General features: G+C 47.5%; 4 protein-coding genes across 9 annotated transcripts; 2 read left to right on the forward strand and 2 right to left on the reverse strand.

The window, feature by feature from the left end:
- The first annotated feature begins 10611 nt into the window (after window positions 1-10611).
- On the forward strand, window positions 10612-48877 carry DCTN4 (dynactin subunit 4). 3 transcript variants are annotated; one of them, XM_036240181.1, is made up of 14 exons: window positions 10612-10785; window positions 14030-14100; window positions 17241-17419; window positions 26396-26439; window positions 28554-28661; window positions 29894-29914; window positions 30329-30402; window positions 30913-31025; window positions 31319-31428; window positions 36660-36733; window positions 38959-39013; window positions 40660-40767; window positions 43393-43490; window positions 46260-48877. In XM_036240181.1, the coding sequence occupies exons 1-14, from the start codon at window positions 10651-10653 to the stop codon at window positions 46471-46473; spliced, it is 1404 nt and encodes a 467-aa protein (XP_036096074.1). In that variant the 5' UTR covers window positions 10612-10650; the 3' UTR covers window positions 46474-48877. The 3 variants fall into 3 exon arrangements, with proteins under 3 accessions (XP_036096074.1, XP_036096075.1, XP_036096077.1); XM_036240184.1 differs by lacking the exon at window positions 10612-10785 and adding an exon at window positions 11133-11417; XM_036240182.1 differs by lacking the exon at window positions 29894-29914 and having other exon boundaries at window positions 46260-47795.
- Window positions 48878-54799: 5922 nt separating this feature from the next.
- On the forward strand, window positions 54800-64685 carry RBM22 (RNA binding motif protein 22). Of its 2 annotated transcripts, XM_036241374.1 has the most exons (11): window positions 54800-54924; window positions 55351-55404; window positions 56367-56396; window positions 57296-57428; window positions 58740-58840; window positions 58945-59117; window positions 59907-60107; window positions 61025-61189; window positions 62130-62218; window positions 62426-62557; window positions 63608-64685. In XM_036241374.1, the coding sequence occupies exons 1-11, from the start codon at window positions 54871-54873 to the stop codon at window positions 63736-63738; spliced, it is 1263 nt and encodes a 420-aa protein (XP_036097267.1). In that variant the 5' UTR covers window positions 54800-54870; the 3' UTR covers window positions 63739-64685. The 2 variants fall into 2 exon arrangements, with proteins under 2 accessions (XP_036097267.1, XP_036097268.1); XM_036241375.1 differs by lacking the exons at window positions 54800-54924; window positions 55351-55404; window positions 56367-56396 and adding an exon at window positions 56439-56560 and having other exon boundaries at window positions 63608-63842.
- An 8438-nt stretch (window positions 64686-73123) lies between these two features.
- On the reverse strand, window positions 73124-87259 carry MYOZ3 (myozenin 3). Of its 2 annotated transcripts, none has more exons than XM_036240669.1 (6): window positions 87123-87259; window positions 85277-85338; window positions 79637-79791; window positions 78428-78563; window positions 77831-77993; window positions 73124-74973 (listed from the first exon to the last, which is right to left on the reverse strand). In XM_036240669.1, exons 2-6 carry the CDS (start codon window positions 85335-85337, stop codon window positions 74805-74807), a joined length of 684 nt encoding a protein of 227 aa, XP_036096562.1. In that variant the 5' UTR covers window position 85338; window positions 87123-87259; the 3' UTR covers window positions 73124-74804. The 2 variants fall into 2 exon arrangements, with proteins under 2 accessions (XP_036096562.1, XP_036096563.1); XM_036240670.1 differs by lacking the exon at window positions 87123-87259 and adding an exon at window positions 86789-86926.
- Window positions 87260-89003: 1744 nt separating this feature from the next.
- Window positions 89004-120106, reverse strand: SYNPO (synaptopodin). Of its 2 annotated transcripts, none has more exons than XM_036241483.1 (2): window positions 96804-99154; window positions 89004-91691 (listed from the first exon to the last, which is right to left on the reverse strand). In XM_036241483.1, the coding sequence occupies exons 1-2, from the start codon at window positions 98820-98822 to the stop codon at window positions 91023-91025; spliced, it is 2688 nt and encodes an 895-aa protein (XP_036097376.1). In that variant the 5' UTR covers window positions 98823-99154; the 3' UTR covers window positions 89004-91022. The 2 variants fall into 2 exon arrangements, with proteins under 2 accessions (XP_036097376.1, XP_036097375.1); XM_036241482.1 differs by lacking the exon at window positions 89004-91691 and adding an exon at window positions 120047-120106 and having other exon boundaries at window positions 95541-99154.
- Between the last annotated feature and the right edge of the window lie 21656 nt (window positions 120107-141762).

Genomic DNA, 141762 nt, shown 5'->3' on the forward strand with positions numbered 1-141762 from the left:
GGGAGCCTAGTTGAAGGCCAACCTAGAATCAAAGAGTTCCAGTTGAGAAGAGGCAGATATCATCTCACTCTAAGAATTTTTAAGAGAGTTGCCTGAAAATGGAAGAGAATGGGCTTTCTTGGATGTCGTGAGCTCCCCAACCCTGGAGGTATACAAGCAGAGAGACATTGCAGAGGATTCTATTGGAAAGGAGAAGGTCTGTGAGACAGAGGGAAGTGGGTGCACCATGGGACAAAGTAAAGGGCCCTAAGCTGGCACAAAACAGCACTAAACTGTGGCTTCTTGTCCTGGCTCTATCACTAGTTTGTCATGTGATCTTCCCCTCCCTCGATCTTTTGACCCCAAAAATGAAAAGAAGGGAGTTGAATTAGCTATTCTCTGAACTCATTTGCACTTCCAAAATGCTTTTAAAGGCAAGGCTCAAGGATCTTAAGATTATTACAGTTTTGAGTTAAAAGCATATCTGTGTGGGGTGATCCATCTTGTTCCACTGATAGACATGTCCTGTCTGAGATGTCAGCTCCCTCCTTACAGACCCCTAGACAGCTCAGTTCTTCTCAAGAAATCAGGCACTGGGCACCAGGACTCCTAAGACTCTCCTTTTGTCTCCCCCTCCCTTCCTCTTTGCCCCTAGAAGACTTCCCAAGGTTCTTTTTGCTCTACAAATCCTTGGGCCAAATGCCTCTTACTTTTGGGGGAACCCCCGCGTGCTTGCTAACTCTGAAAAGAAATATGCTTTGGGCCTGAAAACTGAAGCAGGAATTTTTATTTCAATTACAACTTTTTAAATTGTAGCTGAAAGACCTCATTGAGCTAATGATTGGGCCAGGAGGGGAAATGACGGAATTTTCCAAACATGTGGAATTTAAGGGAAAACAAACTGAGCAGACAGGAAGAAAGAAAAGGAAATGGAAGGCTTGCATTTTGTAGCTTTGACGTGGAGTGATAGTCATGTGGTCTCATTAGTGTGGTTATAATTATTTGAATCAATTCTCATGGCTTAATTCCAAAGTGCTCAATTATTACAGTCATGTAGCTGAGAGACAAAAGAATGCCTATTGCTGGCAGAAACCCTCAGCCTGGTTAGTATAATTTTTGAAGTAAATGTGGTCTCAAGAAAAAATATACAGGGTGGGGCAAAAGTAGGTTTATCATTGTGAGTACGTGAAGCACAGAGTTTATTCTTGTATTATTATGTATTATTAGATTACTTTCCATAAGAACAACTATAAACCTGCTTTTGCCCCACCCTGTATAATAAAAGCCTTTGCCTTTATTTCCATTTCAAAAAAGATTATTTACTTTAAGAACACTTCTTGAGCACTTACCATGTAGCAAGTGTTTTACGTACTGCCATACCGTTTAGTCCTTGCAACAATTCTATAGTGAAAATGTTATTAACCCTCATTTTATACATGAGAACACAGAGGCCCGAAGAAGATCTGTTAACTTGTCTCTGATTAGCTGGCCAGTAAGTGGCGGAACTGATTCTAAATATTCTACACCTAACTGACTCTTGCTGAACCAAGTACTCTCTGTACCTCTGTCTTCTTCTCTATGAAATGGGGTGATTCCTGACCTAGCTAGTGTACAATGCAAAATACAAGCAGACCATTAGATGCATGGCTGTGATAGACAGAGAACAATAGCTGTGAGAATCAAGAGGAAAAATTGTCCTGACACCTAAACAGTGATATTAAAATTTAGAGTGTTGGTAAATATTACTTATTTACTTTAAATATGCATTTAAGTTTGATATGTCCCTCCAGATTCACCCTCCACACACTTCTCCATCTTACTTAGTGCATGGGGTGGTACCACATCCGGCTGCCATCAATGAGCCCTGTAGCAAGCCCTGTCAATGCCCTGCTCCAATTCCTTGGACCTCACCCACTTCAGTTCTTCCCAGACTTCCAACTGCCAGGATCAGCATCTTTGTGTCTGAGGGATGTCCTCAGACCCATAAGAAGGCCAGTCTGCCACACTGACAATCCAAAAGTACCCAAGAAATAACCCAATCGCAGGAGCAGCCCTCAACCAGACACTAGGGGCATAAGTGCCCCAACTCCCTTCCCCTTTGGTGGAATAATTCTGGGGCATGTGTTTATATTGTTTCCCAGAGTTTCTCTGTGGGACTAAACCCCTATTACAGCTGGCTTAATAACACAATCGTATTGGCCGCCTTCTCTTCCTTGTATCACTCCCTTACTCTACTGGTGCACCCCGAACCTCTCAAACAAATTTGCACTTAAATAGACTTTCACTTCAACTCACTTATCCCATAGTCTTGCTTCTGAGGAAACCCAAACTGAAATAGGTTTCCCTGATGTCTAGCTTTCTGATGGATTCAACTAAGAGGTTAAGTGCCAGCAAGCGCTGAGACAGATTGCATTTCTACCCTCCACCCCAGGGCTGCGAACGCCTGGCTCTGTCCTGGACCCCAAGGCCCAGCTCCTGCCAGGGGCCCACTTCGCACAGCTCTGTCTCCCGGTTCCAGGAAGTACCCCCTCCCTTTCCCTTTCATGCCATAAACAGCACGCCACCTTCACTAGCCTTTGGGTTCTGCAGTGTTCCTTGTGATTACCCTCTACCCTTACAATCGCAAATAATCCCTTTATTAAACTTTTCACAAATTCTGATGTTAACCACACATCTACTCCTATTGGTATCACCAGTGAGTCAGCAAGTTTCGTCAAAACTTCTGGATTTGGCCTCAGATGGCTGGTAATGAGGAGTTATGGAGGTGCACAAGGCAATGACAAGACAGGTGGAGGGAGCAGAGATGGAAAGACGAGTGCACAGTGCCACAAAGGCCAGCTGGTAAAAGGGACATCTCTACTGCTGTGTAACCAAGTAACTCAAAATTTAGCAGCTTTAAACAAACATTGATTATTTCACAGTGTCAGGGGGTCAGGGGTCCAGGAACTGCTTAGCCAGGTTGTTCTGGCTCAGGGTCTCTCATGGGATTGCAGTCAGGCTGCCCGCTGGGTCTGCAGTCACCTCCATACTTGACTGGAGCTGGAGAATCCACTTCCAAGTTCATGTCCTGGTTGTTGGCAGACCTCAGTCTTCATGGCTGTTGCCTGGAGTCTTTCGTTCCCTGCCACGTGGCCACAGGACTGCTTACAAACCGGCAGCTTGCTTTTCCCAAACAAGCGATCCAAGAAAGTACCCAACCTAGAAACCACAGACTTTTATCATCTTGTCTCGGAAGTGTCATGCTGCTGCTTCTGTTGTATGCTATTGGTCACAGCCCTGGTACAAGGTGGCCTGGGAGTACACAAGGGCATGAATACCACTGAGGGCCAGTTTGGAGGCTGACTTCCACAGCTGCTCAAGAGTAACAAAACAGCCCTGGCCGGTTTGGCTCAGCGGTTAGAGCATCGGCCTGTGGTCCGGAGAGACCCGGGTTCGGTTCCCGCTAAGGGCATGTACCTCGGTTGCAGTTTGTCCCCGGCCCTGGTTGGTCGTGCGGGTGGCAGCCACTCGATGTGTCCCTTTCACGTCGATGTTTCTCTCTCTCTATCTCTCTCTTCCTCTCTCTCCCTCCCACTCTATCTGTGCAAAAAATGGAAAGAAAAAAAAAAAAAATGTCCTTGGGTGAGGATAAAAAAAAAAAAAGAGTAACAAAACATCCCATTCACTTCCCTGTGAGGGCAGAAAGATTCTCAGAGGAGGCACCCACTGCTGGAAGTCTAAAAGAACTTCTCAGTGATGAACTGTAAGAAGTACCCAAAATAGGAGTGTGGGCAAGACTGGAAATCCCAATCATCCAAACATAATAAAAGAAAGCAAGTTAGTGCTCATTAAGTAATCAGGAGACCCAGAGTAACTTCAGGCAAACCACTTCCTCTCTCTGAACCTGTTTTCCTACTTGTAAATGAGGAGATTGGACTAAACTCTAAGGCCTAATAACAAATACTTACATAGCAACTTACGATGTTCTATGCTCTACCCACATTAACTTTTATTAACTCATTTTGCCTTCACAGCAACGGACAAAGCTTGTTTGTAAGAGCCCTTGGCACCATTCCAAATGGGCTGGGTTCTCTCCTACATCAGTTTCTCCGTCCCAGCTCAAGCTGGAGCTTTAACCATGCGATTAAAGTGTTTAGCAACCAACTGGCTCTTTCTCTGAGCCTCTTGTGAAATATGCTTTCCTGTGTGGTAATCAGAATGCTTTGTGATTTGGAACAATAAACCAGAGACGCAACAAGTTAGCTTCATCTCCTTCTTTCCATGATGTTTTCATTTTGACCTCAGGGAGAAGAAACAAATAGTCTTGATAATTTCTGAGCAAATAAATTCACAGTGCCTGGATTCAGCCAAACCATGAAATGGATTATTCTCTGGCCCAACAGGGGCCTCCCTGATGCGTGACTCACATGGCAGTCTATGTACGTGACCTCTCAGAGTTGGGCATTAGGCCTCTCCTTCACAATTAGTTAGAATTCCTGGTTCTTGAAACTGTCGCCTCATGCTGGGATCACTGCATAATCTCCAAACATAATCTCCAAATCCCTGCTTCTGTTCCTGTCTCTCTACAGTCCATCTCAAAACAGTGTCCAGGGCGACCCTTGTTAACTGTAAATTAGATCATGCCACTGCTGTTTGAAATCCTGCAATGGCCCCCCACTTTCTTCAGAGCAAACCCAACATCCTTAAAATGCCCTTGAAGATTTCAAGTGAACTCCCACCTTACTAGCTTTGGGACTTCATTGCGTATACCTACCTCTCCCCCTTGCCCACTCTTTAATGGCCCCACTGCCTCCTTGCTGTTCCTCAGTTAGGCCTTGGAGACGTTGCTCAGCCTCTGCCTGAAGGGCTCTTCCCCCACATACCCACTAGGCCCACTCCCCACCTCCTTCACTCCACTCAAATCTCACCTTCTCACAAGGCCTAGACTGGCCATTTTATTTAAAACTGTGATCTGCCTCCCTTCCTTTGTTTCTTTTAAAGGAAGGCACTGCTTAAACATCAAAAGAAAAGAAAACTTCCCAGTGACCCTCTTTCACCTGCCAGCAAGTTTCAGCTCGTTGCAGATGGCATTCATTCATTCAACAGGCGCTTACTGAATGCCTGCTCTGTGTCAGGCACCAAGGTAGGCAGGAATAACATCTTCAGTTTTACTTTATTCAGTTCAACAAGCATTGCATTGGTAGTCTCCTAGGAACAAGCCTTGGGGTTGGGTGGTGAATTATGTTGAGATGGAGATCCAGCCAAGTTAGTGAAGGAAACAAACTTGAAACAAAGACTTGCATTTAAACCATAGCTTCAGCCGGCCGGTGTGGCTCTGTGGTTGCGCATCGACCTATGCACCAAGAGGTTGCCGGTTCGATTCCCAGTCAGAGCACATGCCTAGGTTGTGGGCCCAGTCCCCAGTGGGGGGCATGCAGGAGGCAGCTGATCAATGTTCTCTCTCTCTTTCCTTTTCACTTCCTCTCTCTCTAAAATCAATAACAAAAAAAAAAAAAATTGAACCATAGCTTCACCTCTCACTTCCTCAATGGTTTTGGGAAAGTCCCTTCTCTTCTCTTTTCTGGGTGTCAGTTCCCCATCTTTAAAATAAAGAGAGTGAGCCCTGGCTGGTTTGGCTCAGCTGTTAGAGCATCGGCCCTCGGACCAAAGAGTCGCGGGTTGAATTATGATCAAGGGCACATACTTCAGTTGCAGTTTTGTCCCCAGCCCTGGTCGGGGTCCTGCGGGAGGCAGCCAATTGATGTGTCTCTCTCATATTGATGTCCCCCCTCACACACTGTATCTGAAAATAAATGGAAGAATATCCTCAGGTGAGGATTTAAAATTTTATCAATACATAAATGGAGTGAACTATTAAATCTCTAAGGTTACATCTGGCTCTACTGTTTCAGGATTTTACTCTTATTTCACTGAGAGCTATGGTTTCTTGGGTCAGTTGTGAATCCCAGGGGTGAATGGACATAAATGCAGGCAGACAAGATGAGTGAAATAGTATAGGACTATGAACTGTCTGTTATGATCCAGCACTTTTGGGACTAAAGGTCTTTCTTAAGCACTAGCAGCCATTGGGTAACAGCTGTAGTGGTTAACCCAAAGTCACCCTGTGCATCAAGACAAAACAGGACGCCCAGCTCATGTTTCTGCATCCTCAGCAGAGCACAGAGGAAGTGTTCCATGGTGCCACAGAACTGACATTAGCTTCCAGTTAGTCTGCTACACGCAGAGAAGGGAGCATGAGGAGGACACGTTTAGGTCAGGCTTGAGGTGCCCTTGAGAAATTATCAGTGAAGCCAAGGGGAGAGCCTTCCAGAGATGTGAAACTCATGTGCCCCAAATGGGAATGACACAATTTCAGCAAACTTCCAGGGCAAATCGAATAGGCTATCCATTAGCCTATTGCATTTGCTCTTCCTTGCATTTGCTTTCTTTTTAAGTGTTGGTAAAAAGAGTAACCCGTTTCTTCTTTTTTTTTAATTCTTTGTGTTGTGGCCCTTTCCTCCATCTTCAAAGCTAGTAGCATAGCATCTTCTGTAGTCAAATCTCCTTCTATCTCCCTCTTAAAAGGATGCTGGTGGTAACCTTGGGCCTACCCAGATAATCCAGAATAATCTTCTCATTTCAAGATCCTTAACTTAATTACATCTCCAAAGTCCCTTTTGCCATGTACGGTAACATACTCATAGGTTCTGGGGATTCCGATGTTGATATCTTTGGGAGGTCATTATTCAGCCACCTTAAAAGATATAAAATGAAACTGGTGAAATAATTAAATAATTAAACCTAAAATATAAAAATACTATAATGTCAAAATGTAATCAATATACAAGTTATTTTTTTTCTTTATTGATTTCAGAGAGAGAGGGAGAGAGAGATAGAAACATCAATGAGAGAGAACATCAATTGGCTGCCTCCTGCATGCCCCTCGCTGGGGATTGGGTCCACAACCTGGGCATGTGCCCTGACTGGGAATCGAACCAGCAACCTCTCAGTGCATGGGTTTATACTCAACCACTGAGCCACACTGGCCGGGCGCAAGTTATTTATTTTTTAAATTTATTTTTGTTACAGAAGTTTCTCCTTTTTTCCCCATTGACACCCTCCTCCCGATCCACCCCACCCCTCAGCATTGTTGTCTGTGTCCATGGTTATGCATATATGCATATAAGTTCTTTAGTTTATCTCTTCCCTCCCTCCTGCCCCCCTCCTGAGGTTTGTCAGTCTGCAACAAGTTTCTTACTTGGCTGTGGGTATGAATTAACTGATGTGGTGGGCAGGGAACAGCATTTATGGAATTAGAGAATAGAATATGGTACCAGGAAAGAGAAAACCTGTGAGCATGTTCCTTTGACTCTCTGAACCTCATTTTCTCCATCTGAAAAATACAGGGGTTGAACTAGGATCTTTTTAGTATATGATGATTCTAAGTCATTCAGTCTACTACATCAGGATACTATGGCAGGCGTCAACAAACTCCACAGCTAATGTCTGTTTCTGTAAGCCCGCAAGCCCAAGCGAAGCAGGCCGGTACTGTGCGCCTTGGGAACCAAGCCAGATGTCCTCCTACATTCCCTCTCTCTCCCTCCGCTCCCAGTGCCTGTCTTCCATGTCAGTGCCTGTGTGTTGCTGCTACCCAAGGTCCATGCTAGTCACTACCTACACACCAGGGTCGTGCTACTGGCAACTGCTGGTCACCAACCAGTGGAATCTCAGTCAGCTTACAAAAAAGAAAGAAATTTTGCCATTTGCAACAACATGGATGGGCCTAAAGGAAAATATGCTAAGTAAAATACACCAGACCCAGAAAGACAAATACTGCATGAGTTGACTCATACGTGGACTCTAAAATAGCCAGACTCATGAAAGGAGAGAATGGTGGTTGCCAAGGCCTGGGAGAGAGAGGAAATGGAGAGATGCTGATCAAAGGGTACAAAGTTTGTTATGCCAGATAAGTTCTGCAGATCTAATGTACAACACTGTGACTACAGTTAACAGTACTGTATTATATACTGGAAATTTGCTAAGAGGGTAGATCTTTAGTGTTCTTACCAGAAAAAAAAAGAAAGAAAATGGTAACTATGTGAGGTGATGGATATATTAATTGGCATGATAATGCTGATTATTTCACAGTGTACATTAAATCATCAAGGTGTACACCTTAAATAAATTTTAATTGTCAATTAAAAAATTTTAACTTCCTCAATAGAGCTAGAAAAAAAAAGTAAGGAAACATGCTGGAGGCAGTATGCATAGGGGTACAGCGTGCAAACTGTGGACTGAGACAGAATAGCATTCTGCATTATTTATGAAACCTTAGACAAAGCATCACAATTCTCTGAGCCTCAGTTTCCTGCACTGTAAAATAGAGATAAGGATAATGCCTGCCTTTTGGAGTGTTTGTGAAAATGAAATGAGATGATATATGTAAAGTTTTGACACAGTGTCCTACACTCAATGAGTGCTCAGTAATTCAGTTCCATTTCTCTCAATCATCAACTCTAATGTCAGACAGTGTTGTAATGATACAACACGAGTACAGTGAAAAAGCATAGAACTGGTGGTAAATAACATGAGTTCATCTCTACTAGGCCAGTTCTAAGTGATCATCTTACATATCTAAGCCTTAGTTTATGTATTATAAAAATGTAAATGACACCTAGTAACATTGTTCATTCAGTAGTATCATTCCATCATTAATCAATACTTATTGAACACCCACCATGAAATAGTCTGCCCTTATCCACAGGAGATACAGTCTAAGACCCCCAGTGGATGCCTGAAACCGCAGATAATACTGAACTCTATATATAGTACTGTTTTGTTTTTTGTTTTCCTAAATACGTAGATACCTTTTCACTTAAAGGAAGCACTTTGCAGTTTCTCTTTGGCGTATCCAAACTTCCAGGATCACTACTCTTCCTCTTTGGGGCCACTGTTAAGTAAAATAAGGGTGACTTGAACACAAGCATTGTAATACCACCAATGAAATATTATTCGATCTGATAACCAAGTCTAAGTATCTATTGGGTGTATAAAGCATGAATACACTGGACAAAGGGATGATTTACTTCCCGGGCAAGATAGAGGGGGGTGGAATGAGATTACTTTGCACTCCTCAGAACAGCACACGATTTAAAACTTATGAATTGCATAATTCTGAAATTTTCCATTTAATATTTTCTGACCATGATTGAAACACAGAAAGTGAAATTGTAGATGAGGAGGTCTACCGTACAGACTTACTCCTAATGCTAAGTACTTGAAACCTGTAAATGAATGAGATATGGCCTCTGTGTGGAAGCACTAACAGTTTAAGAAATTTCAAATTTTTAATGGTAAAATGGCACCAGATGTTAGACCTTGGTCCCTGAGTTTTGTCTAAGAAAGAATTCAGAACCAAAATTCAGATACAAGCAAAAGTTTAGAAAATCACAGAGGTAGAAGAAGTGAGCCATGGAAGAAGTGAGCCAGCTGGGCTGTGTGGGCTCAGGAAACAAGTTACAGAGGCAAAAGAAGGGCTCTTGGAGCTTAGGAGAAAGAAAGCAAAGGTCTGCCCCTTGAGGGAAGAAAGGGGAGGAAAGGCACTGGCCTGCTCAAGAGAAAGAAAAAGCACGCTGAGTTCCTTGCCTTAAATAATTTTATCTGGAGGTCTCAGGGGAGGATCCAATAGAATAGTTACCAGCTTTTGAGGTGTGTCTCCTCAGGGTCAGGGTCTTGGTATCAACTCATTGGTCAGTTGCTAGGGTAGGGGAGGTCATTAGTCATTGCAGCTGGTCCTGAAGTTCGACAACCTGGCCTTGCTGCTTTTCTGAGCCTGGAGCTGAAACACAATTGAGGTCTAGATATTACCTCCAGGGCTTAATAGAGAGTGGTTGTGCAAGGGCTTGTATGGGAATGGTATGAGGCTATTCTTCAGCCCCTTTGTTTGTCCTCCAAGGTGGTTTACCACTTGACTAGTGATGTGCCAGGGAACGAAAGGTCAGGCGAGAGTCCAAACTGCGTGACCAGTGTTATGAAGAGTCAGGGGGTCTAAGCTTATGACTAGCGATATGCTAAGGGAGGAAAGGTCATCCTGGGGTCAAGGTCCCACCCCAGTTTTGCCTATTGCTAGGTACCCAGGGCTTTCTGCCCATAGCTGGCCTATTGTTTCTACTCTGCTCATGTATCTTACTGCTTACTACATCATTGAGATGATGTCTGTGAGAGTTTCCTACAGGTCAATGGCAAGACTTTCAAAAGGAAGTGTTGGTGTGACTCTCAGCTCTCCAGTTCCCGGAACTCTATTCCTTCTATCCACCCTCTGGATATTTGTCTGGAAGGTGAGGGCAGGAGAGGCAGTTGTAAATAAAACAAAAGAGCCTCCTTTCTGTCCCGGGAAAAAAAAAGGAGAGCACTGGGCTTGCCTGGATTTGATCTGTGATTCCGTACTTGATGACAGAAAAGTTTGGGCTGCACACTGGGTGTTGATGTTTAGGGGGGCGTGGTGGGAGGGGATGGAATACAGGATTCCCTCCTGCGCAGGCGCATTTGGACTCTCACAGACGCAAAGCCCCACTGGGTCGGAAACCTTACGTCAAAGTCTACGTTAAAAGACGTAGGGAAGGCGGCAAGGAAAGCGCTGTCTCTCGGGTCACGTGGTGCAGCCGGGGCGTCGTTGACTCCTCCCTCTCCAAGATGGCGTCCTTGCTGCAATCGGAGCGGGTTCTTTACCTGGTCCAGGGAGAAAAGAAGGTTCGGGCCCCTCTCTCGCAGCTTTACTTCTGCCGCTATTGTAGCGAGCTGCGGTCGCTGGAATGTGTGTCTCACGAGGTAAACGCAGTCATCCCAAGAAGAGTATGTGTGTTGGGGGAGGGGAAGAGGCGTTCATATTAGTCACCGCGACGGGCGGGGAAGTTCCGCTGGTTGGAGGTGGGCAGTTACTGTCCTAGCTTGCTGATTGGCCTGTTTTCCGTCACTCAGATTTGCCTGAGCTTTAATTTGCTTACAGTTTGTCACTTGGAAAGGAGGAACGGCCTTGGGTGGGGCTGAGCGGATCGTCTGGTTCCAGAGCACCCTGTGATTGGGCAAACTTGACTTTGGGATCCCTAGCAGTCTCGGTGGGGGGAGGGGAGGTTGGTTAATAGGGTGGGTCCGAGAGAAAAAGGTATGAGCGTGCTTATTTCACGCCACTTGAGGAACGATTCGCGTGGAGTGGACGAAGACTTTGTCATTCATGCCCCTCCCATCCTGGAAATTATGCCTCTACTTTGTCCAGAAACTGGACCCTCTGTATCCTGGCTCAGGCCTAGTCCTGCAGCAGGGAAGAGGTTAGGAAGGGGTGAACTGAGCAAAAAGTGTTTGGAATCGGGGATATCGCGTAAGAAGCTGAATGGCACTTCCCCTGAGTAGGTTGCTGTCGTCCTTCACAACAAATGGGCGTTGATGGTGGAATTGCTTAGAAGGTAAAAGACCCCACACCCTAAAAAAATTACCAAATCCAAAACTTCTGCAGCGCTTGGCACATTTCCTTTGTTCAGTAAACTTTGGGGATTAAAAGATGAGTAAAACAAATCTTGCTGTTGAGTAACTCACAGTCTAATGAAGGAAAAATTGATAGTAATAATAGGTGTGGTTTATTTAGTACTTTCTACATGCCATATGCTTTACATAATCTCCTTTAATCTTCTACAACCCAATGGAGTGGATACCTTTTTTTTTTTTGCCCCTAGCGGGAACCGAACCCTGGACTCTCTGGTCCGCAGGCTGACGCTCAACCGCTGAGCCAAACTGGCCAGGGCACCTTTTTAAAAAAACTTATTAAAAAAAAAAACTTATTTTATAGGTCTCTTGGCTGGCGTGGCTGAGTGGATTGAGCGTAGTCCCATGGACTGAGAGGTCCCAGATATATTTCTGGTCAGGGCACATGCTTGGGTTGCAGGCTCCATCCCCAGTAGGGGATGTGCAGGAGGAAGCCGATAGATGACTCTCTGTCACGTTGATGTTTTTCTCTCTCTTCCTCTTTCAAAAAATCAACAAATTATATATTAAAAAATATAATAAAAATTATTTTATAGGTAAAGAAACAGACACATAATGTTTGCCCTAGATCACACAACCAGAAATTTGGGGGTCAGAGAGAGGACTGGGATTTAAAAAAGGAGCATCCTGACTTAGAACTTCAGTGAAGATCCTTGGACTGCTAAAAAATGCATATGAAAAATATATTCTGTACTATAAGCCACTTTACATATTAATTATTATTTTATTGGGGTATTTTTTACAATGTTAAGATTGATCAGGGGAGGCATTTAAATAAAAATAAATTCCATATATGTGTGATTGGTATTGGTTTTTCATGGATTTCTTCTTTATTAACTCTGTCTGTGTGTGTGTGTGTGTGTGTGTGTGTGTGTACACCTGTATGTTATCTCCTTGGCAGGTCCTTTCTCTTTTAGATGCTTCCCTGTTCCAGCTCCACCCTTATAATTTGTTGGATTAGATATTCATTTGGTGGTTACTAGGGAACTCAGCCTTCATGATCTCTAAGGATGTCTGTAGCTATGATGCTCAGCCTGTAACTGCATCCTTTACAGATTGGTGTGTACCTGTGAGATAGAGGCCATCAGGGCTTGCGGAAGGATAATACTAGTGAGGGCTGGAGCAGTCCAGAAAGTTCTAATGGAGAACCTGGATTGGAGCTGCACATGAAGGGACAGCCATTATTTGGAAGGGAGACACAAAGGAATGACATATTTTGCCTTTTATGATGAGTCCGTGCAAATATTAGTTCACAATACTATATTTTATGTTTCAGGAGATTACTTGAACAGCAATTTTATTAATCTTTTCAAAGATGGTCCTGTTTATAGCAGATGATGAAAAAAAAGCCAGTTTCTGTAGTATTTATGTACAAGTGAATCTGTCTTTCCATCTGCAGCTGACTAAAGTTCTAGAATTGTCAAATAGGATCTACCTACATTTAGTAAAATTTAGAACTTAAAAAAATACAATGAATTTAATTTTTATACTGCGTTTTTTAGTTAAATACAATAACAGTTTAATAGTTTGTCATTTAAATATCTCTAATTGGTTGGCTGTAGCTGAATTTGTAAATGGTAATTTATGCTGTTTTTCAGTGAACATGTATTGCTTCAGTAATGAGAAAACTTTTTTTTTTTTTTTTAATCCTCACCTGAGGACATTTTTCCATTTTTTGTTCAGATAGAGTGGGAGGAAGAGAGAGAGAGAGAGAAAGAGAGAAACATCGATGTGAAAGGGATACATCGAGTGGCTGCCTCCTGCATGACCCAACCAGGGCCAGGGACAAACTGCAGCTGAGGTACATGCCTATAGTGGGAACTGAACCTGGGTCTCTGGACTGCAGGCCGACACTCTAACCGCTGAGCCAAACAGACTAGGGCATGAGAAAACTTTTTAAGTCTCTGACAATTTAAATGTGATCAAATTACTACAATCCAATAAAGCTAAATTAGATAGGAGAATATTTGTTCAGCCCAGCCGGTTAGGCTCAGTGGGTTGAGTGTCAGTCCCCTGGACTGAGAAGTCCCAGTTCGATTTCCAGTCAGGGCACATGCCCCCGTTTCAGGCTCAATCCACTGTGGGAGGGTGCAGGAGATAGCAGATCAATATATCTCACATCGGTATTTCTATCCCCCCCCCAAAAAAAAGAATGTTTGATCACGGCTTTACAAATTAGCTTATTTTATTTATTAATCTATTCTTTAGATTATTATAGAGTTTTTCTTTTATATAGGCAATTTTTAACACATCTAATTCATAAAACTCTGATGAAAGGGAATAGGAATGATCAGAAAGGAAAAATAAAAGGGAAAATAAAAGGGTTTTAGAAAATCCGGATGGTTGGTTAAAAAAAACAAACAGGTGATTGAGGAATAAACCCTGAGCCGAAAATAATTTAGGTTCTTTGCCAGATCAGTGGTTTCTCACCTGCTTCAGTATAATATACTTTAAATTTTGCTATTTTGCAGAGACATATACACGAGCTAAACAGTTTCTTTTCCTCTGATTTTTTAAATTTCTTTTTTCTTTCTAGGTGGATTCCCATTATTGTCCCAGTTGCTTAGAAAATATGCCATCAGCTGAAGCCAAACTGAAAAAGAACAGGTAAGACCAGGATTCATTTTTTGCTTTTTTCAACTATTTTTATAAGAAAACACACATGAAATTAACTTTTTAAACTAGCTTTCTTCTTTTTATTTTTTTTAATTTTTGCATCAGCTTTGCCGAAGATGAAATGTCCTTTGACCCTTTATTTATTTATTTTTTCTATTTTTTGTTTAGATAGAGTGTGGGAGGGGGAGAGAGAGAGAGAGAAACATCCACGTGAAAGGGACATGTCGAGTGGTTGCCACCCACACAACCCAACCAGGGCCAGGGACAAACTGCAACCGAGGTACATGCCCTTAGCGGGAACCGAACCCTGATCTCTCAGGACCGCAGGCCGACGCTCTAACCGCTGAGCCAAACTGGCCAGGGCTCCTTTGATCCTTTAAATAAACTTTCTATATTAGAACAATTTTCGACTTAAACATTATTGTGAAGATAATACAGAGAATTCCCATTTACCCCATACCCACTTGCCCCTACTGTTAATATCTTACATTAGTATGGTATATTTTTCTCAATTAATGAACAATACTGGTACATTATTACTAAATAAACTGCACATTTTATTCAGATTTATTTAGTTTTTTCCTAATCTTTTTCTGTTCCAGGATCCTATTCAGGACATATGCATTATATTTAATAGTTATGTCTCCTTAGGCTCCCACTACTGTGACGTCCTCTTAGACTTTCCTTTGTTTTGGTGACCTTAAAAGTTTTGAGGAGTAGTGGTCAGATATCTTGTAGAATGACCCTCAGTTGGAATTTGTCTGTTTTTCTCATCACCTGGGGGAATGTATTTTGGGGAGGAGGACCACAGAGGTAAAGTGCATCTCTCATCATATCAAGGGAACATGCTATCAATATGACTATCACTGTTGATATTAACCTTGATTGGCTGGCTTTAGCTAGTGCTTTCAGGTTTCTCCCATGTAAAGTTACTCTTTTTACCCCCTTCTTATACATGCTTTATTCTATTATAGGGAGTTGTGTTCCCCTCCGTGAGGGCTATCTACATAAATTATTTAGAATTCTTTTGCATGAAAGGTATTTCTCTTCTTCCCCATTTATTTATTTAGTGATTTACTTAAAGCAGAATGGGCTTGTGGATATTTGTTTTATACTTTAGGTTATAATGGAATACTACTGTTTTGTTTTGTTTTTTGGCTCAAATTGTTTCACCTTTGGCCATTGGGAATTCTTTCAGTAGACTCCTGTATCCCTTTGACTTAACCCCAGTCGTTGTGCAGGGAGGTTGTATGTTCATTCATTAGAGCACTTTCTTCTTTTAAATTCTTACCCAAGGACCAAGGATATTTTTTCCATTTATCTTCAGATACAGTGGGAGGGAGGGAGAGAGAGAGAGAGAGAGAGGGAGGGAGAAAAAGGGAGGGAGGGAGAGAGAGGGAGGGAGGGAGGGAGAGAGACACATCGATTGGCTGCCTCCCGCATGACCCTGACCTGGGTCAGGGACCACACCACAACCGAGCTTCGTGCCCTTGACTGGAATCCAATCTGCAACTCTTTGGTCTTTGGGCCGACACTCCAACCACTGAGCCAAACCAGCTAGGGCTAGAGCACTTACTTACTTTCCAGTAATACAAGATCCTCCAAGCTCATATTGTATATTTTCTGTCTCACTCCTAGAATTAGCCATTTTGCCAGGAGCCCTGGGTCCTTTTATTGGATAATGGTATTAAAAACCAATTCTAGGTGGTAGCTGTGCTCATTGCTCCTGGATGCCATTTGGTTATTTGCTTGCTGTGAAAGTCCTTTGCCACCAGTCACACTCCTATACCCCCATGGATGTGAACACTATCATTTGCCTCTCCTATGTCTGAGAAATACCTTCTGATAAACCAGACAGTTTTGTATGCTGTTTACACATTAATTTTAACAATTAATCCTCAAATATCCCTGTGAGGTGGATACTATTACTATCCTTATTTGAGGATTTTGTCCAGATGGCCAAATATCACAGCTAATTGGAGTTATGGAATGGAACTTCGGACCAAGTTTAGGACTGGCAGTGAAATCTTGACGATCTCGGATGGTGGAAAACTTGAAAGCGACAAAATACAGGGGCCCCTGAAGGGGAAATGTTGGCTGAGCACTAGGAGAGTAGTGCCAGAAAGCCCTGAAAATTCAGTACTTCTGAATCATTTCAGTTTGATAGCATTGTTTGGTATCTGTTTCAGCTCCCTGGCACAGCAAATAAGCAGTTATTTTCCAAACCAATTTTCCGATCATTGTGTTGTTGCCTCTCAGTTTTCCATTGTGCAGTTGCTCTGATCTCTCTAAAGGCATAACTGTGACATTTCTGTTTTCCTCAACTCTATGGTCTGTACAGACGTAAAAAGAGTCTGAAAATAGTTAACTCCAGCCTGTTAACACTGATTCCTTCTGTGGAGTAGGATTGGGTTAGGCTCTAATTCTTCAGGAACTTTGGTGATGATTGCTTTTTTTTTATCCTCACCCAAGGACATTTTTTCTTTTTTTGTTCAGATAGAGTGGAAAGGAGAGAGAGGAAGAGAGAGAGAGAAACATCGATGTGAAAGGGAAACATCGAGTGGCTGCCACCCGCATGACCCAACCAGGGCCTGGGACAAACTGCGACCGAGTTACATGCCCTTAGCGGGAACCGAACCCAGGTCTCTCCGGACCGCAGGCCAGTGCTCCAACCACTGAGCAAAACCGGCCAGGGCGATGATTGCTTTTTTTTTTTATCCTCACCTGAGGATATTTTTCCATTTTTTGTTCAGAGTGGGAGGGAGAGAGAGAGAGAAACATCAACGTGAAAGGGACACATCGAGTGGCTGCCACCCACACGACCAACCAGGGCCGGGGACAAACTGCAACCGAGGTACGTGCCCTCAGCGGGAACCGAACCCTGGTCTCTCTGGACCGCAGGGCGATGATTGCTTTTTTTTAAAAAAAAAATAACAAACATATAGTACTTTTGAAATGTTAAAACAAAGTTTGTAAGAGTTTTAGGAGTACTGTATTATTTCTATTTGCTTGAGAGACATTCCTCCTTTACAGTTTTATCTTGAATTCCTAGCACCTAGAACAATTGTTGGCACATAGTAGGTGCTTGGTAACATTTGTGGAGTGAATGAATTGTATTTTTTGTATCATAGATGCACCAACTGCTTTGACTGTCCTGGCTGCATGCACACCCTCTCCACCCGGGCCACAAGTATCTCCACACAGCTTCCAGATGACCCAGCCAAGACCACCATGAAGAAAGCCTATTATCTGGCTTGTGGATTTTGTCGCTGGACATCTAGAGATGTGGGCATGGCAGACAAATCTGTGGGTGAGTGAGGTAGCTTTTGTGAAATTAGTGTGGTAGTTGGCTACAGATTATTATTATTTGTTACCCGTTGGGCAGTAGGAGCTCAATTTAGAGTATACTGTCATCAAATCTTCCGCATTCCCTAATTCTCACATTTAGAGACAATATTTCATCTGAAACTAGGTTAACTATTTAGTTTTCTTGGAGCTGGTAAAATAGCTTTTATAAATCTGACTTCTTAGAGTCAAAATATTGATGCTCTTCATAAAATATGAGTGCTCCTGATGGCAAACTACACCATGAACAAAGCTAAAAATAAAAATGACATATTAAGAAAAATATTTGGATCATATACAACAGACTAAAGATAAATAATAAAAAATGAGGAATCCTTATAAATCAATAAGAAAGAGATTTAATAGAAAATTAGGCAAAATATATGGACAGCAGCTCTCAGAGTGGAAATAAAAATGGTCACTAACTAAAATGTGCACAATGACGGGGCTACAGTAGGATTAAAATGATATCTGTCTTCACCCCACACTCATTTTTATTCTCCCAATTCTCACCTGAGGACATGTTCATTGAATTTTAGAGAGAGGAAGGAGGAGAGAGAGAAGCATCAGTGTGAGAGAGAAACATCGATTGGTTGCCTCTTGTATGCACCCCAACCAGGGACTGAATTTGTAACCTGGGTATGTGCCCTGATCGGGAATCAAACCTTCGACCTTTTGGTGTACGGGACGATGCTCCAACCAACATCCACACCGGCCAGGGCTTTATTCCACATTCTTACGTAGCCTTGCAGATTCCATGGACAGACCCTAACCTTTTTTGAAATCATAACTCACATCCCACCCTCTCATGTTTTCCTCCTCTCAAATTTTATAGATCTCTTTCTTTGAATATCATAAATTGCCTTGTACTGTTAATATTGTTTATATGTGAATTTTTCAAGTGTTTTCAACTCTAGTATGAATTCTTCATTTAGTTTTCATTGTCCAGTTGATTAGATTTCTGTTTTCACACACAACTTGGTGAGGCATTATTTTTAAAAAATATGCAGAAAGATATGTTCATCTTTACTAGTAATCAAAGAAATGCAAATAAAAACATTGATTTGGTAAAATTTTTTATATCTGGTAATAATCAAGTGTTGGCAAGAATATGGGAAAATAGTTCTTTCATACACTGCCTCCTTGAAGAGCACTTTAACAACACCTATTAAAATTTTAAATTGCTTTTTCCCTTCTGCCCAGCAATTCCATGTCCCAAGTTTCTATCCTAGAGCTTCTAACCTAGTCAATGGTTCATGTATGTCTATACATATGTATATGTGTATATATACACACAAACGTGTGTATTTGCACATGTATATATAAAATATTTATCAGTGAAACAGAAAAATTATGTGTGTTTGGACTTAAAGACTACAAGGCATTAATTACTTGTCCATCATTTGAGCATTTCAGAGTGGAGATTGCAGTTATCTTTAAACTTCCTTTATTTTTACATTTTCTATACTTCATGGTTAACATCAGAAAGTAGAAACACTCTTTATACAGTCAGTTCAAAATCTTTAGTTTCTTTTCCCTGGCCAGTGTGCTCAGTGGTTAGAGTGTCAGCCCATGGACCAAAGGGTCTCAGGTTTGATTCCCGGTTAAGGTCACATACCTGGGTTGCAGGTTCGATCCCCAGCCCCTGTCACAGTTTGTGTAGGAGGCAACTAATGGATGTGTATCTCTTACGTCAATGTTTCTCTCTCTTCCCCCCCCCCTCCACTCTCTCTGAAAATCATTGGGAAAAAAGTCATCAGGTGAGGATTAACAACAAAACAATATGGTGTTGCTATTTATTTTTTATATAAACAGTAGCATTGCTAACTCTCCATTGTTTTTTTTCTTTCTGAAATTACATTTAATTATCTGAAAAGTTTAGACTTTAAAAATTCCCATTTTTGGATTTTCATAAAAATTTTTAGCTTACTAATATATGAGGAAGCTCCTAACAAACTAATGTCATTTGACATAACTAAAATGAAGATGGACTGTTCTTACACATTTGGGGAGTAAATGTGGATGACGTTTCTTTAGATTCAACTCTGTTCTTAAACATTTAATCTCTGATTCTGTTTTCTTTGCCTCCTGGTGTAGAATACTTGAGCTCTTGGTTGTTTTCCTGACTTTGTACTTCCCGTTGACAAAATATTCTTCAAAAACAAAAAAATTAAACAAGTATATCTTAATTCCTTAAAAATGTTCCTTGTTGGGTAGATATTTCCTGAAATGTGATTTATATTAGAATGATTCCATAGCATCTTTTTAAATTTTGAGTAAATATTTGTGTGTATGTTTTAATTTCAGTGTAGCAAGCAAGTTGTTTGAATTTGTTTATGAATTTAAGTTAAATGTAAAAAAAAAAATACCCTCACCTAAAGTAGTGTAGTATATTCCTCAGTGAGTTAAAGTGTATTTTTCCATGTTTGAATTCTCTTTTTAGCAAATTAAAGAAACAAAGTTTACAAATCCAAATAGTTTTCTCAGTTTGTTCCTCTGTAATTGAATTGTGTATGCCTTTTGAATTATGAGCCATTAAGATTAGAGAATTTTTAAAAAATATTTTTATTGATATTTTAGAGAGAGCGTAAGGGAGAGGGAGATAGAAATATCGATGTGAGAGAGACACATCCATCAGCTGCCTCCTGCATGCGCCCCCACTGGGGATCAAGCCTGCAACCTTGGCATGTACCTGAGCAGGAATCGAATTGGGGACCTCTCAGTCCATAGGATGATGCTCAGTCCACAGAGCCACACCAGCTGGGCAAGATTAGATAATTTTTATTTTATTGTATTTATTTACTTATTTATTTATTTACATTTAATTAATTAATTAATTTTTGTTACAGATGTTTCTCCTTTTTCCCCCCACTTATACCTCCTCCCCCTCCCTCCCCTCCCTGTCCTCAGCTTTGTTGTCCATGTCCATTGTTCATGCATATAAGTTCTGTGGTTTATCTCTCCCCCACCACCCCCTCTTCTGGGGATTGTCAGTCTGTACCCCACTTCCACATCTCTGGGACTACCCTGTTCCTCAGACTGTTATGTTCATTATATTCCACAAATAAGTGAGATCGTGGGCTATTTGTCTTTCTCTGCTTGACTTGTTTCGCTTAGGATAATACTCTCCAGGTCCCTCCATGTCATCTCAAAGGATAAGAGCTCTTTCTTTCTTACAGCTGCATAGTACTCCATTGTGTATATGTACCACAGCTTTTTTATCCATTCGTCTACTGATGGACATTTGGGCTGTTTCCAGATCTTAGCTATTGTAAATAGTGCTGCTATGAACATGGGGGTACATATATTCTTTCTGATTGGTGTTTCAGGCCTCTTAGGTATATTCCTAGAAGTGGATCTCTGGGTCAAATGGCAGTTCAATTTTTAATTTTTTGAGGTAGCACCATATTGTTTCCCATAGTGGCTACACCAGTCTGCATTCCCACCAGCAGTGTACTAGAGTCCCTCTTTCTCCACATCCTCGCCAACACTTGTTGTTTGATGATTTGTTGATGGTGGCCATTCTGACAGGTGTGAGGTGATACTTCATTGTTGTTTTAATTTGCATCTCTCTGATGATTAGTGATTTTGAGCATTTCTTCATATGTCTCTTAGCCATTTGTATGTCCTGTTTGAGGAGGTGTCTATTTTGTTCCTCTGCCCATTTTTTAATTGGGTTCTTTGTCTTCCTTTTGTTGAGTTGTATGAGCACTCTATATATATTGGATCTTAACCCCTTATCTGATGTATCTTTGGCAATGATGCTCTCCCATAGAGTAGCTTGCCTTTCCGTTTTGGTGGTTGTTTCTTTTGCTGTGCAGAAGCTTTTGAGTTTGATGTAAGTCCCATGTGATCATTTTCTCCTTTGTTTCTGTTGCCTTAGGTGATGTATCAGTGAACATTCTGCTGCATATGATGTCTGAAATTTTGTTGCCTACATTTTCTTCTAGGCTTTTTATGGATTAATGAGTTACATTTAAGTCTTTAATCCATTTTGAGTTTATTCTTGTGTATGGTATAAGTTGATAGTCTAGTTTCATTGATAATTTTTATTTTAGAACTTAAAACCTGTGCTTGCACCGTGGCCACTTGCTCAGTGGTTAGAGCATTGGCCTGAGGACCGAAAGGTCTCAGGTTCGATTCCTGGTCAAGGGCACCTATCTGGGTTGCACGTTCCATCCCTGGCCCCTGTTGGGGTCATGTGGGAGGCAACCAATAGATGTATCTCTCTCATGTCAATGTTTCTGTCTGTCTGTCTGTCTGTCTCTCTTTCCCCCTCCCAGTCTATCTGAGGAAAAATGGAAAAATATCCTCTGGTGAGGATTAACAAAAAAAAAGAAGAAGAAAGGAAAAATAAAAAACAACCTGTGTGTGCTTGCTTCTAGAAATCTCTGTCTTCTAGGATATCTTGATATTAATGATTGAATTCCAGGAGCTCTTAAAAGAGTACAGATAAATTCAGTTTTCCATGACGTCATTGGTGTCTGAGGAGCTCTGAACCACTTTCGTTGGAACTACTTGTTTATAAGTGAGCCATTGTGTCAGTAATGTGCAGAGAAAAGCTTATAATTACATCGTATGTCTCCCAAATCGCTGTTTAGAATAAATTACCAGTTCTAAAGAAGCAATTAGGTAGAACATTAAGATTTTTAAAAACATTTCTTTTACGTAATTATTTTTCATGATTGCCTTAAATAGGCAACCTTTAAGATGTGAGTAATGTATTAAAAGATGTTATTGCTGCCATTTCATGCAAGGGACTATAGTGACACCTTCAGCAAGAGTCCTTTTTGTTTTGAAAAATAGTTATTTTAGCCCTGGCCAGTTTGGCTCAGCGGTTAGAGCGTCGGCCTGCGGTCCGGAGAGACCCGGGTTCGGTTCCCGCTAAGGGCACGTACCTCGGTTGCAGTTTGTCCCCGGCCCTGGTTGGTCGTGCGGGTGGCAGCCACTCGATGTGTCCCTTCACGTCGATGTTTCTCACTCTCTCTCCCTTCCTCTCTCTCCCTCCCACTCTATCTGTACAAAAAATGGAAAAATGTCCTCGGGTGAGGATAAAAAAAAAAAACTTATACAAGTAATACACATTCACGTATTTATCCCTCAGCTTGAGAATGTTCATATAACCAAAACAGTTTAAACCCCTTATGTCACCTTTCCCTGCCACACCTCCCTTCCCCTGCCTCCTAGGGAGGTAATCGTCATGATCCGGAATCCAGTGTTTATCAGTGTCCATGCATGTCTTTTATTTCTCCACATATGTATGTAGCCACTAGCAAAAATGTTTTTCAGTGTGAAACAAATGGAAACCTACTGTGTGTATCCTGCTGCAGCTTTTCTCTGTTGACACTGTATTTATGATAGTTGATTTCATGTATGACTTACTGTAGTTTTCTTAGCCACTTCTTAATGGACATTTAGGTTGTCAGTATTTTCCTTTCACACCCGGCCGGTATGGCTCAGTGGATGAGCATCGACCCATGCCCCAAGAGGTCCCCGGTTTGATTCCCAGTCAGGGCACATGCCCAAGTTGGGGGGCATGCAGGAGGTGGCCTAAATATATATATATATATATTTATATATTTATATGTTTATATTTATATATTTATATGTTTATATATATATATATTTATATGTTTATATATATATATAGAGAGAGACAGACAGACAGACAGACAGACATTGATTGGTTACCTCCTGCACTTGCCCTGACTCTGGGCCAGGGAGCCATCCTACAACCCAGGTATGTGCCCTTGACTGGGAATTGAACCCACAACCTTTTGGTGTATGGGCCGATGTTTTAACTACTGAGTCACACTGGCCAGGGTTAAACTTACATTATTTTTGACAAATGTGTAAACTCATATAGCTGCCACCACAATCATGTGACAGAAAAATTCCATGTGACCCCAGAAAGTTTCCTCATGCCTCTTTGCAGTCAGCTCCTTCCCCTGATTGACCTCCTGTTTCCTGACCCACTGATAGGCTTTCTATCACTGTAATTTTGCCTATACTTTGTTTATATAATTGGAGTCTTGTAGTACATAGTCTTTTGTGTCTATCTTCTTTCATTTAGCATAATACTTTTGAGGTTCCCATATATTTGCTTTTTATTGTTGAGTAGTGTATCTGTTGTGTGGATATACCACAGTTTGTTTAGTCATTCTCCAGTTGATGGACATTTGGGGTTTTTCCAGTTGTTGTCTCATGAATAAAACTGCTATGAACATTTGCCTACAAGGCTCAGTGGATATGTTTTTATTGTTCTTTTATTTATTTATTTTTATTTTATTTTGGTACGTGCCCCTAGCGGGAACAGAACCTGGGACTCTCTGTTCCACAGGCTGATGCTCCAACCGCTGAGCCAAACTGCCCAGGGCTGTTTTCATTTTTCTTGTGTAATTATTTAGGAGCGGAATTGCTAGGTTATAGGATGAGTGTATGTTTAACAGCTAGAAACTGCCAAACTATTTTCCCAAGTGGCTCTACCATTTGGATCCTCACCAGCAATGTAAGGAGAATTCCAGTTCTTAAACAACCCTTTGTATTGTCAGTCTTTTTCATTTTAGCCATTCTAATGTGTGTAGAACTACCTCCTTGTAGTTTTAATTTGCATTTTCTTATTTTTTTTTTTTTCCTCACCTGAGGACATTTTTCTATTTTTTTTTTTGTTCAGGTAGAGTGGGAGGGAGAGAGAGGAACACACAGAGAGAGAGAAATATTGATATGAAAGGAACATATCGAGTGGCTGCCACCCACACGACCGACCAGGGCTGGAGACAAACTGCAACCGAGGTACATGCCCTTAGCAGGAACCGAACCCGGGTCTCTCCGGGCCGCAGGCCGACGCTCTAACCGCTGAGCCAAACCAGCCAGGGCTGCATTTTCTTAATGTGCTTATTTGCCATCCATATGTTTTCTTTGGTGAAATATTTGTACAAATCTTTTGCCTATTTTTTTTTTTTTTTTATCCTCACCTGAGGACATTTTCCCATTTTTTTGTTCAGGTAGAGTGGGAGGGAGAGAGGGGAACAGAGAGAGAGAGAAACATCGATGTGAAAGGAACACATCGAGTGGCTGCCACCCGCACGACCGACCAGGGCTGGGGACAAACTGCAACCGAGGTACGCGCCCTTAGCGGGAACCGAACCCGGGTCTCTCAGGACCGTAGGCCGACGCTCTAACTAACCGCTGAGCCAAAGCGGCCAGGGCTCTTTTGCCTATTTTTGAACTGAGCTTTTGTCTTTTTATTGAGTTGTAACAGTTATGTATTCTGGATACAAGTCCTTCATGCAATATATGTTTTGCAAATATTTTCTCTCAGTTTGTGGCTTGCCTTTTTTTCTCATCAGTGTCTTTTGAAGAACACGTTTCTAATTTTGCCAAGGTTCAATTTATCAAATTTTTACTTTATAGTTTGTGTCTTTTGTATACTAGTGAAGAAACTTAGGCTAACCTAAGGTCACTAAGATCTTCACTGATGTTTTCTTATAGAAAGATTATATTTCACCCCGGCTGGTTTGGCTTAGCAGTTAGAGCATCAGCCTGTGTACTGAAAGGTCGTGGGTTTGATTCCAGTCAAGGGCACATACCTGGGTTGCAGGTTTGAAGGTTTGATCCCTGGCCCTGGTCAGGGTTGTGTGGGAGGCAACCAATTGATGTGTTTCTCTCGCATTGGTGTTTTCTCTCTCTTTCTCCCTCTCTCTTTTCCACTCTATCTAAAAATCAATGGAAAAATATCCTCAGGTGACAATTAAAAAAAAAATTATAGTTTTAGCTCTTACATGTACATCTATTGTCCGTTTCAGGGTAAGTTTTGAATGTGTTGTGAGGTAGGGTAGAGGTACCTTTTGTTTTGTTTTTTTTATCCTCACCCGAGGACATTTTTCCATTTTTTGTTCAGATAGAGTGGGAGGGAGAGAGAGGAACAGAGAGAGAGAGAGAAACATCGACGTGAAAGGGACACATCGAGTGGCTGCCACCCGCACGACCGACCAGGGCCGGGAACAAACTGCAACCGAGGTACACGCCCTTAGCGGGAACCGAACCCGGGTCTCTCAGGACCGCAGGCCAACACTCTAACCGCTGAGCCAAACCGGCCAGGGCGAGGTTCCTTTTTTTTTTTTTTTTATCCTCACCCAAGGACATTTCTGCATTTATCTTCAGATAGAGCAGAAGGGAGAAAGAGAGAGAGAGAGAAAAACATCTATGTGAGAGAGACACATCAAGTGGCTGCCACCCACACGACCCCAACCGGGGCTGAGGACAAAGTGCAACCGAGGTACATGCCCTTAGCGGGAACCGAACCCGGGACTCTTCGGTCCGCAGGCCAGTGCTCTAACCGCTGAGCCAAACCAGCCAGGACTAGAGGTTCCTTTTTTGTAGATGGGTATCCAGCTGTTGCAGTACCGGTTGTTGAAGGTATTCATTATGGCCTTACTTCTAGCTTTCTAGATAGTCTTTTTCCTTTATGATTTGTGCTGTGTGTTTTTTATGTAAGAAAGTATTTAACAAACCAGAGTCATAAAACATAGAAATCACACAGTGTTGCAGATAAGAACAGGGTCTCTGGAGTTAGAATTTGAATCCTGGCTTTACCACTTACTTATCTGTGTGACTTTGGGCAAGTTATTTAACTCTCTGAGCCTTGATTTCCTCATTTGTGGAATAAGCTAATAATGAGTCCCTACCTCACAGAGAATAAAATGAAATGCAATACATTTCAGGTGCCTGGCACAGAAGCTTGTGTTAGCTGTGGTGGTGATCATTATCCCATGGTTATATTTAAAGAAAAAATTTTATTCTGAGCATTCTGGTCTATATAATTTCTAAGACTCTGTCTTAGAAGTTCTGTGATTTTATGTTTTTCAATTTTATTTTGTGGCCTGCAGATTACCTATTTTTGTGAAAATAAAATTCTTTTTAATGTTTCTTTATTTTACAGCTACTGGTGGCTGGCAGGAACCTGAAAATCCTCACACTCAACGGGTAAGGGTCATTAGAGAGAGGATGAAACAAGAAAAGATGGGGAGAAAGACTGAAGATTGTCCATTTTATCAGTGGATATGGCCTGTGCTTAGAAATCCATGATGTGTATTTTGGTGTCTGTTACACAGTGTTTCTCATTGTAAGACATTAAATCACAATGGCAGATTTTCCCCATTAAGCCAATAGAAAAACCTAGGTATAGTTTTAGTTCTGTACTCACGTTGTGAATTGGAAAAAGAAAAGTACATGTTTTTGTTTTTCACATACCCACCAACTAAGTTGCGGTTCCATTTGTTCTCAGATACTCTTAGAAGTATCATCAACATATAGACATCTTAACTCCTGGAAACACCACTAATTTAGAAGGTGCCCTTTGACTTAACAGTGGTTGCTTCTAGAATTGTGACTGGAGCATCCTTTGACAGTTCACAGAGAATTGATATCTGTAGTATACATTAGAGCTCATTATTTTTGCCCCTGGAACTAGAATGTGAGGAAGATAATGAAATACTATTGAAATGAAGTATGTATGTACAAACTGAAAATTAAACCACAATTTGTAATTATCCACTTATGACATCAGCAAAAATTAGAAATACTGAAAATATCCTGGATGATGATGTGGGGATTTGGACCTTTTTACATATACTATTGTTAGTGTAAATTAGTACAAATTTCTAGAGCTCTCAGCTATTTACTTCCTGGACTCTGACCTACAGAAATAAGTACATTTATGTACAAAATATATATATACATTTATCATATGTTTATCAAGCACTTATAATGTGCTGGGGAATGTCCTGACAAATATGGATACATAGTCCCTATCTCCACAGAGCTTAAGTCTAATGGGAAAACAAAATCTATCAAGTAATCCCCACGTAGAGGGAAAACTAAGTAATGTGAAGGAGAGAGAGTGTGCCATGTGGACATGTATTAGGGGGAAGTTCAGCTAGTTTGGTCCATTTCTGAGGATGTTGCTAAGATTTGAGGACAGAGGCACAGGTAGGGAAGCATTCAAGGCAGGGGAACACCATGTGCAAGCAGCTTATAAGGGGAAGAAGCAAAGCAAATTGTAGACAAGGTGAGTGCGACGAGTGGAGCATTACATCGAGCAGCTGGAGAGAAGTATTTGCTGTCAGACCATGAAGGACCATGTAGACCAAGTTAAGGAGTCCAAGAAGCCTTTAAAGGTTTTAAGCAAAGACCCAACAGGATTAGGTTAGTGTTTCTAAAACATAATTGTTACTGAATTGAGAGGACAAGCATGGGTACCAAGAAACCATTAAGTCCTATCATAGGAAATGGTTAAATACCTGATAGGATATCTGTATTGTATAATAAGATGCAGCCTTTAAAAAGAATGAGGTAGATGTATTTGTACTGAATGGGAAGTTTATGATATGTTCAGTGGAAAAGAATGTTTTAAGTCTTTATCTTATATGAAAAATACAAAGACCTGTATTTATTTTTATACATATAAAAGCTGTGTGTCTATACATGAGTTTTTTTTAATGTATGCAAAATTTAATATCATACCTGTGCCTATAAATATGTAAGAAAGAAATCTAATAGGGGATATCTCTGGTGAGAGTCAGATAGATTTAGGCACAGGAGGTAAAAGAGAAATTTCACTTATTTTTTATGTTTGTGTATTGTTTGAACTTAAAAAATTAACATTTTTATTATCAAAATTAACATGTTTATTGTTAAAATATATTTAAAAAATTAAAATGTATGATGGAGTTGGGGAGAAAATAGAGTATGAAATGTCACATTCTTAGAAATACATGGTTCTGTGGCCATGCAGAAAAAATTGGAGCGTTTGTGAGGGAAATTAAGTACTGACGTGAAAGAGCAGTTCCGAGAGAGCATGACATTTCCCAGCCTTCTCATTGCCCATTTCTTCCTGTTGTTGACCTTGAGGGTTCCATTTCAGTTCCAAAATAGATCACGTAATGAAGATAAATTTTCTTTGAAGAAAAGGGCAAACCTGCCACCTTGATAATTTGTCTTCTCTGTTTATTATGTGTCTAGTCAGTGTAGTTGATTAATTTCATATGTTTCCTGTTAGCTTTTTTGTGAAACAAATACTGAGTCTGATTTTTTTACAGATGAACAAACTGATTGAATATTACCAGCAGCTTGCTCAGAAAGAGAAGGTTGAACGAGATCGCAAGAAACTGGCGCGGCGTAGAAACTATATGCCTTTGGCTTTTTCGGTGAGACCGTAGGACAGAAAGCAGTTTGCGGTTCATTGATCAAGATCTTTGTGGCGTAAGAACAGTGACTATTTCAGAAAGTGGCCGTTGTCCCTGGGTTCCTGAAGGATGAGTAACAAAGAAAGGTTCCTCAGATTATAGGTCTTTAAGTTCAGCAGTTACTGCTTTTACCACATCATTAGTTCTCTGAGTTTTAAGGATATTTGTGTTTCTTTCTTCATCACTCCCCTTTCTCTTCTGATTATTTTCCAAACAGGCTAGTGTTTGGTTCTGTAGGCACAACAGAACTGTTACAGCTTTTGGATATTACAAAATTCAGAAGTGGTAGATTTTTATTCATATTACCATATAGCCCAGCTTTGACATCCTGGTGGTAGTGGTTTTCCTGCTCTAGTTATAATTTGGGGGGGCACCTTCCTATATTTTTTCATAATAAAAAATGCTGACTTTTACACAGTATATTTATGTATTTAAAAAAATAGCAATATGGGGGGGAAGGGGGTCATCTGTAATACTTTCAACAACAAAAAAAAGCCCAAAAACAAAATAAATAGTAATATACACAAATGTAATTTTTGATGGGAAGTGTTTATGGGAGTCATTCTCTACTAGTCTGTATGATACCAATCAGAAGCAAGAGATTAGGATTTGGAGCTTTTGTTATTGTCCCTGAGTTTTATTTGCTATCACAGAACAATTTGTTTTCTGTGTGCTTGCTTGGAGCCAAGCAGGTTGGCATTTAACGAATACTATTTGTTGAATGGCAGTGAATGTTGTGTCAAGCACTGTGCTAAGCACTTTACACATAGTGTTTTATTTAGTTGTCACAGTAATTCTGTGGAATAGACGGTTTATCCCCATTTTACAGTTGAGCAAATTTTATCTGTGTAGATTAAATAACTGTCATACTGCCTCCACATGAGCGTTGGTTAAGCCATTGAAATCCTAAGAATTGGTAAGGTCCATATAAAAATACCTAGAATTTAATAAAGCATTAAAACTTGCAAAGCATCTACATGGGCTAAAGACTTCAATGAAGTCTTAGTGAGTTTTTCTGCATAGTCCAGTGATACAAACAGCATATGCACTAGTGTTTAGGAGAGGGATTTGAATTAAATGCATCATTCTTCCAACTTTCCCATATAACCTGCCTGCTGTATGAGTTTGCTTCTATCTTATGCTACATTTTTTTTTGTCTTTGTTGCAACCTGCTGCTATTTGGGGGCCTACAGCAACATACTATTCATGTAGTGGTAAGTTCTCTTTTATGGTACTTGCTAACCCTGAAGAAGTTAGCAATGATCACTGGTGTTCCAAGAAGACATTCATCATGTGTCTTAAACACTCCACATAGTTCTGGTCTAAGCCATACTTCAGATACTTTTAGATTACTAGTTTTAAAAAAATCACATTTTGTTCAGTTTTACCATATTAATGTAGTGTCAGTTTCCATGTTTGGTTCTTTTATTATTATTTGAAGAATAAGATGATGTGGGGCTACATTTTTCTTTGAAGGAAGCTTTCAAATCAGTTTGTTTTAGTTTTTGTTTGCTTGTTTTTTGCTTATTTCCCTGAGCTTCTCATGCTGTCCCACCCAAATTCTTTCTTTTGATAAGTAGGGTGTTTAAAGGTAGAATTTCTAAACAGAATTTCTAAACTCTGTTTAGGACAAGTATGGTCTTGGAACCAGGCTTCAGCGACCACGAGCTGGTGCAACCATCAGTACCCTTGCTGGACTTTCGTAAGTTTGGACATTAAGTGCCTTTGAAGGAAAAAAGCAGGTATCAAACTGAATATTGAGGGAATGTGATCTTTAAATAAATAAATACATAAATAAGAGTTTCCAATGGTGACAAAGATTCTCATACTTAGAAGAGACCTAAACAGAAAGAATATTCTACAGTAGAGGAATACTTCAATTTTTTTTTTTTTTTTATCCTCACCCTAGGACATTTTTGCATTTATCTTCAGATAGAGTGGGAGGGGAAAAGGGAGGAAGAGAAAGAGAGAAACATCGGTGTGAGAGAGACACATCGACTGGTTGCCACCCACATGACCCCAACCGGGGCCAGGGACAAACCGCAACCTAGGTACGTGCCTAGCGGAAACCGAACCTGGGACTTTCTGGTCCACAGGCCAGTGCCCTAACTGCTGAGCCAAACCGGCCAGGGTAGTACTTCAGTTTTTTATATCATAGACTTTGAGGATAATTGGGTGGACCCTTGAGAAATTACTACTTTTTCTCTTTTAGCCTTAAAGAAGGAGAGGACCAGAAAGAGATAAAGATTGAACCAGCTCAAGCTGTAGATGAAGTGGAACCTCTGCCTGAAGACTATTATACAAGACCAGTCAATTTAACAGAGGGTAATTTTATACTTGATTCTACTTTGTTTATATTTTACAACTAATTCAGCTTTTATTACTCTTATGCTTTGTGCTTTGAGATTTTTAATAGTGTAGTTATTAGTAATAAAATGAATTATGTAGAAAATAAAGTAGATGTAATAGAAGTAAATGTTTGAAAATGTCCAATTCTATATGATAATTTTTTGAAGAACACTATTCACAAAAGCAGTATTGTTTTATGTAATAATTTTGTATAAGTCTGATATTGAGCAAGTCACTAAACTAAGCCTGGTTTCTGCCTTTTGTGCTAGTAACCACCCTTCAGCAGCGCCTCTTACAGCCTGACTTCCAACCAATCTGTGCTTCTCAGCTCTATCCTCGTCACAAACATCTTCTGATCAAACGGTCCCTGCGTTGCCGGGTAAGGATTGCATTCTGTGGAGTTGCTGTTTGTACCAGGGAAAAGCAAAAATAAAGTAAACGTGATTGGGTCTGGCCAATATCAAATCTCTGGAATGTAGTAAATATAGAGAATGCACAGGTGTCCAGGCACTATTTTAAATGTTTACAACATAAACTCAATCCTCACAATTCTGTGAGGTAGGTACTATTATTACCCCTATTCACAGATGTGGAAACCGAAGTATCTGAAGTTTATAGTACTGACCCCTAAAAGAATAGTGAAAGAATATATAACTATTAGTTTAGTAGAGAGGAAACAAAGAGAACTAATAAAAAATAATCAATTTAAAATAAAGAAAGAAGAAAAATTAGCAAGATCCAGGCTCTGGACATCCATAGAAGAAACAACAGAGGTACTTCAATAAATAAATTATAAAAGAAAAAGAATAAAAGGAAACCTTTTAGATCAGACCTATCCAACAGAACTTCCTGTGATAATGAAAATATTCAGTATCACACAGTCCGACATGGTTGCCACTAGTCGCATATGGCTGCTGAGCACTTGAAATGTGATAGTACAACTGGGTGACTGAATCTTCCATCTTTTATTTTTTATTTTTATTGATTTTCTTTTTTTCTTTTTAGAGACGGGGGAAGGGAAAGGGAGGGAGGGACAGAAACATGGATGTGAGAGAGAAGCATCAATCGGCTTGCCTCCTGCATGCCCTCTAGTGGTGATGGAGCCTGCAACCTGGGCACATGCCCTGACCTGGAATCAAACCACACCTCTCAGTCCACGGGATGACGCTCAATCCACTGAGCCACACTGGCCAGCTGAATCTTTCATCTTAATTCATTTAAATAACCATATATGAATAGTGTCTACTGTTATCAAATAACACTGTGTGAGATTAGAAGAGACTTAAGAGGCATATCAAACACTGTGTGTCGACTTTAATTCCTGATTTAAACAAAACAGAAAAAAGAAGGGGGCCAGAAAAGAAGGGAGGAAGGGGAAGAATGAGGAAGGAAAAAAAATGTATGAAACCTTTGGGGAAATTTAAATACTGTATTTTTGTATGCTTTAAATACTGTATTTTTGTATGCTATTGAATTATTCGTTTTTTAGGAATAATATTGGTATTGTTATATATATTTTTAATATTCTTACTGGAGGATATGTTTATTGATTTTAGAGAGATAAACTCTCTAAAATAGATATGTTTATTGATAGAGAGAGAAACATTGCTGTGAGAGAGAAACAGATCAGTTGCCCCCTATACAGTACATGTCCCAGCTGGGGATAGGACCCACAACCTAGATATGTGCCCTGACCGGGAATTGAACCTGAAACCTTTTGGTGTATGGGACGATACTCCAACCAACTGAGACACCTGGCCAGGGTGTGTTAATTACTTTAAAAAATATCTTTATACCCTGGCCAGTTTGGCTCAGCAGTTGGAACGTTGGCCTTCAGACCGGAGAGTCTGGGTTCGGTTCCCACTAAGGGCATGTACCTCGGTTGCAGTTTGTCCCTGGCCCCGGTTGGGGTCGTGTGGGTCTCTCTCAATGTGTCTCTCTCACATTGATGTTTCTCTCTCTCTTTTCCTCCTTCTCTCCCTCTGCTCTATCTGAAAATAAATGCAAAAGTGTCCTCGAGTGAGGATAAAAAAAAAAAAATCTTTGTATTTTAGAGATACATAAGAAAATATTTATGAATGAGATGACGTAATGTCTGAATTTGTTTCAAAATAATCAAGCATGGGGAATGGATTAGAATGTAGATTAAATAAGATTGGCTATTATTGCTAACAAATTGCTAATTATTGAAGTTGGGTAATGGAAAATTTCTATAATTTAAATTATTTTTAAAAGAAAGGAAAAGTCTACTTTAAATATAAAGTCACATATGGATTAAAAGTAAATGAGTGGTGCCCTGGCCGGTTTGGCTCAGCAGTTAGAGTGTCGGCCTGCGGTCCTGAGAGACCCGGGTTCGGTTCCCACTAAGGGCGCGTACCTCCGTTGCAGTTTGTCCCCGGCCCTGGTCGGTTGTGCGGGTGGCAGCCACTCGATGTGTTCCTTTCACATCGATGTTTTTCTCTCTCTCTCTGTTCCTCTCTCTCCCTCCCACTCTACCTGAACAAAAAATGGAAAAATGTCCTCGGGTGAGGATTAAAAAAAAAAAAAAAAAAGTAAATGAATGGAGCCCTAGCCAGGTGCTTCAGTTGGTTGGAACGTTGTCCCACACACCAGAAGGCTGCAGGTTTGATTCCTGGTAAGAGCACATGCCTAGGTTTCAGGTTCAATCTCTGGTTAGAGTGCATACGGGAGGCAACCAATTGATTGATGTTTCTCTATCAGTGTCTCTCTCTCTCTCAAAAAAAAAGTTAAATAAAATTAAAAATAAAAATCAATAAAACATATCCTCAGGTGAGTATTAAAAATAAATAAGTGGAGAAAAATATACCATGCTAACACTAATGAAAAGAAAGCAAGGGTTCTTTCTTTTCATTAGTGTTAATTTCAGACAGATCAGATTTCAAAGTAAGGACAGACAATTATCAGGGAAAAAGAAGGGCATTACTAATGGAAAACAGTTCTCCAAGAGGATAAAACAATGCTTAATGTGTATGTGCCTAAAAATAGTGTCAAACTATATGAGGCAGAAACTGATAGAACTGCAAGGTAAATTTACTATCATAGTTGGAGACTCCCACACCCCTCTCTTACACATGGACAGATACAGCATACAAAAAATCAGTAAGGACATAGTTGAACTTGGTCATGTCATATCCATCAATTGCTAAATATAATTATTTAAAAGAACAGAAATCAGTCCTGGCCGGGTGACTTGGTTGGAGCATCACCCCATGTACTGAAAGGTTACAGGTTCTTCGTGTGGAAGGCAACCAATTGATGTTTCTTTCCCTCACTCCCTCTCTCAAAAAAAATCAATAAAAAAACAATCACTACCATATCCTCGGGTAAGGATTTAAAAAAAAAGAAAGAAATCGATTGCTCTCAAATTAAAATAGAATTAAACTAGAAATTAATAACAAGATTACTAGAAAATTTCCAAATATGTGTAGATTAATAAACAACACACTTCTGAATAACACATAGGTCAAAGAAGAAATCTTAAGAGATATTTTAAAATATTTTGAACTAAATGAGAATGAATGAAAACACAACTTATCAAAATTTGTGGGATGAAGTGAAAGCAGTGGTTAGAGGGATTTGTAGCACTGAAGGTATAAATTAGAAGAAAGATCTAAAATCACTACGCTTCCGCCCTGGCCTGTTTGGCGCAGCGGTAGGAGCATCGGCCCGCACACCAGAGAGACCCGGGTTCAGTTCCCGCTAAGAGCACGTACCTCGGTTGCAGTTTGTCCCCGGCCCTGGTTGGTTGTGCGGGTGGCAGCCACTTGATGTGTCCCTTTCACATCGATGTTTCTCTCTCTCTCTCTCTGTTCCTCTCTCTCCCTCCCACTCTACCTGAACAAAAAAATGGAAAAATGTCCTCGGGTGAGGATGATAAAAAAAAATTTAAAAAAAAAAGAAAACATGCATATGTTAGATTAAAAGACTATTAGAATAGAGAACGCAGAAAGACTCACACGTGAGGAAACTTGATTTTACTAAATATGGCATTGCAAATCATTGGGGGAAATAGGCCACATGATTATATGGAAAAAATAAACTGTACACAAAAGTGAATTTTAGGAATATTGGGTACTTTAAAGAGTAAATATGGAGAGCAAAACTTCTAAAAAGAAATATGAGAATATCTTAATGATTTTGGGGTAAGGGAATATTTCATAAGCAAGACAAACATAAATTATAAAGGGGAAGAAGTTTTATATTTGACACATTAAGAGTAAAACTTGTACTTCTACTTTAGACAAAACCCACAAAAAATGAAAAGATAGACCATAGACTGAGAAATGTAATTTGTAAGGTATATAATTAACTAAGGATTAGTATGCAGGGTATGTAAAGAACTTAAGCAAATCAGTAAGGAAATGATATCTCAGTATAAAAATAACCTTTAGATACTAACATACAAGTCATGGCAGAGGAAATCCAAAGACCCAGTAAATAGGAAAGATACGCAGACTTACACAATAATCAGGGAAATGTATGTTAAAACTACAGTGAAATACCATTTCATAAGTTATCAGGTTGGCAGAAGTTATCAGTTTGTTAATATCTATCAAAATAACAAATGTGTACCCATTGATCCACTTTTAAGAAATTACATATACATTTACACATGTGAAAAATAATGGATGTATAAGAGTACTTATTGCAGCATTATTTGTAGTAGCAAAATTATGGAAACACCCATCGGTTTGGGTCTGCTTAAAAAAGTCATAGAAATTGATATAGTAGGATACAGAAGCACTTCTCTGTGTGCTGGTATAGAATTCCAAGATAGATTAAGTGGAAAAAAATCAAAGACAGAAGAATGTTCCCTTTTGTGTTACTGTGGAAAAGAAAGTTGATGTATGCGTATACTTTTATGTGTATGGGCTGTCTGAGAAAACACGTGAGAACTGGTTAGCTCTGGGGAGAGGAACAAGGGGACAGGTAATGGGTATCTTTACATTGTACCTTTTTTGTACTGTTAAAACATTTTTTTAACCAGGTGCATGTAGTACCCATTCAAGAAATAAATAAATAGTTGTTACTGTATTTTAAAGCATGAGATCTGGAATCATACTACTTGAATTTAAATCTCAGCTTCAGTTCCTACTGGCTCTGTGAAGTTGCACAGATAATGTATTCTTCCTGTGCCCCATTTTCATCTGTGAAATGGAGATAGTAAGACACCTACCTCATAAATTGATGTGATGTTTAAATCTACTTAAACCAAGAATGTATACCTTTTAGGCTAGTAGAGAGGAAATCAAAAGGCCTAAAAAATAATGTGTAAAAGAAAACAAGAAAGAAGATAAATCAACATTGTTCAGCACCTATAGTAAGTACTCAATATATTAGTTTTATTTCAGTAGTTTTGAAACACTGAAAAGGTATAGTAATATTTGATAGTGTGGTTGCTTATGTCCAGAAGTTCAGAACATCTTTTGTATATTTTGGTTATCTGTAGCATACACTATTTCAAAACATGTGGTCTTACAAAATAAAACAAAACTCAGTAAATACTATCCTTCTTAACTTAGCTCCCATGATCAGCAGAGAGTGGTCTTGTTTTCCTCTGATAAATATTATACATTTTTTTCTTTTTAGAAATGTGAACATAATTTGAGCAAGCCAGAATTTAATCCAACATCTATCAAATTTAAAATTCAGCTGGTTGCTGTGTGAGTATTTTGGGATTGGTGTTTTTGGTTTTTGTTTTCATTGTCAAATGTGCTTACTCTTGGCTTAAACAAGAAAAGAAAAACTACATCAAAATAATCTTGCTGTTCTGTTCCTATTTATACCATGAAGTTCAAGGCAAATCTATAGACAGAATCCAGGGTGTGTTTATATTAGTGACAAAGTGATAGCGTGGTCTCAGGCAGTGTGGTAGGTTGATTATTGGGTGGAGAGTCACTCGTCATTCATGACAGATTATAAAGTACCAAAGTTTGGAAATGATCTTTTAAATATTAAAGTAAAAAAATAACAAGAACAGTATAGCAGATTGAAGAGTATCCCTGTAACAATGTTCATTTTATTTAACTGGGTGATTAAGTTAATGTTAACTCACTGGGACTTGTCAGTAGAAGGAAATTTTTGTGTATGAAAATTACTTGTCAAACAAGAAAAGTATTTTGGAAAATATTGTCTTCTCTTTAGGGTGAGAAAATATGTCCTAAGTAAAGCAGGAAGCTCAGAAGCTACTAAGGAAAATAGATAGCTTTCAACTTAGCAAAAAATATAAAATCAACAACAACAAAGTACCAGTATCTAAAGATTAATAAGGATGTATATTGCAACATTTTGATGACCAAAGCTAGAAGCAATTTCATTGTCAAGCTGATCAAACATTATCAAAGAAATAGTTGATTACATTGAGAAACACTAGTGCTGTAGAATATTATACGGCAATTAAAAAGACACTGGTGCTTTTGGCAGCTATGAAGCTGGGGGCAGATCCTGGCCAGGCAAAGGATGTAGGATCTCCTTCCAGCACTTTGACCCTTCCCTGAAGGCCCTCAATGAAATGGTTTGATCCTAAAAAAAATCACTGGCAGTCCAAAGGTTGAGAAGTGCTGGTCTGGTGAGTTAGGAGGAAGGAACTAAAAGGACTTCATATAGAGCCTGTTACTTACTCTTTATGTCTAAACTTATTTCCTTCATCTCTGAAATGGGAATGCCAGTCTGCCTCCCTCTCAGGGTTGTGAGAAGAAGGATATTTTTCCATTTATCTTCGGATAGAGTGGGAGGGAGGGAGAGAGAGAGAGAGATAGATAGAGAGAGAAACATCCATGTAAGAGAGACACTTCAACGGGTTGCCTCCCGCAGGACCCCGACCAGAGCCAGGGACTGAACCGCAACCAAGGACGTGCCCTTGACCAGAATTGAACCTGAGACTCTGGTCCTTGGGCCAACACTCTAACTGCTAAGCCAAACCAGCCATGGCTATTGTCCTTATTTTAAAACTGAGAAAACCAGCCCAGCTGGTGTGGCTCAGTGGTTGAGCATCGACCCGTGTACCAAGAGGTTGCTGGTTCGGTTCCTGGTCAGGTTGTAGGCCAAATCCCCAGTGGGAGGCATGTAGGAGGTGGCCAATCGATATTCTCTCATCAATGTTTCCCTCTCTCTCTCCCTCTCTCTAAAATCAATAAAGAAAAAAATTTTTTTTTAATTGAGAAAACCAAAGCACAAAGAGGTAAATATCTTGCCTGGGTTTTTACAAAGAAATATCTTAATATATAAATACTGAATTGGGATCTGAACTTGGACAGTTTTGAGTCTAAAACAATACATGTGAGTACAATTCTGTGGTCTTATTTAGAAAGACAGCATAACATAGTGTGGGTAAGAGCAAGAACCCTGGAGCCAGACTGCCTGGGTTTGAATTCTGGCCACTTACCAGCAAGTTACTTCTCTCCCCAAACCTAGTTGTTTCACCTTTATAATGGGGGTACTAATAATGCCTATTTAATGTAGTTGCAGTGAAGGGTACATGAGTTCATATTTGAAAAGTGCTTAAAACATTGCCTGGCACATAGTAAGTACTATATAAAAGTATGTGGTAGTGGTTTTACACTCCTACAATGTGTTATTAATTCATTCTTGGATCTTATAATAACCTTTTAGATTTGTAGAAATGAATTAATAAAATCTCAAAATATATATCTTCCATGATACCCACACATCTGTAGGCTCTAAACAAAGTATACATAGGATTTCAGAAAAAACTCATTACAAACATGGTTTAATGTCTTAAGTTCTTACTGTGGTGATAAGATTCTCTAAAACTTTTTATTTGACATGTTCTAATTAACGTGAAGAAATCTTTTCTTTGCTGCAGTAAAATAATAATAGCTTTATCAGACTCCAGATTCTCTTAATGCATTTTTTTATTCATGCACAGCAATTATATCCCAGAAGTGAGGATCATGTCGATTCCCAACCTTCGCTACATGAAGGTAGTACTTTGCTTTGCTTTGCTTTATTAACAGGAAAAGTAAGAATTCATTGATGGAAGATATGTGCACGTGTATGAGGGTGGCTGTGTATATTTGGCATGGACGCAATGAGCAAGGGATGAAGAGATTGAGATTTTAAACTTCTTCAAGCTGGGATTCTTGATAGTAGCATCTATGAGTGTATGCAGCAGGAGCAGTGTGCACATACAGAGCATGTACATCTATGAGTGTATGCAGCAGGAGCAGTGTGCACATACAGAGCATGTACATCTATGAGTGTATGCAGCAGGAGCAGTGTGCACATACAGAGCATGTACATCTATGAGTGTATGCAGCAGGAGCAGTGTGCACATACAGAGCATGTACATCTATGAGTGTATGCAGCAGGAGCAGTGTGCACATACAGAGCATGTACATCTATGAGTGTATGCAGCAGGAGCAGTGTGCACATACAGAGCATGTACATCTATGAGTGTATGCAGCAGGAGCAGTGTGCACATACAGAGCATGTACATCTATGAGTGTATGCAGCAGGAGCAGTGTGCACATACAGAGCATGTACATCTATGAGTGTATGCAGCAGGAGCAGTTTGCACATACAGAGAGATGGAGTTGTGGGTGGTGAAAAGAAAGATGGTGAACCCCACAGGCATCTTAGCTCTTCTCCATCATTTCGTGTGTGTGTAGCAGGTAACAGGAATCTAGATTTTTTTCTTTACCACAGCCCCTCTTTACTTTGAGGTCCTTGTCCATGCCCCTTCCTCCCCCGTGCACCCCCTAGGGAATTGTAGAATATTTTGCAGCAGCCTCTCTAGTTTTTTTCTTTTTTTTTTTTAATCCTCACCTGAGGACATTTTGCATTTATCTTCAGATAGAGCAGGAGGAGAGAGGGGGGAAGACAGAGAGAGAAACATCGATGTGAGAGGAACACATCGAGTGGCTGCCACCCACATGACCCCAACCAGGGCCAGGGACAAACTGCAACCGAGGTACATGCCCTTAGCGGGAACTGAACCCAGGACTCTGGTCTGCAGGCCGATGCTCTTACCGCTGAGCCAAACAGACCAGGGCTCTAATCTTTTTCTTTTATGGTACTCATGAAGACATAAAATCCCTGTTTATTAAAAAAAAATTTTTTTTCTAATCTCAAGAGAGTACAAAGCAAAGGCAAACTATGGTTCAAGAAATCTTAAAATCTTTTCACAGTCTTGATGTGCCATTTTTTCTGTTATTACATCTAACCAAGCCTGTGGCTCCCATATTTTATTTATGAGGCTTCCTTCCTTTTAGTCTTTGAGTGGAGGATTGGGTGGAGCAAGAGTTGTCAACTTTAAATAATCTCTTAGATTATACACATTCCTTAGAATTTCTGGATCTAGTAACTGGCCCTTTCTATGAGATTTGTCCCATTTCCCCTGTGAAATAGCAACTCTAGAGAATATGACCTACCCTATAAATAATAGACTAGGAATGAGTGAGCACTTCGGAGACTGTAGTGATGGAGAGGTCTGGGTAGGTATTATTGCTCAGGAGGAATTGGGGAAAGTGGATGATGATTTTATGAAATATTTGGTATAGCAACTAAGAAAGTGAACCTAGGTGGCAGTAGTGGAACATGTCTGAGAGATGCTTTTCCTATTTCACAGGAGAGCCAGGTCCTCCTGACTCTTACAAATCCAGTGGAGAACCTCACCCATGTGACACTGCTGGAGTGCGATGAGGGGGATCCTGATAATATCAACAGCACTGCTAAGGTAGGAGCATTTTGCCTCATCCTCACTGATCCTGACTTTTCCTGGAGTGATCTCATTGACATAGCTTAAAGGACTCCATACTGTCTCATTTCCACATCCAAGCAGTCATCAGTTGTTTTGATTCTGCATCCTAAGATTTTATTTTATCTGCAAACACTGCCACTGCCTATTCGAAGGACTCATCATTTCTCACCTGGACCGTGACAGTAACTTCCCAACTGACCTCTCTGTTTTTAGTCCACCCCCGCTTCCATTCTAGCCCATCTTCTGTCTTGCCACCAGGGTGATCTTTCTAAAATATAACTTTGATCATGACATGCTGATTATTTGATGTTACTCTGAGTTTGAGATGAAATTCAAATTCCTTGACATGGCAGAACTCCTTAATGTCCTCACCTCTTTCTGTTCTTTCAGATGATCTTCCTGCAGATCCCCAAATCTAGCCTTCTCCAAATCATACATATTAATGGTTGTGATCCATGCAGATCCAATGGGTTATGAACTTCCATGCTGGAGAATTACATATGCTGTTCATTTTATCTAAAATGCCTCCCTCCTGTCCCCGGTCCCATGGCATACATGCCCACACCTCTCCTTCAATCTAATGCATACTCCTTCTTCAAGACTCATAGGAAATCACATGTTGAAAAGGTGGTATGCCTCCTCTAAATGCCCTTTGCTTACATAGAGAATACATAGCACTGACTATTAAAATAGGTGATTTTGACTCTCAGTGTTAGTTGAATGAATGAAATGTGGCCTTTCTCCATTTTGCTATTTGGTGATTCATCTAATACTTGAAATTTTAGCATCAGGAACTTTTGTCTGTAGACGATCTATTACTGACTCATAATTCAGAGCGATAGTCATTAACTAAATTGGTAGCAAGGATACCTGTCATTAATTAGCTATTATTCAAATAATACTTATTAGTAGAGAATTTCTTTATCCTATCCCCCCCTTTTTTTTTCTTTGTGCTTTATACATGAGGGCTTCCCTCCTTTTAGTCCTTTAATGGAGGACTTAATTGTTTTACTTATTAGCATGACTTCCAAGGAGAGATGACACATCTTTTCTTGCTTCTTTTTTTTTTTAAATAACACTAAGCTGTTCCAGTAATGATAAAGACAGAAATAAGTACCTGATGCTTATACCAAGCTTGTGGATTTGCTGTTTTTCTTTCTCTTTACACTGCCCCAGCCACATTTGTATCCATAATTAGAAATGTAGTTGACACTGTTATCTGTTAACCTCTGACATAGCAAAGTTGAAGCCTAGTTACAACATAAGGATAAGTCTGAAGAACGCTTAACTGTTTTCCATGACTATAAATATTCTCAACATCCTCAGTATTATGTTGCAACCAATGTTTCTCCTTTATGTTTGTCTTTTTTTTTTTTTTTTTTTTAAATTCTTGCCCAAGGATATTTTTCCATTTATCTTCAGATAGAGTAGGAGGGAGAGTGGGAGGGAGATAGAAAGAGAGAGAGAGAGAGAGAGACTTTGATGTGAGAGAGAGACACCGATTGGTTGCTTCCCAAAAGACCCTGAACAGGGCTGGGGACTGAACTGCAGCTGAGGTACGAGCCCTTGGCTGGAATCCAACCCGTGACCCTTTGACGCTCTAACCACTGAGCAAAGACTGGTCAGGGCATCTTTTTTTTTTTTTTTTTTTTTAAATGATGAACTGTTTCAGATTATACCACAAAGTTTGAAGACTGATATAAAAATTACCCATGTACCTCCATCGCCTAAGAAATAGAACATTAAAGACAAAGTCCCTGTGTCCTTCTCACTTGAATTTCCCAGTGCAGCCACAGTGAAGTAAGCACTAGCTAGACTGTATCATTCCCTTACATTTCTTTGTATATATATGTGTGTGTGCCCTGGCCAGTTTGGCTCAGCGGTTAGAGCATCGGCCTGCTGTCCGGAGAGACCCGGGTTCAGTTCCCGCTAAGGGCACGTACTTTGGTTGCAGTTTGTCCCCGGCCCTGGTTGGTCGTGCGGGTGGCAGCCACTTGATGTGTCCCTTCACGTCGATGTTTCTCTCTCTCTCTCCCTTCCTCTCTCTCCCTCCCACTCTATCTGTACAAAAAATGGAAAAATATCCTCGGGTGTGGATAAAAAAATATATGTGTGTGTGTGTGTGTGTGTGTGTGTAAGATATATATATATATATATACACACACACATATTTTTTTTAAATAAATAATTGGTTTTTGTTTTTTCTTTATTGATTTTTAGGGAGGGGACAGGAGAGGGAGAGATAGATAGAAACATCGATGAGAGAGAACATCTATTGGCTGCCTCCTGCATGCCTCCCACTGGGTATCAGGCCCACAGCCTGGGCTTGTGCCCTGACCAGGAATTGAACCAGTGGCCTCTTGGTGCATGGGTTGATGCTCAACCTATGAGCTACACCAGCTGGGCTCTTTGTCCTTATATTTTAAGTAGAAGTGTCTGTGTTTTTAAACTTTATGTAAGTGATACAATGTTGTATGTTTCTTGTGTCTTACTAATTATTTCTGAATGTCTGCATCAGTGTAATACATTGCTGTATTCCACTGAATGAATGTCCTACGACGCACTGATTCCTCTGAGGAAGGCCTGTCTGTTGTGCTCCAGGTGGTGGTGCCTCCCAAAGAGCTTGTGTTAGCTGGCAAGGATGCAGCAGCTGAGTACGACGAGCTGGCAGAACCCCAGGACTTTCAGGACGATCCTGAGTGAGTGATCTCTTTCTGACCCCCCACGCCACATTGGCTGATACAGGAGGCCCACTTATAGATTCCAGTGATTTTATCTGCATTTAAAAAAATAAGTGTTCCTTCTTATTATAATAATTACTATGGAAATTTGGGAAGTATATATTAAACCACGAAGAAAATAAAGTCTAGCCACCAGAGATAAGCATCATTAACATTTTGGTGTTTGTCCTTTCATATATTTCTTTCATCATTGGTATCATTCTATAAGCACATTGTTTTAACCTTTGTTTTTTCATGTAATTTCCAGTGCATAATTTATAAGGGTTGTGGACAGAATATAGGCTGTGAACAGAATATAATAGTCCTATAGATTTATCAATGGATTTATCCACCCCATCCACACTCTCTTTGAGTAATTAATAGATTAATAGATTTTACTCTCTCATACCTAATAACGGAACAGTGAAAAACCAAACATTTTCCTGAATGGGGAATGAATCATCAGCATCCAGTCTAAAGACAGAAATCATGGCAGTTATTCGAACAGAGAGGATTTAATATAAAGTATTGTCAACTGGGTAACTTCAAAGGTTTAAAGAACTCTGAAGTATGCCAGAGACAGCAATTTTATGAAACAGGGCTGAGGGAACAAAAGGAAATGGTTAGAATTGTTAAAATTTGGAAGCTTGCAGAAGGAGCCCAATGGAGCAGAAACTGGGACCTGTGGAGCAGTGAGAGAGGGGACACTGCTTGTCGGGGGCTGACGTCTCAGGGTGAGAAGATGTGTACATGATGCAGCTGGTTAGGCAAGAGTTGGAAACTGCAGCTGGCTCTTGCCACTTTCTGGATGAAGGAGCATTGCTGGAGTGATGTCCATGGGAACCACACACAAAGAGCAAGCTCACAGGTGGGCGGAGCAAGCCCCTCCCTCCTGTAGGCCCTAGTCTCCATCAGAGCCCCCTAAAGGGAACCTGACGGAGCCAGCCTTCAGAGCAGAAGTGTAGTTAGCAGAGTCCTGGGCCACAGAGGGAGATGAAGAAGGTGGGCTTGGAGCTGAGAAGCAATAACTTAATATACTGGCACAGGAAACATGTAAAGTTTTGTAACAGAATGATCAAAAGCTCCCTCAGCAAGATATTGGAAAGAAGAGAGAACATAGGATGGGCTGGAAAAATAAAGTGAGAGCAAATGTGAGATTAGTACAGTGATTACCAAACAGATTAACTTGAGAAAACACCAGGGCAGGTGGTTTGTTTTGTTCTGTAGAGTCACAGGCTCCCCACCAAAGATTCTCTTTAGCAAGTTTAGGCAGGCACCAGAAATCTGATTTTTTTTCCCCTAAAGCTTCCCAGATGGCAGTGGTTGCTTGGGAAATTAAGGATAGGAAAACAGACAACTTTTTCCTTTTTACTATTTTTAACTGAATTTTTAAAATGAATATGATATAAACTAAAGGCTTAGTTAACTACAATACAAAATGCATTCTCTGTAATCTTTTGTTTTGTGTGGGTCCTTAAATTACATTCATTAGGTACAGAAATTTGTTAAGCCAAGGTCAGCTTCTTGAAAGATCATCTGAGATAGTAAATTCTGGTCAGATTAATTATGTAACAGATTTAATTAATTATATTTCACATTACTATACTTTATAGGACTTTTAGATATCTGGAAATTAATGTTGTGTAATACTGTTTAAATATGTAAATGTTTAATTCTAGTAACTTTTCTGAGATTAAGTATCATTTGGACAGATCAAATTCTGTTTATTTCATTACTTATTGTTTTTTTTTCTTGTTTTTTTTTTATCCTCACCCGAGGACATCCCTCCATTTTTTGTTTAGACAGAGCGGGAGGGAGAGAGAGAGAGAGAGAGAAAGAGAAACATCGATGTGAAAGGGACACATCGAGTGGCTGCCACCCACACGACCAACCAGGGCCAGGGACAGACTGCAACCGAAATACATGCCCCTAGCGGGAACTGAACCCGGGTCTCTCTGGACCACAGGCTGACACTCTAACCGCTGAGCCAAACCGGCCAGGGCTATTTCATTACTTTTTAAAGCTAAGTTATTAAAACACAAACTTCAAGTGTATGTCAGAGAAAACTGAAATGGAAACCTCAACTAAAGAGATTTCTATTCTAAAAAGTTCTAATTTACAGAAATTATTTACAAAAACACTGATTTATGGTATTCCAAAAATTCCTTTAGCTCTGAGTTAGGATCAGTCTTTGTTCTATAGAAATATTACCACGTGTGCAAAAAGGTGAACGGAAAGGGAAAGGGATTTTCTTTGCAGCACCCTTGTTTATAACAGGAACATTGGCAACAATCTCAGTATGTCCAGTCATGGTAGACATAGAATAGAATACTAGGCAACCACTATGGAGAATGGAGATCTTTATGTATCAATATGGAAAGGTGTTTGTGATAAATGCAGTGAAAAAAGCAAGTTGCAGAATAGTGTGTCCCTTTTGTGTTGATTGAAAAAGCAGAAAAGTATAAACATAGAAAAATATCTGGTTGGTTAAGAACCAAAGTGTTTGCAGTTTTTCAGTAAGGAGAAAGACTTTCACTTTTTCCCATTTGAATTTGTTTGACTATATTTTACTTTTGTAACATTTAAAAAATAAGATTAACATTTTGCTGAAGAAACTCTTCATTGCTGATAAACGGGATGGTGGTTATATCTTGTCATCAGAGATTTCCTGTTGGGCCATAAAATGACTGTCTTAGTGGCTTGGCTGACTTGTGACCTGCCTAATACTGTGCTTATTTCCTTCCATAGCATCATAGCCTTCAGAAAGGCCAACAAAGTGGGTATTTTCATCAAAGTGACCCCACAACGTGAGGAGGGCGAAGTGACCGTGTGCTTTAAGATGAAGCATGATTTTAAAAACCTGGCAGCGCCCATCCGCCCCATCGAAGAAAGTGACCAGGGCACAGAAGTCATCTGGCTCACTCAGCATGTGGAACTCAGCTTGGGCCCTCTTCTTCCTTAAAAGGTTTCACTGGTTTGGCCAGATCCCAAAAGACCGTATCACCACCAACCTGTGTTAAAATGTGGAAGCTGCTGCTTCATTAGGCCTTGTTTATAACGATGTACCCACGCACTACTGAATCCTGTTCCTGGGAGGGTGGGGACATAGGCAAGGCATTAGGAACTCGGGGTAACTGCTGTTCCTCTTGCTCTCACTTCTGATAACACCAGTAAATCTGTCTCCCTCACTGAACCCTGCACGTTGAATAACAACAGCATAGTTCCATCCCAAGAAAGGGGGTGGCTGTTCCTTGGAGTGGCATTAGATTTACCACTTGAGAAACTGACATACTATCTCCTGATCTGATCTCACAAAGGATCATAAGTTCACAAATGAAACTTAAAATGATAACTAAAAGATGGACCTGCTGGCCACAATCCAGCCTTGGTCTCAATGTACCAACTGCTTTCTGCATTCCATTAGGTATAATCTAACAGTCAACATATATCCCTGCACTTGCCATCATCCCATAGATTTCCATTTGACAGAGAAATAAAATTGTCACATTGTCTTTAGTTTTATTGACTGGAAATTCTTAAGGCACACTCATTCACTCTCTTCTGAGTGAATACAGGATGCTTGCTTATTGGTTGCTCTTAAAATTTTTTTCCCAGTATAATATGGAACTTTTTTATTTTTTAAGACGAATTTTAGAAGCAGGTACTTTGCATGTTATGCCAAGAGGGTGGTAAATTCCATTCACTTTAAATTTTGCCACAATATCCAGGGATTAATGCTTTCACAGGGAGGCAATCTTTGTATGTCTTACTTCCTACCCCTTCTCTGTTCTGCCTCTTTAACACAATAGATTGTTCTGAGTATTTGGGACCTGGAAAGAGTCCAAAGAAAATTTGGTGGACAAGGTCACTTTTGGAATGCAGAAAACATTTTAAAGATTAGTTTGTTAGCATGATCTAAACTAATGTTCTTTCTACTGATTCGAAGGGGAGAGTAACAATTAGAAGCTCTTGAATCTAAAACTGGACATTAAGGAAAAGAACCTTTCCCCTTCCTGAGTTTGACTTTTATCATATGGTATGTCAAATAAGACCATTTTGATTAGAAACCGTAAAATAGCTCAGCAAGTAGCCCAGAACACTGTCTAGCAACACACATTCTGTTTTCATTCCATGTCCTGGAGTTGGGTTGTTAACCTGAATTTCTGTGATGTTTTCTAAAATGAGACTTGACAAAGTAGACCACCAGCTGCACCACATTTTCTGTAAATGCATTGTTAGCAAGTAGCCAACAAACTTTTGGTGAAAAGAGAAATTTCCTGTTTACCGTGGTTTTGTTTTTAAGTTCAAGCCTTTAGTTTAAAAAAAAAAAGATATATAGTTATCCAGAATATAGACAGGACTTAGTATCTTGTCAGCTACCCCTGGAAGATAAAAATATTTAGGAAGCTTTTGAAAGACACTAAGTAGTACTCTTAAGGTCAAACCAATTTTATGAAACAATATTACACAGAGTAATATGTTATAGTGTAAGAAAAAATACTCATCTCTAATATTATGACAATAATAAGGTTCAGCCTCTTAAAAGTTGGGACAGGGGTTGTGTGATTACAAAATTGCAAACTATGGACATAGTTTAATTTGTGACCCCACAGAGTGTCAAATTAATTTTTATATCACTACCTGCTCGAACCTACTGTGAAGCCACTGCTCTCATGAGCCAGTGGAGCAAAGGGCATCAAAATAGAGAACAGCTTTCTTACTTTACACATTTGCATAGATTACACACACAGTTGTATGTCGTGCATTTATGGCCTATAGCTGGTATGGGTTCCCAGAAGTAATAAGGTTGAAGTAATGGGTCTCATTACCCACCCTGTGACACTGAAACACAAAAACACTTTTGATCATAGAATTTTCACAAAAACACTTTTGATCATAGAATTTTTTTTTTCCTTCAGAAGCCAAACTAACTTGCAGAATAACAGCCATTGGTTTAATGTTTCCTCAAAATAGTTTTCAGTGCAAGCTGGTATTCTGTGTCAGTAGACATGGTTCAACACCTGCAGCCAGTGAATTTGGAATTCTCTTTGTTGCTTTTGTGTATTAGACTAGATTTAATGCAGTCAGTGTGCACCAGAGCAGGCGAATTGGATGTCATTGGCACTAGAGACTAGAATTTTGGAAACTTAAGGTGAAGTTTATTTGGATTTGTGATTTGATTAGCTCACCAAAGTTTTCTTTTGTTCAAAGTGCTTGTAGGCATAATGAGCTAAATGTCGTGCATATTTGTGAAGAAACATCTGTTTTGGTCCCTTTTGGGAATGAGGGGGCACTCCATGATCTTTGTGAATGCCAGGTTCCTATTTTGCCTTATTGCTTAACATAATGTAGTGAAATAAAGCAGACAAAGCTTGAGTGTCTTTGGTGTGGTTTCATGAAGACTGACTGGAATAGCATGGCTCAGTCAGAAGACGCAATCGAGGGAGTTGCTATGAGAGTCAGTGGAGCATGCTCCCTTCCAGTTCTTTAAATGAGCTAAACTAAAACCTCGTATTAAATTTATTCACTAAAACATTATATGGTAGCTGTTACTTCAGCTTCTTATAAACATATATCAGAACCATTATATAAATGTTACATTGCTGGTCTCCATCAGCTTCTATACTGGGTCATTGCTCCCAAAGATATCCTTTCACATATACAAAATGGTCCAACCCCAACAAGTAGCCATTCCTCCACCTTCATCTCTGCTCCTATAACTCCTCCCCTCCTTTTCCTGGAAATGAATTGTTCACACTCCTGTCTAAAGCCAGCCCACTACTTAGTGCCCTCAGTCGCATCCTCTTACCAGTTCAAGGACATCACTCCCAACAGTTCCCCCCTCCCTCCCCTGCAGCGATTCCAGCAGCCTGCTATGATTTCTCTCATCTTAAAGAACTTGACCTGACACCCCTCTTCAGCGGCCACCCCCATTTTCGACCCTCTTTACAGCAAAACTCCTAACTCGACCTCTCAGTTCCTCTCCTCCCATTCTCACTGGACCTATCCCACTCAGGCGCCACCCCGCCACATCAACAGGCCGCACTCAAATGCAGTCAGTTCAGTCGCTCATCTACTGACTTTCAATCTGACAGTTGTCTCTCCCTTCTTGAAAGCTTTTATTCACTTGGTTTCTAGACCACAACGTTCCTGGTTTTCCTTTTACCTTCCTGGCAACTTTCTTCTGTATTTTTTGCTAGTTCTTTCCTTTCCCATTTTCCCAGCCTTGGAGTGTTATCAGGCCCCACTTCTTACACTTCTTTTCTCTCTGCTCATTCTTGGTGATCTCCCCTAGTTTTCAGGCCATCCCCAAATTTATACACCAACTTGAGAATAGTCTGAAATTTCAATATCTCGGTTTGGATTTCCTCTCACTACATCTGCCTTGCCTGCATTCGTCCCTAACTAAATGGCAAATGTTTCCTTTCAGGTGCTCACAACAAAAACCTTGGCATCACCCTTGACTCCTCTTAATGCCACGTCCAGTAAATCAGCAAATCCTGTCAGCTCTTCTCTTCCAACTATGACCACACCCTCTCCAACATTACTGCCCTGGGCAGAATCATCATCTATATAGACCCCTAGATGATGATTACACTAGCATCAAAACTAGTCTTGAGCCCTGGCCGGTTTGGTTCAGCGGTTGGAGCGTCGGCCTGCGGTACAGAGACACCCGAGTTCGGTTCCCGCTAAGGGCACGTACCTCGGTTGCAGTTTGTCCCCGGCCCTGGTTGGTCGTGCGGGTGGCAGCCACTCGATGTGTCCCTTCACATTGATGTTTCTCTCTCTCTCTCTTCCTCTCTCCCTCCTGCTCTATCTGAACAAAAAATGGAAAAATGTCCTCGGTTGAGGATTAAAAAAAAAAAAAAAAAACCTAGTCTTGAAACCACCTTGGTCCCCACCCCCACCCTTTAGTCAATTTTCAGCATGGCAGCCAGAGTAATATTTCTCCACTTAAAACCTTGGGCTTCTTAGTTGGCTCCAGAGCAAAGCAAAGTCCTTACAATAGCTTATGAGGTCCTAAGTGACCTGAAACCCACCCCTGAATTCATTTGCTGTTTCTCCATGCTCATCCCACCCCAGCCAATTGAGTCTCGTCTCTGCTATTCCTGAGTCTCAGGCAGGTGCCCTCTCAGGGCCTTTGCACTGGCTGTTCCCTCTGCCTGGAAAGCTCGTCTCCCAGGTTTCTCTCACCCAGCTGGTGTGGCTCAGTGGTTGAGCATCGACCCATGCACCAAGAGGTTGCTGGTTTGATTCCCAGTCAGGACACATGCCCAGGTTGTGGGCCCGATCCCCAGTGGGGGGCATGCAGGAGGCGGCCAGCTGATATTCTCTCTCATTGATGTTTCTCTCTCCCTCTCCCCTCTTCTCTCTAAAATCAAAAAAGGGAAAAAAATCTTTTAAAAAATTGGTGTATTGCCCTGGTCGGTGTTGTTAAGTGGTTAGAGTATCGGCCTACGGACCGAGAGGTCTTGGGTTCAATTCCTGTCAAGGGCATATACCTGAGTTGCAGATTCAATCCCGACCTCCCTGCCCCCTGGGGTCGTATGGGAGGCCATCAATCATGCCCCCCCCCCCCCGTCGCACCCTCCCTCCCCTCTTCTGGGTTAACCATGATAGTATAAAACCCCTGACAGCTTCAGACACTAAGAAAGCTTGCATGCACTCCACAAGCTCTTTCCAAGACCTCCACCAAGTGTTCAGAAGAAAGACCTGCGGGGAATGGGGAGCGGTGCTGGAGCTCTACAGAGCCTCCCTTGGTTTGGAGGCATGCAGGAGGGATCTGCATGCCTTTAGGAAAGGCATGAAGTCTTGCCTCCCCCTGCCCAGTCCCTTCCCTCCTAGGGAGCAAAAAGGCCCAAGCCCCTGGGGGAGGAACAGAAAATCCTGTCTCTCTCCAGGGCACAGGTAAGGAAAAAACTCAACCTTGGGAGGGACAAGATTCAGTCCTGAGCCCTGGGTTTCTATCCCAGTTCCATAAAGGTCTACCGCTACAGGAAAGGCAGGAAACAGTCTCTTCCACAAGACCAGCCCAGATACAAGTCAGATTTGGCTGCCACAGAGAGGAGGAGCAGAAATACTGAGAAAAGACCTGTTCCCAATATCTGGCCACAAAGGACCTACTGAAGACTGAGGCCCAATTAGAACAAAATACCCCTGACCCCTCCCCCACTACCCACCTAGCAAGCATCTAGTAACAAGCATCAGCAAAGGCACAGACCACTATAGTGCAGGTATGCAGGACAGCTGAAAGCTAAGGATGAAAAATGAACACTTAAGAAAAAGTTACTCAGTTCCAACCTAAAGCACAAAATGCTGGAGGATGTGAAGGCTGTGGTACACCGAAGGTAACCATAACAACGACAAAACCCAAACCCGTCTCAATTCCTGACCAGATTGACCAAGCTTGACACCAACAGCCTGTCAGAAGAGGCTTGTCCATTTCCAAGCATTACTACTATTTACCACCCTGTCTCTACTGATAAAAGCACCGACTGGCAATCAAGAAAAAAAAAGATACACAAAGAAAAACCAACCCATTTTTCAACAAAACCATATACAGATATTCAGATGTTGGAACTATTGAACAGGGACATAAACTTTGATTAACATATTGAAGAATCTAGTTGAAAATATGGATAATATGTGTGAACAGATTTCAGCAAAGAAGTAGAAACTATAAGAGAGACACTGAAATAAAAAACAAGATCAGAGATGAAGAATCTCTTCTATGGGCTCATCAGTAGACTTGTCATAGCTGAAGAATAATCAGGAAACTTGGAGATAGCTCAATAGAAATCCAAACTGAACCCTTTCCCCCAAAGACTGAAACAACAGAGTATTCAACATTTATGGGACAATATCAAATGGTCTAACTGGGCAGAAGAGTATTTAAACAGATCACATCTAAGAATTTTCAACATATAATGAAATACAAACCACAGACCCCAGAAGCTCAGATAAACCCAAGTGTTTTCTCACACAGAAAAAATATACATTTACCATATGATCAAATAATCTCACCCCTAGATAGTTACAAAGGAAAATCTACGTACAGCAATCTGTATATGAATGTTTACAATGGCTTTATTTATATTCATGGAAATCTGGAACAACTCAAACATCCAATTGGCAAATGGAATTTTTTACCCGCCCCCACCCCACCGCCCCCAGGGCATCCATACAGTGGAATTCTCAGCAATAAAGAACAAATTACAATATGTGTGAATCTCAAATACAAATATTCTAAGAAAAAGAAGTTAGACCCAAAAGTCTATACGTATAGGATTCCACTTACGACATTCTGGGGAAGGCAAAACAATAGGGACAGCACAGACTAGTGGTTGCCACTGTGACGGTGTGTGTGGGAAGTGGATTGACTTGGGCACAAGGGGACTTTTGAGGATGGAACTAATCTATATTTGTTGTGAATGTATGTAACATTTTCTAACTGTACAACTAGAAAGTAAACTTCTATACAGAAATGATACTTTTTAAAAAAGTATAAACCTCACTTTTTAAAAATCTTTATTGATTTTTAGAGAGAGAGGACAGGAGAGGGAGAGAGACACATCGATGAGAGAGAACACAGATTAGCCGCCTTCTGCATGCCCCACCAATGGGGATTTGGTCCACAACCTGAGCGTGTGCCCTGACCGGGAATCGAACTAACAACCTCTTGGTGCATGGGTCAACCCTCAACCAGTGAGCCATCCTGGCTGGGCTAAACCTCACTTTTTAAAAAGTTAGGTGACAAACATTTAAGGTAGTTTGATGATAGGAAATGTCAAAAATTATGCAAGTGGTACCAGAATGCCTGAAATTAGAAAAATGTTGGCAGAATGGTTATAAGTTGTTCCCAATACAATTTAACAATGCCCGTGTTGATCCTTACAACACTTTCCATTTCAGAAGTTGGAAAAACAGTACTACTGTCTTCGGATTTGTGGCTTCATCGTTTATTAACTACACAACCAAGAGCAAGTTACTTACTCTTTCTGAACCTGTTTCCTTTTCTATAAAAAGGGGACACCCATACTTGCCTAGAGAGTAGTGGTTACCAGATAAAAGACATGACATCCAGCTAAATTTGACTTTCAGATGAGTCATGCTTTTAGCATAAATGGAACATGTTCACACTAAAACATTGTTCATTGTTTATCTGAAATTCAAAAAATATTTTTAATCCTCACCCAAGGATATTTTTCTATTTATCTTCAGATAAGGGGGTGGGAGGGGCATCGACGTGAGAGAGACACATCGACTGGTTGCCTCCCAAACGACCCTGACCAGGGCCAGGAGGAACTGCAGCCGAGGCTCTGCCCTTGACCTGAATCAAACCAGCGACTCTTTGGTCCACCCGCTGGCCAGCCGAAGCTCTAACAGCTGAGCCAAACCGGCCGGGGCTGAAATTCAAATTTAACTAAACGTTGTGTTTTCGCTTGCTAACTCTGGCAACCCTACAAGGAGTTATTGTGAGCATTAAACAAGACTGGCAGTGCAGGACACTCACCCAGCTTTGGCATGATAAATGCCGGTGTGGCTCCGTGGCTGAGCATCGACCCAGGCACCAAGAGGTCATCGGTTCGATTCCCTGCCAGGGCACATGCCCAGGTTGTAGGCCCGATCCCTGGTGGTGGGCATGCAGGAGGCGGCCAATCGATGTTCTCTCTCATCGATGTTTCTAACTCTCCCTCTCTCCCTCCTTCTCCCTTCCTCTGTCTAAAAAGTAAAGAAAAAAAAAACCCATACAGCCCTGGCCGGTTTGGCTCAGCAGTTGGAGCGTCGGCCTGGGGTCCAGAGACCCGGGTTTGGTTCCCCCTAAGGGCATGTACCTCGGTTGCAGTTTGTCCCCGGCCCTGGTTGGTCGTGCGGGTGGCAGCCACTCGATGTGTCCCTTTCACATTGATGTTTCCCTCTCTCTCTCTCCTTCCCTCCTACTCTATCTGAACAAAACATGAAAAAATGTCCTCGGGTGAGGATTAACAACAACAACAACAAAAAACCATACAAATAAAATAAATTTTAAAAAACCGCCGCTTTAACTCCATCCCCTCATTCATTACTTGCTCCTTCATTCTTTCACTCAACTTTTAAATAAATCAGATGTGCTGTGGCTCTTCACGCCAAGCAGGGACCAACGCGAAGGAAGCACCTGGGTTTAACACACGGGATTCCGAATGCGAAGCCACGAAACTCCCGGCGGGCGACGTCACGGCGCGCAAGACCCCGCCCCTACGGGCGCACGAGGCGCGCGAATAAGACGTAACAGGCCGGGGCCCAGCCTCGGGGCCTGACGGGATTGTGGCGGTCCTCTCTTTCAACTCGGAAGCTGCCGCTGCCTCCGGATGCTTTCAAGATGGCGACTTCTCTGGGTTCCAACACCTACAACAGGCAGAACTGGGAGGATGCGGTGAGTGTGCCTGCCGGAGGAAGACGGAAAGAGGCGGCGAAGCCGGGCCTCCTGCGGGCGAGCACGGCCGTGGCTGCGGCGCGGCCGGGGGGATCCCGGGGAGGAGCCAGCGCCGCGGCCTAGCTCGCCCGGAGCGGGAGGCGGAGGGCGGCCCGCCTGCGAGCGTGGAGTGAGGGGGCTAGGCGCCCTGTGCATGCCTGCCCCGTCCACTGGTTTCGTGCTGGTCTCCTCCCGCTGCCCGCCGGAAGAGCAGACAGCGCCCCCTCCCGAGACCGGGCCCGTGCTAGACCTGGGGGTTCCTGCCCTGCCTGTCCCCCACCCTCGCTCCTCTCCCTTCTCCCCCCCACCTCCCTGTACCCACGAGCGTGGCTGAGATGGCAGGGTCTTCGGAGCCTGACCCTCAACCCGATTGCCCGTTTTCACCAGGACTTCCCCATTCTGTGCCAGACGTGTCTTGGAGAAAACCCATACATCCGAATGGTGAGTGAGCGTGCGTGAGACGGGAATTGTTCGTGTTCTGCCAACACGGTGGTCCTTGCCCGTGAAGTGCTTCTGTTCGCCAAGCAGAAGTAACGCTGCTCCTGGACTAACCCGGAGCCTGTGACAGTTTGCAAAGGCTGTCATACTTATTCTGTCATTTTGAAACTCGGTGACAATCCTGTGATGTAGGAGTCATAATACTAGCATAGATTTGCTGAGCATTTACCTGGGAGCTAGATCTAGTAAGCAGAAGCTGAGTTTGTGTCTTTCCATATAGCAAGTAATGAGTGGAGCTGGGATTTAAATTCAGATATTCTCATTCCAGGGACCTCAGCACGTTAGGAGGAGAACCAGAACTAGAAACTAGGTTTCCTGACCCCTAGTCAGATGCCTTTTGGCCACTGCACCTCATCTGTCTCTTTAAGGTGTCCCCTATCGTCACAAATAAAGGTTGAACTAGTGACGGTTAACATTCGATAATTAGATTAGGCTTTATTATTGTGATCAGTCTCAGAGGTGTTGATATGTTGATTTGTTCAGGTGTTGACTAGCTTATGGGAAGGGAACATATGCTATATGCAGGGTATCCCCACAATCTATGGTAGTTAACTTCTGACTAAACTTTGTAAAATGGGCTGGCCATGGCTACATCCTTCCTGATTCAGGGAATGTGGAAACAGGAAGTTTAGTTCTTGGAAGAGAACTTGGGAGACAGTAGTGAACCTCAGAGTTGTGGCTGTGTAAAGATACATGCTTACCTGATGTTAGATCCATAAGATTCTTAAGAGGTTATAACTCATAGTAGGTAATTAGAATACATGCCCCACAACCTCTTCTCCCCCCTTCAGGGTGTCAGGAATCTCTAGACACATTTCTTGTGTTGTATTTGGGGAACAAGCAGACATCTGGTCTTTTTTTTCCCCCCCTGGAACTCCAGTTCTTTTCTTCTTTTTCTATTTCAGACCAAAGAAAAGTACGGGAAGGAATGCAAAGTAAGTATGTCTGTTAAAGAGTAATGATTTCATTTTATTTTCTTTTTTTCTACCAAATTAGCCTTCAACTTGCTCAGCTTTGAGGTCTTCCAGTAAAAGTCAGTGCTACGCAATTTTCATGTATCATTTATATACTCATTGGCTGTTAACTGTTTAACAGTGAGGTAAGAAAATGAGCCCCTTAATGCAGGGGTTCTTAACCTGGTGTCTGTGGATGGGCTTTAAACCCCCTGAGATTATATGCCAAATGTTGGTTGAGTGTGCACATGAGAATTTTAGTTGAGGGGGAAGATCATAGCTGTCACAAGATTCTCAGAGGAATATATGACACTTCCCACTCTTCCCAAAAAAGATTAAGGATCAAATTTTTAATGGTGGTTACTTCTAGGGTAGAGAGGACTTTGACTTTTGAGTATTCCATTTCTATTTTTTTTTTATCCTCACCTGAGGATATTTTTCCATATTTTGTACAGATAGAGTGGGAGGGAGAGAGAGGAAGGGAGAGAGAGAGAGAAACATCGACGTGAAGGGACACATCGAGTGGCTGCCACCCGCACGACCAACCAGGGCCGGGGACAAACTGCAACCAAAGTACGTGCCCTTAGCGGGAACCGAACCCGGGTCTCTCCAGACCGCAGGCCGACGCTCTAATCGCTGAGCCAAACCGGCCAGGGCTGAGTATTCCATTTCTGTACTATGTGAGTTTTTTACTACTGGGACAGAGTGTTGTAAATATAATTGAAATATTAGATGACATTTAGACTCGATGATTGCTAAGGTCTCTTATAAATCCTAGATTTGGGGATCCTTCTTTGGATCCCTCATTGTTATTAAGTCTCTTGGATTGACTGTCCAGGTCAGGACCATTCACACTCTGTGGCTCTTATCTTGTGTTAAAGATCTGTGCCAGGCCATTCACAGTGTTTCGCTGGTGCCCCGGGGTCCGCATGCGTTTCAAGAAGACTGAAGTGTGCCAAACCTGTAGTAAATTGAAGAATGTCTGTCAGACCTGCCTCTTGGATCTAGAGTATGGTATGTTTGTCCTGGCCAATAAATCTGAAAGTATGCAGGTGCCCTAGACAACAAACCAGTCCTTTCATCTCCCATGTGTGTCCTGCCTCTGGTTCTGACGCCCGTTTGGACTGTCTGCCGTGGTCTGCTTTTCCTAGTAAGAGGAGAACCATACTAGGCCATCTTAGAGTCCTCCCGAACAACAGTAAGAACTTAAGGAAAAATTGGGAATTAGACGGGCTTAAAACGCCCTCATGAACATCCCTGTAGCCAAGGGGAGGTACAGGCCTTGTTCCTATGGTAGGTAATTTCTTTACCTTGGGCTTCTTTCTAAATCCGAAGTTTTTTTCCACAGTCCCTACCAGAAGCTCACAGGCTAATTGTGCTTTTAGGTTTTTTGTCTCAACTGTATGGTAGGACTGATACATTGCCACTGTTTCAGAGTAAGTGTTTTTTAGTTTCTTAACTGAAAGTGACTTTTTGTTTATGAGAAAATACTTTTTCAGTGACAGTTTCTACTGTACAATAAAAGGAAAATATGGGTTTGTATATGTTTAATTCAGAAAGTTATTCTGCTTCTCAGAGTCCTGCTCACATTACTCTTTATATGTTTGTTAAGGAGGTATTCTGCTTCTAGAGTACAGTGACCCTTATATGACCGTGACTATCCAGATGATCTGTAGGACCAACCTGAAAGTTAATTACTTTTTTTTTAAAGGGAAAGGTGGTCTTATTTGTTTATTTTTGTTAATCCTCACCCGAGGATATTTTTTCATTGATTTTTAGATAGAGTGGAAGGGAAGAAGGGAGAGAGAAAGAAGAGAGAGACGTTGATGTGAGAGAGACACATCAGTTGGTTGCCTCCTGCATGACCCTGACCAGGATCAAACATACAATCTAGGTGTGTGCCTCTAGGTGGGACTCGAACCCAAGACCCTTCAGTCTGCAGGCTGACACTCTAACTGCAGAGCCACACTGGCCAGGACAAAGTTAGCCACTTTTAATGCTTATTTTAAATACACTGTATTATAGTAAAAGATGTGTTATTGATTTACAAGTCAAGTCTGACTGTACCCAAAGTTTGTTCATCTAAAAGATTTTCTGAAACATTTGTTTCAGAATCAGGACAGCTCAAGAATTAGGACAATTTTCTTAGAATGCTCTGCAGCAGTATTTACCTAAAGGTGCTAAAGATTTTGAGTAAAAGTATAGTAAAGCCTCTGGTACCAAGTAAGAACGTGGAGAAGGAAAGGATGCTACTGTATTCTGCGTGTATATTCAGTAATATTTAAAATACACCTGAGGTTTTTTTCCTCCTTTCCTTTGTACCAGGCCTGCCCATCCAGGTTCGTGATGCAGGGTTGTCTTTTAAGGATGATATGCCAAAGTCAGATGTCAACAAAGAGTATTACACACAGAATATGGAGAGGGAGGTATGCTACCACTTCCTTAATGTAGTCTTATATTTGATGAAAGAATCCTAGTAGATTAACACAGTTTATATAATTTACCTTTTGAATTTGCCATCCCTGTGTAGATTTCTAACTCAGATGGAACACGGCCAGTTGGCATGCTGGGGAAAGCCACATCCACCAGTGACATGCTGCTCAAACTGGCCCGGACCACACCCTACTACAAAAGGAATCGACCCCACATTTGCTCCTTCTGGGTGAAAGGGGAATGTAAGAGAGGAGAGGAGTGTCCATATAGGTAAGAGCTAAAGTACATTTTCAGTATCTGCTCTCAGATGATTAGCCATCAGCTTTGAAGTCGACAAGTTTATAAACCAGTGTGGTTTACCACATGTGTTAAGACTGTTAAATTTAGAAAAGCTTATTTAAATTGTTTTTAAGTATAATGGGGCTTCCATTTATAACAGCCTTGGGAAGCTGAATTGCTTTGCTATATAATATAGATATCGACGACCCTCCTAGGAATTTCTGCCTGAGATGTAAGTCTTCACTGTCATGGTAGCACTGGCTTGAGTCTCACATTAAGGTCAGGCATCTAAGTGTGTGTGAGTATGTTTCAGTCAAGACTGCCAAGCGTCTGGATTAGGATTTCTTAACTTGGGGTTGGTTAACCCCATCCCTGCCAAAAAAATTATTTTGTTTTCTAGGGCTGGTTCCATTGCTTTAATCAGACTCTCAGAAGAGTGCAAGACCTAAAATATGTTAAGAACCATTGACCTAGAGAGGGGTAACAATGATTTGGTTACCCTTTGTTTTGGGATGGATTGTGCCAAAAGCATTTCTTTATAAGGAAACTGATATCTTAGATGCTTATTTAAGTGGTTTTTAGGAGGCTGGCAAGTCCCTGTAATACAGTAAATCACTTGATATCAGCTCTATTTCGATTATTGTGTTTTGAGTTGACCAGGGTTTTATTTCAAAAGGCATTTCAGGGTATGTATGTGGGACTTACGTAGTTACTATTGGGTGATATCTGTAAATTTTTTCCTTGGTTTCGCCTTTATGCACTGTTCTTTGTGAACCATAGGCATGAGAAGCCTACAGATCCAGATGACCCGCTTGCTGATCAGAACATTAAAGATCGATATTATGGAATCAATGACCCTGTGGCAGATAAGCTTCTAAAGCGGGCTTCAACAATGCCTCGTCTGGACCCGCCAGAAGACAAGACTATCACCACATTATATGTTGGTGGTCTAGGCGATACCATTACTGAGACAGACCTAAGGTTTGTGGATATAATTTTATGAGCTCTTTTTGCTTTTAACTATGCTGGAACAACTTAGGTGCAGAAACAGGTAAGCATAATAATCCTTTACAAGATACATTTTTCTTTAACCAGTCTGAAGTCAGTAAATATGCTGACTAGAATTTTTATAAAATTGTTCTTTATGTTCCAGAGTAGTAATGTTCTTCAACAGTGCTTAGTCCATCCTGCATATGGTAATAATTTCATGAGATTCTGTTTGGCCTAATAGCCAATTAGAGTTTTTAGAATAGGGCACATATCCAAGTATGCTTAATTATGTAGGGGAGGGAAAGGTTTGCATTTATAAAACTCATGGTTTAGATTGTTGGCTTTGTAAAGAGATTGGCATTTGGTAAATTTGTATTATTCTTGGCTTGTATTTTTGGTCAGCTAGATGAGACATCTGGGCAGAGAGTGGAAATATCCCTTCCAAAGGGATAAAGTGGAGAAGAAACTTCTATAAGTTTATAAGCTGCCCTCAGTAGCCTGTTTCCACTACACCCTGTCTAAGTGAGCTCGACAGTTCCCAGGGGGTGGCAGGCTTTTTCCCTTCTTCTCCTCTTTTTTTACAACCTTTAAAAATTTTTTAAACACTCTTGGCTCATAGGCCATGGAGGCTGTAGTTGGCTAGCCCCTTAAGTAGGGTTTAGGGTCCTTAAGGAACTTACCGGGAAACCCTGAGATGTACAGTAACCTTTATTTGCACATCGTTTCTTTCCTTCTCAATATGCAGCCTCACAGCAGGTGAGGTATTGCAGATAGTTAGGCAGACGACCATGGGGCCATGTACCTCGTGGTAAGTCAGTGGAAGAGTGAATGATCTGCTGTCAGCCTGTTACTACTCTGCTGGGACTGTGTGTGTGGATAACTCATTTTCTCTGCCTGGGTCCCTTCAGAAATCATTTCTACCAGTTTGGAGAGATCCGGACGATCACCGTTGTGCAGAGACAGCAGTGTGCTTTCATCCAGTTTGCCACAAGGCAGGCCGCAGAAGTGGCAGCGGAGAAGTCCTTTAATAAGCTGATCGTCAATGGCCGTAGACTTAATGTGAAATGGGGACGGTAAGAGGAGACTATTTAAAAAATGTCTTTGAGATTTCCAAGAAAACTGTTTCATTATCTAGGGCTAGTGAGCTTTTTTTTTAGTCCTCACCCAAGGACATTTTTGCATTTTTATTTTCAGATAGAGAGAGAGGGAGGAAGAGAGAGAGAAAAACATCGATGTGAGAGAGACACATCGACTGGTTGCCACCCACACCACCCCAAGCTGGGCCAGGGACAAACTGCAACCAAGGTCCGAGCCCTTAGCAGAAACTGAACCCGGGTCTCTGGTTCGTGGGCCGACACTCTAAGCGCTGAGCCAAACTGGCCAGGGTGCTAGTGAGCTTTTGATGAATAGGTCAAAAAATTTTTTGTTGCCTATGTAACATTTATTCCTGTGGAATGTTGGGAACATCCTGCTTTGGACATTTATTCAGGGTTGTGGTGTCGTAATCTCCTTTGAGGGTTCATGTTTTTTGTGATCAGTTACTATAGACCAAGTATAATGCCAGGGCCTGAAAGGTGGATTTGAGAATTTACAAATGAGTTGGACCCAGATTCTGTCCTCTCAAAACCAACTGTCCAGTGGAGAAGAATAGTGATTTTAGGTTGGAAAGTGACGGAACACCCTGAAAGTTCAAAGGGGGAACATGTTTCCAACTTGGAGCCAGGGAAAAGATGGCTCGTAGCAGCAGCAACCCCATGGAGTGCTTCCTGGGTGCTGATTGGGCTCTGTGCTAAACACACAGGTGTCCCTTCTTGTCCTTAGTAGTTCTAGCATGTTATGGACCCAGGTCTTTCTGCTTCAAAACCTTTGCTCCCATCCACTCTGCACTGTGGCATTTAAGGGGAAACGGTGTTGGCTGATGAAGAGGCGAGGGGTAAAGGAACTCCATTTGACTAGGAAGCATGAGTAGAGGTGTGAGAGAAAGGACACAGTCCTGATGTGTGTGTCTCTCAGGTCCCAAGCAGCTCGAGGAAAAGAAAAAGAGAAGGACGGAACCACAGACTCTGGCATCAAGCTAGAGCCTGTTCCAGGCCTGCCAGGAGGTGAGTTCAGACTTTCTGCCTGCCCAGATCATCGCTAGCTCCAGATGCTCAGAGGGCTCTGATGTTCTTCAGTGTTAGAAGAGACCCAGGTCTTCGGCTCCGGCAACAGCTCTGTCTTCCCGCAGGAACACCCAGAGTTAAAGGTGGTGGAAACAGCATTGCACAGCTATCTTCTTCTCTAACTGTTGGCTGTGTTCTCTTCTCTAGCTCTTCCTCCTCCTCCTGCAGCAGAAGAAGAAGCCTCTGCCAACTACTTCAACCTACCCCCCAGTGGCCCTCCAGCTGTGGTGAACATCGCCCTGCCGCCACCCCCTGGAATTGCACCGCCCCCACCCCCAGGTATCTTGCACCTTCCTTCTCAGTAAATACATCTGACTTAGCCCAGAAAAATCCTTTTGAAAGTCCTGTCTTTACACCTTCCTTCCCATCATGTCTAATAGTCAAAATCCTTTTAGTTTGCCCCATAGAAGTCTGTAAGTAAATCTGATTTGTTAGGATTCCTGATACTTCCTTTACTTTCATGGCCCGCTGAGGAGGGGAAAGTCACCAGTTTTGTAAAGATCTGATATATGTAAAATCAGAAGGGAAGTTATTGGATTACAGTGACCTATCGCCAGTCTGTTTCCTGTTGTGATGTAATCCTGAGGTCCTAGAGCATTATTACTTAAAGTGCAGGCTGTGGGCTTTCGTCATTGCACAATATTACCTGTCTGCAACAAGATAAGGAGCTTGCGCCGGAACGTAAATTCATTAAGAAAGTCTTGTTACAAAAAGTTATCAGATGAACTAAACACTGCACTTGGTTGTGTGATCAGTTACATTTGGCTCACGGTCATTACCTTGTTGGTGGCCAGTAATAAACAGTTCAGGGGACTGGCCGTTTGTGTAGTGCTGCCCTAGAAAATGTCAGCAACAGTGTGAACAGTGTGAGTCACAAGTCCAGTGCTCCTGTGGCAGAGTTCCCATACTATTTGAAGAACAGCCTGGTTTCTGAACACCCACCACTGTAGTATAAATCATTGAAGTTAATGATGACAGGGTCTTCCATCATATCAGGGTCAGCCTGATTTCCTCTTCACCTCCCAAATCCTGATGGAATCCTACTTGGTAGGATTGGCATGTTTGACAGCCGGCAGGGGCTCAGATGACATATTCAAGATACCCTGAGTTGTATGGAGTTTTCTTTTAACTTGGACTGAGAGGACATGGTTCTTAAACCAAGGAAGTAATACTGGGAGACAGTCCTAAGCAAGTCTTGTGAACTGACATTTTCTGAAGCTCCTTGTCATTTGGTTTATGTGCAAGAGGTGTTGACCTTAGAAAGATTCAGAGGTTTGAAAGGTGGTCAGGGGAACTGCAAGCCTAACAGATTTGTTCTCCCATCTGCAGGTTTTGGGCCACATATGTTCCACCCAATGGGACCACCTCCTCCTTTCATGAGGGCTCCAGGACCAATCCACTATCCTTCTCAGGACCCTCAGAGAATGGGAGCTCATGCTGGGAAACACAGCAGCCCCTAGCACATTCTCACCATCTGGGGCTCTACAGAAGACAGGGCGCTTAAAAATCCTAGTAAAAGAATCTCGGAATAAATATATTTTTCCTTCCTTTGTAGTTTCCATGGTAGCTGAATGTGTTCAGATGTGGGCAGAGAATGACAGCCATGCTTTGATTGATGGACCTCAAATAAGCTGCCATTAACACATCTGGTTACTACTATAACATTACTAATAAAACTTAATGCCTGTTCCTCTTACTTCTAGGGGGAGCAAGCAATGGGGGGAATTGGAATGTCCAACGGAATTACCATCCCAATTATATGTTCATTTTCTGTTATGTTTGGGAGGGGGGAAAATTAACCTGCGGTAAAAATCGTTTGACCATTTTTATGTCCATTGGGTATTTTCTTTTCTGTCATCTAAAAGAAAAGATTACTAGTACTAATCATTGTAGTGGCATGAGTGTGACGTAACACTTCTGAAGTCACACCCTGGGAAAGACAGGTGGAATCCAGCAGCCAGCACAGCCCAGGTCTCTTCTCACCTCTCCGTCCTTCATTGATCACTAAAGGAATCAATCTGGCTGATCATTTACGTCTCTACGCTCCAAAAAAAAAGACAGATAAAAATTACTTTGTATTTCTATCAATTGGATGGAAACATTCATGAAGCTGTACCGTTGAAGAAACCTGGTGTCTGAGATGGAATTATTTTACAAGAACTTCCTATAAAACACTTTAACAGACTGAAACGAAAAGCGTTGGAGTGTGTGTGAATGGAAGACTCGTGACCCTCAGCTGGACCTTGGATCTTCAGCATTCACCTTCGTGTGTCTCTTCATTCCCCGCTTCTGGGCAGGGAGCTCTGTTTGGTCTTAGGGTTTGGCTATCACTGAATTGTAGATGGCAAAAATAATTTGATGTTGTGTTGTGTTTTTTGTTTTTAAAAAATTAAAACGGGTCAATTTTCCAAATGTCATAGGCTTATTTCTAGATTTCTGTTTTATCCTTTGGTAGTTGAACTTGAGGTCAGTGAAAAGTAGAAACAAGTTATATAAAAATGCAAATTTTTGCTTTGGATTTGATGTTTATCTCTGTTCACTCTATGATGATAAAAAGGTCCACAGCCAGTAGATGATTGAAAAATGGTAGCCTTAAAAAATCATTTTATACAAGTCATTTTAAAAGGAAGCACACAATTTATCTACAAAGCCCTTGTTCCTGAAGCCGATTCCATGTCACTTTTATCTAAAATATGTATTTATGGAATGGACATACCCTATATAACACCCTTTTGTAGCTTTGCTGGAGTTTTGTTTTCCTCTAGAGCAGTGGTTCTCAACCTTCCTAATGCTGCAACCCTTTAATACAGTTCCTCACGTTATATGTGGGCGTATCTGCATGTGGGTGGACCCGCCTGGAGACATAGAGGAGCCGTGTCTCGGTTCCTAAGACCATCTGAAGTATGTGTTTTCTGATGGTCTTAGGCAACCCCTGTGAAAGGGTCGTTTGACCCACAAAGGAGCCGTGACCCACAGGTTGAGAACCGCTGCTCTAGAGGGTTTTGTGCCCCCCCCCCCCGCCCCAGGTTTTAAAATTAGAAACACTTCAAAATTTTGATTTTATTTTTAGTAATATAGGGTACTTCAAAGTATTTTGATGCCATTTGGGTGTGTATTTTTTGTGTCTACTTTTGAGCATGTAAGAAATTTTTAGTCAATTTGTGAATAAGATATGAACCATATGTAGTGTTTTAATAATTGCCAGATTTGATCATAGCTATACACACACAAATATGTAACTATGACTATCCAATTGTATATTGCCTTTTTGAGAAGGAAGAGATTCTAAATTTTGTGTACTATCTGGCTATGGAGATAGAGCATAGATGCTCAATTAGTCTTAAGTAAATCAGAATTATGAGCAATTAAATTTTGGCAAAGACTCTTAGGTGCTCATCAAACTCCATTTCCTTCTCTTCTAGGACACACAGCTCAGGGTACACGTGAAAGGTAACCTTTGACAGACCTGGTCTGTACAAACATCTCACTCAACCCTGTGAGCTTTCCCCCCATCTGCTGGCTAAATGCACAGGACTGTCTCTGGAGGATGGCAAAGTCACACAATGAGGGAACGTAGGATCTATCCCTGCCTTGAGAGCACTGTGATACAAGGAATTTTGTTACAGTGAGCCATTGAGACCTGGGGACTTTTCTGTGAAAGCAGCTAGTGTTACTTTAATAACTGAGATGTAGTCCAATCTGATCACACAAAAAGAAAATTTTTTTTTGTTTACACAGTAATGGCTTAAAGACTGGAGCCAGATGACCTGAGTTCAAGTCCTTACTTCAATACCTCCCAGCTGTGTGACCTTGGGCATGTCACTTAACCTCTGCCTAGTTGTCATAATGCCTCACCTCCCAACCCTTCTCACTACCTGTATTCTGAGCTGTAGCGTATGTATGCACACACTCACTCACTCACTGGAGTATTTTGAGCTGCTCCCCTCATGAAGAAGGCTCAGAGGGAATAGCATTATGACAACTGAAGTAAGGCAGTGACTGCCTATGGGGCAAAGAGTGTGATGTGACAGATTTTTGGAAGCCAAATCACAATAAGACATTGTACCTGAAATAAACAGAGGTGACAGAGGAGGGATCTAGAGTGACCCCACCCCCAATCTCTGGCTTGATCTCTTGGGTGAGGTGGCATCTTTCTTATAAAGGTACTCTTTTTACTAGGCTGTTTGGAAGCCAGCAAGCCCAGTCTATAATCAGTGGGAGAGAAATTACACTCCACCTTCTGAAGGGGGAGTATGTACATATATTATTTGGAAATCTATAAAGAAGGAAGATGTGTCCCTTTTTCACCTTTATTGAGTCATTTATATCACTATAACTCATGGCTATTGACTTGATTCTTTGAGTTATAAGCTATTCTGTGAGTTGCCTTTTCACTCTCTTGCCAGTGTCCTTTGATACATAAACGTTTCTAATTTTGTGTGTTCATTTTTTACAAGTGTTTCTTAGGGAGTTGAGTATACTCTAATTTGGTGGTGCAGGATTCTACATTTTTATTTTATTGTTCAAATTTTCTAAATCCTTACCCATTTGATAACTGATCAGTAATTGAAAAAACTTTGTTAAATCTTCCACTATGATTATGGGTTTATCATTATTTAATCATCAATCACAGTAATGCTTTTTGTCGGAAAGTCTTTGCTAGTAATATAGGAAGAACACAATTCTTTTTTAAAAATCTGTTTTTCAATTATAGTTGACAGTTTCATGTGTACAACATAGTGACTAGACATTGATATACCTTATAAAGTGATCACCTCAGTAAGTCTAGTACCCATCTGGCACCATACATAGTTATTACAATATTATTGACTATATTCCCTATATGTCCCCATGACTATTTTCATAACTGGCAATTTGTACTTCTTAATCCCTTTCATCTATTTTTGCCCATCTTCCCAACCCCCTTCCTAGCCAGTGATCATAAATTTTTTCTCTGTATCTATGAGTTTATTTCTGTTTTCTTTGTCGACTTATATTTTTATTTTTTTTAATTTTAAATCTTTATTGTTGAATGTATTACAGATGTTCCTCATTTTCCCCCCATTGACCCCCTCTTCCCCACTCCCGCCCCCCTCCCACCTTTTTCCACACTATTGTCTGTGTCCACTGGTTATGCATATAAGTTCTTTGGTTTATTTCTTCCCACCCCTCAACCCCTTTCCCTTTGAGATTTGTCAGTCTAGCAATGAATTTGTACTTCTTAATGCCTTCACCGTTTTCACCCATTCCCTCAACCCCTATCCCATCTGGCAACCAACAAAATGTTCTCTGTATCTATGAGAATGTTTCTGTTCTGCCTGTTCATTTTGTTTGTAGATTCCATTGTCGATAGATATGCATTCATTGCCATTTTGTTTGTTCATATATTTTATCTTTTTCTTCAAAAAGACCCTTCATCGTTTCATATAATAACGGTTTGGTGGTAATGAACTCCTTTAACTTTTTCTTGTCTGGGAAACTCTTTATATGGCCATCGATTCTAAATGACAGCTTTGCAGGGTAGAGTAATCTTGGTTGTAGGTTCTTGCTTTTCATCACTCTGAATATTTCTTGCCACTCCCTTCTGGCCTGCAAAGTTTCTTTTAAGAAATCAGCTGACAGCCTAATGGGAACTCCCTTGTAGGTAACTAACTGCTTTTCTCTTGCTGCTTTTAAGATTCTCTCTTTGTCTTGAACCTTTTGCATTTTGATGATGATGTGTCTTGGTATGGGTCTCTTGGGGTTCATTTTGTTTGAGACTCTCTGTGCTTCCTGGATTTGTATGTCTGTTTCCTTCACCAAGTTAGGAAAGTTTTCTGCCATTATTATTTCAAACAGGTTTTCTATTTCTTGTTCTCGCTCTTCTCCTTCTGGCACCCCCAAGATGCGAATGTTGGCACGCTTGAAGTTGTCCCAGAGGCTCCTTACACTATCTTCATTTTTTTTAATTCTTTTTTCTTTTTGCTGTTCTGATTGGGCATTTTTTGCTTCCTTATATTCCAAATCGATGGTTTGCTTCTTGAATTTACATACTCTACTATTGAATCTGTGTAAATTATTCTTTATTTCAGTTAATGCCTCCTTCATTTCTGACTGGTCCTTTTTATTGCCCTTGAGGCCCTCACTAAGTTCGCTGAGGTTCTAAGTTCATTGGGCATCCTTATAAGCAGTATTTTGAACTCAGCATCTGTTAGGTTGCTTATCTCCATTTTGCTTAGTTCTTTTCTTGGGGTTTTGTTCTGTTCTTTCATTTGGGATCTGTTTCTTTGCCTCCTCATTTTGGCTGCCTCCCTGTGTTTGTTTCTGTGTATTACTTAACAAGAGGTATGGGGCTAGCTGAGACCAGATGCTGCTTGTTTGAATGAATTTAGGAAAACCTGAAGCAGGATCCAAGACAGGCCAATCCTATGGTTAAGCAAGTGCCAACAGCTTGGGTGGGCCTGAAAGTTGGGTGGGGCGGGGCCTCAGGGAATCACCAGGGTGGGGCTACCAGTGTGAGCCAGGTTGCTGGAGTCCCAGATATGGCAGCTGTCTGCCAGCCCAGGGAAGGGCTCACCAAAGGAACAAAGGCCTCTGACAACACGTCTGTCCTGGAGAAAGCCCCCTCCACAGCCCTCGCTCCAATGCCAAACAGCTCAGTTCTTCCCTGTATGTCTCTGGCGCCCGTGGAGCTGCCTCCCCTCCAAGCTTAGAGGGAGAGAGTGCGATAAGTCCGTGCGCGAGCCCTTTAAGGAGTTGCCTGGGGTTCCAGCTGCCTCAGCTTCCCTGAGCCTCAGTTCCTGCTGTTTTTTCCAGCCAGAAGTTATGGGGATTCTCTTCCTGGCACTGGAACCCTGAGCGGGGCACCTGGTGTGGGATGGGGACCCCTCAGTCCTCACGGAGGACCTTCCCAGCTGAGGTGTCCTCCTGATTTTTATCCGCCACACGTTTGTGTGGGACCAGCCTGTCACCTCCGCCCCTCCTACTGCTCTCGATGTGGCTGCTGCTTTAATTCCGTAGTTGTAGGACTTCCATTCAGCTGGATTTCAGGTGGTTTTGAATGATGGTTGTTCTGTAGTTTAGTTGTAACTTTTATGTGGTTGTGGGAGGACGCGATACCGCGTTTACGTACCCGCCATCTTGACCGGAAGTCCTCCACTTATTTTTTTTAGATTCCACACATAAGTTAAATCATATGGTATTTGTCTTTCTCTGACTTATTTCACTTAGCCTAATACCTTTTGGGTTGGTCCACCCATATTGTTGCAAATGGCAAGATTTCAATCCTTTTTTTTTTTTTTTTTGGCTAAATAATATTGTATTGTATATATGCACCACCTCGTCTCTATTCGTCTGTTGATGGACACTTAGGTTGCTTCCATATCTTGGCTATTGTAAATAATGCTGTAAGGAACATAAGGGTGCGTATATCTTTTTGCATTAGCATTTTGTATTTCTTTGAATCTATACCCAGAAGTGGAATTGCTGGGTCATATGGTAGTTCTAGTTTTAATTTTTTGAGGAACCTCCATATTGTTTTTCATTGTGTCTGTACCAATTTATAATCCCACCAACAGTGCATGAGAGTGGAACACATTTCTTTGGGATGGTATTTGACAGGTTTATCCTTTTCTACTTCTTTATTTTATTTCTGTGTTATATTTTTAGGAGTGCTGCTTGTGAACAGCATGGAGTTGGAATCACTTTTTATCCTATCTGTGAATCTGGCTTTACACCGGTGAGTCCTACCTGTGTATCTTTATTGTGATAACCAATATAGTAGAATGTATTTATACCACTTCATTTTATGTGCCTGCCTTGCTTCTTTTTCATCCCTTCTGCTGTCTGTGGAATTGATTTCTCTGCTCACCATTGCTTCTTAGATTCTATACTTTCTTTCTGCATCCTTCCCAAAACATGTTCTTTTGTAATTCTTGCAGGGGTGAGTGCAAAACTCTTAATATTTGTCCGAAAATTTATTTATTTGACTCTCATTTCTTGAATGTGTGTGTGTGTATGTATGTGTGTAATTTTCTTATTGTTGTTATTCTAAGTGTTGTTCTTTTATAGGCAATCTAACTTTTTTGTCTGGGTTCCTTTGACATTTCGTTGTGACTTTGGAGTTCTGTAATTTCAGTAGTGTTTCTGAAGTATGGATTTAATTTATCCTTCTCACGGCACGGTGAGGATTATGTGAGTTTATGTCTTTTATCAAGTCTGGAAAACCACTAGTTATTATTATTATTTTTAATCTTCACCCAAGGAAATTTTCATTGATTTTTAGAGAGAGGGGAATGGAGAGAGAGAGGGGAGGGGAGAAGCATTGATGTAAGAGAGAAACATCGATTGGCTGCCTCCCATACATGCCCCACCTGGGATCAAACAAGCAACCTAGTATGTGTCCTGACTGGTAACCAAACCATGACATTTCTGTATATTGGACAACGCTCCAACCAACTGAGCCACACTGGCCAGGGCTCCCCCACTCATTTAAAAAAACAATTTTTTTTTTGCTCTGGCTGGTTTGGCTCAGCGGTTGGAGCGTTGGCCTGCGGTCCAGAGAGACCCAGGTTCGGTTCCAGCTGGGGGCGCATACCTCGGTTGCAGTTTGTCCCCAGCCTTGGTTGGGTTATGCGGGAGTCGGCCACTCAGTGTGTCCCTTTCTCATCGATGTTTCTCTCTCTCTCTCTCCCTCCCACTCTATCTGAACAAAAATGAAAGGATGTCCTTAGGTGAGGATAAAAAAAGAAAAGCTCTTGCCTATTCTAAGGCTATAAAAAAGGTTTTTACTTTATTGATTTTGGAGAGAAGGGAGAGGGGGACAAATAGAAACATCGATGAGAGAGAACATCAATTGGTTGCCTCCTGCATGCCCCCCACCAAGAATTCGGTCCACAACCTGGGCATGTGCCCTGACCCAGAATCGAACCGGTGATCTCTTGGTACATGGGTTGATGCTCAACCACTGAGCCACACCAGCCCCCCATTTTTTAACTCCTTCTGGAACTCCTATTAGTAGTGTTGGGCATTTTATATTGTTTTCCATGTCTTTTAACTCCTCTCATGTTTTTCATTTCTTTACTTCTCTGTGATGTATTATGGGCACTTTTAGTTCACAAATTCTTCAGATATATCTAATGCCATTTTTAGTTCACTAATTCTCTCTTCATGTACGTCTAGTCTGCTATTAATCTATTAACTTTTTTAAAAGGAGGGATTATTTTGGTGAAATATAACATATGTACAGAAAAAGTGCATAAAACACAAATTTACAACTAAATTAAATATTTTATTTATTTATTTATTTATTTTAATTTCAAAGATTGTAGTTTTTTTGTTTTTATCCTCACCTGAGGACATTTTTCAATGTTTTGTTCAGATAGATTGGGAGGGAGAGAGAGAGAGAAACATTGATGTAAAAAGGACACATCGAGTGGCTGCCACCCACACAACCCAACCAGGGCCGGGGACAAATTGCAACTGAGGTACGTGCCCTCTGTGGGAACCGAACCCGGGTCTCTCCAGACCGCAGGCTGACGCTCTAACCACTGAGCCAAACTGGCCAGGGCTGAATTAAGTATTTTAAAGTGAATGTCTATGCATCAATCACCCAGATCTAAAAGCAGAAAACGTCCAGCTTTCGCGGAAGCATTTTGTGTCCCTCACAATCACAAACCTTTTCTTCCTCCCAAAGTTACCACTATCCTGACTCAGGAAACACTTCCTTGCAGCAGTAAACACACACAGGTCTGTCTTCCTTTGCCACCACTTTGTTTCTGAGACGCCTCCGCATGGCTGCATGAGCTGTGGTCCATTCGTGTCCACTGCTGCTATGTCTATGTCAGGTTCCCAATGTTTTGGCTGTTCTCGGTCCTATTTTCTTTATTCCTCACCTGAGGATACTTTTCTACTTATTATCAGATAGAGTGGGAGGGAGGGAGAGAAAGGGAGAGAGAGGGACATCGATGTGACAGAGCCATAGAGACTGGTTGCCTCCCGCACGACCCCAACCAGGGGTGGGGACGAACTGCAACTGAGGTACGTGCCCTTGACTGGAATCGAACCCGTGACTCATTGGCCCGCAGGCTGACAATCTAAACGCTGCGCCAAACCGGCCAGGGCTGTTCTCAGTTCCTTTTATTCCCATATCACTATATGATTTTATTTACATACTGAACAAAACAGGCAAAAGTATAGAGTTTTATATGAAGGGTTTGTTGGGCCCCTAAATGACATGAAAGGTTAATGACCTACTTTTTCAGGATCCACATTTTACTTACTGTTGAATAAAGAAGCAAAATACAGAATACATATATTATGATCCCATGAAAACAAAGACATATCTTTGCATTTATGCAACTATACACATGTACTTATCTCTTCAAACAACCCTGGAGCTAGAAGGACCAGTGTTACCTCTGGTGGGCGGTGGGGCCGAGGGCAGGAGGGAGGAGGCCTGTTGCATGGGAGGAGCTATGTGGGCAGATACCTTCACATTGTACTTCACCCTTTGTTTGTTTATATATTTTTACAATAAGAATTATTATTATTATTATTTTTAAAACAATATAAAGTCATGTTATCAGAAGAAAAAAGGAATAAGGATTTGCTCTGGGCTGCAGCAGGCTCCCCACCAGGCTCTCGTCGGCTGCGCCCTGGCGGCTGCCATGACCCTCCGGAGCGCAGCAGCGCCAGCCCAAGGCAGTGCTAAGCCTCTTCTGTGTTTCCGACACTCAGTGGTTGGGTTTCAGCTCATGGAAACATGGCTCTCAGCGGCAGTGCCCAAATTCAAGACAACACGTCGAATGCAAGCAATTCTAAGAGTCGGGCTCCTGGCCCCATGAGACGGTGTGGGGCACAGGGAAGTCCAGAGCAAAAGGAAAAGGTAACCACTATCCCACATGCCCTGGGAACCAGATGGGTTCCTGACCTCATCTCCCCAAGAGACGGGGTCAGGGAAGAGGCAGGGGGGCAAGGGGCAGAGGTGATTCCTGTGCAAGGGGAGTCCCGCAGTGACCAGAGGCCTCCTTCCCTCCAGCCACATCCTAGCATCCTGCTTCTCAAGCTGCGTCCATTACAAGGACCGCCCTTCCAGTTAAGAGCAGTAGTTGCGTGAAGTCGGAAATGATCTAGCACTCGTTATGTACGTGTCCATCGCTGTGCTCACAACAACCCCTTACAGGGGCTTCTGTTTTTGTCCTCATCTTACCAGTGAGAAACAGGCCCCCAGCTGAGGAATTTGAACCGTCCCGTGCAGTCGGACTGCCCCAGCCTGCACTCTCAGCCTCTAAGCTCCAAGGCAGGGCGCTATTTTGAGGTGATTGCAGAGTGAGTGGGCACTGGCTTGGCCACCAGTGCAGTGAAGAGAGACAGTCACTGGAATAGGACAGTTCCCATTTTGGCTCTGTCCCTGGACAAGCCCCTTCCCCTTTTGAGCCTGGATATCCACATCTGTAAAATGGGACAATATTTTTCTTAGGGCTCCACTGAAAATTAGAAATTTGATATGCAGAGAACCGACTACCAGCCGAAGCACGGAGGCACCCAGTAAAGCAGCCATCCTCATCCTCATCCTCATCCTCATCCTCATCATCCTCTTCACTTGCACTGAGGCATTCCTTTCTCTCCTCTTCCTACTGAGCCAGGTAGAGCCCGGACTGCTCTCGCGGACACTAGGACAAGATCTACCCAGGGCCTGCTCAGAGTGGTGAGCAGGAGTTGGGAAGGGGGAGTCTATAAGGGTCCCACTTGGCACCTGTCCTGCAAGGTGCCCAGAGAGGTGCCCCTTCTTTCCAGCCCCATGTCCACCTCCCTAGTCCAGGCCTTGTTCCTTGAAAGCTTCCTGGCTTCCTTCTTTACTCCACTCTGTGCCCACATAGCAACACTGAGACCCCTCACTCCCCAGCCTAAGCACCTCCCTGTTTTCTTGGTGCAGCCCACCCAGCCTGGCCAAAGGAGCCCGGCGGCTCTAACAGCTGTCTCCTGCCCCCAGCGCACCCCACCCTGTGGATTCTGCACCTTCCCAGCACATGCTGGGCCGCTGGCCAGGAATGCCCCCTCACACCCTCTTCCCCGTGGACCCTTACTCCTCCTCAGGCCCTGCTCAAATCCTCTGGGAAGGTTCCTGGAATCCCACCCCACAGCCAGGGTTCGAGACCTCCCTCTGCCTCACTACATTGTGTTCCTCAGATGCTTTAGGCAAAATAAAGGTAATTGACTGCTTTATAAATCTATCTTCCCTACTGTCTTTTCCTACGCTAGGTCAGGGCCTGGGCCCCTCTGCGTGGGGCTATCACAGTGTCTAGCACACAGTAGGTGCTCAGTAAATGTTAGAGCATGAACAGATAAAGACCAGCTGCATCTCAGTAAAGAGAAACACTTTCTAAACCCCACATCTGGGGACTACTGAGCTTTGTGACCTGTGAGGCCAATTGCAAAAGGTTTTGTGTGTGAAGGCCCTTCGTAAAATGTGAAGTGCGGTCCACAAATCTTGGCTCCTGGTGTCCCCCAAACTCTGAGACCAGGGCATTGAAGATTCAGGCGGGGGCTACAGCTCCTCAGACTCCGGGAGGTTGCGGACCCAGCCCTGGGCCACTCTGTTGAAGCTGGGTCTGAGGCGGAGGAGTTCCAAGCCACTGATGAGCTCCGGGACGAAGGGGGTGCCTGCCCTGGACATGGTCTCCCCCACCAGGGGTCCTCCAAAGGGCACGGGGGTCCTGGGGGAAGAAGAGCAGGAGAGAGGTGGGCTGGGGCAGGGAAGGGATGGCAGCACACTCACATGCGGGTCACTGCGAGGGCTCCTCCCTGCCTCTCCAGGCCTCAGTTTCCCCTTCTGTACAGCGAGGTTGTGCATGATCTTTAACAGGTTCCTCCAGCTCTGGCCCTGGCGGGGTGGCTTGTGTCTTAGAAGCAGGAGCCACTTTCAGAGTTAGAATTGGCTTGTCCTACGCGAAACTCTAGGTTCCCCAGTCAGCTGCAGAAAGCAGTGGAGTTGGCACAGGGCTTCCTGCGTCTCGTCACCTCCCCTCAGAGCACTGTGCCACCAACGGGAGTGCAAAGGGAGGACGAGCAAGAGCACTGAGGACCGGGGAGTGCAGATTACCACAGACCTGCTCTCCGAACCCGTAAAACTCTCGATACGGGGGCAGGTTCACTCCTAGACTGCTGCTTGGAGGGCACACTGGTGCTGCGCCCTTGGAGGACAAGTTAGCAGGATCTCTTCACCTGGAAATGTGCAAATTTGTCAACCAGCAACTTCGCCTGTGAGCATACGGCTCCGGGAAGCCCATGCACATGCGCACAAGGAAGCAGCTCTGAGCAGGGATTAGCGACAAGCCAGAAACACCCCCCTGTCTATCGCCAGAGGAACGGACACGACAAGCATAGTCTAGTCACATGATGGAATACTATACAGCAGCTCAAAAGGAATGAAAAGATCTGTACGTATTAAGTAGGGTAGATTTGAAAAGCATAGTGTTGAGAGAAAAAAGCAAGCAAGTTCCAAAAAGAAATGCACAAGTATTAACACACACACATATTCACACAAAACAATGCTATGCCCTCTATGCTATAGGCATGGAGCTGTCCTTAGAAAAAGTTCTGGAAAGCTACACGCCAACCCGACAATGGTGTTCCCTTCGGGAAGGAAACTGGGGTCGAGGACAGTGAACACAGGAACCCTACTTTTATCTGCACTTGCACAGTTTGTTTGCTTTTAAGAGAATTTAAGGATGTGATTTTAAAACTATTTTTTAATTTTAAGAAAAATAACAAGCATTGCTCATGGGGTGTTTTTCCCACAGCCCGGGACCAATGGGAAGGGGAGCGTGCTTGCCCCTGGGCGAGAAGGGCAAGGGCCTGGGTTCCAGCCACGGCCGGGTTCTGCCTGGACCACCCCAGCTGTGGCAGCAGCAGCAGGCCCCGTGGGGACAGGCCGACGCAAGCCTCGCGGCGGGCCCTTGACCCGGAGCCAGACGTCTGGCTCCTGAGCACGCTTGGCCACCAACACTGCTGTTCCTCCTCAGTCTGCCTCAGTTGGCCCTTCTGCCCCAGAAGGATCTGGGTTCAGGGCTCCCTAAGACCCTCCTTCTGCTGGTGAGAAGGTGCCTCAGTCTGTCGTATCTGAGGTGTCAGATGGATGGGGCTGTGACCTGGGCTGGCCCGCCTGGAAGCTGGCTGTCAGGACTGGATGTCTGCTGAGGGTTTTAAATAGCTGGGCAGGCAGGGTGGCAGGGCCCAGGAGGTGAGAGCGCAGCCCTGGCTGTGGACAAGCCCCGGAGCACCTGCCAGAGGCCCGTGGCTCGCACGGCGCCCGTCGGGCACAACTCTCTCCGCCAGGGCCCTCCCTGCCTGCGGGCCGCCACATGCTGCCTGGCAGGCTCCTCAAGGCCCCTCGCCCCAGTTCCTTCGGCCTTTCCTCAGAGGGCCTGGGCTCAGGGCCAGCCAGTGCCTGGCACCACCCAGCAGTCTGTCAGACAGACACGGCCTCCACGTGTGCTCTGAGCAGTGCCAGAGGAGCTGGACGGTGGCCTCCTCCCCACAGACCCTCCACGTTCACGCTCACTGCGGTCCAGGCCAGAGGAGCGTTTTTCAGGAATAGTGTCAGACGGAAGTGCCAGTTGCGATCTAAATCCACCCCCAGCCCAAGGCCTTCCTCCAGTGCTAAGCTCCTGTCTTGACTCCTATGATTTGTTTCTGGGCCGTCAGGGAAGAATGTTAAATACATCCCTCTATTCCCCATTAGCTTTTCCAACTATCATTTCAACCTTCAAATAACAAGAATAGTAATAATAGCAGCTATTGCTTATTGACAGCTTATCACTTGCCAGAAACTTTGCCTATGGCTTCCCATGCCATCCTCATGACAATCTGATGAAGTAGGTACTGTAATAGTCTCGTTTTACAGATGGGGAAATGGAGGCTCAGAGAAGTCAAGTCACTTTCCCAAGGTCACACAGCCAGGCAAGGAGTCTGCATGTAAGCCCACGTTGAGGCCCCCACGCTTTAAACAGCGCAAACCGCTCTGTGGCCCTCACCTCTAGTATCCAGCATTTCGCTGGCACTGCCCGCTTGGCACAGCCTCACAGCACTTTCTAGGCATCTTCCAGATCATCGAGGAAAATGAGGAAAAGGCTGAGCTCTCTAGGCCTGGTGAGACCTGGGGCCCCCACCCGGGGAGGGAAGTGTACCGCCACGAGCACCAAAGAGGCGGGGCACAGCCGTGATGCAGAACAAGAAACCGGGCTCTGCAGTCCGTCCGGACTGGGACCCCAGCCCTGCCCTGCTTCGGCTTTGGGACTGTGGGCAGGTTGCTGATATTCCTGAGCAGGGCTCTTCACAGGCAGAATAGGAAAAACTAGCACCTGTTGTGGGGAGGCTCCAAGGAGATGTGTGCAGGTTCCCCATACATTTATTGAGCACCTACTATGTGCTGAAGCAAGAGCTCTAAGTTCTAGTCGGTGCTGACGAGAGTTCAGATACAGCCTGGCATGCCGAGAAATTCAGCTACTGCTGCCCTGTGACTGGCACCTGTGCACCCTCCTGCTCTCTCCCCAAGCTGCCCGCCTGCCTTACTTGTTGAAATTTCGATACTGGGCAGGGCTCGGGGTAGGACTTCGGCCTTGGCTCTGGTAGTCCCGGTAGCTGACGAACTCCTGCCACGGGCAGCGGTAGCCCTTGGGGATGACCGTGTGGTTGAACTTCTCTGGCGGGACGCTCTTGAGTGGCTCGGCATAGCCTGCAGGTGGAGCAGGGCGCGTGGGTTCCTCTCCCGGGGCCCTACTCCCAGGCCCACCCCGCCCAGTGGTTGGAGGAGGAAAGACCGAAGCTGGGAAAGGGGAGTGTGTGTGTGTGTGTGTGTGTGTGGAAGGGGTGACGTCAGAAGTTGCTCCAGCAAAGGGTATCCTTCCCCATCACCTGGAAGAATGACTGGAACAGGGGGATCTCGAGTTGGGGTGTGGATTCTAGTCTTGACTCGGACAGGAGCTCACTGCGTGACCTGGGGCATGTTGCTGCTTGTGTTAGGCCCACGGAGGGGTGTGTGTTTGGATGGGGAAGGGGGTGGACTAGACACTCTCTGGGCATCCTCCCTGCCCCGCCCTGGGAGCACGCTGCTCGGGTCCCCCTGACACTCCACCTTCAACTTTGGTCTGGATCTCGGAGGCCACTCACCTGGTGCCAGGGCACTGGGGCTGGGGGCGCGCTCCGTCCTGGAAGCCGGGGGCTGGGTGTCCTCGGGGTCCCCAGGGGACGCCCCAAAGATGTGGAGCTGGGAGCCGCAGTTCTGCAACTCCAGGCTGTCGGCAACCTGGGCACAGGGGTGCGCACAGAGGTGAAGGACAGCCTTGATGTCGCCACATCCCATCCCCCAGCTTCCCTTTCTGTGGGGTCTCCCTCCACACTCACTGTCCCCAGTGCCTGGCACTGGGGATGGGGTGGGGATGGAGGTGGGTGGGGGGGCCTGTAGGCAAGTAAACTGCAGGGAGGCTCAGCTCCGCAAGGGACCAGGGATCACTCTCCACCAAAGGAGGGGTGCATAATCCTAGCACCCACCTCCCGGGATGTTGGGGGGTATGAGTGAATAGTGCAGGGTCCTAAACCCAGTGCCAGGGTCAGAGAGATGTTCTCTATATGTTAGTTGCTATTATAATATTAACCCTGGGCAGATGACCTCCCTGCACGTCAGTTTCCTTCTCTGTAAAATGGAGATGATGAAGATGACACCACATTTTGAGGGTAAATAAGCTGATAACATGTAAAGTGCTTAGCTAGCAGGGTCTTGGACGCATAGCAAGGGTAGGCGTCTTGTCATCTTTATCGTTCTGTTGTATAACTCCTTCTCAGTCGCCTCCTGTCTCATCCCGAAACTGGGCGGCGCATGGATGAAACGCCCCGGCGCTCCTTCGAGTTCCTGAGACTGCCGGCTGCCTTCGGAAGGCTGAGGGTAAACTGTCATTGCCTCCTTTGTCTCCCAGCTCACTGTTCCACAGCCTCGTCCTTCTTCCAGTGGGAAGACGAGAAAGGCGTTCTGTGTTTTCCACCTTAGATCAAGTCTAATCTAAATCTCTCCCGCTGCAGATTCCGCCCAGCGCACTGACTGTTCTTCAGCACTGTGTGTGGGAGCTCGAGGTCCTGTGCTCTGCACCCGGCCCACTCCCCGTTATGTTCCGGATCCGGAGCGGTGCCTACAGGGGTAACACTGTTCTGGGCTCACACAGCAAGGCAGGGGCTCAGTCTGATGGGACCGTCACAGCCTTCCCTAGCTGGAGCGGGAGGGTCTGCCCAGGGGCCAGAGGTCCTCACCTGGCTCACTGTTTGGCTTTGGGCAAACCCCTGGCCTCTCTGGGCCTCAGTTTCCCTGTGAGCACAATGGGGTCTTACCGGCCGCTGGCTGGCTGCCAACTCAAAGGTGAATTTCTGCACACGGCGCTGCCTCTTCTGGAAGAGGAGGGATCCTCGGTTGTTGCGCAGAGATAGCTCCTCCATCATTAGGTCCTGGGGCACGCTCAGCTTCTTGCCCAGGTCCAGCAAAGGGGCTGTGGGGAGAGGCCAGAGTGAGCTCTTACTGCCTAAGACTCAGGTCCCTCGGAGCCACCTCCAAGGGGACGTCCTCACAGCACTGTCCGTGTGTGAGAGAATGCCAGCCCCTCCCCGCACTTGCCATCACTGAGCGCCGTCGTTCAGCGGACTCCTTGCCCACCTGGCGGGCAGAGATGACACCTCAGAGTTTCACTTGCATGTGTTTGGCACGCAGTGAACTTGGGCATCGTTTCAGATGTTCTTTGTCCATTTGTGTTTATTTATTCCACGGCTCCCCTGGGCAGCTCATTGCCCACAGTGGTGGAGGTGGTGAGAAATGGTCAGGTTCTAGACAGATATCTATAAAGGCAAGCCATGCATAAGGGATGGGGGAGGGGAGAGGGGCGGGCCACGGCAGGCTCTCTGGCCTCAGCCACTGGAAGGATGGAGAGGTCACTCCTTGAGATGGGGACGGTCTGGAGGAGACGTGGGGAGAGTCAGGAGTTCAGTGTTACATGTGTTCTTGTAATTTTAAGCGAGCCTGTTATGATGATAAACCACTATGTGTGCGTTGAAGAAAGTTAGAAAAGACAGAAATGAGAGAGAATGAACAATACCATTTTCTACCATTCAGAGATTGCCACTATTAACATCTTAGTATATATATCCTTTGATATATTTTTCAATGACTATATATTCATATAATAGCTTTTAACCAAAATGGAATCATAGCCTAGGTGCTTTGTAACTTCTTTAATCAATTAAAGATCTCCACCTTTCCAAGTGAACAAACGTGTCTTATATAATGCTTACTCCATATTTAAAGTCCCCTAATTTCCTTCAAAATTGGACATATAAGATTTGAAGACCCTTGTATACATCCGCATGGAGGGTCCCTTGATGGGGGGGTGGTGGTAACTGACCTGAGATAAAGATTCGGGCATCATGAGCTTATCAAAGGTATTCATTGTGTTTATTTCTTTTCTTATAGTTAGGACTATGGCTGGTTTATAGCCTGGGGCCTCCAACATTTAGATGGAGGCAATGAGGACCCAGCCCTAGAGCCCGGAAGGAGCGTCGCGAGGCAGGAGGAAGTCTAGAGCGTGGTGCCCTGGAAACGAAATGATGAAAGCATTTCAGGGAAGATGGGTTAATCCCCGGAGCAAATGCTGCTGGCGTGTCAAGATGAAGGCTAAGTTGACCGTGACATTTAGTAACACGCGGTTACTGCTGGTGATCTTCATTCACAGAAGCAGTTGCTGGGGAATATTTGGGTGTAGAAAGCCTTACTGGAGAGGGTTCAAGAGAAAATGGACAGGGGAGCAGTTTGAGCACACCACAAGGAAGCAGTGAGCCAAATGAAACATTCTGCAGGGCAACGGGCCTGGTTTCTTCAAAGGAGTGAATGACATGGGAAAAATAAGTGGGGGTTGTTCTAGATTAAAGGAGACTTAAGAGACATAGCAACCAAATAAAAACAATGGCGCTAATTTGGGTCCTCATTATAACAAAGTGGACGATCAGAGAACGTAAACGGTGGGACTGCTGATTACATAGTATTCTATCAATATTGCTCATTTTGTTCCGTGTGCTCGTGTCTTTGTGATGAGTGAGGAAATGTCCTTTTTATGATTTTTGATGCACTCGGAAGTATTTGGAGCATGAAACGAGATGTTCTTTGGGATTTGCTCTGGATTCCAGGAACGAGAGGAGGGCCATGGGGATTTGCACTCTCTGCTTTTATGTGTGTTTGGAAATTGGCTTGATAACATGTTCAAGAGAGAAAGAGAGGAGGGGAAGACTAGAGACAACATGCTCTACAGGACCATGGCTGACGGCAGCTGCGGAATCAAGAGGGGTTGTTTGTTTGTTTGTTTGTTTTTAAAGAGGGAGAAATAACAGAATGTTTGTTAGCTGATGGGAAAGTTTGACAGTGCAATAGAGAGAGAGGAGAAATACTGAAGGGGTGTCCTTGAGCGGAGAAGAGGGAAGGGAGGGCATCCGGGGCCCAGCTAGAAGGGTTGGCTTCAGACCAGCAAGGAGAGTTCATCTACCACATCAGGAAGAAGACAGAGCGTGGACACAGGTGTGGAGAAGCAGCTTGCAGACATTCTCTTTTGGTGACTTCACTTTCTCAGGGAAACAAGAAGCAAGGTCATTAGCTGAGAATGAGGATGGGGAAGGAGGTGTTGGAGGTTTGAGGAGAGAGGTGGCCAAAGTTGTCTGGGAGTTTTGTGGGTCACGGAGCTGGACGTGGTCACCAGGCAGCACTGAGGCCGTTCAGGGTCTGTGACTCATTCCAGTCAGTGGACTCCTACACAGCCTTTTAAAAAGGAGGTTGATTTTTTTTTCTTTTCATTCTTTCAGCAGATATAGAGAGAGCACCTTCTACATGTTAGGGGCAGAAATAAATTCACTGTAGGTTAAAAAAGTGGGGGAGTAAGTTTTAGAAGAATCTGTATTCTGAGGTCCCACTGATATATATATCCCACTGAGATATATATATATATATATATATATATATATATATATATCATCACCTGAGGATATTTTTCTATTTTTTTGTTCAGATAGAGTTTAAGGGAGAGAGAGGAAGAGAGAGCGAGAGAGAGAGAAAAACATCGATGTGAAAGGAACACATCAAGTAGATGCCACCTGCACAACCCAACCAGGGCCAGGGACAAACTACAACCGAGGTACATTCCCTTAGCAGAACCGAACCCGTGTCTCTTGGGACTGCAGGCCGACGCTCTAACTGCTGAGCCAAACTGGCCAGGGCCCACTGATATATATATATATTTTTTTTTTCTTTTTTTTTTTTTTAATCCTCATCCGAGGACATTTTTCCATTTTTTATTCAGATAGAGTGGGAGGGAGAGAGAGAGAGAGAGGAGAGAGAGGAGAGAGAGAGAGAGAGAAACATCGATATGAAAGGGACACATCGAGTGGCTGCCACCCGCACGACCCAAGCAGAGCCGGGGACAAACTGCAACCCAAGTACATGCCCTTAGCGGGAACCGAACCCGGGTCTCTTGGGACCGCAGACCGATGCTCTAACCGCTGAGCCAAACCGGCCAGGGCCCACTGATATATTTTTAAAACAAATATATGTTCAAGCATGCATTGAAAAATCTGCAAGGAGCATGCCTAATATTAACAGTGATAAGTTAAGGGATATAGAGAGGAGGAGGGCTGGAAATTATTTGCACTGTTTTTGTTTTTTTTAACAAGAAAATGTACTGCACACTTAAAAGCATAGACTATTTATACATAAATACATAACAAAAAGTCTCTTGGCATCATATTCTCAAATACTATCCAGATGAACTGAGCTTAATATATTTTTTAAAAAAGAAAAAACCGCTGTACACAAAACCTGTTTGATTAAGCAATTCTGGCATTCGTTCTTAGGGGGAGAAGTTGAATCAACATGCCCCAGGATATGTGTACAAGGATGTTTATTACAGTGAGGTTTCACATCGTGAAAACTGAGCTCAGTCTTGTGGTGGATGCCGTCCAGATGCCCGTACAGTGGCTAACAGTCCACAACTGCACCCTCTGCAGAGACCTGCCAGGTGAACAGAAGGGTCACAGTCCCCTTGCTGAAGGTGGGATGAATGCCCTTCCCCCCAACCCCGGGGTCAGACTGATCTGGGGTACGCTGAGCCCACCTCCTTGGTCAGCAATTTCCCTGCCCTATCCTGCTTCACTTCCCTTCTGAGAGTGTGACCTTAAAGGTCACTTGCTCGGGAATCCTCAGGCTCTGCTCCTAAGGGTCCCAACCTAAGATGAGCCGTCATGCCCACCATCAGGTGCGTGTGTGAATCTAAATATGTGTAACATAAGACATTGCAAGGGGGGAGGAGGTGGTGAGCTAAATCATACGAGGATGGGAAGAATTCTGTGGTTTGCTGCTAAGTGAAAATAAATTTAAGCTGAAGAACACAGTGTAGAGTCTTCAGCCCTCATGTGTGTATTTGCATTTATGAAAATACCTTTATACACGAACAGAAGAAGGACTGACACAGATACCTTAACGGCGGTTATCTCCAGATGTTTGTGTCAGGAGGAACTTTCACTTTCAAAGTCCTTCACGATGTATGATTTGTATAACTGTATAGTAAAGAAGCAGATCTGGAGACAAAGATCTGGAGTGAGAGCTCAGCCCTGCCACCTACAGGATGAGTGACCACCTCGCTCTTCTGAGCCTCAGTTTTCTCATCTGCAAAATGGTGATGATAATGTGTAATTGACAGAGTTGTTGTGAAGGTTATATAAAGCATCAAAGCTCTTAGTACAGTGACGTACGGTCAGCACACAATCATGGCTTTTTATTATTCTTACTCTAGAGTGGATGTCTTGGTAGTGAAACTATGAGGTGTTCTTTTTTCTTTCTTTCTACTTTTCTTTGGTTTCGAAATTGTCTTTAATTAATATCCTGGCAATAGTCAATAATTTACGTATTTCCAGTCTGGCATAAACGACGTGTGTCCATATTTGGGGGTCTAATTCATTACTGAGATGCGAGAAGAGAGGGTGTGTGGCCCGTGGGTCCTGGTTAGAGCATCCGCACAGAGTGGGTGTGTTTCAGCACACGAGATGGTGGAACAGAAAGAAGAAACGTGCCTCTGACCGAAGGAGGCGAGAACGCACAGAGGAGGTTAAAAGGATGACGCACGTAGGAAGCACACGACATGATTAGGTGCTTCCCAGGAGGCAAAACCTCGCAGTGCCCTTGGCGAGGGTTCACCAGCGCTCTGTGCGCTGTGCCCGGGAAGCAGGCTGGCGGGAGCACGGACGGCCCCTCCCAGCTCCTGGGAGTCGGAGTCCCTGGGGGCACACTGGCCGTCTGCATTTCAACCAAAGCCCCGTCACCGATTCACGTGAACGTCTGAGAGGCCGGGCTGAGTCGAGTTTGTTTTTAAAATACTTGAAATGCTCTAATGGAGGCCAAATCAACGGACTCCAAAAGGATGCCAAGAGTTCTGGGAGAGGCTTATAACGTTGATAAACATCCATCTTCGACGATGGATTCATTGGATGAGTTGGTTTTTAAGGGAAATGGTTTGAGTCCAGCTGGGTGGCCTGCCCTTGCCGCCAGCCCACCGTCTCCCCGCCCTGTGTCTTGCCGTGGGGGCTCGGTGAGACACGGGGTCCAGAAGCAAGGACAAGTGTGCGGGGAGCTTGGGGCTACAGTTAAGGCTGGATCTGGGGTCAGAGCCTGCAGAGCTCAGTTGCGGGCTGGGGAGGACTTAGCTGAGGCAGGCCTGGTCGAAGGCACTCAGGCTCAGCTCCTGGGTGTGGGGACAGCAGGACAAGGCCCTTCCCAATGCTTCGGGAAGCTTCCCAGCCCAGGTGGCAGATCCCACAGGCACTCCCTTGGGGCTGGCCTGGAACTCGCAGCTGGTTTTGTAGGCCTGGGGCCAGCAGGCCTAAGTGGCTGCAATCTGGGACCCAGAAGGATGGGGTCTGAGGAATGCCCGAGGGCTGGGTCCACCTTACCTGGTTCCGCTTGGTCCCCCATGGCCGCCATCGTGGGCTCCTTCTGCTCCTTGGGGATCATCCTGTAGATGAGATGATCCACAAATGGACCAGGCCGTCTCCACTGCCCTCCAGACCTCCTCCAATTCCCTGGCCCACCCAGTTCTAGTCCACCTTGGTCTCAGGCAAGGGCCGTGTGAACTGGGCCTCTGGGGCCTCTCTGTACAGAGGAGGAGGCTGCAGTCCAGGGAGGGTGAGGGAGACGCTCAGTGCTTCCGTGTAGCTAGAGATGCGCTCTCTCCAGGGGTAAACTCTGGGACATTAGGGCGGGGAAGGTGGGGGCCTCAGACTATTTTCATCTGCTGACGCAGGTGGGCTCTGGTCAGCGGCCGGGAGAAGGTACAGGGGAATAGCTGGGGTGACACTGGGGTCTGCTGGCTGTCCCAGTACTTGGCCCTAAGACTTGAGGCCACAGGCTGGTCCAAGGAGCTGAGAAAATCATCACAGTCTTCTTCTACCCCCACTCCGGAGCTGACCTTCACGAGGTTCTCTTTTATTTTAATATTTTTAATTTTTAAATAGCAGTTGACATGCAGTATTATATTAGTTTCAGGGGCATAACATAGTGATTACACATTTATGTAATTTACGAAGTGGTGCCCGCTTCTTTCTCACCCCCCTCTTTCTCCTCCTCCATCCCCCCATTTGCATCTCATGGCACTTTCCAGGAAATTTACAAATAAAATGAGGTCCAAGCCCCCAAACCCCTCTAGGCCCCAAATCCAGATCCCCTAACTTGCTCCCAAAAGAGAAGGTAGAGCCCGTGAACCCCCTTACAGACCACACACCCCTGTGCCCTTCTTCGCCTCCAGGTTTTCCGTATCCCTCCCTTAGAATCACCGCCTGCTCCGTCTGCACCGCACACGCCGTCCCATCCCAGGTCAGTGGGCACTGAGCGGGTGACCTGGCGTCTGATGGGTGTCCCTGACTCCCTCCGTAACTGAGCAAGATACTCTCCAGCTCTGTGACTCGGTTCCCCCTCTGTAACACAGGGAGGTTGGACCAGATCACGGGGATCCTGGATGGGCTTCGAGAGCACCCAGGAGCCCCTACAACGACGCACACACGCACAAGCCTGCGTGCACTGGAGTGAGGGCAGTGGGATGATTGACGGCGCTCCCGCCTGTTCTTGATAAACACTCTACAGAAATTCACAGATGTTGAAAAGGGCCCTTCACTTTCCAGATAAGGTCCCTGCTTCCCTCTACTACCTAAGGACCTTGATGATCTGACCTAGAGCCATTATTTATCCCCCACCACGAATCCTAGCCACCCCCTTCCCATTCCACCTAGAGAAACCCAGGGCTTAGAATCCCTCCATCCCCAACGCAGGACTCAGACTCCCATGAGGCCTCACACTCCCCAGACTCTGCAAGGCCTTCCCTCTGCTCGGACAGGAAGGGGCTCTGGGAATGGGCTCACGACCTCCACCCCCTCCCCACAGCTCCTCAAGTTCCCCAAGAATCCTGGTACCTGAGAGCAGGGACCACAGTGGGCAGAGAGAACGTCAGACCCTCAAGACTAACACCTCTGTCAGGAAGCTGAAAGTTGGGTGGTCGTTGTCCGTGCAGCGGCCGGGCGGTCAGCGAGCTGAGAGCGCCCGGCGGCCAGCTCTGGCCTCAGCTGACGAGAATTGTCCCTGCCTTGTCGTGGCGCGCAGCCTTATTTCAGGCTGCAACAGGATCCAGGGACAGATGCTAAAGCACCAGGCCCCAGGGAAGACAGGTGCCCCAGCAGCAGGCCTTGCCGACAGAAGGGTTTGCACACACATGTACGCACACACGTTCATCTGACACACCAAAGTCACCTGGAAATGCTGAGAGTCAGTCTCCAGTCACTTGAGCTGGCTAATTGTGTCCTCAGTGCCTAGAACGAGGCCTGATAGGCTTGCCATAGGTATTTGTTGGATGGATGGATGGATGAATGGATGGATGGATGGATAAATGAATTGTCCTTCAATATCTTTGTTTGACTTATTCTTTCTTTCCTGCCTTCACTTCTTCCTTCTTCTCTCCCTCGCTCCACCTTCTCACATTCTCTCAGCCTCTCTCTATGGACTGAAAATAAATAAGGCAGGACTTCGTGCTCAAGGAGCCCAGCCAGCCCCAGCCAGACCTGTAAATAAGCCTTTGAGACGCATCATGGGAAATGCGCTGGGTGAGCCCAGGGGAGGGTGCCGCCAGCTCCGCCTGGGGGTGGGGGAGGCTTCCCAGAGGAAGAGACATTTGAGCTGGGCCTTGAAGGCTGAGTGGGAGTTCACCGGGTGGAGGGGGGCACAGGACTTGCCGGCAGAGGCTGCCTGTGCATAAGGATGGTAGGGGTCGGCAAGTAGGGCCAGCACTGGGGGTGGGGCGGTGCTGAGAGATGAGGCTGGACAGGTGGGCAGGGGCCAGATCACAGCAAGCTGTTCAAAAGGCAAGTGTGCTTTATAAAGAGCCGTTGAAGAGTTTAAAGTGGTGGAACGGAGTGGTCAGATTGGCATTTTTCCAAAGATATCTCTGCCTGCGTGTGGAAAATGGGGGGAGGGAGGCAGACCGGAGGCAGGCCTTCACTGTGGTCAGGGGAGGGGTGGGGTGGCGGATGGGGCAGTGACAGAGGCATCCAGAGGAGAGGGACTTGAGGGGTGTTTGGGGAACACCAGGCGCTGGTGAGAGACTGAATGTGGGAGGTGAGGAGAGGGCCACTCTCGTGTGTGGCTGAGGTGACTAAGGAAGGTAACAAGAGGGGCAGATGGGGGTGGGGGTCAGAAACTGAATCCAGTTTGGGATGAACTTGGTCTGAGTTGTCTGGGGACTGAGAGCACCAGGAGGCAGTGGGACACGGCATTCAGGGGAGGCTCCAGTTAAAGATAGAGATTGAATGAGGGGGCCAACCACTCCCATGGAAGGGTGGGGCCAGCAGGGATGCGCTAGGACACGGGCATGGAGCATCTGTACCTGTGCGATGGGACACAGTCTAAGGACATATTTCTGACACCTTCTCAGGGAGAAGCCTGGACTTAGCTGTGGACTGCCTGAGCTCGGCTTCTTCCGCTCGGGCTCCTCTGCCCAGCCTCCGCAAGGCCTGAGCTTCTAGAGCGGAAGGTGAGGAATGTTCCCAGGGCAGGCTTGGCCTCACCTGGGAGTGGGGCCACAATCCCCTCTCTGGGCAGAGGACACCGCCATCAGGAGAGGAGCATCCTAATGGTCTGCGTCCTGAGCTCACTAGGATTGTCTGGGCTTGGACATGGCCTCCTTCTCCTGCCTGGAGCCCTGACCTGCCACAAGGAAGTAGCCCCAGAGCGCTGGGCCCTGCCCAGCTTGGCCTGCACACTCCAGCGACAGTGCCGTGTGGTCAGGGCTGTGGTCACCCCGCCCTGAGACATCGCCTAGCCCAGCTTGGTCATTACACAGGTAGGGAAGCTGAGGCCTAGAGAAGGAGGGGGGCTTTCCCAGAGTCACCTAGCTAGTAGACAGTAGGACCAGGACTTCAACTCAGTGACTTCTTCTACGGCCTGGAATCTTTCCATCGTTTCCCCTCTCTCCTCATGGTTGCTACTTCCCAAGCTCCCATCCCGAGTATGTCAAACATTCTCATCCGCCCAAAGCCCGATGGACTGTCCCGTGGTTGGCGAGAAGGGAAGGGCTTTGGACACAGCTGGAAATGACCCAGGAGGCAGAAGGATTCAGGAATTATTTATTTAGGGCCAGAGCTGAATTCTATAGGAGGCAAGACATAAGACACAGGCAATCTCTAGAGGGTTAGAGGAGAGGACTGGGGGGAAGAAGGCAGTGAGGTGAGGGAACAGCCAGGCAACACTGCAGCTTTCCAAGGCTGCCTCCTGCTGGCTTTTTGTGGAAATGCAGGTAGAAGTAGATATTCTATGCCACTGCCCTAGCCAATGGCCTAATAATGTCTCTTCTCTGAATCAGGCCTTAGCTCTGCTTCCATGCTACAAGCACCCTGAAGCAGGTGAGCACTTTGGTAAATGTGGTCAATCATCATTGACCAAACCAGAGCATCCTCTCATCTTCCCACCAACAGAGCCTGTGTTCCCAGTCCTTAGACCCTAGTAACCCTCTGGAATCACTTCTTTATTCCAAAGCACCCCACTCATATCCTGACCCCCAGCTTCTCCTAGCCTTACTTAAGGGTTTCAGGTCTACAAAGTTTGGACACACTCTGTCCTTCATCTTTGGCAACATCCTGGTATCCTTTTACCTACACACCTTTGATCCTCAGCCAATACCTGCACCTGCACACTTAATATCCTAAAGTAGATATTCTGAACCTCTAGATGGCACCACCAGCCAGTTTTGGAAACTATCCAACTTAGCCACATTCCTCCCTGTGTCCCTTCTGGGGAATGGAATCAAAGCCACTAAGATTTAAGGGATAGGCTAGAGCCCACTGTCAGGATCCCCAAGGTCACTGGGCACCAGGTACTAGCTAGGCCAGAGGGCAATGGGGAACAGAACAGGGCCCATTCATCTGGGCAGAATGTGGACATTGGGACCTGGAGCTGAAGAGTGGGCGCTTCCTAAGGAACCAGAAACACAGGTTGACCCTGGTCTAGTTCCTCACTCACCCATCCAAGCTCACCTGCCCCTGAATTCTGCCCAGCTAACCCTCCACCACTTCTCTCCCTCTCTTCCGAATACCGTGGACTGTATTTCAGGACTGGAAGAGCCCTCAGAGGTCATCTGAAACGATCCATTTTCTACTAGAATCTCCTCTATGCCTCCTGGCCACTGCTTGCTTACATCCCATAACAAGAAACTCTTTGCCTCCCTCTTTCCATTTGGGCGACCTCAAACTCAGGGCCACAGGCAAGCAGCGAGCTCCAGATCAACCCGGAAAGGGATCAGCTTTGAAAGGGCTGCCATGAAAGGGCCCAGAAGGGATAGGTGGGTTGGAGACGCCTATAGCATTTCTGGAGATCCAAGTCCTGGGCCTGGAGGAAATCATTGCCTTCCAGCGCTCTTCTCTGGCTGCAGATAGGTGCCCTGGGTAGTCTGAGCTGGGGTGGAGAAAAGCTTAAGGGGGATCTGGGAGGAGGAATCTTCCTGCCTCTTCTCTCCAGAGGAGTGGGGCACCTTGAGCTGGCCTGGGAGACCTCTTTAAAGGTCATCATGGTAAAAATAGAGCTTGTCTGGGCAGGGATGGAAAACAGCTGCTGCTGGCTGGGACTTGGAGCCAGGAGGGCAGATGGTCAAGTCAGGACCTGGACAGGGAACTTAGGCCTCGGATCTTCTGAACACACACCCCTCATTTGCCAGACTTCAGAGAGCAGAGAGAGGGAGGAAGGAGTATGGAACCCTGGAATGCAGCAAGTCCAGGGGTCCATATACACAACACCTGCTTCTTCCAAGGCACGTGTGTGTGTGTGTGTGTGTGTGTGTGTGTGTGTTGATGGGAGGGAGCATTTAGACGTTCAGAGATTGCTTTGGCCAAAGCCCCATTAAACAGATGAAAAAGCTGGGGGTCAGACAGGGGAAGGGTCTTACCAAGGTTCACACAATGACTGAATGATGGAGTTAGGGCTAGAACCCAAGCTTGGATCACTACCCCACCCCCAAGCCCAGAGCTGTCCCCCCTGAGCCCTCATCTCTGGGGCTGTCCAAATAGGCCAGACCCTTTGGGGAGTTGTGCTGAGATCTCCCCAGCCTGACGGCTCTTCTCCCAGCTCGGCCCTCCCGGGACGGGGATGGCTTGGGCGGGGGAAGCTTTAGGTGGTGCAGGAGGCCTCGGCGGGGAGGCTGCCACGCTTGAGCCTCAGGCTCCCGTTCCACCCGCGGGGACAGATGTTGTAGCCGAGGATGCCGGGCGACTTCGCCCCGGAGTCCTCGGAGTCGAGGGACACGTCGGAGTCCGTGGGCGAGCGGCGATAGGGAAAGGGCCTGGACGGTGCGGGCAGCGGGCTGCGAGGGCTGGCGCAGGGCGAGGGCCCGGCCAGCTGCGGGCTCCGCGCGATCGGGGCGAACGTGGCCCCGGAGGCGGCCGCCGGGCCGGGGCGGGCAGGCTGCGGCGAGCGCATGCGCGGCGGCGGCGGCGGCGGCGGCGCCCGCGGCGGGGAGAAGGGCGGCAGGCTCTCGGCGCCCGCCGGCCGCGGGGAGGCGCTCTTGCGCCGGGCCGCGTTGATGATGTTTCGCGCCAGGAGGGCCTGCAGCTGGCGGCTGGGGGGCCGCACCTCGGTCTCGGGTCGCAGCGGGGATACCGAGCGCTCGCTCCACGAAGGGGACATGGGTGGCGGCGGCGGCAGCGGCGGGGGGCTGCTCATGCTGCTCCCGCGGCTGGGCTCCCACGGCCGCGGACTCACCCAGCCGTCCAGGCTGCTGGGGGGCCGCGACGCGCCCGGCGTCCAGGGCGGGGAGGCGTGCAGGCCCTCGCGGCGGTCCTGCGGAGAGAGCAGAGAGGGCGGGGCGCGCGTTAGTGCTGGGGTCCTCCACCGCGGGCTTTGCGAAGGGCCGGGTCTGATTTGTCCATTGCACAGCCAGGGCGGGCAGCGACCAAAGTCGGGCAGTGCCTGCAGGAAACGTAGGTGACCCACTCTCGGCCCAGGTGCCTGCAAAAGCCCCCGTTGCCTGCCCCTGCGACTCACAGGGAAGCAGGTGGCTAGTGGTTGGGAACACTCAGCAGCAGAAGCAACTGGAAACCTCTGGACTTCAGTGTCCTCCTCTGTAAAATGGGGGTGTCATGTCAGCGCGGACCCTACAGGGCTGTGGTGAGAGTTAAATGAGATAACTAATGTAAAAGAGTGTCACATGTATTATGTGATTCCCTGTGAGAAGGAACGTGCTCACTTGATGTCAGTTATCAAAGGAAATACTGAAAGGAGTCACATGAAATTAACCAAAGTGGTTTGTTAGGAAATGGGGTGAGCAGGGCAAAGTGCGCAGCCACAGGGGTGGGGATAGGGTTTTAATGTATTACTTTATGTAAGATTAGATTTTGTGAGCCATATGGCTGTATTATCTATTTAAAAATTAAAAAACAAAAATATTGATCATTATTATTAAGGTTGAACTTAGGCAAAGGCCCTCTCAGCCCCAACTGCATTGCCATGTTGCCATGGTCACCTTCTAATTTTTCCTTGGATGTCTTGAGCAGAGAGGACGTTCCCATTGACAGACGGAAACACAAAAGGAAGTTGGGTCATTCCTCCCCTTGCCCCCTCACTGGCTTCTTGCTGGTGTGGGTGGGGAGTGTGGACATCTTTGAGGTTATAAAGCGCTGCTCTGCTATACACTGTTCTGTTTGTTTCCTGCCTACTTAGGGACTTTCCAGTCTACAGGCTCAGTCTCATCCTTTGTCTTCCATTAGATTCTCACAATTGATGAGGTAGCTGGCATTATCACACCCATTTTACATTAATGAAGACGAAGTGCAGAGGTGTAAATTACTGTCCGTTATGTTTTGCCCACCAGGGTGTGTGTGTGTGTGTGTGAGAGAGAGAGTGAGAGAGAGAGAGAGAGAGAGAGAGAGAGATTGTCTACTGCTTGAAAGCTATGTCATATTTAAGCTATGTCATGCTTAAATAGTTTGAACTGGTATGAAAGTGTAGGGAGTGGGGATCCATGCCCAACATGTATCTGCTGTTCGTTCAATCACATTCCACCAATAAAACAGTCCACTCAGCCTTCAATCCAATCCAAATTCACCACCCGCCATCTCAGAGTCCAGAACTAGCCAGTGCCTCCTACTCAATATCTCATAACATCCATTCTCTAATCCAATCAGTAATCATTCACAGCCAAGCCATTCAGTCTCCCATCCAATCAGAATCAGATTTCTCCTGCTCAATAGGAAACAGACAAAGTATGTTTTCTCCAATGCAGCAGCTGCTAGATGAGTCCAGACTCAGAATTGGAGCCCATTAACCTGAAGAGAAATGTACAGCAGTCGGAACAGGAGTTTGTCATAGGTTGGTAATGCTGGAGTGACCCGAGGCCTCAATCAAGTAGGAAAGTTAAAAATCAGCATGGGATCCAGGGTTAGAGCTGTGTATCTGTGAGCCCGAGACACTGGGAGCTGCTCAATCAGTGCAGCATCCCAGGAAGCTCGCCGTCAGCCCAGCTGAGGGACCTGGGGCTTAGAGTTCATGATCAAAGCCCAGCTACAGGAACTGAGGCAGAGCCACCAGGGCGCTTCAGCCAGAATAGGCTGAGGCAGGGGGAGCTGTGATAATTGTCGGAGACCTCTAGGGGTTGTCTCTGCCTTTGGTGGCCACAAGGGGAAGGCTAGGGCCAGCAAGGGGAAGGAATAACAGGACTTCTCAAGTCTGTGCTGGAATGTTGGGGGCAGTGGTGAGCAGCTCTCATCATCTGGAGGTAGGCCAGAGCCTGACCTCATCGGAACTGCTGTGGCTGGATACTGACTGTGTGTGTGTGTGTGTGTGTGTGTGTGTGTGTGTGTAGGGGGGTGCACAATATAAAAAGGCTGTGGGAAATCAGAGCTGTTCACTATCTGACAGAGATCTCAATGCACGGGTATATACCAGAAGTCCTTTGAAATACACGTGGGTGAAAATTCAGAAAGTGTACCCACTTCACCCAGCACCAGCCCCAAAGCAGGGCATGTGTGTGGGGTGAAGCCGCGAGGAGAGCAGAGTCAGACAGGAGCAGCTGGAAACCAAATAGCACCCGCTCCCGGACTGCCTTCTGTAATTCTTGCATTGCACGGAAGCGGGAACTGAGGCCCAGAGGTGGGGAGGGGTCTAGTCACAGTGCAGATCTGGGACTGGAGTCCAGTTCTGACTTTTTTTGTTAATCCTCACTCAAGGATATTTTTTTCATTGATTTTTCTTTTTTTCTTTTTTAAGATAGAGTGGAAGGAAGGGAAGGAGAGACAGAGAAACATCGATGTGAGAGAGACACATCGATTGGTTGACTACCACATGACCCCTGACTGGGCTGGGGATCAAACCTGCAACAGAGGTACATGCCCTTGACTAGGACTCAAACCTGGATCCTTCAGTCCACGGGCCAATGCTCCAACTCCTGGGCCAAACCGGCCAGGGCTCCGGTTCTGACTCTTTGGCAGTTTGATCCTCTCTACCCAGGGCAGAAACTCAGTGTTTTCTGGAGGCAGGTGATGATGAGCACGGGAATGGCCAGGTGTAGATAGTAGGGAGAGGAGGGGACCTGAGAGAGCCGGAAAGTGTAAGCTCTGGCTAAAGGCATTTAGATTCCACTTGTAAAGAACTCAAAGGAACCTGAACTGTAAGAGACTGAGGGTTTCCCCATGCTCTACAATCTTTTTGACCAAACTCTGAAGGAAGTAAGGAACAGAAGAACATGATTTCCGCCGGGTTCTGGTTTCCAGGGAAGAGAGAGGGCACCTCACTTCCAAGCCAGCACACATCTGTCCCCAGGGCTGATCCAGACACACAGCAGATACAGGCAGCACGGGAGACACACCGCAGGAACGGAGCAGTCCCACCCCATCGCCAGGGCCAGAATCGGAGGAGGGAGACAGCCCTGACCACCAGCCAGCGAGCACGGAAGAAAGACAGAAGCAAGACAGATTTGAGGCAGAGTGTATTGAGAACAGGAGAGAAAACAAAGTTGGGGGAGAGCTTGGCCAGCCTGGCCGCAGGCGCTGTAGGATGGAGGGTGGGCTCTTCCATGGCTGGCCCTCAGGAGTCAAGGGGAGCAGGGATCTAGGGGCAGGGGCTTCACTCTGTCCTGGGAGGGGGCTGGCCTGAGCTGCTGAGCCCACTCATGACTTCCCCACACATACCCCTGCATTCTGGGCAGAACCAACTCACTGGGAAGGCACCGCCTGTTCCCATGGAGATGAGCCCGGAGCTCAGGAAAACTGCAGGCTCAGCCCAGCATGGGCACCGCCTCCACCACCCCTCTCCCCACTGGGGAGCCCAGAAATAGGGCTGGGAAAGAGAAAGTGGGTGGTGCTCAGGCCCCAGCCTTGGGAAGCTTCCATCTGAATTCTGCCTCTTGCCTCCGTATTCTCTCACCCCCCACAAAGCCTGGTTTTGGGGGGCTGCAGCACATCAAACTGTCAGAGGTGGTGAGGCGCTCATACTACCTGACTCAACACCCTCACTATACTATGAATGGCGAAACCCAAAGAGACACATGGAGTCAACCTCTTACATACCAGCCTTTTCCTCGAAACCTTAAGGTCCCCTCTGTCCCATCTCACTGAGCTGCTGGGCTCCTGTCCCACTGTCTCCAGGCAATCCTGCGCCCGAGCATCGAGCATCGAGCATCGTAGCCTAGGCTTCCGATCCCTGGGCTCCTGCAGCAGCTCATTCCAGCCACACCCTCCCTACAGCGTCCTTGCAGACATCTAACCTCCCCCTGTCCTATGGCAACTGCCCACTTCCTCCCCTCTTCCCAGGAGACTGTCATCACATACGAGGCATTTCTCCCAACGCACCAGCTTATCCTCTCAACCCTCGCAGGTTGTTACAGCTGGTAGAGCCCCCAGTGTATGCATGAGAAAACTGAGGCCCCGAAAGGGACAGTGACTTGGCCAGAGTCACAGAGCAAATGAGAGGCTGGGATGAGATCAGATCCCCTTCTGCCCCTCTCCCTTCCACTGCACGGAGATGGCTGCTTCTAGTCGGGCAGACCTTGGTTGAGTTGAAGCCAGAACAGCCTTCGGATACATCGCCAGGGGCCTCTCTCCTAGCTGCACACCCCCACCTGCACATCCTTCTACGGGGCTCCCATCTCTCAGGGGTCCCCTGGGACCTCCCCTACCCCAGGACGGTGAGGGCAAGCCAGGGGGAACCCGGGTGGAGGTCTGGGGTGAACTGCTTTAGCTGTCCCTAAAACAGCCAGACGTCTGGAGAAGGCATGGAGGCAGCTGAGCAGAGGGCAGGAAGGAAAGCATCAGACAGCGGTGATGGCTAGGTCTTCATTCAGGAGGAGAGAATGTGGAGGCCGAGGCAAAGCTCTCGAGGCAGCGGAGAGGAAACGGTGTCCAGAAGGCAGAGGTGGAAGAGACAGACCGGTGGAGGGGAGAATCCAGCAACAGGCAAGAGGATGCCAGGAGCTGGGGCCACGGGAAGGTGGCCCCACTGGGGCAGCAGAGGACGCAGCCCCTTGGCTGGCTGTTCCGCAGGTCCTGGCAGCTTCCATTTGCTCCAGAAGCCCCGGCAGGGCCCCCGTCTAGGCCACGCCCCAGCAAGACGCTGGCATCTCAATAGCTCACAGAGGCCAGGGGAAAGCCCCAGCCTCATCAGGGCCCGCCTGGGGAGTTCTCTCTCCGTGACCCTCCTCCCACCCAGGAGCAGACTTTATTACATGGATCCAACCACCCTCCTGGCAGGGAACAGGCAGCTGCAACTCAGAGAGGGGAGGTGACTTGCCCAAGGTCACAAAGCTGGCTGGTAGCAGCATCAGCCCTTGAGCTCGAATCCCCATACTCCTGACTCAGCCCTGGGCCACTTCCTGCCACATCTCCTGCCGCCCTGCCCTCAGAGAGGGGCTCTGGCAGGCGGCGGGGTTCGTTACTTGAAGCAGAAGGAAGGCTTCCACACCTGAGCCTCGATCCCAGCATTCCGGGTAGAGAAGGAGGGCCGGGGGGCCTGCTTGGCTCGGGGAGACCAGGCCCTGGAGGGAGACACGGGGGAGACATCGCTGCCATAGGTGGGGCTCACAGCGGGCTGGAGGCCGTCCTGGCCAGGGGCGGGGTAGAGGCCTGGCGAGGAACGCGAGGGCCGAGGCAGGGAAGGTGACCGAGGGAGGGCCGCTTTGGGCAGGCTGGGCGCCAGGTCCAGGGAGCTCGGCTTGGCGGGCGAGGTGGCCCTTGGCGAGGCCTTGGTCGGTTCCTTGATGGGAGAGAGGACGAAGAGTGAGGGCCGCAGCTGGTACGGCGGCTGCGGCTGCTTGGTGGGCTCTGGGCGCAGGATCCCATTCTCAGGCAGGTAGCCGTGGTAGAGGGAGGCAGGTGGGGTCCGAGCTGGGCTTCGGGACGCCACTCGGAGGCTGCCAGGGGAGTACTTCCAGGACGAAGGCAGGGACATAGTGGGCGAAGGGCAGCGGGCCAGGTCGGTGTGGCCCGAAGACTCGATGACATATTTCTCCATGCGGGACTGGCGGCGGGCATAGAGCTCAGCCCCTTTCCCAGAGGCCTCAGACAGGTTCTGGTTGGGTTTGGGCTTCGGCTTGGCCTGGATGCGCGGGGACTTGAGGCACGAGGCCCACTCGGGGAGAACATTCTCGGCTGAGGTCGGGCTGTCCCTGTCCCTGGGTGCCGGCTCCTGCTGGAAGTTGGAGGCCTCAGCCCCCAGTGCGAAGGGTTCCTCCTCCCCTCCAGCCTCCCCCTGGTCCCTCTGCCTCCGCTTCTCATCAGCTGTCTGTACCAGATCCAGCAGGTCCGGATTCGGAGTCACCTTGGGCTTCTCCACGAAGGTGAACATGGATTTCCGGCTGCCCCTTCGGGCCATAGATTCCTCCAAAATTCCTGTCTTGCTGGCAGGAACTGCCTGGCTTTTCAGATGGGAAGGCTTGGGGTCAGAGCTGGGGTACAGGGCGGAGTAAGAAGGGGGAGACCTAACCCGGGAAGCCAGGGGAGCCGTGGATAAGGTCTCAGCATAGGTGGGGGGCGGGGTGAAGTTCCCCAAGGGGCGTCTCCCCAAGCCGGGGCTTCGCTGTGCCCCGGGCCTCCTCTCCACCATGGGGCTGTGAGACATGCCGTGTCTCTGTGGCCGAGGGCTCCTGTCGGCCATGCTGGGGGGCTGGGGAGCCGAGGCTTTGCCCCCGAGATGTTTTCTCTCTACCATGGGGCTCCACTCCATCTGGCTGGTGCTCCCTGGTGCCTGGATCCCAAAGGGTTTGGCGGTCCTGTTGACCACGGATGGGGGCTTGGCCAGTGTGAGGTGGACCTCGCTGTACAGCTTGGTGGGCGTGGTGGCAGCTGCCTGCCGAGACATCTCGTGTTCTGCTGTCACTGCTGGGGCACTGGGCTGGACATCGATGAGCAGGGAGCTGGATCTGAGGTCTGGGGCCGGAGACCCAGAGCTGGAGATGGGAGCGGCTTCTCTGGGGAAGGTGTTGGTGGTGGTAGATGGAGCTGATACCTTGTCAATGAGGAGTGTGCTGGATCGCACCTCCGTAGCCAGCTCCTGGGGTTGCGCGCCAGCACCCCGGGGGCTGGGTTTGGAATCTGGCACTGTGCCATTCGGTGGGAGTTGTGCCTCTGAAGAATTCTGTTGGATGCTAGAGAACGGCAGGCTCTGAGGGGCGACCGTGGCTGGTGGGTTCTGATTGACATCTGTGGCTGGCAGGTTGTGGTTGCCGTTAGAAGCTGGTGTGATGAGAGCGGCAGTGGGTGAGGCAAGGTTCTGGTTGACATCCGCAGCTGGGCTGTGGACCTCCGCTGGAGGCGGGGTTGGTGGGCTCTTCTGGGAGTCTCGGTTCTGGGACAGGTGGAGCCCATTGGCCGTCAGCAAGGCTGCGTTCTCCTTTAAGTAAACCACCAGGGGCACCTCTTCCTCCTCACTGGCCACCTTCTCCAGGTGCCGCAGCAAGCTGGCTTCCTCTGAGCACCCCTCCATGCTGTGACCAGGGACCCCTAGGTCAGGGCTCTGGTCGTCGGGGTTCCTCGCGGGGCCTGGCTCAGGGAGTGAGGTAGGACTCAGGCTGAGCCCTGGGGCATGGCCTGTGGGGCTGGCAGGGGGCACTCTGAGAGACTCCTGACTGGGCTTCTGTCCCCTCCGGCCGTGGCTCTCCAAGGTGAACTCGTTCACCCTCTGCCGGCGCCTGTTGAAGAGCTGGACACCTCGGGAGTTGGAACTGGGAGGGGTGGTCAGCTGGGCTGCGATCTGCTGGCTGCGAGCCTTGGCCTCTTTCAGATCCTTCTCGGTGAGGCTAGTGCTCCGACCCAACGCTGCAGAGGGACAGAGGCCAGGTCAGCAAAAGGGAATGCAGAGCCACAAGGTACACGGACACGGACAGACAGACAGTTGGTCACCTGTGACCCTCCTGCAGACGATCTTTTCCTCCGACATTTGATCTTTACTCCCTGTTTTCTAGAATACCCTCTCCTTATAAAGATCCACAACCCAGCCACAATGGCCCAAACTAAATGCCACTACCTGTGTAAAACCATCCCTGATTACCATCGCAGGATAAACCAGCCCCTCATTTGGAGCCTACAGGTTGCTGACACAGCACTTTACCAAATACAGGAAGAACGCCTCACCCTGGCAGTCCAGGCCCCGCTACATCCCCCACTCATTTACCTTCTTCTCCCTCAGTAGGCTCTGCCCTGCCGGCTGTCTTTCTGTTTCTTGAATATGCCAAGTTTGTTCCTGCCCCAGGGCCTTTGCACTTGCTGTTTCCCTGCTTGGAATGATCTCCCACATGGCATTCTAGGTTGGTTCCTTCTTGCTATTCAGGACTTGCTTACATGTTACCTCTCTGGAGGGGCCTTCCTCTGTAACCAGCCTTCCCCTTTCCTATCCCATCCCTTTGTTTTATGTTGTTTATGGCATTCACCACAATTCAGAATTATCTTCTTTATCTGTTTCCTTGTTTACTATCTGCTCCCCGCAACCTAGAACATAAGCTCTAAGGGGGCAATGACCTTGCTTGCCTTGTCCAGAACCCTAACCCTGGGCCCCAGAACAGAGCCTGGCATAAAGTGGGCGCTCAGTAAGCATGCCCAAATGCACGGACGCACCCCCAGGACATTTTCTATGTGCCTTTCTTAGGATCCTTTACATTTCCAAACTCACGGTATAGTCATTTGCTAACACAAACACTAACAATTCTCTTGTTAGAATAGGCAGTACATTCACATGATCTAAAAAATAATGAAAAACATAAAAAAAGCATACAGTGAAAAGTGTCCCTCTGCCCCTGAGTGCCCCACACCACAGGTAACAACTGTATTTAGTTTTTTCTGTGTCCCTGCAGAATTTCTTCCCATTTTTATTTAAACAATCATTTAAAATTTCTCATATTTTAATATTATAAAAGAAATAGATTGGGTAAATTTTGGTAGCAATCATGCTAGAACATTGCATTACTTCATTTTATCCTCACAAGAACACTAGGAGACACAGTCCTGGCCCTGTTTTACAGAAGCAGAAAATGAGGTCTGGAGACTTGTAAATAGCTCACCCGCAGTCACACAGCAAAGGGTGCTTCAAAAGGTCCCTTTGGGACATACGGGGAACCCAGTCAGTAGAGTTCGAGGTTCAGTCTGGAGCTGGAGTCTGGGGCCTGAGGTCAGGGATCAGGCTGTGGTCAGACCCCTATCAATCGGTAAGTTCACTGCAGGCAACCATTTCTCTGTATATCCCCAGTGATCGGCTGGCACACAGTCGGTGCTCAATGTATGCTATTGAACAGTGACTAAACAAATGAGCGCATGAACAAATGGACCGATGGACAGATGGATGGGACAGGCTGTGGTCAGGATTGGCAGCTCACTCGGTGGCTGAGAAAATTCCTCCCCCGCCCCCACTGTGGGAAGCCCATTAGTTCTTGAGGAATCTGACCTTGCCCTCCGCCCTCCTTTGCCCTCATTAGCACTAGTCATGACATGCTGAGTGTCCAGGGACAGTCTCTCTAGGCATCCTGCCAGCGAGGCTCAGAATTCAGGGGCTCTCAGAGCTGGAAGGGCCCTTATAGAGGAGCAATTTCACCACCACCCCCATTTTATAGATGAGAAAACTGAGGTCCAGAGAGTGGTGCAGGGCAAAACTCCCCCTGGGGTCAGCAGGGAGGCCACACAGAGCAGAGTGGCTGCAGACAGCGGTTTCACTGGGACGGGCCCAGCAGCCGCAGGCTGCTGTCTGGCCCCAACCTCCTTCTTTCTTCCTCTGGAGCATCAGGACCTGGCTCCCCCCACCCCCACACACAAACACCTGTGCCCACCTGGGGGAGATTAAGAGGGCCCTGAGAGGTTGCTTAGCTCATGCAGTGTCTTATCTCCTCTGCTCTGCTTAGAAACAAAGCCTCATGGCCCACATCCAGGCTCTGCCATTTGCTGGCTCTGTGACCTTGGCAAGTTGCTGCACCTCTCGGAGCCTTAACTGATTAGGTGATAAAAGCACTGACATTAGGGTTGGGAGGCTCCTATGCCGTTATGAATGCCGTGGGGAGGGGCTCCCTGACGTCAAGCCCAGGTGCACAGGGCGGAGGGCTCATGCTCCCCTGGGATGAAGTGGTATTGGTGACCCCACTCAACTCCGTGGGAGGGGTCAGAGGTTCTTCTGGCAAAGGAGAATCACTCCACAGATCAGGGTCCTGAGAGAAGAGGTGACTCTCCTAAGGTCACACAGCAGAGGATTCCAGAATTGTGGTCATGGGGGGCAGGGATTATTGCCCCAAATTACAGAACCTGGAAGTCTCAGAGATGACTGTCACCAGGTCTAATTCCTGCATCCCTAGGGTAGAACCATGCCCCCGAGGGTACAAGCCTCTGTCTACACACTCAGTTGACAGGAGGAATTCATCAGCCCGAAGAGGTGCCTTCCACTAATGAACGCGCCTCAGCCATAAAGCTGTCCCTTACATTAACGTCTGCCCCCAAAGGCCACCCGGAGAAAAGTCTTCCTCATTCCATCCTAACAACCCTGCAGAGATTCCCAGACACAGAGCTCATCCCCAGGCAGCATGGTCAGGATAAACACCCCGTCCCACCATGTTTCTCATGACACAGCAATTGTAGCTAACGCTGATTGGGCTCCTACTGTGTACATGGAGATGTGCTTCAGACACGCTGTCTCGTTTAATTCCCACGACAACTCTACCAAGCACAGACTATTGTTATCCACTTTCTCCTGATGAGCAAACCAAGGCTCAGAGAGGTAAAGTGAGCTGCCCAAGGTCACACAGCCAGGAAGTGTGGAGCTGGCTCACCCCTGGCTTCGCTTGACTCCTGAGAGCACCAGCCATTCTGACTGGCGGTTCCCACAGCGTGAAGCTCCCAAGAAGCGCTTCAGTTTGAATAACCCAGAACTCCTAACATCCTCACCCTTTTCTGTTGTTTCTCCCTCTCAAGTCTCTGCTTCAGTCTTCTCCCCAGGCTGGTTCAACAGGCCATGGGTGTAGGAAGTTCTCACACGGCAGGGTGAGAAGGCCCTTGGGGATAAGCTTAGCCAAAGCGAGGGACAGGGTGGCAGAGAAGGCAGTGGGCCAGGACCTGGTCTGCGGACCCCCAGCTAGACGTGGAGCCTCCCCCACGCTGCTGGGACCAGAGGAACATGGCGGGCAAGGCAGGAGGTGAGAAAGCCCAGCCTCTGATGAAACTCCCATACCCTCCACCCCAGCCCGCAGTGACTCCATGGAAAAGGAATTCAGCAGGAAGCTTGAACCAGACCCAGCTAGCAATCCAGAGGATTTCTGCCACCCTGCATAAACAGAGCCGAGAGGGGGGCTGGGCCAACTACTGGCACCCCAGGGTCCCCCATTGCAGGGCACCAGGGGAGGCAGTTCCATCCCAAATTCCTCACACTAGGGAACTGCCATGCCTGGCAATGCCGCAGCCAGTGGGTCCAAGATTGCGCTCCCTGGTGTCAGAAAGGCAGGAGGTAGCCAAGGGCCACAGGGGACAGGCACCTCGCTGAGCCCCCAGTCTGCCTGTCTACAGCCTGCACCTGCACAAGTCACAACCCCTCTTCTCTGAGCCTCTGCAGGGCCAGGTTGGGCTGCTGGGCCTCGAAAGAACCCACCCTGGACAATGGATCAGGGCTCTGAAGACGGGCCTTTAGGAGAGGAAGGGGTGAGGACAGACGTAGGGAAGAGCTGCCAGAGAGAGTAAGGGGGGCAGACCAGGGTCACCCAGGGTCCAGTCCCTAAGTAAGGGAGGGGACAGGAAGCCCTGCTACGGTGTGGAATGAGGATGCAACGGCTGCTGTCACTGTTGAGCCCTCGCTACGGGCCAGTGCTGTGCTGTGCACTTTATACTCATCATCTTTCCAACCCTCCCAGCACCCCCAGAAATGATACTGTTATTCTTCCCAGTTTGCAGATGAAACTGGAGCTCCAAGAGACCTGCCCAGGGTCATACCACGTGAAAGCAGCAGAGCCTGGATTCAAAACTCAAAGTCTGGCTGCTGATTCTCATTTCTTAGCCATTCAGCCGTCCAGACCCCGACAGAGGCTCCGGGGCTCCTGGACGACGATCAGCAGAACCCTGTTTCCTCACCTCATGGGTAGTGCCCTTCCCCTGCGTATCCAGCTGCCCGGAACAACCTCATGCTTTCTCTCCCTTCTTCCTCTCAGGAGGAGAGCTGGTAAACTCATTCTTACTAAGGCAGAAATGACTGCTAGGACATGAAAGACTAGTGCACTGGGAAGAACATGTGTTGGAAGTCAGGAGACCTGAGTTCTAGCTGTGTTCAGGCAGGGATCTGCCCTTCCTCCCACCCCATCAGCTCCGCAGGCAGCTGCCTGCCTGCCCACCAGCGGGCCTGTCTAGACAAAGGATCCGAAGGAGGGAGGTGGGGCAGGGAAAGGGAGGCCAGAGCCGAAGGTCAGGGCAGGGAGAGAATTCAAGGAAATGTTTCTTCACATGGCTGCCGTCAATGGGAGTATCCAGGCCCCGGTAGGGTGGAGTGGGACAGGGAGCAAGAGGTAGGAATAGAGACTGGCTGGAGGCAGCCCACTCTGGCCGCCTGGGAGTCTTGGCAACGGGACAGGTAAACAGGCTGGGTAAACTGCCCCCCTGGTGGGGTCAGGAAGGAACCAATGGCTGGCCGCTGGACAACCTCTGGCTCAGCTGGGGGCAGGAAGATGAACTGGGCCTGAGTAATGGACTGGCTACCTTGCCAGCCCCTGCCCCATATCCTCCCTGTTGAAAGGAGGAAATGACACAGCCTTCATTCTCTGGAGAGTTCTCCATCCATGCCAAAGTCCTGGTGAGTGCAACCTGACTGAGTCCCGGCAGACTGCCAGACTGCCTCTCAGGAGGAGAATAATTCATACTAAGGTGGGAAGGACTGCCAGACATGAGAAATGCATAGGAACAAGGGTGGGGAGCCCTAGACCTGGCTCCAGCCTTGTCACTAATAGAAGTCACCATATGCCTCTCCCCTGATGCCCAGACGGGAGCTGAGACCAGAGAGGGATGCCATATGCCCTAAGCCACACATCCCAAACCACAAAGGCACCTCTGAGTGCTCATCTTACTCACTCTGGCTGGGTCTTCCCTGCAGCCCAGTTTTCCCCTCGGTGCTTAGCCGGCCTTGGTTCTCAAAGCCTCTGGGCCAGCCAGCCAGCCAATCGCCTCACTGACAGAAAGGAAAATCCCACATCGAGAGCAACGCGGAGGAGCTGGATGGATGTGACTTCTCTCCTCTCCAGATGACTCAGCCCAGCTCTTTATCAGGAAAACTGATTTTGCAACAGCCTTTTAAATGGCCTCTCCACCCCCAGTCTCTTCCCCCGCCAATCTCCCGCCCCACGCAGCCAGATTCATCGTCCTCCTGCCTGTCTTTCTCCTGCCTCCCCAGGACGTAGAGGATCCAGCAGCAAGCCCTCATGGTGGCATTCAGAGCCCCTGATGGCAGGGCCACCGGGGAGATGGCTGCCCTGCTCTCCGTGCACTCCACAATGGCCGGCGGGAGTCCAGTGGCTCGTGGCTCCCACGCCTGCGCTGTAGGTCCTGCCTCTGCTGTGGACCGCACCACACCTGCCTGGGGAACCCTTCGCTGTCTCACACCCTGTCTCCATGCCCAGCTTTCCCACCTAACTCCAATGTCACCAGCCCTCCAAAAACCTCCCCTGACCTCCCAATGTTTTATATGCAACACTCAACCACCTCATCACTGTGCACATTATTCCTTTGGCAAGTTACCCTTCAGGGTGTGCTCACCACATGCCGGGCCCTTGGCCATTTACAGCCACCCACGAGGTCAGCAGTACCCTCACCCCTGTGTTAGAGAAGCCAGGCTCAGAGGGGTAAGGTGACTTGCTCAAGGTGGACCAGGCTGCCTCCTCCCAACGTCTTGTTTTGCAGCCATCTGGGTTTGAGCCTAATTTCCCCATAGACTGCAGGGGCCTCAGGGGCGGGGCCTCTGCTGCCTCACTGCTGCATCCCTCCTTTGCCCCCCACATTCTGCTCACAGAAGAGGCAACATGTGAGGAGCACCAGATGCTGCCAAGCTAAGGGTTTAGGGTGTATTTCTCACTGAATCTTCACCGTAATTTGTAAGGGAAGCTACCTTACCTCCATTTGACAGATGAGGAAAACGAGGTCCTGAGAATAAGCGGACTCACCCCGGGTCCTGCAGCCAGCAAGGGGCAGGGAGAGTGGCGCTGGAGCTGGGAATCTGACTGAGCTTAAGCCCGGGCACCTCCTCCTGAGGGGCTCTGCCCACAAGGCAGGCTGTCCCAGGCCCAGCTCAACTGCCACTTCCTCCAGGAAGCCCTTATCAATCCAATCAAACCCCTAATCAGTGCCCCCCCCCCTCCCCGCTCAACCTGGCCTAGGGGCCTCAGCAGGAACACTCAACTGCAGAAACAACAGGTCGAGAAAGTTAAAAAACCAAGGCTGGAGGGGATGGAGGTGGGGCCTGGCCCAATTCCTGGTATCTCCCTGCTGACAGTGGGCTGGAATCAGGTAGAGCAGGATGGGTGGGTTGGGGGGAACCTAAGTCAAGGGCTCCCAAGTTGGCTGGGGACTGGCTGGCAACTATCCCTGCAGGCCATAATCACTGCTCACTGCTGGCTGACCAGGACCCTGCCGCGGGCGTGGGGGTGGGGGTTGGCGGTCCACCTCTGCCAGGGGCCAGGAGCCACCACATCCCTCCTGACTTCTTTACTGGCCTAAACATTCATCTGCAATTAGATTTCCAGGGACTTGGAAATGGTGATGCAGAGAGGTAGGATCAGCCCCAGGTGCACAGCAAACTGGAAAGGGCTGGTCACCGACTGCCAAGCTCAGACCCAGCTCCCACCTCCCAGTGCAGCCCATTTAGCCTGCCCCCAGGCCCCCCTCCACTGCTGCCTCAGCCTCCACCTTCCCAGCCCCCGGGGCCTTAGGAACATAGACGCCACACACTCCCTTCCAGAGAAAACACATAATCCAGGAGACAAAAAAAAAAAGGTGGCAAGCTGGGGTGGAGATGGGGGAGGTCAATGGAGGGTAGGGACCGTTTCCCTTAAACTGCCTCTGCCGGGGGCAGAGCTGGGCCTAGGTCATTTCTGGGTCCCCAGCGCAGGTCCTGGCACTTTCTGGGTCCTCTACGAAGAAGTAGCTCCTCCTCTCGGCCCTGTGGCAGCCTGGGGTGGCAGCTGGTCTCCATCCTCTCTAAATGCCCCGCACTCAGCTGAGGCCATCACTCAGCAGGGGTGTGATAAGTGCAGACTCGATAAATGACTGAAGGATGAGCATCCCACAGTCCAAATCCACTCATCCAGGTAGATGAATTCTAGATTCATCTAGATCCCAGATTTGTCTAGATCAGCAGTTCTCAACCTGTGGGTCGCGACCCCTTGGGGGGTCGAACGACCCTTTCACAGGGGTCGCCTAAGACATAACAGTAGCAAAATTACAGTTATGAAGTAGCAACGAAAATACTTTTATGGTTGGGGGTCACCACAACATGAGGGACTGTATTAAAGGGTCGCAGCATTAGGAAGGTTGAGAACCACTGGTCTGGATTCTATAGCAGAGACCTAGAGGGTGGGTCATGGGGAAAGTGGGTGGGGGAAGGGAGGGAGGGAGCAAAGCTCTGTGGGTGAAGAGGGAGATGAACCCTTAAATCACAGTGTTAGAGCTAAGAGGCAGAATATTCCATCGAGTGCTGGGAGAATATAGAGCCTAAAGGTGAGATGAGTCAGGATGAAGCAACCTGGAAAGTGTTCCGGGAGGGGGTGGCATGTGCTAAGTCTTGAAGGATGGAGGTGTGGAGGCATTCCAAGTAACGGGACAGCCCAGCAGAGGCTGGAAGTCTCAAGGCAATCCCCCGCCCCCCTCCCCCCTACCTGCACCCCACCGGTACCCGGTGCACAGAAAGGCACCTTTCAGCGGAACACACCGCTGGGCATTCCCGGGAGAATGGGTCGGTCCACGCAGGGGCCACAGGGGCCCTGACATTTCATAGCTCATTATGCCCGGGGCGGAAGCCGCGTGTCTGCCTCCAGACTGGGTGGGTTACATAACCGCCCGCTGCCACTGCGGGACCCTCCGCCTCCGCCGTCTCACCCATCTGTCTCCGCGCTGCCCTTTTATAGAAGAGCTGCCCCGCGGCCAGAAGCGAAGGCCAGCGCCCTGCGGTAAATTCCCCGCATTCCTTCCTCACAGAAAAATAAATAACCGGGGAGAAAAATTCAGGAGGAATGGTAATGACGTCCCAGGCGCGCTGGAGTGCCCAGCGCAGAGTAAACAGTGCAGGGTTGTGTCCCTGGCTGCTTCTGCCCAGGAGGTGTCCTCACCAGCCGGGCTCTGGGACAGACAGCTCCCCTGCCCCGCGCCCCTCTCTCCCCCAGGGTGTGCTTGCTCCCTGAGGCCTCTGACTCCCTGGCATCTGCCAAAGAGGGCCTGAGAGCCCATCCCTCGGTCCGGCAGGCGGCCTTGGCAGGCAAACTTGTCAGGGGCCAAGGACGCCTCACTTTTATCACTCAGATTGCTTCTGAGGTTCCAGGCATTTGGTTTCAGTATTATCATTATTTTAGTATGTGGTTTTATTTTATTTCGCAATGTGTGTACTGGGAGTGTAGTTATACCCATTGCACCCATGAGAAAGCCGGGGCTCAGAAAGGTTTTGTCATTCGCCAGGGTTATTTACCCAGTGAGTGGTTTGTGGTCTCCTCTCCGGATTCTCACTCCCATGTTCATTCAGCTGGCCTGCCCTCCCCCAGAAAACCTTATTTACCAAGTCCAACCAGGGATGCAGCCTGTTCCCAAGGCATCCTGTGCATCCTTTAGTAAATCACTTCCCCTCTCTAAATCCCAACTTCCTCATCAGTAGAACAGGAATGATGGTATCTGCTTTGCAGAGTCATTGCTGAGCAAATGAGATGAAGAAATGATTTCTATAGCATATAGCACTGTGCACACCTGAGGGCGATTTAACTTCAGCCTTTTGCACAAACCTGCCTCTGTGTAACTCTACCAGGCCAGGGCTCTGTCACCCTCCCTTCTCCAGCCTTCTCTGGGTCTGGTCTCTCTCTCCTGCTCAGCCCAATCAGGCACAGCCCAACTACCCTAACTCTCATCCCCTCACCCCCCAGAATCCTCTCTGCAAGGAGACCCCAGCATCACCGTCTAGCCAATATGCTGCAGCAGAGAGAACAGGGTTTGAATTCCAAGTCTGCCTCTTGCTAGATGTGAGTGCCCAGGCCCCCTGGGAGCAGTCTTAGGTCCCAGACTCCTGGAGGAAAGGTGCAGCTGAGGTTGGCTCCCATCGCTGGGTACACATCCCTACAGCCAGGAGGGCACCGAGGCCCTAGGCGTGCCAGAGGCTGCTGACCCTGCCATGGCCCCCATGCCATTTACCAATTACCAGGCATGACTGGCTCTCTTCCAGCAGGAGAAGTCTGTGCCAGGGGAGAGGCTGACTCATCCAGCCCCGCCTTCCCCCACCCCCCTGTCCCTCAAACTGCAAAAGAAAGAAGACGGGAGGTCGGGAGATTTGGTTGCAGAGTGTGTCCTGTCACAAATTCAGTGAGACACTGGATTAATTCCTGAGTCTTGGGCTTTAGTTTGTTCCTGTGTTCTAAGAGAAGGGGCTGGCCCGGACCAGAGGTTCCTAGAGTGTGGTGCCCCCACACCTCCAATGGAAGCAAAATGATTTAGGTAGTACCCTGATAATGAAAACCTTAACAGTTATGTCCATTTCACATGTGTAATGGGAAAGGAGCATAATAAATACACCAATCACATGAAAGGTATATTACTGCTTAGGGAGAGGTAAGAATGGGTATGTCAGTAACAAAAGTTAGACAAATTAGCCCTGGCCCGTTTGGCTCAGCGGTTAGAGCATCAGCCTGCGGTCCCGAGAGACCCGGGTTCGGTTCCCGCTAAGGGCATGTACCTTGGTTGCAGTTTGTCCCTGGCCCTGGTGTCCCTTTCACATGGATGTTTCTCTCTCTCTCTCTCTCTTCCTCTCTCTCCCTCCCACTCTACCTGAAGAAAAAATGTCCTCGGGTGAGGATAAAAAAAAAAAAGTTAGACAAATTAAAGAAAATAAGTAAGTTAGGTGGTGAACTGGACTCATTCGTTCAACCAATATTTATTGCACACCAGCTAAGGGCCAGGCACTGTTCACAGCCATGAAGCGAAACAGACAACAATCCCTGCTTGCATTCTAGTAGGGGAGCAAGATAAACATATGCGTAACTAGAAAAGTAAGTCAGGTGGTGAATGCAATAGAGAAAAATAAAGCAGGGACGGGAGATAAATGGAGGAGTGACATGCAAAGGTAAATACAATAATCAAAGTCGGCACCACTGAGAAGTCACATCTGAACAAAAAAGTGAAGAAGGTGAGGGAGTGAATGAAGTGTGTGCATGTCTAGGGAAAGAGGCCAGGCAGAGGGAAGAGCTAGTGCTAAGGTCCTGAGGCAGGTTCACACCTGGCAAGGTTCAGGATGGTACACATAATGTGAAGGTGGGACACGAATGAAGAAAACAAGTTCTCTAATGGCCCTTCTACCTCTGCCCTTTGGGATCTCAGGGATCCCCCTGCATTGCCACCATTTGCACTCACACACACACACACACCCTGCACCTGCAACACACGCGCATTCTCAATAGCTTCTCGATGCTGGCGAAAGCCTAGCCGGCAGCAGCACATCCTCCCCTGAACACATACCTGCACACAGAGGTGCTGCTTGCTTCACACCTGCTCTACACGAAGCATGAAGCAGAGTGTGCACATGCACACACACGGAGGGCGTATCCCACACACAAATGTGCGTGCGTGGCTCCCATCGCTGGGTACACATCCCTACAGCCAGGAGGGCACTGAGGCCCTAGGTGTGCCAGAGGCTGCTGACCCTGCCATGGCCCCCATGCCATTTACCAATTACCGTGCACTGAGCACCCACAGGTATGCAGGCGGAGACACACAGGTACTCAGGTGGCAGACTGGCATGGCTGCATATCCAGTAGGTACACACCGAATAGGAGGGTACAGGTGTCCCACTCCCGCCAGACTGCCCTGTCTCCAGGTAACTCAGTTACCGGACAACACTGCCTGGAGGGTACAGCATCTGTGCACCTCAGTCATGATTTCCCTTTTCCAGGGGTACATTAAGATCTGCCCCCTCATGCTCAAATGTCCCTGGGAATCCTGTTGCTGTGGAGAATGTCCCTTTCTTTTTTGTTTATCCTCACTTGAGGATATTAATTTTTAGATAAAGTGGAAGGGAGGGAGGGGGAGAGAGAGACACAGATATTTATTGGTTGCCTCCCATATGACCCCGATGAGGGCCAAGGATTGAACCTGCAACCCAGGTATGTGCCCTTGATCCAGAATCAAACCCATGACCCTTTGGTCCGTAGGCTGAGGCTCTAACCGCTGAGCAAAACCAGCCAAGGCAAATTTCCCCTTTTCTACCACTGCTGCCATTTAATGGATAAGCCACGTTCAATGCCTAGCACAGCGCTGTAAATGTTACCAGCTGCTCCAGCACCATTGCTCATGACAGTCATCACCCTCCCTGGCTTCATCCCTCTAGGATGCTCGGGGCAGCTGACGAGTAGGAGGAAAGTGCCGGACTGGGAGCTGCAGGCCTGGATTTTAGTCTCCAGCTCATCGTGAGGCCTGAGGCAAGCAATGTCCCCGATCCGGCCCAAATCAGAAACCTGCGGTGCTGCAGAATCCATCCAGGAGTGTGTCCAAAATGCAGATTCCTGGGCTCCACCCCAGAACCAAGAGCACAGAATAGGCACATGAACAGCCTCCCTGAGGGTTCTGGAGCACAATCAGGCTGGGAACTCACTGGGCTTTAGAGCCCATGATTTTATAAAAGTGTTATAAGCTAATTAACACATAGGAAAAGGCATAACGTTAGCAAAAAATACTCTCAAGAAAATATATTTAGCCCTGGCCGGTTTGGTTCAGCGGTTGGAGCGTCGGCCTGCGGTCCAGAGAGACCGGGGTTCAGTTCCCGCTAAGGGCATGTACCCTGGTTGCAGTTTGTCCCCGGCCCTGGTTGGTTGTGCGGGTGGCGGCCACTTGATGTGTCCCTTTCACGTCGATGTTTCTCTCTCTCTCTCTCTCTTCCTCTCTCCCCCTCCCACTCTACCTGAACAAAAAATGGAAAAATGTCCTTGGGTGAGGATTAGAAAAAGAAAATATATATACATAAATATATATACTAATTATATACCAGCCCTTCAAAATGTACAACATTTTTATAGTTTTCCTAGCATGGTCACATCCGTCAGAGACAGAAGCAGAGCAGGAACCGTTAGAGTGTTTCACAGACCAGAACCTGAAGTAGAGCCAGGCCGAGAGCGCCTCACAGAGCGCAGGTCCTGGGCTCAGCCTCCTGCGATGTGCCACCTCGAGCTTACCACCTCATCCCACGTGGTTCTGACCCCCCCCCCCCCCAGTGCACCTGTCCTTTCTCCCCAGATTTACAAAAACTCTGGACACACGTGACTTTCCAGTAACTCAGGGTTCACGGAGAATGGGACAACCTCGACCAGTTACTGTCCTTCCAGTCCCAAGGGCCACCTCACTGGGCCCTAACAGCACATCTGCCATCTGATCAGAAATGTTCTAGCCAACCTGAGTTCAAGTGCCAGCTGAGCCAATCAGTAGCGAGGGTGACCTTTAGCAAGCCCTGTCTATGCTGAGCCTCAGTTTCCTTTTCTGTAAAACAGTCTCCTAATTCCTACCCTGCAGGGTGATTGAGAGGATCAGGTTTCATCTGTGCAAAGTACCCGGCATCAGGCCTGGCGCATGCGCTCCTGTGATGCGGGAACACCACTAACTCACAGGCCGAAGTGGAAGGCAGGAATTCTGTCTCATTCATCGGTGTACCCACACCTACCCCATGTAATATATGCTCAATAAAAATATGCTGATGAATGAAGACGTGAGATCGCCAAAGCAATTCTGCTAGTCCTAGCTTCCTGTTGTATTTCATGACCCATTTCCCAGCTTGGGGGCTGGAGGCACTGAGCAGGGACAGTCAGGGCCAGAAGGGAGGGGCTGTGTTTCCTGGGAAGTGCCCACCCCCTGCCAAGGCCGTGATGAGGGGAGGGCCCTGTTCCGGGAGCCCTGAATGTAATCCTGTTGACTCAGGCATAAATAATGCACCAGCATGTTCTCTTCTTGCCACTCGGTCACACTAAGAATAGCGCCGGCTACCCTTTCAGGGATTCCACGGGGAAGAGAGCGGGACATCAGGACGAGGACAAGCAGGGAAAGACGTCGTCGCTGGGCTGTGGACTGTCAAGCACATCTTTCCAAACCCATGAGTCAGAGGACCCTGGAGGTCAAAGCTGAAAGGTTCTTAGAGGTTCCTGGTCAGGAGCTCTCAGGGATGAGGGGGAGGCCTGAGAAGACGGAGCACCCCTCTTCTTCCACCAGAGCTGTTTTATCTTCCCCGTCTCCCTCCTGATTCCCATTCTGAAAAAGCCCAATCTCTAACCTACCCCTCCGCCCTCCTTCTGCTCCCTCCTCACATGATCAATAAATACAGAGTGCTTCCCCTCTTAGGTATTTCATATATGAAACACTGGAGAGAGGAAGATTCTATAGCTTTTAATGTTAATTTTTTTTTTCTCAGTTTAAAAAGGACTGACATAGAACATACTGTAATGTACATAGTTACTCAGGGATGTTGTTAACTTGCAGATTCTGATTCAGGAGGTCTGGGTGGGGCCTGAGAATGTGCATTTCTAAGAAGCTTCTGGGTGATGCTGATACTGCATCCATGAGCCATATATTGAATATGGAGAAACTAGAGTACTTCTCTTTAAAACAGATGGAGAAATTGAGGCCCAGAGAAGAAAAGGGATATTTCAAGAGCATACAGCAGAGCTGGGCTCGGAACACAGGACTCTTAACTCCTCCTAGGGCTTAGTCCTAGGGGCCTTTGGGCTTGAATGGAGGTGTTTGGAGTGGAATAAGGGACAGGCAGCAATTACAGGCTGTGGGAGTCAGTCCAGGGACAGGCCTTCATTCAGCCAAAAGCCGAACCTCCTGGGTGCACAGGCTCTCACAAGGAATGAAAGGAAATAAGAATTCACCTGAACAAAGGCACTCAGCCTGAGTGACTACAGCCTCCTGCCTAAGAGCGTGCCCTTGCCAGCCTGCAGTCGAAGACTGATGGACTCAAACCCTCCTGGAAGGCAGGATGCAACCGGTGGCCGTTAAAATGCAAACCAGATCAGCGGAGAAGAGCTGACCTGAGCAGTCTGCGTTCCTGGTCCTGGGTGAGGCATCTGGGAAAGCGCAGAGGGCCCACTGGCAGCACTATCAGGATGGGCATCCGAGGGAAAGAAGACAAGAAAGGAGGCAAGACCAGCCTCCCAAACCAGCACTAGGAACAGCTCCTCCTCCCTAGGACGGGCCTCAAACCCCTTCTCAGGCTCCAGGCCCTGCATGACTGCCCCACTGCCCCTCCCCCCAACGTTGCAGCTCCCTCAGGGTGCTTCACCCTCCAGCCACGCTGGCCCTCCTTCAAGTGCTCAGACAGGGGCCAAGCATCTCTCACCTCAGGGCCTTTGCACTGGCTGCTGCTCTTGCCTAGAGCTTTTTCTCCCCTCACCCCTCTGTTGTCCCTTTGTGACCATACTTCTCATCCTTCGAGTCTGTTTCCAGGTCTAGGGAGGGCTTGTCGGCCCTCGGAGGTCACATTCCTCTGCCACGGCACCCTCTGCCTCTCCCCCAAACTCTCATCAGAGTTGGAATTCCAGCATTATTTGTTTTAGCATCAGTCTGCCCTGTCCGATGGTGAGCCGCCCCTATAGGGCAGGGACCTTGGTTGTCATTTCTCTGTCCCCACGCTATAGCTGGGCTCAGTAAATATTTGGTGACTGAATGGGGGAATAAATGAATAAAAACGCTGCTCACATTACTACCGCAAAGCCGTCACCTCCGTGGTTCCAAGTGACCTCGCTTACCCTGGAGAGGTTGTGCAGGACTGGGATTTGCAAGATTATCTGGGTATTCAGCCCTCTGCTCCACTACACTCCAGCTGAGCGCCCTTCGGGGTCACGTGGCCTCTCTGAATGGGGTCTCCAGCGCTGCCTGTCAGGTCCATGTGAGAGGCAGAATCTGAGAAGCCTCTGGAAGCTGTAAAGAGCTTTAACTGGTAGCATAACTCTGTCCTTCTTTGAGGCTCAGAGAGGGAAAGGGCCTTACTCAAGGCCACACAGCCAGTGTGTGGTGATGCCAGACACCCCCACCCTGGCACAAGCTTAAAACCAACATCTGAGCTTCAGGCCCACCCAGGCTCAGTGAGGGCACCATCTGCCTGGAGGCTGGGCAGGGGTGGAGAAGCTAGAGGAGGGGATGACTGGGAGAATTCAGCCTCGGGCCCAGAGCCAGAGTGGGGTGGGTGGGGCCCCAGCGGGAGCCCTGAGTGGGACCTGGCAGCTGGGCATGGGGGAGCCAACTGGCACAGGCTGGGTGGTGGCATGCAGGCTCTCCATGCGCGTGACGATCTATTTTTTAATCAGCACCCTTCCCATCCCCCAACTCTGTGTGCCCTCCCAAAGGGCCCCATAGCAGGAACTGTGTCTTGGCTGAGACCAAGGCCACCTTAGGGATGGGTGGTAAGGTCCCCAAGTCCCATTACCCATGGTGCCCACAAATACTAAGCAGCCCAGGGGTGGGACAGGAGACCCAGGGAAAAAGGGCACCTCCTGCTTGTGACCTTGGGCCCATCCCTGACTCTGACCTCGGTTTTCCCCATGTATACAGTGATGGGAGACAAACCAGACTCCCTGGGAGTTCATAACAACTTGGGCTCTTGGGATCTACACTCAAGTTCCACAACACTCATGACGCCCATTCATCAGGCCCTGGCAGAACTCCCCATGCCCACAGCACCCCCAGGGCACACCTGATCCCTCCTAACCTGCTCCCAGGGGAGGAGGGAAGGGGGAGAAAAGAGGCTGAGCTGGCTCAAGGGCCAACCTCAGAACCCCAGACCCCAACCCGGTGAGGCTTCTCTTTCTAGGACCTGAGGGACAGAGGTGGTGAGGATCAAGGAGAAGTGCTGTGTGTTCTTAAGCAGGTGGCTTGGCCCCTCTGCGCCCCTGGCACTCTATCTAAAGCAGGAGAGACTATGTTGTGCAGTAGTAACACACAGGCTTTGGGGCCAGACTGCCCGGGGTTGAATCTGGCCACTCACCAGCTATGTGACTTTGGCAAGCTCACTGAACCTCTCTGTGCCTCAATTTCCCTTTTGTAAAATGCTGATAATAACAATACTTACTTCATGTAGTTGTTGACATGTAAAGAAAAGTGAATACCCCTGGCACATAGTAAATAACCATAAATATTACCTACTTTTGCAGAACACTGGCTCTTATCTTTTGAACACTCTTATTAGTCTCTAAGAGTCATCATTCCAGAGGATCAATGCAAGTCTCCGGTCAGCCCCTCTCCTGCCCCTTTCTGACCATGGTGATAGCCCCTCCTTCTCACCCCATGTTTTTGGAGTCTGTTGAGCTATTTCATACCTATGATCCCCACATATCCTTCTTAGTCTATTTCATAGCAGCTCAGGACAGAGGCCTGAGTCCCAGAGGAAGCAAAATAATTTGTCCACGACCACCAGCCAGTTAGCCAAGGCTCGAGGTCCAGATATCCACTCCTGAAGTGCGGTGCGGGCCAGGCTCTTTCCCACGGTGCTGTGCCCATCCTCCCACCCTCAAAACCTGTTCCTGGCCAAACACCAACTAGTAATTTATACTGAGGTATGAGTCTTAAGTGACTGAGTGTCCATCTCCTCAAGGGCTCCCTATTTTATTTTGTTTTTAAACATTTGTTTTGTTTCGTTTTGCTTTTTAGAGAGAAAGGAAGGGAGAGAGAGACAGAAAGATAGAAACAGCCATATGAGATACAACCATCGATTGGCTGCCTCCAGCATGCCCGCTACTGGGGATCGAGCCCACAACCCAGGCATGTGCCCTGACCAAGAATCAAACAGGAGCTCTCAGTCCAGGGACCGAAGCTCAAACCACCGAGTCACACTGGCTGAGCAGGGCTTCCTATTTTATTTTATTTTTGTTTATTTATTTATCCTCACCCGAGGACATTTTTGCATTTATCTTCACATAGAACGAGAGAAAGAGAAAGAGAGACACATTGATGTGAGAGAGACACATCGAGTGGCTGCCACCCACACAACCACAACCAGGGCCAGGGCCAAACTGCAACCGAGGTACATGCCCCTTAGCGGGAACTGAACCCGGGACTCTCTGGTCCCCAGGCCGACGCTCTAAGCACCGAGCCAAACCAGCCAGGGCAGGGCTCTCTATTTTAACGGAGATCAAAATATGATACTATTTAATAAGCTATAGTTGTTATTTTTTTTAGCATTTATTATTTCATTTTCAGAGCAACAGTACAAGATAAGGTCTATTATCTATTATCTATTGTTTATCTATCTATTAACATTCTCTATTGTTTCTATCTTACAGATGAGAAAACAGAAGCTTAGGGAGGTTATATAACATGCCGAAGATCTCTCAGCTAGCCAGGAGGAGAATTCAGGGCTCCAACCACAGAATCTGTGTATTAGCCTCGCAGGGAGCAGGTAGTACAGGAGTAGGTTGGATTTGGTCCATCTGTAGCAGCCCTGGGAAGCGGGGCCGGGTAGCGTAGGGTCACACAGTACTATACAATACTGCCTCACCAAGTGGAAAAGATGAAGTTAGGATGGTGGAATTTCAGGCAGTGGCCAGTTGGTAAAGATTTCATTCTGGAGAGGGCTTGTGTAAGCCTCTGGAATTACAGGGCTGGGAGGCTGTCCCCACACTGACTCCTCCTCTGGCCACACTGGGTAGCCATTGAGCCCCAGTGGCCAGGGACAGTTCACAAAGGACTCCGAGCTCACACACACACACTGGGCTAACTCAACAGAGCCCAGCCACCTGTCTGACCAGATCATGGGTCCCAGGCTCCTTTGGGTCCCAGGCTCCTTGGGTCCCCAGGGGAGAAAGGCATTTTCATAACTACAGCCAATGTACCCCAGTTCCTACTTTGGACCTTTTACCATCCTCAGGAACACTTTTCTCCCAACCAGATCCCTCCCATTCTTCTAGACCTAAGTTCTGGTCCAGCCTTCTCCATGAGCAGCCATGACCACACCTTCAGATAACAGTCAGGCCTCTGTTCCAGTGTCACCTCCAGAGAGAGAGTCCTTCCCTAACTGCCAACACTAAGTAGCCCCTCTCCGTCTTAGCATCATGGCTTACTTTTTCTTGTGCCACTTTTATCTATCCGAAATTATCTCGCTGATTTCTTTGCTTGCCCTTCTCTTAACTATCTCCCCAATGAAAATGCAGCTCCTTGAGAGCAGGGACCTGACTGTAACTCTGATGCCCACCCTCCTACCCCATTGCTACCCAGGACACTGAGGTCCATAGAGAGCAAGGGATTCACCCAAGGTCATACAGCAACAAGTGGCAGGGATTGGCCTTGCACCAAGGTCTCTGCAATGCAGCCCCTCCCCATCCACATCCCAGTTGACCCTCTGCTGGCTTATCTTGTCCCTGTTGCCACACTACAGTGGGAGCCAGAACCTCGAGTCCTCCACAACAGCACCCCTTCACTTCCCCAGGGGCCCACACTGCCCCAATCTGGGCAGCCCTGCCTGCTTCCCCCTCAGTCCCTCCCTTCCTGGCATCAGCAGCTCCGATGAGCTCATGTCTGGAAGCCTGGGAGCTGCTCTGAAGGAAAAGGTGCCTCCCAGGCCAGGCCCAGAGGCCTGGAGGCGTGTTCAGCCTTGTGGGATGATAGCCCTGGCAGGTGGAGGGAGTGTGCTGACCCCTGCCCAGCCTACCTCCCAGAGCCGTGACATGGGCTCAGGGGACACCAGGTGTGATGGGAGGATGGGGGGGAAGAGGAGATAGAAAGTTCCTCTGCCATTTAACAAGAAGGGTCTCTGTCCCAAGGAAAGACAGCTCTGCTGTCTTCTACTCACAGAATCACCCTGGGCAATCTCTTCCCCTCTCCAGCCTCAGTCTCCCCAACTCTAAAATGGGGAGAGTAGGTAAAATGCTGACTGAAGAGGCTAGGGATCAGTTGGGAACCAGGCACCTGACTGTCACAGGGTCTTTTTCCTTTTTTTCACCTTAGGGGAAGGATAACAGTTAACAAGGGAGGGAAGGAGTTAAAGGCTTATTTTAACCACCTAAATGCTGATTCCAACCACAGCTTAACTTAGGTTCTAGTTTAGGGGAGGGGACAGCTGGCCCATGACCTGCAAAGTGGGGCCAGCCTTAAAAGTGGTGCCTGGGAGCCAGGGTGGCACAGAAACAACCAGGCTGCTTTTGGGAACTTCTCTGAGTATTAGACTAGAGTGATCCTAGTCCATTCCCCAAATTATGCAGATAGGGAAACTGAGGACCAGAGGAGGAACTAACCCAAGATTTCATATGGAGACAGAGACAGGGGATCCACCTCCAAGAATCAAGGCATTTTCAACTCCACTGCCTGAGGGGTATGGTAAATAGTGGGAAGAGGACGTCATCCATTTGTTTGTGGCTCTGGATGGGAGCCAGCCCAGGGGTTGGTGACAGGCAAGCTGGCACCAGCAAAGATCCCGTCCCTTACCCCAGTGTACCCTAGTCCCTCTGATCAGCATCTGGTCTCATCATCCTATACCTTGCAATGTGACAGGGGTAGGGCACACTCCACCACCCCCACAGTCACCACAAGCACTGCTGTCTCCATTGCAGTTGTCCCCTTGGAGGACCTCTTCCCACCCTCTTACTGGAAGCCAGAGAGGTCAGGGGTCTTGCCCCAATCACACAGCAAGTTGGTTTATCCCAGTGCCACCTGCCACTCCCCATGGGGGTGGGGGTGGAGCTGGTGCTGCTTTCCTGCTTGTTCTTGCAGACAACCCAGGCAGGGAATGGGGGGGGGGGTTCCCCCTGAATGGGGCCCCCTGATTCCATAGTGTCACCTCTAGGGCCTCCTATTCACCTGGCAAATGGGGGCATGAACAGCAATGTTGTGAGAATTAGATGTGGAGCCCTTAGGACAGTTCCCCCTCACCCCTAGAAGCTCAGGAAAGGCCTCGATTTCCCCAGGCGGGGCTTGGGCCGGGGGTCCCCGCGGTCCAACGGCTCCGTGTCCAGCGCCTAGCAGGCACAGCCTGAACCCCGCGCCGCCGCCCGGCCCGCGGGAAGGGGGCCGCCGGCTCAGCACACGCCGTTCCGCTGCCCCACAGGCGCCCATGTTGGTCAACCCCGGGCAGAGTCCAACCCACTGTTTTACTGAGTCCAGCTGGCACGACCTTCCCCAGAGCGGGCTGCGGAGTGCAGACCTCCGGCAGCCGCCCACCCGTGAGCCCGGGCTGCCCGGTCCCGATGGGCTTGCGGGTTGGGGCTGGAGGGCTGGAGCGCCCACGCAGCCCAGGGAGTAGCTCCCCGGCGTCGGGTCCTCCTCCCGCTCCCAGCGGCTCCAGAGCCTCGAGATTTCCCAGGCCCACCCCCCAGCCCACCGTACAGATGGGGAAACTGAGGCCCGGGGTGTAGCAGCAAGTTGGCCAAGGTCACCCTGCACGCGAGGACAGAGGCCGAGAGGAGCCACCTCCATCTAGGCGGCGCCCCGAAGGCACAGGTGGGAAGGGGCGAGGTGCGCTCGGCCGGTACCCCTGCCCGGCCAGGGCCCCTCACTCACCTCCAGCCTCGGCGGGTCCCGGAGCTCACCGACGCCACCACCTCTGCGCACCTGGCCGCGTCCGTCAGGGAGCCCCGCCCCGAGACCCCAGCCACTCCCGCCGCCCCGGGCGGCCCCTCCGCGCCGCCTCCGCCGCCACCTCTACCATCTAGCGGGCTGCTTGGGGACCCGGAGCCGGAGCCGGAGCCGGAGGGCTGGGCGGGCAACAAGCCGCGCTCCTGCTGGCCGCTCCCCGGGGCCCTAGCGCCGCCCCTCCCGCCCGTCCCGCCCAGCCCTCCGAGGTGCGACTCCCCCATCCCCCTGCCCCGCTACCCCCGCCCCCCACCGGTTCGGCCTAGGTCTCCCCAGCGGGTCCCCTCCGTCTCCTTCTTTCCTTCCACTTTGCCTCACTCTCTGCTGCCTGGTGGTCTGCTTCTCTGTTTCCTCCTCATTTTTATATCTTTAGATGTCCCTAAACCCTTTTGTTTTCAACGCAGTATCTTCATGTCTCCCCATCTATCTAATCTCCATCTCTTTTCTCTGTCCTCGGCACCAATCCTCCCCCCCCCCCCCCTTAAAATCTGTCTTTGTGATTCTTTCCCCATAACTGGCACCACCTCCCACTTCCCGCCCGGTTCCTCTCAGACCCTGGGCTGGGTGCAGTCCCCTCTCCAGCCCACCGTTCCCCTTCTCAGCCCCAGGAACTCGAATGAATAACCGTGCACCTTGGGAGAACTTAAGCAGATGGGGACCGAGGAAGGTTGCCACCTCCCCCGCGCAGCCTGGGGCCAACCCCTGACTTAACTGGGCCAGCAACAAGGGCAGCGGTGCTGTGTGTCTCTGGGGCTTCAGTTCCCCATCTTTCATTGAACTAACTCCACTGGGACTGAGCTCAGCAGGGCCCGGCAGGCAGCAGGCTTGTGCATCAGAATCACATGGGATGCTGTTAAGTCTAAATCCCCACATTCTGGTGCCCCCTCCCAGTGTAGGGGAGACTTCTTGGGCTTGGAAACAGGACTAATAACAAGCACCCTTCACACTCCCAACAGTTTAGAAACAAAACTACACTTGGAAAAATGCTGGCCTGGGTTTTCACCAAAGTTTCCCTGGGTTCCAAGTACCCCACCCCTTCAACCAGGGCAGTTCCACTTTCATTTGTCTTTTATGTCAAGGTTTTTTCTGAGTGTAGATTTCTTCTAAAGGAAGTCAGAAATGTGCTGATGTGAACTCAGACACAGAGTTGCAGGTGTCCTGGTTTGGCGACATGCCCTATCCCCCGTGGGTGGGCTCAGAGTGCAGGAGGTTAGGTGACAGAGGGGACAAACCCTCCCTGGCTGCTCTGCCTCATGGGTCACAGAGAATCCCTCTGACGCTGTAGGATACTCTTCTGCCAGGGCTACCACGGGCGGGGGCGGGAGGCACAGAGGGGTCCTGGGGATCGGCATCAGGCAGGGTATATTGCCTGCCCTGTGAGTGCATGTGCTAAGAAAGTGGCTACAGCCCAGCTTGTGGGAAACCAGGAAACAAACTGTGTGGGTGAGAGAGAGAGAGAAGAGAGAAAGGCTAGGATTACTGTGTGGGTGGGTATGAAAGAGAAAGAGATGGGGAAAGGAAGGAGGACAGAAAGTGGTTCAGTCTGTACGTGGGTGTGTGACAGTGGGCGTGCAAGAGTGGATATGCCTGTAAAAGAAAATGTGTGCATATGTAAGAGAGATTTCAAAGTGTAGGTGTGAGCAAGAGAAAATGGAGAAAGATCATGCTTTTAACCTGTATCTAAGGGAGGGAATATCTGTGCTTATATGTTTCAGGTGGGACTGTCCCTATGTATGCAAACCTGATACATGTGAAAGTTAGGCATCCATGGGTCAGGGGTGTCTGTGGGAGGATGTGTGTGGATGTATACCCCGTGCATGGATGTGTGGATGTTTGAGGGCATGCACATGTGTGCCGATGTGAGTATATACACATTTGCATAAAAACATGGTGCATATACACCATGTGTGTTTACATGCATGCTTATGGGGGTGTGAGTTATGTGTGTTAGTGTACATGTGAGGTATACGTGAACCTATGAGCCCTGCTCCTACACCATCACCCTCCTATCACCATTACTATAGCATTGGGGAGTGGGAGGAGAACTGGGTGGCACCCTGACTCTCTGACTGCCCTCTCTCCTACAGGCCTGAGGGGCAGGGGCCGTGTCCTTGGCCCAGTGACCACTGTCAGCTCTTATCATGGGCACGGATTTCTCTGCCTCAACTAGATAGATATGGCCAGGGACAGGCCTCATCTGACAAGCCAAATCCATGCCCTCATCCCCAACCCAGAGTCTCAGTCAATGTCCTCCAGATAGCCCACACCCCCAATGACAAGTGGTCTGAAGAGGAGGGAAGATAGCTTTCCCAGAGCCACAAGTGGACGAGGGGACAGGTCAGCTATATATCCTAGGTCTCCCTGAATGTCTCCACGGGGGGAGGGAAGATGGCTTGACAGAACCTCCCACCATCCCCCAGAGCCTGAACAACCTTTTCCCAGTCCCAGGTGGGTGGAAGAGCACAGCCTGCTGCCTCATCTCCATGGCGACAAGGCAATACAGAGGGTAGTGTAAAGCATGGGCCAGACCTTCCAGGGTTCAAATCTTAGTTTCTCCTCCCACAGGCCTGAGCCTTTGACAAGTCACTTAAACTTATTTTGCTTTGGTTTCCTCATCTGTGAAACAGAGATAAGAAATGTATGAACTTTGTAGGGTTATTTAGAGGATGAAATGAAGTGACCCATGCAAAGCATTTAGCACAGAGCCTAACAGCTGAACTGGGAGGCAGAAGCCCTGGGTTCTAACTCTAGCTTTGCCACCAACTTACTGTATGACCTTGGAGAAGTTGCTTGCCATCTCTGGGCTTCAGAGTCGCCACAGGATTATCTACACAGTAACCTCAATGACCCTTCTAGTTATGACCAGCTGAGGCTGTGCAGAGAAGACAGCTGTAGCATGGGGCTCTCTTGGTGAGCTGTGGACCAAGCCATGCAGGCTGAGGCCTGATGATGAGCCCTACATGACACTTTCCTTCCCACATATATTCTCCCAAGTTGGCAGCAGCTGATGGCAAGGAATTTGAGCTGCTGCCCACCTCATCTCTCTGCAGCCCCTGACCCTCCAGCCTGCCAAGGACTCCATTCTGCCCTGCTTAGCTGGTACTCAGCCTTAGAGAAATGGCACTGGTACCCACCCACCCCAAGTGCTGGGTACTCAAGGCAGAAGATGTCATGACCCATACTTAAAGCTGTCAAGAGAGGCAGTTATAATTGCGGAAGGACAGGTGTAAGTGTCTGAAGATGCTTATAATCCTCTGGTGGTAATGGGAGGAAGCGTTAAAAGGAAGCCCTAATCCACTAATAATCTGGCAGCTCCACAGGCCTCTTCCCTCCGGATCTCTGGGCAGAGAGAAGGGACTCTGGCCACTCCCTTGCCCAAGGGAGCAGAAAGGCCAGCATGGGCTCTGACCTAAGAGCACCTGATTTCTCCTACGAGAGCCAGCTTCCTTCCTGCCTCCACCTCTGAGAAGTTGTCCCTGCCCATTCCATGCTCCTGAGGTCACTTCTGTCTTCTCTGGCCCTGGAAATGTTCAGGACAGACCTGAAGAACCACCTGGCTGGACGTTTAAGAGAGGAATGAACCAGGCTGCGAGGCAAGAACACAGTCACGGGCTCAGCTGCAGCACTGACTCTGTGGCCTTGCGCAAGGGACTTCAGGCTCCGAGGCGCAGTTGCCTCACCTGTGCAATGGGGGAAATTCCTGCCTCGAGAGGCTCTGGTAAGATCAATGAGAATGAACCACTATGAAGTGAGCTAGCTCCATGTGAGAAGCCAATAGTTTTCATTAAATGTAGTCCCTTCTTCTCCCCTCTCCATCTGGGTCTCTTCCACTCTAGATGTCAGCAGACCCCATTTCCCCCCTAACAAATCCAGAATACAGCGGTGGCTAAGGCCAAAGCCCCTTATTGAAAAAAAGCTGTGATTGAATCATGGCTTAGCAGCTTGCTAGCAATTGAGTCGTGGACAAATAACATATTCTCTGCTCCTCAGTCTTCTCATCTGTATATAGGAGATAATAACAGTATGTCCCTCATCTGGATCGTTATGAGATGAAATGAAATGACATGTGTAAAGCTCAGCACAGCGAGCTTGGCACATAGGGCTTAACAAATAATAGTATTGTGTTGTTGAACTGATGACGAGCAGTTCCATTGTTATCGGCTTCTTCACATGCTTGTCTAGATCTCTCTGAGACAGCCAAAACATTGCCCCATCGAAGATCACTGCAGCCTCACAACAGCTCTGTGAAGTAGCTGGCCTCATGTTTTTATGTTATTTTCACAGATGAAGAAACTGTAGCTCACCGAGGGGGAGGGATTTGCTGGGGTTTGACTGGTTGGCATCGGTTTCAGAACCAGCACCCATGTGTCCTGGTCCCCAGCTCTGGTCTGTGAGAGGGAAGGAAGTAAGTCCTGGGCTCTCAGGCTCTAGTCCAGGGGAACTGAATTTGGGCTGACTCGAGTGTGAGGGCCCACCTCCAAGTTCAAAGCTGCTGGGCCCTCCTGGGGCCCTCCTCCTGCCAGCCCAGACTCATCAGAGGCCCCTCCTTGCTTTTTCCTAGCTCCCTGTGTGACCCAAGTGGGGGAGGTGGCGGGGGGTGGCCATGGGGGGCGATCAGAGCCTGGAAGGAATTATTTCAGAAACAAGAGTGGGCAGGATGGCTGGTGCGATGCCAGCTGGGGGCGTCAGCAATGCCTGCGGAAAAATGAAGTGTTCCTTCAGTTTCCTGACGCACGAGCCCTCCCAGGCCTAAGCGAGCATGGCCAGGCTCACGCCCTCCCATCTGGACCCACTTCAGCGTTTCCATGGGCTGGAGGTGGAGGTGATTCAGTGTGGATTTTCCTGACCGCCCTGCTGCCGCCTATTATCTTCCTTCCTTCCTCCCTTCCTTCCATGCGGGCAGCTCGCACAGAGCTCTCTCCTACCCCTGTGGTGGGTCCTCACTGCAGCTCAGGTGAGCTGGGTCCTGCCTCTGCCATCTCCACAGATGGGAAACTGAGGCCTGGGAGAGGAATGTAGGTCCTGCGGAGGCATCACCCGGCTGAGTGACCTGGTCCTTCACTTCCTCACTCTGGGCCCCTGTTCCCCACCTGTAAAGTTAGGTCAGATGAGATCAGTCTTCAGTCTCTCCCTCATAAGCTCCATGAGGGCAGCAGCCACATCTGTTATGCCCAGTGCTGCGTCCCCAGCACCCTCAAGTAGCTGGCACTCAGTAGTCCAACCAGGCAGTCCAACCCCATCAGCTGTTCACGCTCTCCAGTTATTTGTTAGCACCAAGGATTAAAGGGCAGACAAAAGTGCGAGGTGGACTTGTTTTCAACCAAGCATGATAACGCAGCTTCCCCCACTGCCTTTTCACGTGCCCTGCTTGGCAGAGAGAAGATGCTCTTAGATGTGGGACAGCCTGGCCGTGTCTCCAGAGCTGTCAATCTGGGGTGGTCGGGTGTTCCTGAGTTAAGGATCCAGGGGGTCCCCGCTGACTCTGGCAGTCCAGGGGGAAAGGGGCATGAGCTTACCTGGTTTCTGGGGAATCCTGGGCCCCGGGCTGGAGCCGGAGCTGGCTGTCATCACTTGCCGGGCCCTGACCACATCCCAGTCCTGGCTGGCCCTGTTGTCATGCGGGGGCCCCCTTCGTGCCTCCCTGGAGCAGCTGGGTGGCTGGATGCCCAGGTCTTTGGGCAACTCTGGTGCCCCTTGGGTGTCTCTACAGGTGGAGAGGTCCCCATTCCTGCCGGCCAGTCTGTCCTCCTCCATGTCTGGGAGCCCTGCCTCTCCCTGCAGGCTCTCCTCACCACCGCTCTCCTCAGCCTCCAAGGCCAGACACCTGTAGCTCCCGTCAGGGATCCGGAAGGCGCAGGGACTGGGCCTGCCTTCACTGGGTCCGAGGGGTGGGGGTGGGAGGTGGGGGCCCAGCATGGTGCTGCCTGTCCTCAGCGCTGCAGAGAAGCTGGTGCCTGGGCTGGGGCCAGGGCCACCCGTGTGAGCTCGGCCTCTGCTCCTGTCCCGGCCTCCTCTGGTTCTCTGTAGCTTTGACTCCCTCCGGCGACTCACAGAGTTGGGGTGAGATCCAACTTCGGGCTTTCCTGGGCTGGATGGGGTGGTGGGCCCCCAAGATGTCCTTCTTAACCCGTCTGTGGTCAGTGAGGCGCCCCCCACCCCACTTCAAGACGATCTATCTGCACAAGGAGAAAAGAAACAGCACATGAGACTGTTGACTGTTCTGGCTGAATTTCTGAGCCCTGTCTACCTTAGAGTCGCCCTGAGAACTGGCTAGGGCTTGGGGTCCAGGTCCCACACACAGCCATGGGACAGTCCCAAGCTTTAGGCACTCGACATCCCAAGTTTTTGCCATATCCTTATGCCATTTGACACTTTATTTGCTTAATGTTTTTCTGTAAATCAACTTTAAATAACTTCTTCTGTTACATTGGACTTAAGCAATAATTGCAGGAAAACCACAAGTATGTTGGGCTAAGTCATTTTTCACAAAACACATTAAATAAGTATCTAGTTATTTAAAAATACTTATCCGGATACCTCCTATAAAGTATTTTCTTACATGCCACCAAAGGTACGTACCCCACAGGAATCACATGAACAGTGGGGCAGAAGGTACAGGACTGGGGACAGGGACCCCTGAGAAAGCTGTGCACCGGGGGAGATGGTGCTTCCATGTGCTTATGTGACAGGATTTCAGCTGGAATCCCAGCTCTGCCACTTGCATGATGGGCAGCAAGTCATGTGACCTCTCTGAGCCTCAGCTTTCCCATCCGTAAAATGGGAACTGTAATATCTCCAACGTAGCGTTGCATTGAAGATTAGTGAGAAAATGCACGCAGAGGACTTAGCACAGTTTCTGAGATGCAATGTAGTACATGTTGGCTGTTCTTTCGTTCCACAAAAATTTCCTGAGTTCCTATCACATTTCAAACACTGTGAAAGGTACGGTGGATATAGTGGGGATAAAGAAGATATGGAAAAATCTGCTGGGAGGAGCTGTGGATGTTAACAGGGATAATAATAATAACAGTATCATTATTCGGAAAGGTTAACTATGATGATAATCCAGGAGAGGGGATGGAGGCTTCCTATAGGGATGCGAGAAGGGAATGGATGGGAGAGAAGTTTGGGTGGAAGAATTGGCTGGGCTGGGAGGCAGATGGAGAGTGGGTGTGGAGGAAGGGGGAGGAGTCTAGGATGCAGCTCTGGTGACAGCGTGGTTTCGTGATTTTCATTAATAGAGATCAGGAATAAATGAGAAGGAGCAGAGGAGGAGGTATTCAGGGGAGCAGGGAGATTAATTCGATTTGGGATTTCCGGGGGGGGATGAGCGTGGTTGCCTCCACAGGGGGGCCTGGAGAGCAGGGGAGAGTTCCAGGCTGGAGAGAGAAGTTTGCAAATCATCAGTGGAGGCCCAGGCAGGAGGTGGACAAGATGCCCCAAGATGGGCAGGTAGAGCTTAAGAAAGGGCCAAGGGGAGGAAACCTTGGAATTTGCAAATCTTGGTGAACAGATCTCGCTTCCACCACTACTTAGCCACGTGAACTCCGGCGAGCATGAACACTCTGAATCTCACTTACCCTTGCAAACAGGGAGACAAGGACCCCACACACGCCCAGGCCGCCCACGGGCAGTGAGAGCCCTGAGAATTGTGCAAGTCTGTGGACGCTGGTGGCCTGCACTGACTTCAGCTGCTGTGGTGCTTGACCTGGAGGCCACTCCATCCCCAGGCACCCCACCCCTACCCCAGCCGGCAGGTCAGGGCCCCAGCTTCTGGTTGGAGCTGCTCCAGGGAGAGTCTGGTAGGCAAGAGGAAAGACAAGCGTATTACCAGGCCCTGGGGGAATCAATGCCAACCAGGGGAAGGCAAACAAGTGTCGGGATCAGAAAGATAACAGGCGCCTGTCACAGCAGCCTTGTTGACAGAGAAATCAGCACCAAGAAGCCAACCTTCTGCTTCAAGGGTGCTCACAGGAAGAACACCTGTTTGGTGCTAGGTTATTCACTTAGGTTACCAAAAGAAACCCTCACCACAACCCTGACAGAGGTACTGTTATTATTATCCCATTTCAGAGGTGAGGACATTGAGGCTCAGGTATACAAAGTGACTTCCGGGCAAAGTCACAGAGCAACAGGGCCAGGATCTGACCCCAGCTCTGACACCTTGACCGTGGTGATGGGCACAGGGACACAGAAGAGAGAGCTCTAGGGCCTCATTCCTCTTCAGATTCTTTCTCCCTCACCAGCTGCTGCCAAATTTCTGCCATCAGAATTTCAGAGTCTTCAAATCTCACAAAGAGCCAGCAGAAGTCTGAGGAGCCCCCAGTGGCTGTGTGACCTTGGACAGGTGCCTTCTGCATTTGGAGTCATTTTGCCCAAGGGGACCGTGGTGGGGTTGAGACACAGGATGCTGGTGCAGGGTGGGATTCTGTCTAGCCCTGACATTGCAGGGTGCCATGATTCTGAGCACTTGGAGCCCTCCACCCCACCGCCCACACCGCCACAGGGCCAGATGGCAGGAGGCAGGAGTGGGCACGGGAGGCAGGGCTCCCTCTGACGCCCTGCCGGGGCCTCGCCTTCCTCTTTCCCTGCTTCTGTTTTGCTGTATTTGACGGTGGCCACAGTTTCCAGGAAAGAAGAGAGAGGCGGAAAAGTTAACTTTCCGCCACCCACACAAATATTTTTGGCTAACGTTGTCTTCACATTGCCAAGCCTGGAGGGAGGGGTTGGCAGGAGCACTCCAATTCAAGTCTCCTTTCCAAGGAGGAAGACTCCCAACCCCGCCCGGGGCGCTGGGCAGGCCTCGTGTGGGCCTGAGACCTGGAACACCCACCCTGCTCAGGAGCCCGGGGCAAGGAGGAGGCAGGGAGGGTGGAGCCATAACTCTAATGGCAGCTGCCACTTTCTGAGCACCTGCTAGTTCTGGGCCAAGTCTTTTGCCTAACACTCTCTGTGAAGCCGGCGTGTGAGTGTGAGTGCTGTCTACAGATGGGGAAACTGAGGCATGGAAAAGTAATTCCATATCCAGAGTCACACAGACGGTGAGGGCAGAGAAGGACCCGTTGCTCTCAGTGGCTGCAGACGGACTCTGGGGACCACCGCAGCCCTGGGGCTGCAAGCTCAGACACAGCACACCTGGCTGTGTGGACACATCTTCACAGTGGGCAACAGAGGGTCTGTTCAGCAGAAATGAGAGGGGGGTCCTATAATGCCAGCTCCCCCAAATCCACATCCCCCATCTAGCCATAGGCTCTAGATGCTGAGCCTTGGCAGGCAGGGCTGATAGAGTCCAGCCAACCCGCTGACCTCATCTCAGAGAGGGGGAAGGGATCACCCAGGTTGCACAGAAAGTCAGACACAGGCCTGGTGCTGAAACCAGGAGCCCAGACACACTCTCCAGCTCTTCACACAAGCCCTGGTCCCGCAGGGCTGTCAGCTTTTCCTTCTGTCTCCCCTGAGCTTCCATGAGACTAAGCAGTGTCCCCAGGACCAGAAGTCTAACCGAGGGGCTGGAGGCAGGAAGACCAGGGCAGAAGGTGACAGACTGAAATATGCAGGGATCCCTGGGAGAGGAACATTTTAGAGCAATTTCCTCTGTACCTGGCACGGTGCCAGGCACATAATAACAATAACAATGATAATAGCTAATGTTTATGAAGTGTTTACTCTATCAGGTGCTATTTCAGACACTTAGCGTGTATCATTTGATCCTCATCGCAACCCTATAAGGAAGGTGCTATTATTATCACCCTTTTACAGATAGGAAATCAAGCCTATGTGAATTGCCAAGTTCACACAGCCAGTAAGTGACCCAATCAGGGTTCATATCTGGGTAGTCTAGCTCCAAATATCACTCTCGCCCATAAAGCTGTACTGCCTCAGTAATTACTGAATGAGTGAGTGAGTGAGTGAATAAATGAAGAATGAGAAAGAAGGATAGAAGGATGGGAAGGAGAAAGGGAGGAGATTATCTCCAGTGCCTGGTACATTGCCTGGCACATAGTAGTCACTCAATGAATATTTATCAAGTGGAATAATGAATGCAGGGAGGCTGAGACTTTAACTGTACATATAGCCTAGGGACAAAAATGGAGTTACCCTCTGGAAAGGGGTAACTCAGAACCAGTCCTGATGCTCAAGGTGCACCTCCTGACCCCACCCACCTGGCAGCACCTGGCATCAGGGGTGGGGTGGGGAGGAGTGTCTGGCCTGCCTAGAGTTGAATTTTCCCTGCCACTAGGAAGAACACTTCCCTTGTCCCCAAGAATCTGAGCGAAGAGTATGTTCCTGCCTTAGTGCTTCTCTCCCAAGGAGAGAATGGGCGCCAAGGTGGAGGGTCCTCTTCCTCCTGACCCCAAAGGGGGAATCCCAAGCTCCTCCAACCTCCAGAACTAGTGAGCACGAGGAAGCCTGGCGTTTGCCGTTACCTTGCTGTGTGTTCTTGGAAGAGCCACTTCCTTTCAATAGGTTTCAGTTTCCCGGCTGAAGAAGGCCTTGGGAGGTTGGTGGGACTGGTAGTAACCAGGGTTGAAGCTATGCCTGAGTCCTCTTGGACCTGCCCTGTCCCAGCACTGCCCAGAGTCAATCCCACAGGGATGTGCCAGTGTGACCCCACATTACTGACCCCTCCTTCCAGTCCCACAGGACAAACTGACCAATCCTGGCCTCTTTCCTGCCTGCCTCAACCTCCAGCCATCATTGCCTGGGCTGCCCAGCCCACTCTGACCTCTCCTCCTTCCTCCCTTCTTCACTCCCCCACTCGGTGCCTCTCCCCCTCCTGGGGTAGCAGGGGCCAGTGTTGGATCAGCATTTGTGAAGCTGGGAGGAGATCTGGAAGCATCAGGAAACCAGTCCTTGGCAAGAGGTAGGCGTGAGGAGCCGGGAGGAACTACCCAAGCTGGGACACTGGGTGGTCTCAGGAGAGATGAGTGTTAGCCAGCCCCCGGTGTAGCCTCACGATAGCTGGGTAACTGAACCAGCCACTCATCTCGTTGAATTTTAGTTGCCTTCTCGGTAGAATGGAGACTCAGACTCAGTCATTCGCTCATTCATTCATCCATTCATTCATTCAACACGTCTTCACTGAACGCCTATGCGCCATCCGCTATTTTAAGCGCTGGCGGTACACAGTGAACAAAGGAGAAACAAACCCTGTCCACGTGAAGCTCACATGTTCGTTGAGGTGGACAGATAATAAATAAATAAGAAAGTCTGTCAGATGGTGGTAAGTGCAATGGAAAAATAATTAAGCAGGAAATGGGACCAAAGTGTGCTGTGAGTATATCATTAAGACAGAGAAAACAGCGGTATTAATATAAAAAACCTTGCAAATGCCATCCTGTGCTTTGTACGGCATGTGTATTTCAAGTTCGTTATTATGTTAAATTCTCATATGCAACTATAAATACATAAAATCAACCTTAGGTGGCAAACTCAGGAACACAAGGGGTGTCTAAGCAACCTCCCAGCTCGGGCTTGCCCCGGAGTCTGGATTGCCTTGCAGAGCCCCGGAGATCATTTCTCAGGCTAGTATTCCGACTAGTCCATTGCTCTCCATACAGGGGTGGAGAATGTCTGGCCTGGGGGCCGGGCGTATGGGGCCCCCAAAATCAATACCAGCTACCATCACACACCTCACCAAATTAGCCTGACCAAATATAGCAGGCTAATTCTTAACTTGATAATGTTGTATGGCCTGCAAGCGATGTTATAAATATCCAAATAGCCTTTGGCAGAAAAGAGGTCCTCCCCCCAGGCCCCCACCTCTGGAACCTTCATGCTTCACTAGGAACATGTCTACCATTTAAGTTTGAGTATTTTTTTATGATCTGGTACATTTTACATATATTTTACAAATCCGGTATGATTTACATATTGGCATTATTTCTTTGAGAACATTCTTTTCCAAGTTCATTACATTGATAGAATGTCTCCTCAATGTAAAACACATACCATACAATGACTTGGAGGATAATAATGATACCATATAGTTGCTGTGAGGGTTAAATAAGTTAACCGTGCTCAAAAAGATGCAAATGTCATTATAACTGTTATTTTTGTTAAGGGGTGACTGAGGATATAATCAGAACAAGAGCGACTCTTTATTAAACACTGATTATGTGCTGGGCTCCATACTGATACATTTCATTAAGTACGATCTTGTTTATTCCCTAAAACATGAGGCAGGCACCTACTACTACCCCAATTGACAGGTGGGGAAATGGAGGCGCAGGGAGGATATCTCTGCCCATGATCCCAGAGCAGGAAAACAACCAAGCCGGGACCTGACGGGTGGCTGGCCGCTGGGGCAGCTACCGGGATGTTCTCCGAGGGTCCGAGAACAGGCCATTTTGCACGGCCCCCAGAATCCTTCAGCTTGGCCCTGGCTCTGCCATGCCCTCTGTGACCTTGGCTACACCCCTCCACTCCTGGGTCACATAATGATAGGGCTGGGCTTGGGGCGTCTAAGCCACCTTCCAGCTCTGGATTGCCCTGGAGTCCTAGCACCCAGCATGCATGGGAACTCGAGCCCATTCCAAATGGATGCCCTGAATCTTGCCTGCTCACAAAATCAGCCAAATCCCCTGCACGTCACATCTATTTCTGCTCTGCTGGGCTTATGGGCCAGGGAACCGGCTTCAGCGAAACTGGAGAGACTGAAGTCATGGCTATAAATACGGGGTCGAGGCTGCTGGGGTAGTGCAGGAGGTGTGGCGGGGTCAAAGTCAGCCTAGGAAACCATGCCCCAGGGGTTCTGCTTGCAGTTCCATCTCCTCCCGGACACATTTAAAGGAAAAGGAGGCCCAGAGAGGCAGGGACTTGCCCAAGTCTACCTGGGCTCCGAGATCAGAGGTGGGCCTGGGGCACAGGCTCCTGGCGCCCAGAACAGGCTGCTCACGCCGCCTCCTGCCCATGCTCACCAGTCTCTCGCCCTCTCACTCCATCCTGCGGGTCGAACTGGCCTTACCCAATTTGAACAGGAGCAAGATATTATGGTTTAAGGTAATCAAATAAACCTCTACTGATAACATACTGCCTTTTTTTAATCCTCACCCGAGGACATTTTTTGCATTTATCTTCAGAAAGAGCAGGAGGGAGAGGGAGGAAGAGAGAGAGAAACATCAAGTGGTTGCCACCCACACGACCCCAACCAGGGCCAGGGACAAACTGCAACTGAGGTACGTGCCCTTAGCGGGAACCGAACCCGGGTCTCTCTGGTCCGCAGGCCGACGCTCTAACCGCTGAGTCAAACCAGCCAGGGCAACATACTGCTTTTTATCTGTCGGGTATACTGGGCTTCTCAGGTATACAGGGGAGAGGGTTCTGACTAAAAATTTAGAAAACAACTAACCATATCTGCCTCCCACTCAGTAGGACCTCCGCTCACCAGGCAGAGTGGCCCAGCTGTGTGCCAGAGCCTCCAACTGAGCCAGCAGCCGACTGTGTGAATCGCTTCCCAACTCTGCACTCAGTGATATCACTCGGGTGGCTTAAAACCGGCCATAGCAGGAGTCCTTCCTCCATGGAGATGGGCAAATGCTACAAAGCAGGGCTTGTTTCTCTCCCAGAGAGCCAGTTGTTAAGCATTTACCAGCACACCACCGAGCAAGACCTTGGCTAGTGAATTCCTACCATTCCTGCTTCCTGGCTGGCTGAGCTTGGGCTGTGAGCCTCCACTTTTCCGCCTGGAGAGTGGGAGCCACAATCTCAGCTGCGTTGTAGCTACTGTGAGGGCTCAATGAGCCTGTGCCCCTGAGGGCGGGCACAGCAATTTCCAAACGTGTCTGCGCGTAGTAGATCGCCTGAGGCTCTATTACACGTGGCACAGCCCTGGCCACGCTGCAGACCATTCTGTGGAAACCTCTGGGGGCATCAGTGTATTTGGACATTTCCCACGTGACTCCAGTGTGCAGACAGGTTTGGGAACCACTGGCTCAGCTGGCCTGCCTCTTTGCAAGGCCTCGGCTGCTGTCTGGGAGCCAGAGAGATAGGGGGCAGTGCAGACCCCTCATTCCTGCTTCATTTAACTCATGGGGTTTTAGGGGAAACATTGTATTAAAAAAGTGGAGGGGATGTGTTCTTTTGTTTGTTTAAAGGCCTAATCTGGTGGGAGCAAGGAGGAGGGGGTTAAAGGGGAGAAAAGGGAGAACATCTGTAATACTTTCAACATTAAAGATTTTTTTAAAAGATACTGAAAAAAAATTAAAAAAGAAAGGCCTAATCTGTCTAAAGCGTGCAGGAGGTGCTACTTCCAGGGACCACAGAGGGATGAGCCGTGGCCCTCTCCCTTCCAGATGTGCGCCTGGCTGCCCCACACACTCCAGGCAGATGGGCCAGAGGTTTCTAAACCCCAAAGAGGCCTCACTTCATGTGGTGCTCAGCTGGCTGTCTGGGGAGATGGAGAGATCTCAGTCTGGTCTCTGCCTCTCCTCTTAGAGAGAGCGAGGCTGCCTCTTCTCCACCCAGACGCCAAGGGCTCACAGTTTGGCTCAGCCTGGGAGCCATCAAGCTGCTGGCTTGGAGGACTCAGATTAAGAATAGAAACATCAGTGATGATGCCAAGGCTTGAGGCCTCAGCCCAGCTTCGCCCTGGACCACCATCAACAACAAGCAGGGACAAAAATAATCATAACAGTGGCTCACATGTATTGCATTTCCCCCACACAATGGGAAATTATTCCATGGTGAGCACCTCAAAGGCAGTCGCGTGCAGAACTGCTCTGTCCAGCAGGTATGGCGGCACCAGCCACACGTGCGACTGAGCACTTGGAATGTGGCGAGTTCAAATTGAGACGCGCTGGAGACGAAGGAGGCACACCAGATTTCCAAGACTTCGTACCCAAAGAATGCAAAATGTCCCATTAATAACATTTTTTAGAGTTATTACATGTTCAAATGATGCTACTTTGGATTTCAATAAATGTATTATTAAAATAAATCGTATAGTTTCCTCCCCCCACCCCCGCCCCAATCTGTTTCTTTTTACTTTTTGAGTGTGGCTGCTAGAAAATGTGAACTGACACACAAACTTGTGTTTATTTCGATGGCCGGCGCTGGCCTAGAGGTCAGTAGAGGTCAGGAGGGCATAGTCTTCGGTGCTTTGACTTGTGTTTGGGTTTCTGCCACTTTCATCTGTGAGACTGTGGGCAAGTTACATAACTCTCCACGCCTTGGTTTCCTCATCCGTGAAAGTAGGATAATAACTGTACCTACCTCTCGTGGCTGTGGTATGGATTCAATGTGCCTGGCACAGAGAGAGCACTCAGGAAAGATCAGCTATCAGGGGACCATCTGGCACTGAGCTCAATTATTTCATTGGGTTACTTCATGCCTCCATCGGTGCTGAGCAACCTGTCACTGGCGGTGAACAAGCAGAGCCGGGAAAACTCCTTGGCAGGCTGCTCCAGAGGGAGTCCAAGAATTGAATGTGGGTGGGGGAGGCAGTGGTTGAAATGGTCTTTGAAGACGGCTCGCAGCATCAGCCCTGAGATATGCTGCCCCTGGCTTCGCGTTCTCCGCTAATCCTTTCTTCCTCACTGTATCCTCCTTTTCCTTCCCAAAGTTTCATTCATCCCAACTGAATGTAATCAACACTTATCGGTGCCACTGGGGCCAGCGTCATGCAAGACACCTTGGGGAGAACAGGGGGAAAAGAGGAGTCTCTCCTGCCTTCAAGAGTCTAGTGTGGGCAGAAGGGCAGAAGACAGGGGTTGGAATATCTATCATCTGTGGTGCGGGGGAGACAGGGGTACCAGGAGTGATCTAGCCCCTCTGAGCCTCAATTTCCCCATCTGTAAAATGAGACCAATAATAGAACCATCTCCTAGGCATTGCTGTGAGGATTAAAAGAGAAGCAGCGGCCTGGTCAGGCACGTGGGATGGGCTCAGAGAGGGCTGGCCGTTGCCATGGTCCCACAGGGGCTGGCACCCTGTCTGTGTTGCTCAGCATTCATTCACTCAGCACGAAGCTTTGAGCTCCATGGAGGACTCTGATATGTGTTTCAGTTAGTTTGGCCCTTCTGCTGGAGAGGGCCCTCAGTGAGCGGTGGAGCCAAGAGAGAAGAAAATAATAACCCTTCCCCCTTCCCCCGACACATACGGGATGAAATAAAATAATGAGAGAGAAAGATGTTTTGTCAACAGTACCCAAAGCTATTATTAAGGATGCTCGAGACACGTGTGGAGGCAGGGGCAGGCTGGCCGAGTGAGTGTGAGGGTGTGGGACATTGGACACACAAGGTCTAGGGTAGAGGTACAGGCTCGGGTCAGGCACGTGAGGGAAGGGGACTGCGGCTGACAGAGGAGGCTGGAGGGCCCTGAGCCTGACTCTGCCCCTGCCTCTCCTCGCCACGGAAGCCTCGGCTCAGCACACGCTCTGACGTCCAGCCCTGCTCCTCCACGCTCTGCCGCAACGGGCAGGTCACGTCCCTCTCCTGGGCCCGAGAAAAGGGCAACATCATGTTGCTGCTTCACGTGGCAGAAACAGCGGGGGTGATGGTGCTGATCCCAGGGCCTGGCACAGAACCAGAGCCCGGAGCCCTCGGAGACAGCGAGGGGCAGTGGTCGGCCCACGGGCTCTGCGCTCGGGGGGCCGCTTTGGCGTGGCTGATGAACAAACTATGTGACCTTGGGCAAGTGACTTCCCCTCTCTGAGTCTATTTTTCCATCTGCAAGCCAGGGGTAATTAGTGCCTGCCTCCTAGGGCTGTTGTGAGGATTAAACCAGTTCATCGAAGTAAAGAGCTTGGAGCTCAGGGGCGCGCGGTGTGTCACCGTGGTGGCAGGGAGGGGCTATGCTAGTGGCAGTTACCGGGAAAGGGGAGCGAGGAGGCTGAGCCAGAAGGAGCCCAGAAACCCGCCACCCTAGCACCTGACTCCAGCTTGGAGCTACCGGGCTGTGTCTGCATGTGTGTGATATGTGTCTGCATAGGTGTCTACATGCTCAAGTGTGTGTCTTGTGTGTATGTGTGTGTGTGTGCATGTCTGTGTGCAACTACGTGTGTGTGTGCATGTACACATGTGCATGTGTGTGCATACACACACGTGGTGGGGGTTGTTGGAGTCTGTCTGCAGAGCTGCCGGGAGTGGCCCAGGAGGTGGCTCAGCCAGACCAAACAATCCCAGCACTTCAAGCTCCAGGCTTGTCTCTGTTTGCTTTCTTTTTCTCCTTTCCTGGTTCCCCTTTAACCAGTTCCTGCTTCCAGTGAGCAGAGCTGGGAGGGAGGCCCTGGCAGGGTAGGTACAGGGCTTTCCCCTTCTCCTCTGCTCACTCTGTTTCCAAGCTTCTTGCCTCCACCCTCCGGTTCCTGCCTCATTGCCATGTTGACTCCACACAGGCCCCTTCCCTGCAGCCAGCCTCAGTTTCCTGGTTTCCCGGTAGGAAATCATCCAGTGCTCCTGCTGGCAATGACAATGACTAGCAAGGTCACTGCCCATCCACCACCTGGAGGCTGAGGCACAGCATTTCCCCGGGGGGTGTTTGGCAGTGTCTGTGGTAAGATTTGAAACTGTCCCTGGGGGAGGAGCCCTACTGGGGCTCCCCCAGTCTCTGGTCCCTGGCCTCACTATCTACACAGACTGTGGCCCTGACTGGAGGGAGAGGGACTGTTTGAAGGGGTCAGCCCAGGGCCAGGCCTCAGGCATCCTGGTCCCCATTCAGCTAGGTAGTGTTCACTGAGCACCTACTATGTGCCAGGAGCTTTAGGTTGGCTATTTAATCCCCACAGCTACCCTATGAGGTAGGTGCTCTCCCCCAGGCTTACAGATGAGGAAACAGACTCAGAGGGGTTGAGGACCTTCCTGAGTTGCACAGCTAGAAGGGGCATGGCTGGGACTGGGACTGAGGCCTGAGAAAGCGTCGGTGCTCTTTGCTCATCTCGGGGCACATCACGCGGTGCTCTTCTCCCTTGCGGAACATGACAATGACACTCTCTCCTAAGTCACCCACAGGTCCGCTACCTTTGACCTATGATTTACCAGGTGCAGACGCAGTGCGTGCCAGGGCTTGTGGGCCTCGTCTCCTGACTCTTCATGACAACCCATTTTACAGATCAGGAAAGTAGAGCTCAGGGAGACGCAGCTGCAGCGGGAGCAGAGTGCGGGTCCACCTGACCGCTTCTCTTCTTTTTCTTTTGCCCTAACCCAACAGAAACCTTCAGCTTCCTTTTGCCTGGAGTCAGTATTGTCACCTGCAGACCTGGATGTGACTCTACAGGCAAACCGCCTCGTCACCTCTCCACACTCTGCCTTTACAGACTCAGGACAAAGAAATCAAGGGGAAATCTAACAAAGGGGAGCCCCGGGGCCTCACTGTGCATGAGTAACCTTAGTTTAACTAGACTCCCTGGCCTCCATCTGAACCCAGACTTAGCCCACCAACGGTGGCATATTTAAGGGGACCATGGTCATATAAACAGTTTCATTTTCCAATTGAGAATGTTTCATTAGGAAAAGGTTCCTCTTTGAGCCCACATCCTGCCCACTAAGCAGTGCCACCTCCCACCTCTGGGCAGGCAGATCTCTCTATAATGATTCCCACAAAGCTGCCCGCTGCATCATAAAGCCGGTCTCTGTTTGCCCTTGGCCTTGGGTGTAGCTGCAGGACCCATGAGGCCAGTTAGAATGTGATAAGTTCTGCAGGCAGGGAATGTGCCCCTGACCCTGGCCAACGGTTTCCCCAGGATTTGAAACAGCTTTGGACCTGGGCCCAAGTGTGGACGACTCCATGTGACCCATCCCTGCTCCAGGGAGCCTGGTCCCAAAATGCACAGGGTCCTCCCCACCCCCAGGAAGGCACCCTTCTAGAGAAGCAAGAACCCCTAGAAGTAGAGAGATGTCACTCCCGGTCAGGACAGAGCCAGAGAATTACTTCAGCCACACCGAGGACAATGTCTTCTAGGGCCGGTGGGAACACCGAGGCCTGAGAGGCAAAGGTTCCTGCCCTTGTACCTGCTGTCTCCCCAAGAAGGGGTCATAGATTCATTCCCCACCCCAGGAAGCCATCCACATCACTGAACCAAAGTTTGGTGCCCTCTGCCTGTTGCAGGATGAGGTAAGAAAGGACCGTCAGGGAAGTTGCACCCCTGCAGGAGGCCAGAGTGTGCTTGCCTGGAGAGTTGAGGATGAAACCAATCACCAGCAAAGATCCACAGATAAACAGTCATCGTCCGGAGTAACCAGAGCAACAGGGAGCCATCGGTGAGGGGAGGCATGCAGGGGCACGTCTTCAATGACACCAGCTCCAACCAGCCCAGCTTGGAGAAGTGACAGGCGGGAGGGGGGATCTCTGCCTAGGGGGCTCCCCACACCCCTACAACCCTTCCAGGCCAGTCCCGAGTTGGCACGTAAAATGCAGCCAAGTGGCCGGGGAGCCAAGGCTGAATGGCAGGAAAAGCTGAAGCCAGGCTGGCCCCTGGCCTACCCACCCACCCTGGCAATTCAAAGCAAGGCTGACTCCGGATAAAGCACTTGAAAATGTCAGTTAGGGAACAATCTCTTTCCCAAACTCCTTGCCTTTGACCTTGGGCACCCAGCCCTGATCTGTGATGGGCTGATCTTTTTCCCAGCTCTGCCTATTCTATCCTTGGTCCCTTCCCACACAGCACGCACACACACGCACACACTCCCATTTTCTCACACACACACTCTCTCACACACACACTCCCACTTTCTCACACACGCACACACTCCCATTTTCTCACACACACACTCCCACTCTCTCTCACACACACTCCCATTTTCTCACACACACACACTCTCTCACACTCCCACACACACTCTCTTACACTCACACACACACTCCCACTCTCTCACACACACACTCATTCTCTCACACACTCACACACACACTCTCTCACACTCACACACACTCCCACTCTCTCACACACACTCACTCTCTTACACACTCCCACACACTCCCACTTTCTCACACACACTCACACTCTCTCACATACTCACACACACCCACGCTCTCTCACATACTCACACACATTCACTTTCACACACTCTCACACACACTCACACTCACTCACACACTCATTCACACACGCCAAGATAACAACTGAACTTTTCATTCTAATCGCAGAATTACATGGCTGCTAATCAGTGGGGACCAAAAGATGGTCTACATAGCAGATCACATCTTCGGGTCCCAGACAGCCAGAACCAACACTCCTGTGATCATTTTCAATGGTCGAAGCACAAAGAGAGCCTGGTGCCAAAATGGACAGGACCCCAGGGGTCTTCTACTGGCCCCCAGTCTTCATTCATTTGGGTAGTTTATATTTTTATTCACATCCACTCACTGGTTTGATGTGCTTTTATAGATCTCTCCCTCATGTGGGTGAAAACAACAATCTTTGTTGAATGAACTGGTAGCCCACATGGCACCATCTCGTGAGCTGCCGGAGCAGCGAGAACCACACTTTGGGGAATGCTGTCTTGGCTCAGCTTTGCCATTGGAGAGATGGGGAAACTGAGGCCTAGAGCTAGAAGGAGACCTGTCCAGCATCCACAGCAAGGCAGTGGCAGGACCACCCCCAGAACCCAGAGCCAGCTTGCAGCCAGGCTTGCTCCTTAGGGAGAGAGGACCCAGGGCTCGGCTCTCCCCAGACCCCCAGGGCGTCCCCATTTGCCACCGAATCTGAGTGCAGCCTCCAGCCCTTTCCCCAAGGCTGAGCCCATGTCCCAGTAATCCTCCGACCCCTTCAGGTCTGGACAGCCCCAGACTGTCTCCCTGATGCTGTGGGCAAGCTGTCACCTCCTCTGGGCTTGGTTTTCTCACCTGCTAGGGCTACCATAAACATGCCACGCTCCTGGAGGCGAGCATTCTGAAAAACATGAAAACATACAAGGGAGAAGAGGTTGTTAGCAGCCCCTTGCTCGCTGCCTCAGCCTTTCTGTCTTGGAAATGGGTAGGAGCTTGGCAGGAGCTTGGCTGGAAGAAAAAAAATGAAGGAGGATGATGGCCACAGAGGGGTCCCCGCAGAGAAGGACCACCACCAACTCAGCTGGGGTGTCTCCTCACCCTGGAAGACCCTCTCAGGACGCAGCCAGCAGACTCCCAGGCTCTGGGTGACAGGTAGCATTCTGCCCAGGACTCGGGCCCCAGGAGGCCAAGAGGGAGACCACTGCAGCCCTGTGAGTGGGACACTCCACTGACCAGCAGACACGCTTGCACGTTCACATACCCTTGCACATTCACTCACACTCATCCATGCGACACACGCGCACGCACACAGAACCGAGACATTCACTCACACTCTTTGACACGCTCTCACTTGTACAGATGCAAAAGACCCCAACCCTTCCTGAGGGGCCCCCCCCACACACACACCCCAGGGCACATGGTGGGGCCAGCCTGCATCTCTCCTCCACCCCCAGCCCCAAGCCCCAGGCTTGGCGGCGTCTCTGACCTGCTGCCTAGAGACACATGTGGTTTCAGTTAGCAGCAGAGCGGGCATTTCCGTCCCAGACAGCGGGGCCCTGCCAGGGCCCCGGCCTCATCGGCGCCCACAAGAAGGGCCACTTTGCCCCCCACTTCTCCGCTGGCCATCCTGGGGACCCCAGAGACCCCTCTCCCCTGGAAGACCCTGCTCTCTTCTTCCGAGGTCTCCCCTTACCTGGAGCCGGAGTCCGCACCCACTC

This window comes from Molossus molossus, unplaced genomic scaffold (assembly GCF_014108415.1).
Source record: "Molossus molossus isolate mMolMol1 unplaced genomic scaffold, mMolMol1.p scaffold_m16_p_4, whole genome shotgun sequence".
NCBI lineage: Eukaryota > Metazoa > Chordata > Mammalia > Chiroptera > Molossidae > Molossus > Molossus molossus.

What these genes read in the sequence shown, in the direction of transcription:
- DCTN4 (XM_036240181.1), top strand. Translation starts at nt 10,651, where the DNA reads ATGGCGTCCTTGCTGCAATCGGAGCGGGTTCTTTACCTGGTCCAGGGA. An exon ending in AAAATCCTCACACTCAACGG is followed by an intron (nt 26,440 to 28,553) that starts GTAAGGGTCATT and finishes ATTTTTTTACAG; the next exon opens with ATGAACAAACTGATTGAATA. An exon ending in ACCAGTCAATTTAACAGAGG is followed by an intron (nt 31,026 to 31,318) that starts GTAATTTTATAC and finishes CTTTTGTGCTAG; the next exon opens with TAACCACCCTTCAGCAGCGC.
- RBM22 (XM_036241374.1), top strand. Translation starts at nt 54,871, where the DNA reads ATGGCGACTTCTCTGGGTTCCAACACCTACAACAGGCAGAACTGGGAG. An exon ending in AAAACCCATACATCCGAATG is followed by an intron (nt 55,405 to 56,366) that starts GTGAGTGAGCGT and finishes TTTCTATTTCAG; the next exon opens with ACCAAAGAAAAGTACGGGAA. An exon ending in TGCACCGCCCCCACCCCCAG is followed by an intron (nt 62,558 to 63,607) that starts GTATCTTGCACC and finishes TCCCATCTGCAG; the next exon opens with GTTTTGGGCCACATATGTTC.
- MYOZ3 (XM_036240669.1), bottom strand. Translation starts at nt 85,337, where the DNA reads ATGATCCCCAAGGAGCAGAAGGAGCCCACGATGGCGGCCATGGGGGAC. An exon ending in GGGGGACCAAGCGGAACCAG is followed by an intron (nt 79,792 to 85,276) that starts GTAAGGTGGACC and finishes CTCTCCCCACAG; the next exon opens with CCCCTTTGCTGGACCTGGGC. An exon ending in TGGCAGCCAGCCAGCGGCCG is followed by an intron (nt 78,564 to 79,636) that starts GTAAGACCCCAT and finishes CCCTGTGCCCAG; the next exon opens with GTTGCCGACAGCCTGGAGTT.
- SYNPO (XM_036241483.1), bottom strand. Translation starts at nt 98,822, where the DNA reads ATGGAGGGGTGCTCAGAGGAAGCCAGCTTGCTGCGGCACCTGGAGAAG. An exon ending in ATGCTGGGATCGAGGCTCAG is followed by an intron (nt 91,692 to 96,803) that starts GTGTGGAAGCCT and finishes CTCTCTCCGCAG; the next exon opens with GACCGCCGCGAGGGCCTGCA.